Genomic DNA, 121896 nt, shown 5'->3' with positions numbered 1-121896 from the left:
GCCTGACTGGATCCTGGAACCTACATAAGGAAAACTAAATTACAACTGTGGAAACAGATTAAATGCATCCTACACCTTTAGTGATTTTGGTAAATAGAGCCTAGAAACAAGGGAAGATCTTTCTGAAGATCAAGGGATCTTCCAGAAGTGAGACTGGAGATGAACTGATGAAAACAAGGTGACCTATGATAGTGAACAGATGCCGAAAACACTGCTTGCTGCTGCTGCTGCTAAGTCACTTCAGTTGTGTCCGACTCTATGCAACCCCGTAGACGGCAGGCCAGCAGGCTCCCCCATCCCTGGGATACTCCAGGCAAGAACATTGGAGTGGGTTGCCATTTCCTTCTCCAATGTGTGAAAGTGAAAAGTGAAAGTGAAGTTGCTCAGTCGTGTCTGACTCTTCGCGACCCCATGGACTGCAGCCTACCAGGCTCCTCTGTCCATGGGATTTTCCAGGCAAGAGTACTAGAGTCCTTAGCCATGTTCAAATCCAGATAGCAGTGAATTGAAGTGAAGGTTGGAGAGGAAGAAGGGTTCAGAAATGAGCCTAACAAATTAATGCTTAGGCTAGTGTTGCCCAAAGGATTTAAGTTATTTCAAGATATATAGAGGCGTGAAAGCAAGATGTACCAAAAAAATACCAGACATGTTGGTATATAGTAATATGATGGGAACTGTAAGAATATTAAGGGTATTGCAAAGGTTCAGCACGTCCCAGCCTGTATATCATCTTCCAGGAATTTTGATTTTTTCCCCTTATCCCTTATCCATTGCTATGAAACTTCCAATCCCTCACTGCCTCTTCCCACAATCCTCCTGCCATTGTCTTCCATAGCCCTGGCCTCTGCTACTCATGAAGCAAGGACTGCAAGGATACAGCAGGACATGGGTTACTCTCAACACCAAAAGCTATCATGCATCATTCATTCATTTATTTGTTCATCATTCTGACAGATTTGATGATAGTTTTACTATTAAATAGGCCCTATGGCATGAAAGAAATGATATCTAAAATTGAACCATTTAGGAGGGTAGGAAGGAGTGTTCCAGATTGAGGAAACTGCATACAAAGGCCTGCCTATGAGATAAAGCCCACTGTGTTTAGAAAAGTAAGTCATGCTAGTTTGACTGCAGTAAGGAGTTCAAAAGGACAGAACAGAAAGCAGTGGCCAAATGATATTGGGTTTTAGAAATAATTATTAAATGTGGACTTGACCCTAAAAGAATATTTCAAGAGTTTAAATACTAGTTTCCTTCATTATCTATGCCATCTTTTGTACATAGGAAAAAGCATGTGTTTAGTTGTTTTCAAATGTCTGAGATAGGAACTAGAATCCCAGAGGAGTAGAGATTTAATTTGCAAAGATTTTGGAGTGACCAAAATTCTTTCCATTTATTTTGTTATTATAGGTAAAATAAAGATATTTCAAAGAAGATAGAAACAAATGCAGTGCTTGTTTTTTTTAGCATCTCTTTGTATATCTAAAGCAATTTTGTTAATTTAGAAGCATAATAATTGGTTTGTTCATAAAATGTTCATGTTTTCTATATTAAATTTTAAAGTATAGTTTACTCAGACCATTACAAATTTACTAGAAGAATGCCTTAAAACATAGTAAATTAAACCACAAGACGCTAAACTCTAAGAAATATATTCTCAATCCCACAACTTTATAAAAAATAGGCAAAATTTTGAGGATAGAAGAAAACATTGATAATATAGTAAAATGAAATTATTTCATTTTCTTTAATCAGTCTCTTCCAATACAATGTCAAGACCTTACAGAAAGCACTGGTTTTCAGAAGAACTTTAGAATAAAAGAAAAATGTACACTGAATATTTTTTCCAAATGAGAATTTATCTAATTATCACCAGTCTCTGAGGCATCTCTCAGCAGTGTTTGCATCATCTGATGCTTTGATTTGAAAACTGAAGACACTCCCTTTGCAGAAAAACAACTGGTCTTAGGGCCAAGTCTCTGAGTTCCAGAACAGTGTGACCTAGAACAAGTCACTTCATTTCTGTGGGAATAAAACAGCTCTCTCAAGTTCTTTCCAGCATTATGAATAACTGTGGAGTGGAACCATAAAGACGCCTGCCTCAACCAGCCCCATGCACCTCTGTGGGAAAGGTGGGGGTGAGGAGTGGAAGGTGCTGGACCAGGTGGATCAGAAATAGCTTCCGTGAAGCTGGAGTCCACAATGACTCATGAGAAACGAGGTTACAGCCAGAGGAGAGGGAGTAAAAGAAAGATGGTAACCACAGAGCAAAGAACAAAAGTTCTTTTGAGAACGTTGTAGGCTTTCTCTTTGTTATCTGTACACCTCAGAGTTAGAGGGGCTCTGAGTACAATGGAATGTCTCCATGGGATCACAACTGGAGAATTAGAATAGAATGGTATGAGAATGATAAAACCCAAGTCAAAAAAGAAGAAGAAATCAGTGGTATAAAAGTGGGATTTGGTATCTTCCTAAATAAATTTAATATCTTCTAAAATAAATTATTAATTTTTTTAATTTTTTATTTAAATTTATGTATTTTAATTGGAGGCAAATGTGTTAATATTACTCTTCAGAATGTTTTCATGATACATAGTCTAAAACACTAATGCCTGTTTTGCTGCAATGGTAGCTAATTCCAAAAAAGATATAAATCAAGTAAACCTGGACAATCACAGGAGTCTCATTCTGATCCCTCTGTGGTGACTATGAGCAGCACCAGGTTTACAAACCATTACAAGCTCCACTTTATCTTTGTTTAATGAGCACATCTCTACAAAGGGAGTGATTTCATTCACTGAGTGTAGAAAGGAAGGAATCTGAGATAGATGAGACAGGAAAGCAGAGATTCCGAGGGAGTTAATTCTTGTCAATGTGATGCAAAATGGGCCCCTGTATATTAAAGGGGCCCTTTATGTGTCCCATAAAGAACTGACTCATCAGAAAAGACCCTGATGCTGGGGAAGATTAAAGGCGGGAGGAGAAGGGGATGACAGAAAATGAGATGGTTGGATGGCATCACCGACTCATCATAGACATGAATTTCTGCAAGCTCCAGGAATTGGTGATGATCAGGGAAGCCTGGTGTGCTGCAGTCCATGGGGTCACAAAGAGTTGGACACGACTGAGTGACTGAACTGAACTGAACTTATGTGCCCCAAAAGAAATTTGACATTTGTCCTCTTTCTCTGCGAAGTGATCTCTTAAATGTCATCTCTGACAGGAGTCTTCCTAGAGAACCTGGGCCAGTTTAAAGAGAATGAAAATGTGACTTAAGATGGAGTTACACTCAGGACATGGGCAATAAATCAGTCACATTGTAATATGTAAAAGAGCCCCAATAAAACTCTCTACTTCAGACAAACTTCATGGTTGGTGATAGGCCATATTTGTAGACCAACACTGAAATGCTTCTCCCAGACTCCACCCCTGTGCTTCTTCCCTTGACAAATTTTAACCTGTATCCTTTTTCTGTAGTAGACTGTAACCACAAGTATAAAAGCTGTCAGTGAGTTCTGTGTATCCTCCCTGTCTAGCGAATTATTGAACCTGAGGGTGTTTTGGGATCCCCAGAATTTATACTTGGTGTTGGAAGTGAGAGTCGTCTTGTGTGGATTGCGTTCTGCCTAACTTCTCAGTTGGCTAAACACCTCACAACCACCATAGTAAAATCCAGACTTTTTCTTTTTCTTTCTTTCTTTTAGCATCTTTATTCAGAGGCCATAATATTTACCCATTTAAAGTATACAACTCAATGAACATTCAAAGTTGTGCAACCATCACTACAATGTCAACATTTTTATTTTCTTTATCCCTCAAAAAAGAAAAAAAAAATCCATTGATATTAGCTTTCATTCCCCAATCCCCATCTCAGATGCAGGAAACCACTATTTTACTTTCTATGTCTACAGATTTGCTTATTCTTATTATTTCATAAAAATGGAATTATACAATATATCATTTTTCTGGACTGACTTCTTCCACTTGGCATAATGTTTTCATGTTAAGTTGTAACATGTATCAGGACTTCATTGATTTTTATTGCTAAGCAATATTCCATTGTACCACATTCTATCTGTCCATCAGTTGACGTACATTTAGGTTGTTTCCAATTCAGTTATTATAGATAACAATGGAAACAGTGACAGGCTATTTTCTTGGGCTCCAAAATCACTGCAGATGGTGATTGCAGCCATGAAATTAAAAGACACTTGTTCCTTGGAAGAAAAGCTATGACCAACCTAGACAGCATATTAAAAAGCTGAGACATTACTTTGCCAACAAAGGTCCATCTAGTCAAAGCTATATTCTTACCAGTAGTCAAGTATGGATGTGAGAGTTGGACTATAAAGAAAGCTGAGCACTGAAGAACTGATGCTTTTGAACTGTGGTGCTGGAGAAGACTCTTGAGAGTCCCTTGAACTGCAAGGAGATTCAACCAGTTATCCTAAAGGAAATCAATCCTGAATATTCATTGAAAGGACTGATGCTGAAGCTGAAACTCCAATACTTTGGCTACCCAATGTAAAGAACTGATTCATTGGGAAAGACCCTAATGCTGGTCAAGACTGAAGGCAGAAAAAGGGGATGACAGAAGATGAGATGGTTGGATGGCTCAATGGACATGAATTTGAGCAAGCTCCAGGAGTTGGTGATGGAGAGGGAAGGCTGGCGTGCTGCAGTCCATGGGGTCACAAAGAGTTGGACACAGCTGAGTGACTGACTTGAACTGAACTGATAGATAACATTTCTATGAACTTGTATATGTGTTTGTGTGTGAGCATGTTTTTATTCCTAATGGTTACATACTTAGTATAATTGCTAGGACATAAGATAACTCTGGGGAGGGGGTGCTTCACTGGTAGCTCATCTAGTAAAGAATCTACCTTCAATGTAGTAACTCTCGGTTCAATTCCTAAGTCAGGAAGATCCCCTGGAGAATGAATAGGCTACCCACTCCAGTATTCTTGGGCTTCCCTGTTGGCTGGCGTGCTGCAGTCATTGGGTTGCAAAGAATTGGAAAAGGCTAAGTTGACTAAGCACAGCACAGCACATGATGACTCTGGGCTTCCCTGGTGGCTCAGATAGTAAAGAATCTGCCCGCAATGAGACCTGGGTTTGATCCCTGAGTAGGGAAGATCCCCTAGGAAAGGGAATATTGACCCACTCCAGAATTCTTACCTGGAGAATTCCATGAACAGAGAAGCCTAGAGAGTTATAGCCCATGAGGTTGCAAAGAGTTGAACATGACTGAATCACTAACACACACACACACACACAACTCTATGTTCAATATTTTGAGGATTTTCCAAAGTGGCTACATGATTTCACATTTCTACCAGCAATGTATAAACTTCCAATTCCTCTATATTCTCACCAGCAGTTGTTATCATCTTTCTGAGAATAGGCAGCCTAGTGAGTGTGATGTAGTATCTCACTGCAGCTTAGATATGCATTTCCCTAAAGATTAGTGATGTATATCTTTGGTGTGGTTATGAACCAATCGTTTATCTTTTTCAAAGAAGTATCTGTTCAAAATTTCTACTCATTTTTAAATTGAGTCCTTTGTCTTTTTCTTATTCAGTGCTGAGAGTTCTTTTATGTATTATGTTTTTGGGTGCCACTGTAAGTGAAACTGTTTTCTTAATTTCATTTTCAAATTTTTCATTACTAGTTTATCAAAATATAACCAATTTCTATATATTCATACCATGCCCTGAAACCTTACTGAATGTATTTTGTTGTTCTGAAAATGTTAGCATATTTCCTAGGATTTTCTACATGTAAGAGTATATTACTAGCAAGCACAATTTACTTCTTCCTTTCCACTCAAGTCTGTCCCACATTCCATTCTGATTGTTCCTGAATGTTTATAGATTAAAGAATGCTCTCAGAATTCTCAGTGCTCAGGGTTGACTCTAACTCTAGCTGGTTCTTTTTGGTTGTCTTTCTCATTTGTTCTTTCTGTTAAACTTCTAGCTGACTGCTCTGCCATTCTGCTAGTCTCTGCTAGTAACATGGAGCTATGGAGAATCTTCCTGACTAATCTTCACTAAGGCTTCCACTGTTCACAGTAACACAGTCATGGAATTTTTCACGGTCTTATCCAAATAAGTTAGCCTCCTCACATCATCCTATATGCTGCCTCTCTCCCAGGCAGCACTTCTTTGCCACTACACAAGAATTGGGTACAGGAACAGTAGGCAGTTTCCTTATGTCAGAGTGACATCTCTGCTCTACAATGGGCACTGCAGAAGGTGGTAGCCCCCTGTCTTTTCAGATTCCTCCTCCTGGTGTGGAAACTATAAGTAAGTTGGTTCAGGGATGATCAGGTTCCCAGTATTCTCAGCTTGCTCTTCCTGGAGTAATGTTTCCCTTCATACACAAAAGAGCTGAGTTATTTAAGGGACCTCAGTCTTCTAAAAACACTCAGGAAAAACAGAACTTCCGCAACATGGGTTTGGGGAGGATGAGAACCCTGTACATTTGACTGCATCCCCTGAGAGTAGAGCACCCCAAGTAGAGTCCCCATAAAACAGAGCTTGCATAAAGGGTAAGGGAGAAGACCATGGCTCAAATGCCATAGTCTCATTCTTCCTACCCAGGTAGAGCAGATTTCCTTTAGTGAATGTTTCTTCATCTGCTGTATGCCCCTAAGAATAATTTCTGGAAACTTCAAATTTTTTAAAAATGCTTTTTAGTTACATGACTGTTTTTCTGGATAAAGAGATTACTGCACTCCTCATGTCATTATTTTTGAATCCTCAGGAATGATTTCTCCTTGATATTACGTGTCTGGTCCAAACACCCAGTGATGTTCTGAATCTCCAATATTTGAAAACAAGTTTTCAATTTCAAGCCCTTATAGTATTGCCTGTTTTTTTTCTTGTTTTTTAAAATCTAGTCAAATGTAATACAATGATATTGGGATGTATAGGGTAGCACTTAAACCTAAAATTCAAGATATTTTATCAGCATGGGTTAGTTTGGGGCATTTTCTTGCATTATTAATAAATCTTTTTGTGTCCTTGTTAGAAAAGATACACTTTGCTTCTGAAGACAGTTGGTTTGTTTTGTTTTGTTTTTTCAGACCATTTGACAAAAAATGTTTGACAAAAATGTACTGTTGGATGACTCCTGGGAAAACTGACTTTAGAAATTTGAAGTTCTGTGTTTGAATTCAGAAATCATCCTCAACTGAATGGTCTTCACATTCTCAGGTGAAGACCAGTTTATATTATTATATATAACTACTTTTTATTATTCCCACTTTATAATCCTTAACTGCTATTACCATTATTTATTGATGAGATTCTATACAATTTAGTAGTATCATAGATAACACTATGGCTCTTCTTCACTGGTTTTTACTATAGAACTTCAGTGTTTTTATTGCTTGCCTTCCTTTCTTCTTAAAAGACCATGCTTATAAATTGCATTCTGTACACTAGTTTCCTATGCTTTTAGAAATATACTCTAATTTTCTATATTTTTAGAAATATACTGTGATAGTTGCAGTAGAAAAATATTTACTATTGACATCAAAGGTAGATTATGCATCTAAACACATTAGTTTTCTGAGTGCACCGGGAATTTTCTGGGTTGGAAAATGTAGAAACTAGCCTCTGGAGAGAAGAATAATGAAATAATGCAAAGAGAGAATGCTGCCATGTAAGAAACAGAGGAAGGAAATGAGGCCAGAGAAGTAGGACAGAAGCACAACAGTGAAGGGACTTGACTTTACTTTTATATATTCAAATTAACTAATATTTTATTTTATAGCCAATACATGTTTCTTTTTAATTAAATCTTTTCTATTTGTTTTTTAAAGTCATGCTTTATGTTTAAGTCTCTAGTCCAATTGCAGTTGATTTTTTTATTTAAATTTATTTTAATTGGAGGCTAATTACAATATTGTATTTTATTGAAGTCAGTGTACAATTTTCTCTTTTCGTGTATAACCCTTTTCCTACTTCCAATTAAAGACCACTCCCTTTTTCTCACACTTATCTCACCTGCTACCTCAGTCATATGTGAAACTCCATACATCTGTGATTCTGTTTCTTTGTATTATGTTTCATTGGTCAGTTTACATATTCTTCCACTAATACCACACTATGCTAATTACAACAACTTGAGAGTGTTAGATATGACAAGTGTCTCTTGCCCACACATCACAGAAAGTACCAGGTGATTCTTTTCCATAGAACTTTTATGATGATCTTTGAAAGTTGTACAAAAAGTTGAATGAAGTGTTAATTAGAATATTTATTTCAATCATGTTTTTTCATAATTAATGTTTCTACCATTTTGTTTTATTTTTCTTGTCTAGGTGGTTTAAATGTTCCCTTTCTTATTGCTGAACTTTATTAGTGTGATTTTAAATTTTTGGTGCATCTGTTCTAATATTTCCAATTCTGTCAAACTGCATATTCCAATGTGTTGTTTTTTGTTTTCAAAAGTCCTTAAATGTCTTGTTATTTTAGTCCTAAGCTTCCCCTCCTCATAAATCTCAATAATTCTGACAATGCATATTTATTTCCAAAACCCCAGAGGTGGTGGTGTAGAGAATGGTTGAGCCTTCTGGTAGACAATCAAATCACCAGAAAATCACAACTCTCTCACTACAGAACTACAACCTCTCACCACACAACAACTTCTCACATAAAGGCTTCATCTTTTCTCCCTAAACACAAGTAATACCAGGCGAGAGATTTCCTAGATTGTAATTTAATAGGCCTTGGATTTTGGAGCTGGAGGGATGGGAGAGTGGCTGCTCTTAACTACTTTGTCCTCACCAGTTCTTACCAGCACTTCATAAAGTCAGGGCTTCTGTAGCTATTGAATTTACTCGAGAGAACTTGTGTACCAGAGGTCTGGGTCATCACAGGTTGGGGAGATAGGCTTTGTTCATCCTAAGGTACTGGAAGAGAATACATAAAGAACTCTAGCACTGACTGTCTTACTCCATTCTCTCACAGCACCTCTCTATTCCCCAGGACACCTATCCACCCACCACACACACACCAGTTCATATTAACCCCTATCATCCCAGGTCCCTGTTATTTCCATTCCCTAAGGGTCTTACCTTTATCTGTGTATTCATTGCTCAGTTTTTAATAACTATGTGGATATTACCATTCATTTATTACTTCTCTTACCTTTTCACTGCCTGGTGTTCTCATTACAGTCATGGTTCACTAAGTGCCCTCTTGAACCTGCTGCTCTAATTTTGCTTTTGCAGATCTTGCCAGGCTTTCTTCCTTGTCACCTTTTCCATAAGTGGCAAATACATAGCATGGCTTCTCTAGATTTCATATTTCTACAGTTAGATAACCCACATTTCTCTCGCTTTTTGTTCATTAAGAAATTTCTCTCTGCCACAAATTCTACTGAAACACATTTCCTAGATTGAATTCACAGATAAGTCATCTATGAGCTCTATTTAGGCTGAAAACATGTCTGAGTCTTTATTTATATTCAATGCTTATATTTACAAAATAAGAGTTTAGGAAAGTACAATCAAAATTTATGTTTCCCACACTTTCATCCCTGATTCCTTCTTGTACCATTTCTATCAATGATATTTTAACTCTGTTACAACAAAAAAAATTAAATGATGGAAAAAAAGTTTGATAAAATTAGGAATATTAAAATGTTTGACTGCTCCATATCTTCATTTGCTGATAGTTTTGGGGGAAAAAATGGGTCAAGGTGGACAGTGTGGATTAAATCAGCTTCCTTTCTAGCCTTGTTCTAGAATGTCTGAATATACTGCCAAGGGTGGAATGTAAACGTTCCATTTTACAGACACCCTTGCAGTGAAGACTCTGGAGCAAATAAGGCTCCATAAATCAAATGCCATTTCAATATCTGAAAGCAGAAGATGTGCATAGGCAATTGGTTTCCTAGGGCTGCCATCAGATCAGATCAGATCAGATCAGTCGCTCAGTCGTGTCCGACTCTTTGTGACCCCATGAATCACAGGACGCCAGGCCTCCTTGTCCATCACCAACTCCCGGAGTTCACTCAGACTCACGTCCATCGAGTCAGTGATGCCATCCAGCCATCTCATCCTCTGTCGTCCTTTTCTCCTCCTGCCCCCAATCCCTCCCAGCATCAGAGTCTTTTCCAATGAGTCAACTCTTCGCACGAGGTGGCCAAAGTACTGGAGTTTCAGCTTTAGCATCATTCCTTCCAAAGAAATCCCAGGGCTGATCTCCTTCAGAATGGACTGGTTGGATCTCCATGCAGTCCAAGGGACTCTCAACAGTCTTCTCCAACACCACAGTTCAAAAGCATCAATTCTTCAGTGCTCAGCCTTCTTTACAGTCCAACTCTCACATCCATACATGACCACAGGAAAAACCATAGCCTTGACTAGATGAACCTTTGTTGGCAAAGTAATGTCTCTGCTTTTGAATATGCTATCTAGGTTGGTCATAACTTTCCTTCCACGGAGTAAGTGCCTTTTAATTTCATGGCTGCAGTCACCATCTGTAGTGATTTTGGAGACCAGAAAAATAAAGTCTGACACTGTTTCCACTGTTTCCCCATCTATTTCCCATGAAGTGGTGGGACCGGATGCCATGATCTTTGTTTTCTGAATGTTGAGCTTTAAGCCAACTTTTTCACTCTCCACTTTCACTTTCATCAGAGGCTTTTGAGTTCCTCTTCACTTTCTGCCATAAGGGTGGTGTCATCTGCATATCTGAGGTGATTGATATTTCTCCTGGCAATCTTGATTCCAGCTTGTGTTTCTTCCAGTCCAGCGTTTCTCATGATGTACTCTGCATATAAGTTAAATAAACAGAGTGACAATATACAGCCTTGACATACTCCTTTTCCTATTTGGAACCAGTCTGTTGTTCCATGTCCAGTTCTAACTGTTGCTTCCTGACCTGCATACAAATTTCTCAAGAGGCAGATCAGGTGGTCTGGTATTCCCATCTCTTTCAGAATTTTCCACAGTTTATTGTGATCCACATAGCAGTACCAAAAACTGAATGTGTTCAAGTAACAAAAATGTATCGTATCACAGTCCAAAAATCAAGGTGTCAGCAAGACCGGCTCCTTCCAAAATCTATAGGGAAGAATCCTGTCTTGATTCTTGCTAGTATCCAATGGTGCCTGTCATTCTATGTGTCCCTTGGTTGTGGCAGCATTATTCCAATCTCTGTCTCCACATTCACATGGCTTTGTCTCTGTGTTTCTACCACTGTCTTCCTTCTATATATATCTGTGTATGTATGTGTCTAAATATTTTTTTTTTGATAAAGGCAACAGTTTTGTTAGATTAGGGTCCACCCTAATGACCTCATCTTAATTTCACTATATCTGTAAAGACTATTTATAATTAAGCTCACAGTTTTATGTCCTTGGGGTTAGGCCTTCAACTTATTTCATTGTTGGGGGGGCGGGCGGTAGATAAAATTTAACCCATCTTCCTGATGGTTTTGGTATTTGGCTACCAAATAAGGTTCTTCTATCATCTCTCTATACCCAGCCAGTTTGTTAGTGTTGAGAGGAAGTTGCAGCAGTGGCTTCCAAATCCTGGGATCATAACTGTAGGTGAGGGTTTTTAAAATAAAAAAAAAAAAATTCAGTTGCAGTCTCAAAGGGAATCACTCTTACAGCAAGTAGGTTATATAGCATTCTAGTAATCATTTCTGTAGGCACAGTCTAGATCTAGCTCATGTTTACTTAATTTTTATGTATATGTAACTACTTGTATTAAATACATTTATGCTTAAAAAGCTTTATGCTTGGGCTTCCCTGGTGGCTCAGTGGTAAAGTACCCACCTGCCAATGCAGAAGTGGGTTTGATTCCTGGGTCAGGAAGACCCGCTGGAGAAGAAAATGGCAACCCGCTTCAGTATTCTTGCCTGGGAAAACCAATAGACAGAGGAGGCTGATGGGCTACAGTCCATAGGGTCGCAAAGAGTCAGACACAACTGAGCGACTAAACAACAACAAATGCTTAAAATACTTGAACGTTTTCTCTTACTGTGTCAAGTCCTGACTGGTACACATATCCAAATTTTTCATGATCTTAAAACTCATTTTAGACATGCATTATACCACCAAGAGTGCTTTTGTGACTCGTTTAATGCATAATATGATGAGTGGGTAAGCTATAATAGTTGGTGCTTTCTGTACTGAAGCAATATAACAGCAGCTGAAGTTTTGCAAAAGCCAAGTTCAAGAAGAATTACCATTTGACTTGTATCATTAAGATCATGTCCAAGACAATTAACAATTTTAAGTGACTACAAGACACATCTTACACACAAAAATACATTTGGTCATCCTAGCAGCATTTGGAAATGCATATTTCATTTGACAGCATTTGCAAAACCCTTTTATCACTTCAAAATAACTTGTGGCAAGTACAGTCTTCCAAATGTTAAAAGTGAGTCTTACAAAATTTTTGTACGTAAAAGTACAATCTGGTTTATATAGAAAAATAAAGTTGCAGTTTGTATTGATTTAGTTGTTGTATCTTCTCAAGATCAATCATGAAAATTTCTGATTCTACAAGTCTGCACCAAACTTTTGACTTTGTGAAGACAATTTTGCCACAAAATTAGAAATTAACAGGAATTTAGCTATTATAGTACTTTAAAGGATTATTATATTTTAATAGTATTATTATACCAAGAAGTGTTGTGGTATAATTTTTGTGGTCTCATGCTACTTAAAGTCAATATCTTCATTTATATACACAGTAAAAAATGTTACTTGTTTAAATAACCCTGAAGAGTAAAGAAGGTCTTTACTTGACTATTTTGTTCCCACCTGTTTTCTCTGACTGTAAAACTCAACTGACATATTATTACATATGTCAATGTGAAAAAATATGAACATATAATTTAGAAAAATGTAAGGCTATCTTTCAGACCCTCTGTGAATCTCTCAAGTTCACACTCCTAAAATGAATCAAAGTTCTAACTCCCTTCTGATTCCAGACTATTACATTTGCTCTTATTTTTCTTTGTCTTTTGTCATATGAGAAAACAGAAGAATAAACTTGAATTTCACATTTGAAATAAATGATCAGGGTCCAATCATATTCTAAGACCACTGAGACCTTATCTAAAGGTCTAAAGACCTTATCTAAAGACAGGTATCAATCAACCAATCTCCTGATTAGGAAACATTAAATGAGAATACACATGGATAGAATTCTTCTTCCTTTTCCTGTGAAAATGGAATCCTATCCCCTACTGATTCCCATCATATTGCAGAAAGGTCTTTTGCTTTATATATATTCTCAGGTATTATAGGAAGAAAATACATACACTAAAATTTAAAAATTCTTATCATTATGCTGCATTTAACTATATTGCTAGAAATGACTTAACACAAATTTAATTCAGATCAAATAACTTATTTTCTAAAGAAATTAAAATGTATCAATGTATATTACACAAATAAAAGATTAAAGCTAGCCAAATGAAATATATAACATCTGGCATATATAAAAGATAGAATACACATACTTTTGAGGAATTTTGAACAACAAACAACTGAAAATAGCAAGAAAATTAAAAAATATCATTGGTGTTAGAAAACACATAAAAGTTGTTTCAAAGCAAGATGACAAAATATAATCATACTAAATATTATGAAATAGGAATTCCATAGTTCCACAGGAATCACAGAGATTTCTCATTCATACCAGGATCACTCATTCTTTAGTTTCTAGATTTCTTTTGTCTTACTCTGAAAAAAAAAAAAAAAAAGAAGCATGGTCCTAAAGAATGTGTGGGTGGCTCTGTGGTAAAGAACCCATGTACCAGTGCAGGCAGGAGACACACATTTGATCTCTGGATCAGGAAGACTCCTGGAGAAGGAAATGGCAACCCATTCCAGTATTTTGGAACCAGGGAAATTCCATGGACAGAGGATCCTGGTGGGCAACAGTCCATAGGCAACAGTCCACAAAAGAATTGAACATGACTTATCCACTAAACAGTAAAAACGGAGAATATCATACACCAATTCTAAGATATTGACATGTACTCACCCAACAAATTATCTAGAAATATATGTAACATTCAGTTCAGTTCAGTCACACAGTCATGTACAACTCTTTGCAACCCCATGGACTGCAGCACGCCAGGCCTCCCTGTCCATCACCAACTCCTAGAGTTTACTCAAACTCATGTCCATTGAGTCAGTGATGACATACAACTATCTCATCCTTTGTCATCCCCTTCTCCTCCTGCCTTCAATCTTTCCCAGCATCAGGGTCTTTTCAAATGAGTCAGCTCTTCGCATCAGGTGGCAAAAGTATTGGAGTTTCAGCTTCAACATCAGTCTTTCCAATGAATATTCAGGACCGATTTTCTTTAGGAAGGACTGGTTGGATCTCCTTGTAGTCCAAGGGAATCTCAAAGAGTCTTCTCCTACACCACAGTTCAAAAGCATCAATTCTTCAGCACTCAGCTTTCTTCACAGTCCAACTTTCACATCCATATGTGACTACTGGAAAAAACCATAGCCTCGACTACATGGACCTTTGTTGGCAAAGTAACATCTCTGCTTTTTAATATGCTCTCTAGGTTGGTCATAACTTTTCTCCCAAGGAGTAAGTGTCTTTTAATTTCATGGCTGCAGTCACCATCTGTAGTGATTTTGGAGCCCAGAAAAATAAAGTCTGACACTGTTTCCACTGTTTCCCCATCTATTTTCCATGAAGTGATGGGACTGGATGCCATGATCTTTGTTTTCTGAATGTTGAGCTTTAAGCCAACTTTTTCACTCCCCTCTTTTACTTTAATCATGAGCCTCTTTCTTTCTTCTTCACTTTCTGCCATAAGGGTGGTGTCATCTGCATATCTGAGGTTATTGGTATTTCTCCCGGCAATCTTGATTCCAGCTTGTGCTTCATCCAGCACAGCGTTTCTCATGATGTACTCTGCATATAAGTTAAATAAACAGGGTGACAATATACAGCCTTAACATACTCCTTTTCCTATTTGGAACCAGTCTAACTGTTCCATGTCCAGTTCTAACTGTTGCTTCCTGACCTGCATACAGGTTTCTCAAGAGTCAGGTCAGATGGTCTGGTATTCCCATCTCTTTCAGAATTTTCCATAGTTTATTGTGATCCACACAGTCAAAGGCTTTGGAATAGTCAATAAAGCAGAAATAGATATTTTTCCAGAACTCTCTTGCTTTTTCCATGATTCAGCAGATGTTGGCAATTTGATCTCTGGTTCCTCTGCCTTTTCTAAATCCAGCTTGAACATCTGGAAGTTCATGGTTCAAGAACAGTTGAAGCCTGGCTTGGAGAATTCTGAGCATTACTTTACTAGAGTGTGAGATGAGTGCAATTGTGCAGTAGTTTGAGCATTCTTTGGCATTGCCATTCTTAAGGATTGGAATGAAAACTGACCTTTTCCAGTCCTGTGGCCAACTGATGAGTTTTCCAGATTAACTGGCATATTGAGTGCAGCACGTTCACAGCATCATCTTTTAGGATTTGAAATAGCTCAACTGGAACTCCATCACCTCCACTAGCTTTGTTCATAGTGATGTTTTCTAAGGCCCACTTGGCTTCACATTCCAGGATGTCTGGCTCTAGGTCAGTGATCACACCATCATGATTTTCTGAGTCATGAAGATCTTTTCTGTACAGTTCTTCAGTGTATTCTTCCACCTCTTCTTAACATCTTCTGCTTCTGTTAGGTTCATACCATTTCTGTCCTTTATTGAGCCCATCTTTGCATGAAATGTTCCCTTGGTATCTCTAATTTTCTTGAAGATATCTCTAGTCTTTCTCATTCTATTGTTTTCCTCTATTTCTTTGCACTGACCACTGAGGAAGGCTTTCTCATCTCTCCTTGATATTCTTTGGAACTAAGATTTCAAATGGATGTATCTTTCCTTTTCTTTTTGCTTCTCTTCTCTTCAAAGCTATTTTTAAGGCCTCCTCAGAACAACCATTTTGCTTTTTTCATTTCTTTTTCTTGGGGATGGTCTTGCTCCGTATCTCCTTTACAATCTCATGAACCTTGGCCCATAGTTCATCAGGCACTCTATCAGACCTAGTCCCTTAAATCTATTTCTCATTTCTACTGTATAATTTTTAAAGATTTGATTTAGGTCATACTTGAATGGTCTAGTAGTTTTCCCTACTTTCTTCAATTTAAATCTGAATATATATATATATATATATATATATATGCAACATATATTCACAGAAAACATTGAGAACATTCTGGGGAAGTCTCCTTTGTGGTGCAGAACTGGAAAAGGTACTGTAGCCACTGACAGAGGGGTATGAAGGAGCAAAATAGATGAGCTGCAAGAATTGGGAGTATGTCAGTGAAAGGTCATTACAATCCAGGCAAAGCCATACTTGGAATAGTTCAGTTCAGTCACTCAGTCGTGTCCGACTCTTTGCTACCACATGGGCTGCAGCACTCCAGGCTTCCCTGTCCATCACCAATTCCCAGAGCTTGCTCAAACTTGTGTCCATCGAGTCAGTGATGCCATCCAGCCACTTCATCCTCTGTCATCTCCTTCTCCTCCTGCCTTCAATCTTGCCCAGCATCAGGGCCTTTTCCAGTGAGTCAGTTCTTTGCATCAGGTGGCCAAAGTGTTGGAGTTGGAGTTTCAGCTTCAGGATCAGTGTTTCCAATGAATATTCAGGGCTGATTTCCTTCAGGAATAACTGGTTTGATCTCCTTGAAGTCCTAAGGACTCTCAAGCATGTTCTCTAACACCACAGTTCAATATCATTAATTCTTCAGCGCTCATTATTATTTTTCAGCACTTATTATTACTTGGAATAATAAGGAAATATTATAGTGAACCTATGCCAATAAGTTTGACAAAGTAGCTAAAATGGGCCAGCTCATTGCAAGATAAACAAAGTCCATTTAAGAAGAAAAAAATAACTTCAATAGCACTGTATTATTAAAGAAATTTATTTCACAATTTGATAACTAGAAAGTAAACTCAATACCCAGATGGTGTTACTAGCAAATTCCACCAAACATTTAAGAAAGGTAAAATGATCAATTCTCTATACTTAAAGATTTGAAAATCAGTCAAGTCTACTCTATTAACTGACTGAAGCAGAGTAGTCACAAGATCATTGCAATAGAGGGAGAAAAAGAATGTGACAAAATTCAACATTCATTCATGATGAAAGTGCAATAATTGATGAATGATAAAAAGATGTCTACATAAAACCTGTCACTGATATCATATGCAACGGTGAAAGACTTAGGGCTTTTCCCATAAGACTGAGGACAAAGAAAAAAATGTCCCCTCTCAGTACACCTATCCAAAATGTAAATCATAGCCAATATAATATAGTGAGGAAAACAAAAAACATATGGATTGGAAAGGAAAAAAATCAAACTGTACCTATCCACCAATGAAATCCCAGAGAACTTACAAATAAACCCTGAATGAAATTAACCCTACATGAATTTAGCAAGGGCGCAGGATACAAGGTCAATATGCCAAAATCCACTACATTTCTATACACTAGTAATGAATACTTAGAATCTTAAATTTTAAAATGCCACTTAAAATACCACCAAAATTGAAATACTTCCGTTTTATTCTATCAAATATACATAGATGAAAACTTACAAAACACTGAAGGAAAAAAAAAAATCAAAGGAAACTTAACTAAATGAAGAGAAAAATTGTGTTCCTGGGTTGTCAAACTAAATATTGATTAGTTATCAATTCTTTCCAATTTGATAAAATAGGTATCAACTAGCTGATCCTAAAATGCACACAGAAATGCAAAGGAAATAGAATAGTCCAAACATTTTGAACAAAGGACAACAAAGTAGGATGTGTCATACTATTTGATATCAAGACTTGCCATAAAACTACATGTGGAAAATATGGTTTGGAAAAATAATTAGCACAAAGGTCAGTGGAACCAAACAGAGGCCTAAAAATAGATACACGCAGTTAACTGAATTTTGACCAAGGTGCAAAAGCAATTCATTGAATAAAAAATAATCTTCTCAATAAATGGTACTATAAAAATTACATACCCACATGCACAAAAACGCTTTACACAAAATAACTCAAAATAGACCTAAATGAAAAAAAAAAGAAGTACAAAATAAAATTTCTAGAAGCAAAGAGGAAAATATCTTCATGAACTTTAATTTAGTAAAAATGTTTAGATAAGACACCCAAAACAGAGCCCATAAAAGGAAAATTGATAAATTGTACTTCATAGATATTATAATTGTTTTCTCAATGAAATGCACTGTTAAGAGAAAGTAAGGCAAGCTGTAGACTGACAGAAAATATTTGAAAGCTGTATATCTGATAAAAGGTATATTAATAATATAGAAAGAACTCTCAAAACTTAACAGTAAGAAAACCTCTTCATAAGAATAGGCAAAAGTTCTGTTCTATTTAAACATAGAAGATATACAGATGGGAAATAAGCATATAAAAGAGAGGTTCGACATCATTAGCCACTAGGGAAATGCAAATTGAAATCCCAATGAGATATTAACTATACACCTATGACAATGGCCATATTTAAAAACAAAACAAGTGCCAGCCAGCATAGAAAATAAATGGTTCTCTCATTCATTGTTACAGGTCATACAAAATGATACAGCCACTCTAAGAAACAGGTGTTTTTTTCATTTGTTTTAACAAATTGTGCATACATTTGCCCTACTATCCAGCAATCCTACTCCTAGTCATTAAATGAACTTATGTTGCAAAGTTTTGTGAAAATTATGTTTATACAAAAGCCTATACATTAACATTTATAGACAATTCATCTTTAAGCACAAAATCCTGGTAACAAGTGTGATATATTAATACTTCAATGAGTGAATAAGCAAATGATTCCATACAATGGACCACTAAATGGCAAGGAAAAGAACAACTGATTCATAAATATTAAATGAATTTTGCTCATAAAAAAGTGACCAGGCCCTCAAATCTATATGATCCTATTTGTGTAAATTTTAGAAAAGCCCAAACTATTGAGACTCAGATCACTGTTGTTGGGGGTTTTATGGAGAATAAGTTGACTAAAAAGGGGCAGCAAAAGAAAATTTTGGGGTGATGGAATTGTTCTCTTTAGTATTCTCTGCATTTCACAGAAACCACAGAACTGTGTAATACAAAGAGTGAAGTTTGTTGCATTTAAATTTTAAAATATCAACCAGACTGTGAGGAGAACTACAGATGGAATGCAGACTGTGGCAAATGCATTGAACTGTAATTTGAATGAATGACATAACCACATTGAAGTGGTTGGGAGAAATGAGTCAACCTAACTGACTTAGAAAATCATTGTTCTGACTGGATGTTATAATATTAAAGACAAAACAAGGACTGTACACAAACACCGTAGCAATGTTTTTCACAGCTCTATGCATATGAGTAATTTTGAAGCCACTTTCTATGTATACAAGGTTAAACAATAAGCATAGGTAAATATATTATAGATATTTAATAACCAGGTTTATCACTGTTGGAGTAAGAAATTACAGGCAAGCAAGGGCAGATTGCTACAATGGATCCTGAGTTGCTAGACTGGAATTAGAGGTATCAATGTGAACTCATGGAGTCTGGAGGGGTATATTTCACAATATCTATTCAGATATATTGACATATTAATAAATATATATGTGGTACGTGTACACAGTTTGGTAGACAAAAAGATAATTCTTAGCTCTGTTTTCTGAGAGCAATGATACCTCAATAGAAATATGTCCACTTAGCACCTGAATTTTGGTTTATAAATAGCTACCTCCAGTATTAGGAATCAGGCTCTTTAGAGAAGTAGTTAATTCCACACCTGGGGAAAATCCAAAAGAATCCTGCACCATCCAGTGATCTAGAGAATAAGGAAGTACTCAAAAAATGGAGAAGAGTGTGATAATATATGAAAAAGACACACAGTCAACCTGTAAGAGCACTCGAGGACCAAAAACTGGAAAATTTTGAGCAAAAATGTAAATAACAATAGTATTGGATCATAACCAATCAAACAATAAATATCTATGACACCATAATAACAAAAATAAATCATTGATGTGGTAAATTAAGGGTGGGGGAGGAAAAATTCTTACTTACAGTTCAGTTGCTTAGTCATGTCCGATTCTTTGTGACCCCATGAACTGCAGCATGCCAGGCCTCTCTATCCATCGCCAACTCCCAGAGTTTACTCAAACTCATGTCCATTGAGTCAGTTATGCCATGCAACCATCTCATCCTCTGTTGTCCCCTTCTCCTCCCACCTTCAATCTTCCCCAGCATCAGGGTCTTTTCCAATGAGTCAGCTCTTCGCATCAGGTGGCAAAAATACTGGAGTTTCAGCTTTAGCATCAGTTGTTCCAGTGAATATTCATGACTGATTTCCTTTAGGATGAACTGGTTAGATCTCCTTGCAGTCGAAGGGACTCTCGAGAGTCTTCTCCAACACCAAAGCATCAGTTCTTCGGCGCTCAGCTTTCTTTATAGTCCAACTCTCACATCCATATATGACTACTGGAAAAACCATAGCCTTGACTAGACAGACCTTTGTTTGCAAATGCTTCCTTACAGAAGCATTTCAATTACTAAATGTAGATGGAATTAGGGAAATCAAACATTGTTATTAGAACAAGATCTATTGATGAGAATTTAAGAATAAGATGTTCACATAGTCTCAAAGCATTTACTCCACATATTTAAAAATAGTGAAGAAAAATTGGTAATTTTACAATAGAGAAGTCCTGGAAGACACCAACTAAGTGACTATGGTTAACATAACCAGTGATAAGTTCTATTAACCCCTGATATACTACATTAAGAAAGCTTCATCACCTCTGTGGAATGCTTGTGAAATACACATAACCTACATCTAACTATAAAAAAAAAAAATTAGGCAAATCCAAACTGAGAAACATTCTATACCTGATCACTACTCTTCAAAACTTTTAGGTTCATCAAAGTCAAGGAAAGACTGAGGTATTAAGGTATTAAGGAACCAAAGAGATATGACGATTAAGTGCAATCAGTTCAGTTCAGTCAGTTAGTCATGCCTGACTCTTTGCAACCCCATAGACTATCGCACACCAGTCTTCCCTGTTCATCACCAACTCCCAGAGCTTGCTCAAACTCATGTCCATTGAATTGGTGATGCCATCCAATCTTCTCATCCTTTCTTGTCCCCTTCTCCTCCTGCCTTCAATCTTGCCCAGAATCAGAGTCTTTTCAAATGAGTCAGTTCTTTGCATCAGGTGGCCAAAGTATTGGAGCTTCAGCTTTGGCATCAGTGCTTCCAATGAATATTCAGGACTGATTTCCTTTAGGATTGACTGGTTTGATCTCCTTGCAGACCAAGAGACTCTTGGGAGTCTTCTCCAGCACCACAGTTGAAGAGAATCAATTCTGTAGTGCTCAGCTTTCGTTATGGTCCAACTCCACATCCATACATGACTACTGGAAAAACCATAGCTTTGACTAGACAGACCTTTGTCAGAAAAGTAACATCTCTGCTTTTTAATACACTGTCTAGGTTTGTCATGGCTCTTCTTCCAAAGAGCAAGTTTTTTTTTTTTTAATTTCATGGCTGCAGTCACCATCTGCAGTGATTCTGGAGCCCAGGAAAATAAAGTGCAATAAGAGATCCTAGATTGAACCCCAAGACCTGAAAAGGGGTATTCTTTGAAAAACTGGTGAAAATCAAATAAAGGATGTAATTTAGAAAACAGTATTGATAATTGTTCTATGGTTATATAAGATATCAACCTGAGGGAAGGCTAGGTGAAGAATAAATAAAAACTCTCTGTACTGTTTTGTAGTTAATTCATAAGTCTAAGTTATTTCAAAATAAAAGATTTTATCATATGAACTGGAATTTCAGTTACAGTAAGGAAGAAAAATGATTGTAAGCAAAAATCTAAAACCTTCTAGAATAGCTAAGAGTTCTTAAATCCTAAACCTTGAGTTGTAAGAACTGGATTTCATTAATTCTATAACTACTGAATTTTCCATATCTATTCTGGATTTTCCCTGCCCTGACTATGCAATCAAATACCTTTTCAAGGAGCTTAGTTCCTTTTATTGGAGAATGGTATTGATAAACCAAGAACTGGATGCTGGGTATGCTGATTGCTACTGGGGTATTATTGCTCTTGGAAGACAAAACTAGGAAATATGTGTTTTCAATATTAGTGTCATAACAAAAGTAACCATAAGCCTGGAGGATATGCTCCCCAAATCAAGAGTCTGAAGAAATAGTAGGTGTTTTTCTATTTGTGGCCAACCAAGAGCAAGAAAGGACAACATCTACTTGTTTCTTAAAAAAGATTTGGAAAAATATATATATAAGAGAATAACAACAAGATATATAACTTTAAAAAAAGAAGAAAGGTAAACCACTAACTACTGTTACATCCCATAAGAGTAGACATGGGGAGAAATAAGACATATTCTAACAATATATATATATTTAGTATTCACCATCTCCTATCCTAAAACTTCAGTAAACCTATGTTGCATTCCAACTTAAGACCAAGTTCTTCAGGGGTATATTCACAGCATTTCATCATCTGGTCCCAGTGCTTTCACTATAATGACCCAAGGCCTCCTTGTCCATGCCCAGTACCCCAGGCACCCTAGACTAAGCCCTGAATATCTCGCCTTTTTGTCCTTACTTGTATTGTTCCCTCTACACTGAAACTTCTGTGATGATCGAGAAACAACTCGTACTACAAGTCCACACCAGATGCCCTCTCCTCTCTGAAGTCTATACTGTTTTCTCTAAATTAATGCAATCTCTGCCTCCTTTGAACTCTAAGCAGTTTCTTTCCTTTCATGTTCTAACTTGTGTTCTTGTTGCTTCTATCTTGCCAGTACTTACCTAACAATAGATACTTTTCTTTAGAGAGGAAGGGACTCCTATCCACACATCTTGACCTCCCCAGAGGGATCAATGTTATTTCTACCATGTAAGGGTTCCTTCCAAATGTAATTGTGGAATTACTTTATGAAATATCCAAAACTGTACTTAAGCTGGAAAAAAATTACAAAGTAATGAATTTTCTACCACAGATTCCCTCACTCCAAAACAGTCTTAGATTTTCTTGATCATAATTTCTTTTAATTATTTTTTATTGAAGGATAATTGCTTTACAGAATTTTGTTGTTTTCTGTCAAACCTCAACATGAATCAGCCATAGGTATACATATATCCCCTCCCTTTTGAAACTCCCACCCATCTCCCTCCCCATCCCACCCCTCTAGGTTGATACAGAGTCCCTGTTTGAGTTTCCTGAGCCAAACAGCAAATTCCCGTCACAATTTTTGAGCAAGGGAAGTCCACATTATCATTTCAGTCAACTTGGTTCTATACCCAGAGAATTCTAGTGGGAGTCACTAATTCTGTTGCTAGGGGATTTGCCAGACACATTTTAGAACAGAAGGGCCCAGTGTGGGGAGCTTGCTGATGACTTCCAATAGCCACAGCAGGAGTTACTTTCTTTTTCCTCCATCCCTGGGGAGCCGTAATGCAGAGTAGAGAAAAAGAAAAATGGCTCAAGCATGTGATACAAACTGAGAGGATTTGTGCCTACCTCCCACCAGGCCAAGGGAGGTGGGCATAGCTTCTCTGATGCAAAAGGGAAAGCTGGGGCCCATCTGACAGGAGGAAGCTTCAGGGAGAGGTCAAGGTGCTAGCTTAGGGCTTTAAGTGAGTGCCTTTCTGTCTGGGTTTTGTGCCAAGAGAGTTGGTGGGAGGGTGAGAAGACTAAGCAGGACCCTTTTAAAAAGACAAAGTCGCTCATTCAGCATCTGATTCTTTGTGATCCCATGAACTGTAGCCTCCTCTGTCCATGGGATTCTTCAGGCCAGAATACTGGAGTGGGTAGTTGTTCCTTTCTCCAGGGTATCTTCCTAACCCAGGGATTAAACCCAGGTCTCCCTCATTTCAAGTGGATTCTTTACCATCTGAGCCACCAGGGAAGTCCAGGGCCCTTATAAACAGAGTCTATAGTGGGCACACCCTGCTATGGGGTAGTGTTACTAGGCAGACACCCAGTATGCTCACCCTGGAGATTAAAAAGGGTGTCCAGAAAACAGCCCACGGTTCTGTTCCCTTCTCAGCAAGAACCACTCTCTCTTATCTTCCCCTCTGAGATCTCAGTCACTCCAAGGTCACATCACTGGAAAAAAAAATCCAGGGCTCAGTCAGTCCTGTGTGGTGACAAGGAGTAGCAGACTTCTTTTCTTGTCTCTTTCCTTCTTCTGTACCAGGGACTATCTTGCTGTCATTTTGAAAACCTCTTTTATCTGGAATATTACAAATGTACAGAAAAGTACATAAAGCATAAATGTGCAGTTTAATGAACTGTAAATTAGACACCTATTTAACCTCTGTCCAAGGCAAGAAAAAAATAAATAAATATCAACAGGATTCAAGATGCCCTCTGCATGTTCCTTGTCAAACAAAATCCATTCCCTCCTCCCTCAGAGTACCAATACAACTGAACCTCATGGACTTTAATTCCTGCATATGTATCATATAGTTTGCTAACCAAATTGCATACTCCTAAACAATGTAGTTTAATTTTACCTGTTTTTTGAAGTTTATGTAAGGAGAATAATAAAATATTTATTATATGATGTTTGGCTTCTTTAATTCAATATTATGTCTTATGATTCACTCTTGTTATATGCATCTATAATTCATCATGTTCATTGCAGTATGACATTTATTGTATATCTATAATACAGTTAATTCATTCTATTCCTAATGGACATCTGGGCATTCCTTCGGTTTTGTGAACAGGAGTACATAAAGCTACATATTCATCACCAACTGTCCAAGACCACTGTTACAAATTTCTGAATCAAAACCATGAGGGCTTACATGTCAGAGCTCTGTATGAGGAGTGTATGCCTACATGCACTAATTTTACAAGGCTGTGTTGTATATTACATGTGTGAGATAAGACACCATATGTTAGAAAGAGCACATTCTCCAAGGTGTTCTGTCAGAGCTAGGCCCACGGTATTACTCCTAAAACAGGTGTTCCTGGTCTACATATGTAAATAAAGTTTGAAACATAGGTTACATCTATTTTTTACAAGACCTAAACACCAGAGAGGCATGGATATACTTCAGAACCACTGCTAACTTTTAACACATTTTATATTAAACATTGTTATTTTAAGCTTCACTTCTGTTTCCAAAATCTGTTTTAGCAAATTTCTTCTTTCACGAGTTACCATTTAATGAAAGGGTTGATACAGGAGGGTCTAATGGCAAATTAGATGCATACAGACGTTCTGGAACTTTTGATGCAGCCTTTCCTCTAAAGCATTATTAGAAACTCAGCAATCACACAAGTAGTATCTTTTATTAAGGATGTAGGACCAAGCTAAGTAAAGCCAGAGACAGGGAGTTTCACTATGAAAAAGGACTCATACTGTAGGGATTAGGTCATAAGAACTTAATAGAAAGGAATGGCCTGTTTATTACTCCACCTAGACCTAAGTGTTTAAATTGTCAGTGAGCTCTCTAGTTCCAACTGCTTCCCAACAATAACTGATGTTTATACTTTGGACCTTTGCATTAGTCACAGGCCTTTCTGTTACAGGTGAAAAACTCTACTCCAAAATATTGGAGGTAAAGAAGGAGATTTAACTGTATATATGCCCTGTAATGGGCTTCTCAGATGGTGCTAGCAGTAAAGAACCTACCTGCCAAAGCAGGAGATCTAGAAGACGCTGGAGATGCAGCATGCACACTTGATATATACTATACACAACCAACCAAGATGTAGGCTCACACTGACACAAAACCTCAAGGCGGGGGGCAGGGGGGTGTCTGAGTTCACTCCTATTTTCATCTCCATGTCTGTATCCCTCTTTTGTTTTCTGTCTCTCTACTTCTCTCCAGTTTTCTCTGATTTCTTCTGTTGCACTAAGACTTAATTCACATAAAAAAGTGTGAAGTCGCTCAGTCATGTCCAACTCTGTGACACCATGGACTGTACTGGAGTGGGTAACCGTTTCCTTCTCCAGGGGGATCTTCCCGACCCAGGGATCAAATCTGGGTCTCTTGCATTACAGGCGGATTCTTTATTGTCTGAGCCACCAAGAAAGCCAATCACGTAACAGAGTGGTAATTGAAACACACTGTAGATTACATCCCTATGTCTAAAACAAAATTCTCGTGGAAAATGCTGACTGGTCAAGCTGGGTGACATTTCCCACCCCAGCAGACAAAGTATAAGACACATAAATACTAGCTCCTTCACAAAGGGAAGGGGAGGAGCCACCAGAGAAAACAGGAGAACTGTGTGCAGTGAAGAATTTAACCTTGACTAAAGAGAGGTCTGTCTTTTGCCTTCAGCATTTGGGAGATAATCTCTAAATCCTTAAAATGTCATGCCTGACAAGAATATCTATGTTTGGCTATGGTCCCTGGGCCAATAAGATAGGAACAATAATGATGCAGGGTAGGGCATGGAAGCCACACCAACAGCGTGACTTGGGGTGGGTACTTTGGGTCACACAACTTGACCCACTGAGGATCTGGAAACAGATCAGCCATGTGGATGGCCAACCACCCCCACAAGACAGAGCTCTAATAACGTCACTAGACACCAAGACTCAGGTGAGCTTCTCTGGCTGGTGATGCTTCATAATGCCAGAAAACAACTCTGTCCTGACTGCACAGGGAGAGGGGGCCCGGAAGCTCTGTGTTTGGTCTCTAACTTATCCATCTCTTCCATCAGCTGATTTTGATCTATATGCTTTCCCTGTAATTAACTATCAATGTCAGTTTAACAGCTTTTGGACTGTTTCATGAGTCTAATGAATTACTTAGAGTGTGGTTTGTGGAACACCCCAGAATCTTACAATTAGTGACAGAAGTAAAGGTGGTCTTGTGAACTCTGTTCCTGCTTACTTCACACCTGGAAAAACTTCCCTCAGTAAGAGATACAGTGAAAATATTCTGGGTAGTCACATACTATAATTGACATACACCAACAGTCCACAAATGAAGTTTTATAGACTTTCTTCTAAGGGAAATGAATAATCATAGTTTAGAACACTGGAAGAAGAAGAAAAAAAAAGTCTACAGAATCAAGGACTGTTCTCTTAAATTTTCCTGTAGAGGTTTATTATTTTAGTTAAGAAACACTAAAATTTGATAATGAATTTTTGCCATAAAGTATTCACATTTGCTTAAATTATCTGTGTAGTGAAATATACATAGTTCTCATTTCATGAAGGTGTCCTTTATAAAGTTACAAGTTAAATTTCCTGGCACTGTTATACAAGTACATTGTACTTATTCAACGCCAAAGTGCATATATTTTCCACATTTCAATGTTATAATTGTAATCTGCTTCCTGATTTTAAAAACATTTTTTTCTGCAAAGCTGTTAAAATACTGGAGTGGGTTCACATTTCCTTCTCCAGTTATCAATGTAATGGTTTCTATTTTGGTCAATGGCAAAGAAATATTTATAGTGAATTAGCAAATCCCAGTAAATTGTTAAAAGTCAGGTATCCAGTAATATTGTGCAAGTGCTGCACCTAATGCGATACCATTTTACATATGTTAGTATCTGGGGACACTCCACGCATATCACAGAAAAACAAACTGAATGAGCAATGTGATTTTTTAAAGTCCTGGGTACTGGGACTTGAAACATGAAACTGAAACTTCTTGAGTTAAACAATTAGAACCTTGCTTGTCTCATTCCATGTGGTCCCCTTAGTGGCCTCACAAATCCCGGTAGCTTCACCTCCCACTAGGTAGTAATGACAAATCATGATTCTCCAGCCCAGAAACCTCTCCTGAGATTCAGAGTTATATATCCAATTCTTAGATGCTTCATGAATCCACTATGTCCTACAGACAAATCAAACTTAACACATTAAAACCAGCTATATATATTTATATATGAATGAAAGTGAAAGTCGCTCAGTCATGTCCGACTCTTTGTGACCCCATGGCCTGTGTCCTGCCAGGCTCCTCTGTCCATGGGTTTCTCCAGGCAAGAATACTGGAATGGCTTACCATTCCATCCTCCAGGGGATCTTCCCAACCTAGGAACTGAACCCAGGTCTCCCGCATTGCAGGGAGATTCTTTGCCTTCTGAAACACCATATTATGGTGTATATATATATATATGTATATATATATATAAGCTCAGTCTGTAAAGAAACTATCGTCCGAATGGTTGTATACCCCCAAAAATCATATGTTGAATCCTGATCCCCAATATGACAGTATTTAGAAGTGAGGGCTCTGGGAGTGACTAGGTGTGCTCACTAGGGTGATGGAGTACTCATGAATGGGATTTGTGCCCTTATAAAAGAAATCCCAGAAAGATCCCTCTTCCCTTCCACCAGTTGAGCACACAGAGAAAAGACACAGTCTATAAACCAAGAAGTGGGCCTCAGCCAGACACAGAATATGTGGGCACCTTGATCTTAGAATTCCTAGCCTCCAAAACTGTGAGAAATACCGTCTGTCACTTATAAGCCACCCAAATTATGGTGTTCCGTAACAGCCCCAGCAAAACTAAGATAGGTCCTCATTTTCTCTCTTATGAACAGAAGTCACATCCTGACTTGTGTCTGTGATCCTTTCCTTTATACTAAATTTACTTTAAAAATCCATGAATTTCCTTGCCTCAATAATTGCTACTACTATATCGTACACCAGTCAGACTCATCTGTATTAATGCATAAAGCTGTCCAAATGAACTCATGATTTAGACATTATTATTTCCAATTTCCAGGTGGGAAAAACAAAGGTTATGGGGCTTAAAGTACTAAAAAGTGGAAAATTCAGAATCAGAGATCAAGTCTTTTTCATCCCAAACCAGGGTTTATTTTGCTATGCTACACAGCCTTCTGGCTATGTCACTGTCAAACAAACAGACAAAAAAGAAGAAGATGGGGAGGATGGAGCAGATGTTTCCTGTGAAAGCAGGACACGGATTTTCAAAAGAGCAACTTGAGAAGTGGTACAAGTACACTTAAGAACATTATTACTTGGGCATATAATTTAGTGAGGTCCATGGAATAAGGTGGCAGGGAAGATACGTTGGCAGCACATTCCACTGCACAAGTCATATGATACGAAACTGACCACTGTTGAGACTGATGAGAGAAGGGAGTGACAGTGGGCATGCCCAACTATCGTATCAAAGGAATGCTTTCTAATCAATGGGCATGACTGTAATACATAAAGAAGAAGAAAAGTATGCTCATGGATCACTTAAATGTTAAACAGGATAGAATCTTCCCCAATTTTGAGAGAGCCAGCAGGTAGCCTGTCAGTACATCATGAGTGTGACAGGAGTGAGTCAGACAAGGAACTGGCAGGGTAGGTGTAGGCTGAGAGAATACAGTTCTTAGACAAAGAACAGCCTTTTTGGAGATGAAGAAAAAAAGTATAGCCCTGAGGACAAGTGAAACCATCTAAATAGGGTCTCACGGCCATGCAAGAGTTGACATATTTCTAACAGACATTATCTCAGAGAATTCTCTGACATACACATAGCAAATAAGAATAAGTAAATAAAAATGTGATTTAATTGTTTGAAGTCTGTGATTTTTTTTTCATCTTTGACTCAGAGTATATTACTAAATTATTTACTAGTGTTGCTTATCCATTATCTAAACATTTAAAATACAACTATTTAAAGATAAACTAGTTAGAATCCTAATGGGGCTGTAAAACACTGACTCCAGCTAATTAATTTAAAGACACTGATTTGAGTGATAATACAGCCACTCACCTGAGAGTAGGGTCACGCACTGAGGAACAACTCTTAGGAAGGAAATTAAAAAGATCACCAGGTGTTGCTTCCAACACCCTTGAATTCTTGCCACTCTTACAGGAACCATTTCTTTAAAACCCATTATTCTCTGTAATAAAAAATATTTAGCCCATATAATTCAGTTTATTTTTAATATTTGGTCTAGAAATATATTACATGGTTTTCATCACAATAAGTTTACTCTTCTAATTAATTTTTAGTCCCATATTACTTGGTTTTAAATAAATGAGATAAAGATAATGCACAAAATGTTATCTGTTTTCTGTTTCCCTAACTTAGAAGAGTTCAGCTGAATATACTCTGTCTAAAAATGTAGTCATTTTCAGCTTTTAATATCCTCTGGGTCCCATCACCAGAACTGGAGAACTGGTAATTTCCTCATTACATGGCTTTGTTCATCCTCCAGCCAAAGGGCCCTCCTCCTTCTCTTCCCCTCCAGAAAGTAGGGGTCTGCTTTCATCCCAGGCTGGTCTGGTTCAGCAGCTTGTCCTTGCTCCTAAACACTTCTTCATTTGCTGTGCCCTCCATGATTGCATCCTCTGAGGCTCTCTGCAGAAATCATACAGATCAGGCTCTTCCACAGACAGGCACTTCTAGAGAAAGCAGCTTCCTTATTCTTGCCTAGAGAATCCTGTGGATGGAGGAGCCTGGTGGGCTGCTGTCCATAGGGTCGCGCAGAGTCAGACATGCCTGAAGCGACTTAGCATGCATTCATGCATTGGAGAAGGAAATGGCAACCCACTCCAGTATTCATGCCTGGAGAATCCCAGGGACAGGAGACTGGTGGGCTGCCATCCTGGGGGTCGCACAGAGTCAGACACGAGTGAAGCGACTTAGCAGCAGCAGCAGCAGCAGAGATGCCTAACTTCTGAACCATGTGGTTTGGGCATGCTCACCCTAGTACCATGTAAGTGAATTCTGAGATTTAAGTGAACACAAATTATGTAACTGGCCCTGGGGAAGGCAGAAAAACCAGCCTTTAGCAGAATGGGAGGAAGTTTTGCCATCTTTGACATACTGCGGATAAGAAAAGACTTAAGTTGTTGGGGCTTGAACTGTGTCAAAAGATAGGTAGTGACAGTGTTGCTGGATATGAATGACCATGCTCTAAAGGAATTATTTTCTGGAGTATAAATGGGAGAATTAAATAATGTCTTACCTTTATTAAGTATTAAAAGTTCTCTGTAGTGTGTGCTCCTTCTCAGTCTCTAACAACACATTTTATGCGAATTTGCTCTGAGGCAAGGCAGGAATATCCAGCTGTGAAATATCAGTGAGAAGTTGGACTGCAGTCAGACTGATGACCACTGGGAGACAAAGTAGCCTGGGAACTGGCTGCTGCCCTAGTGAAAAGGCAGAAGAGTGTGGCCAGAAGGCCCCAGTGTGTCAGGAAGGGTGACTCAAGTGAGTGGAGGAGTGCAGACACAGGGCTCTGGAACCCAGAACAGTAGAGAAGAGCTTCGGAGCTGATCCTACCCACACAAAGCCCATCATAGGAGATGGCAATGAGCTAACTAGGCTACAACGGCTGTACCCTGTGTTTTGTGGACTATTCCAAAATATACGTGGATAATGTAGGAGAGAGGTAAATAAATACATGAAGAGAAAGGGACAAAAGAAGGAAGGACGGGAGGAAAGAAGGAATATAGGAAACAATACATAGGTAAAAGAAACAAAGAAAAGAAGTAAAGAGTGCAAGGAAGCAAACATATTGATAGTTTATTATCATACTTATTATATTTTATATAAATCTACATTTTACACACATTTACTCTAGAGGCAAGGTCTACTATTTTCACCATTTTATACATGAAGCAACTGAGGCTTAAGGCGGTTGAGAAAACTCTGAAAGTTCATGTACCTAGTAACTGGCAGAGCAGAGTTTCAATCCACAAAAATTAATTCCAGTAAAAACAAACTATAACATAATAAAATAAAAAGAAAAGTATGTTCTCTAACAGATGTTTTGAAAGCACAAAGGAGGAAACAAGGTTAATAGCATAATCTCAATCTTCTCCCTGGGACTCTTGCCATTTGTATGGTTTTGGGCACATTTGGTTGTTTTTGTTTAAATTTATTTCAAATCAATATTGTTACTTTACTCTTTTTTATTTAGAAAGAGCTATTACTACATGCTATCATTAGAAAAGACCCTGATGCTGGGAAAGATTGAAGGCAGGAGGAGAAGGAGACGACAGAGGAAGCGATGGTTGAGTGGCATCACAGACTCAATGGATAAGAGTTTGAGCAAGCTCCAAGAGATGGTGAAGGACAGGGAAGCCTGGTGTGCTGCAGTCCATGGGGTCACAAAGAGTCAGACATGACTGAGCAACTGAATGACAACAATCACTACATACTAATTTCTATTAGGGGCTGAAAATATTTAAGATGACATCCTCTATTGTGTATAAGGTGTTACTTTGGGGTTCAGATAGATTTTCTGTAATACTTTGTTGCATTTATTTGATAATTCTTGATAAACACACCTACTGAATGTTTTACCTCTGTCACTCAGAAGCTTCTCATTCTGCATCTTTACATATAAAGTATGCAATTGATATAAATGACATCATAAGCAAGAATTTGTTTTTATTTTTATTTAACTAGTTTAAATACATATCATACACACATGTGTAAAAAAGAAAATGGAACAAAAAGATACATCATGAAATAGATATATATGTCTCAGCCAGTTAGTCATCTTTCCTGGAGGCAATTGATGCTTCCAGTGTTTAGTATAGCCTGCTGAAGATACTCACTGCATAGATACAAAAAGAGAAACACACACATATGAATGATGACTTTCCTATTCTAAATCTTTTATCATTTACATATACATAGAAAATAGAAAAATAGGAATAGATAATAGGCAAGAGATTGATTATAGGTAGGTAGACAGATTGATAGACACAAAGACAAATACATGCATGAAGAGATAACTAAAAAATTATTTCATATTATTAAAATTATTAAATATTATTAAATTATTAAAAATTATTTCATACCCTCAGGGATAATTCACTCTTTTGCGCAATATAATATTCCATTTAATAGTCATAGTATTCTCATTAATTTCTCTATCAATCCTTGTTGAAAAGTGTTTAAGTTGTTCTCATTCTGTGCTATTACAGACCATAATGTAATGCATCTTTGAATGGATGTCATTTGGGACATATATAAATGTACTCATAGGATAAATTCTGAAAAACAGGATTGCTCAATCAAAAGATATTTACACAAATTGTTGCTATGAGCACCGGGATGCATGTATATGTTCAAATTAGTGTTTTTATTTCCTTTGAATGAATACCTAGGAATGGAATTATTTTTAATAACCAAGATATGGAGGCAAGCTAAATGGCCATCAACACATGAAGAAGATGTGGCATATACATATATATAATAGAATATTACTCAGACATAAAAAAGAATGAAACCTTACCATGTGCAACAACATGGATGAACCTGGAGGGTATTATACTTTGTAAATTAGAGAAAGACAAATATTTTCACTTATATGTAGAACCTAAAGAAAACAAATGAACAGTGAACAAAACAAAACCAGATTTATAAAAACAGAAAACAAACTAGTGACTACCACAGGGGAGAGAGATGGGAGCAGAGGAGAAACAGGTGAAGGGACTTAGAGGTAAAAATGCACAGTTATAAAATATGTAAGTCACAGGGATGTAACGTGCACACAGGGAAAATAGTCAATGTTTTATAATAGCTTTGTTAGATGTGTAATCTATAAAGATATCAAATCACTATGGCATACACTTGAAATTAATATAGGTCAACTATCAGTTCAGTTCAGTTGCTCAGTCCTGTTCTACTCTTTGCAGCCTCATGGACTGCAGCAGGCCAGGCCTCCATGTACATCACCACTCCCAGAGTTTACTTAAACTTATGTTCACTGAGCAGGCGATGCCACCCAACCATCTTATTCTCTGTTGTCCCCTTCTCCTTCCACCTTCAATCTTTCCCAGAATCAGGGTCTTTTCAAATGAGTCAGCTCTTTGCATCAGGTGGCCAAAGTATGGGAGTTTCAGCTTAAGCATCAGTTCTTCCAATGAATATTCAAGACTGATTTCTTTTAGGATGGACTGGTTAACCTCCTTGCAGTCCAAAGGACTCTCAAGAGTCTTCTCCAACACCACAGTTCAAAAGCATCAGTTCTTCAGCGCTCAGCTTTCTTCACAGTCCAACTCTCACATCCATACATGACTACAGGAAAAACCATATCTGTGAATAGACAGATCTTTGTTGACAAAGTAATGTCTCTGCTTTTTAATATGTTGTCTAGGTTGGTCATAACTTTTCTTCAAGGAGAAAGCGTCTTTTAATTTCATGACTGCAATCACCATCTGCAGTGCTTTTGGAGCCCCAAAAAATAAAGTCTGTCATTGTTTCCATTGTTTCCCCATCTATTTGCCATGAAGTGATAGGACCAGATGCCGTGATCTTCATTTTTTGAAGTTGAGTTTTAAGCCAATTTTTTGACTCTCCTCTTTCACTTTCATCAAGAGGCTCTTTAATTCTTCACTTTCTGCCATAAGGGTGGTGTCATCTACATATTTGCAGTTATTGCTATTTCTCCCAGCAATCATGATTTCAGCTGTTGCTTCATATAGTCCAGCATTTCTCATGATGTACTCTGCATATAAGTTGAATAGCCAGGTTAACAATATACAGCCTTGATGTACGCCTTTCCTAATTTGGAACCAGTCTGTTGTTCCATGTCCAGTTCAAACTGTTTCTTCCTTACTTGCTTACAGATTTCTCAGGAGGCAGGTGAGGTGGTCTGGTATTCTTACTGTTGAAGAATTGTCCACAGTTTGTTGTTATCCACACAGTCAATGGCTTTGGTATAGTCAATAAAGCAGAAGTAGATGGTTTTCTGGAACTCTTTGCTTTTTTGATGATCCAACGGATGTTGGCAATATAATCTCTGGTTCATCTGCCTTTTCTAAAACCAGCTTGAACATCTGGAATTTCATGGTTCACATACTGTTGAAGACTGCTGGATAATTTTGAGCATGACTTTGCTAGTGTGTGAGATGAGTCCAATTGTGCAGTAGTTTGAGCATTCTTTGGCATTGCCTTTCTTTGGTATTGGAATCAAAACTGATCATTTCCAGTCCTGTGGCCACTGCTGAGTTTTCCAAATTAACTGGCATATTGAGTGCAACACTTTAATAGCATCATCTTTTAGGATTTGAAATAGCTCAACTGGAATTACATCACCTCCACTGCTTTCTTTGTAGTAATGCTTCCTAAGGCCCTAATGCTTGAATTCCTAAGGAATTCAAGACTTGACTTGAATTCCAGGATGTCTGGTTTTAGGTAAGTGATCTTACCATTGTGGTTATCTGGGTCATGAAGATCTTTTCTTGTATAGTTCTTCTGTGTATTCTTGCCACCTCTTCTTAATATCTTCTGCTTCTGTTAGGTCCATACCATTTCTGTCCTTTATCGAGCCCATCTTTGCATGAGATGTTCCCTTGGTATCTCTAATTTTATTGAAGAGATCTCTAGTCTTTCCCATTCTTTGTTTTCGTCTATTTCTTTGCATTGATCACTGAGGAAGGCTTTCTTATCTCTCCTTGCTATTCTTTGGAACTCTACATTCAAACGGTATGTCTTTCCTTTTCTCCTTTGCCTTTCACTTCTTTTCACAGCTATTTGAAAGGCCTCCTCAGACAACAATTTTGCCTTTTTATATTTATTTTTCTTGGGATTGTTCTTGATAACTGCCTCCTGTACAATGTCAGGAATGCCCATCTATAGTTCTTTAGGCATTCTGTCTGTCAAATCTAATCCCTTGAATCTATTTGTCATTTTCACTGTATAATCATAAGGGATTTGACTTAGGTCTTACCTGAATCGTCTAGTGTTTTTCCCTACTTTCTTCAATTTAAGTCTGAATTTGACAATAAGGAGTTCATAATTTGAGCCACAGTTTGCTCCCAGTCATGTTTTTGCTGACTGCATAGAGTTTCTCCATCTTTGGCTGCAAAGAATATAATCAATCTGACTTCAGTGTTGACCATCTGGTGATGTCCATGTGTAGAGTCTTCTTTTGTGTTGTTGGAAGAGAGTGTTTCCCGTGACCAGGGCATTCTCTTGGAAAACTCTATTGGCCTTTGCCCTGTTTCATTCTGTACTCCAAGGTCAAATTTGCCTGTTATTCCAGGTTATTTATTGACTTTCTACTTTTGCATTCCAATCCCCTATAAAGAATAAGACATCTTTTGTGGGTGTTAGTTCTAGAAGGTCTTGTAGGTCTTCATAGAACTGTTCAACTTCAGCTTCTTCAGCTTTACTGATCAGGGCATAGACTTGGATTACTGTGATATTGAATGGTTTGCCTTGGAAATGAATAGAGATCATTCTGTTGTTTTTGAGACTGTATCCAAGTACTGCATTTCAGACTCTTTTGTTGACTATGATGGCTACTCCATTTGTTCTAAGGGATTCTTGCCCACAGTAGCAGATATAATGATCATCTGAGTTAAATTCACCCATTCTAGTCCATTTTATTTCTTTGATTCCTAAAATGTCAATATCCACTCTTGGCATCTCCTGTTTGACTACTTTCAATTGACTATGCCAAAGCCTGTGACTGTGTGGATCACAATAAACTGTGGAAAATTCTGAAAGAGATGGCAATACCAGACCACCTGATCTGCCTCTTGAGAAACCTGTATGCAAGTCAGGAAGCAACAGTTAGAACTGGACATGGAACAGCAGACTGGTTCCAAAAAGGAAAAGGAGTATGTCAAGGCTGTATATTGTCACCCTGCTTCTTTAACTTATATGCAAAGTACACCATGAGAAATGCTGGGCTGGAGGAAGCACAAGCTGGAATCAAGATTGGCAGAAGAAATATCAATTACCTCAGATATGTAGATGACACCACCCTTATGCCAGAAAGTGAAGAGGAACTAAAGAGCCTCTTGATGAAAGTGAAAGAGGAGAGTGAAAAAGTTGGCTTAAAACTCAACATTCAGAAAACTAAGATTATGGCATCTGGTCCCATCATTTCATGGCAAATAGATGGGGAAACAGTGGGTGGCTTTATTTTTTGGAGCTCCAAAATCACTGCAGATGGTGATTTTAATTTCATGGCTGAAATTAAAAGACGGTTACTCCTTGGAAGGAAAGTTATGGCCAAACTAGACAGCATATTAAAAAGCAGAGACATTAGTTTGCCAACAAAGGTCCATCTAGTCAAGGCTATGATTTTTCCAGTAGTCATGTATGGATGTGAGAGTTGGACTATAAAGAAAGCTGAGTGCCGAAGAATTGATGCTTTTGAACTGTGGTGTTGGAGAAGACTCTTGAGAGTCCCTTGGACTGCAAGGAGATCCAACCAGTCCATCTTAAAGGAGATCAGTCCTGGGTGTTAATTGGAAGGACTAATGTTGAAGCTGAAACTTCAATACTTTGGCCACCTCACGCAAAGAGTTGACTCATTTGAAAAGACACTGATGCTGGGAAAGACTGAAGGCAGGAGGAGAAGGGCATGGCAGAGGATGAGATAGTTGGATGGCATCACCGATTCAATGGACATGAGTTTGCATAAACTCCAGGAGTTGGTGATGGACAGGGAGGCCTGGTCTGCTGTGGTTCATGGGGTTGCAAAGAGTTGGACGTGACTGAGCCACCTAACTGAACTGAAGTGAATTTGCCTTGATTCATGGACCTAACATTCCAGGTTCCTATGCAGTATTGCTCTTTACAGTATCAGACTTTACTTCCATCACCAGTCATATACACAACTGGGTATTTTTTCTTTGGCTCCATCTTTTCATTCTTTTTGGAGTTATTTCTCCACTCTACTCCAGTAGCATATTGGGCACCTACCAACCTGGGGAGTTCATTTTTCAGTGTCCTATCTTTTTACCTTTTCATATTCTACTATACTTCAATAAATAAAATTAATTTAAATGGGAAAATTTCAATATTCTCATATTATTTTTAATAAATATTTGTCAAACTGACTCATAGAACTTGAGCCAATTTGCATTCCTCAAATAATACATGAAAGTAACCATTTCTCTCTCTTTTTTTTTTCAAAGTGAACCATTTTTAAAATGTTTATTGAATTTACAATATACTTTCCATTTTACCTTTTGGTTGTCTGGCCAAAAGGCATGTGAGATCCAATCTCCCTGGTTAGGATGGAATCCACACTCCTTGCCTTGGAAGGTGGTGTTACACACTGGACAGCCATAGACGTCCCAACTATGTCTGTTAGTCAACTGTTTTCTGTACAATTTTGCTGAGAAAATAAAATTTAAATAACAGTAACTCATTTTAAAATCAATTTTCAGTTTTTAAATGAACAACCTAAAATTTTTTCAAGACAGTTATCTCTGGTGTATCTTTTCATTGCTTTTGTTTAACCCTACTTCCACTGTGCAGCTAAGGCTGCCTTAAGTAGGCAGTCTTACTGTGTGGAAGATTCACTTCTATATGAATGACCTCCCTGGACTCATGCAGTACATAATCTTTGCAGCCTCTATGGCGCCTCATTGTCAGTCATTCTCTATTCATTTCTAGGTATAATTGAAGCATTATGAAAATTCACATTCTGCACCTGATATGTATAGGACATATCTCAGGTGATCAGTTGTAGTTTGACTTACACTTTTGTTGTTGTTGAGTTTGCTTCTTAAATTTTTATGAAATCTAGTTTATCTCTCTGATGTGAATGTCTCTAGGACTTTGTGTAGCATTTAAGAAAGTCTTCTACTCTAATAAATATAACTCTTATATTATATTGTCTTCTATAACTTTCATATTTCTTTTTTTTTTTATTTTAGTGTTTGATCTAAGAGAACTTTGTTAAGAGTAAGAAGAAAATAATGTTTTTCTGCAAATTTATTCAGTTGTCCTAAAACCATTTACAAAATAACTTGTTTTCTCCACTGTTGAATGCAATTCATCTCTAACATATACTAAAATTCCAGAATATATGAATCTATTTCTGGACTCATTTTTCTATTTCATTAATCAATCTATTCATATATTAGTAATTCATACCAAAATTTTCCCCTGTGACATCTCTTTTTCAAGTTTTTCCTGGATATATCTTTTGCTTAATTTTTCCATGAGTTTCAGAATCACATTGGTTAGGTCTTAAAATAAGACCTGCTGATGTTTGGGGGGGGGGGCTAATATTTTATTTATATTAATTTGAGAGGAAAAAAAACCTTTGTGAGAGAGTAGCCCTATGCAAGCAGAAAGTAAAAAAGCTTTCTCATTTGTTTGAAATACCTTTCACAACTGTCAATAAGTTTATAAATTTTCTTCTTGAACATTCCTTGTTAAATTTATTACTGTAATTGTACTGTTTTTGTTGTTGCTATTATAAATAGGATCTTTTTAACCATCATTATTTTTCTTACTGACTTTGTTTATCTATAGAATGGCAACAGATTTTGGTATATTAATTTTATATTATGACACTTTATTGAATTACTCTTATTTATAGTCTTTTTGGTTAATTATGTTAGATTTTCAAGGAGACAATGATAACATCTGCAGATAATTATATTCTTATGCTTTTTATTTGTACATATTCTGCGTCTTTTTACTGTCTATTGTATTCGTATTTCCTGAGAAAAAGGTTTAATAATCCGGGAATTAGTGGGCATCATTCTTTATCCCTGATGTTAGTAGAAATTTTTATAGTATTTCACCAATAATCATGATGCTGGTATTTGGTATGAGATAAATATATTTCTATTTTTAAAATTGGGTTTTTTTGGTCAAGAACAGATTTTATCCAATGTCTTTTCATTATCTAAGACGACATGAGATTTCTCTTAAAATCTATTAATGAGGTGATTAGTTAATAGACTGCCTATCATTGACCATCCTAATATATCTTAAATAATATTCCATTTGATCAAGGAGTATTATTTTTTGCTGTGCAGTTTGGCCATCTCCCTAGTTAATATTTTCCTAGTAGAATGCCACTTGGTTTTTCATACCCAAACTTTATGAAACATACATAACTTTCTGTATAATGTTTTTCAGCTGATGTTTCTATAGGTAACTATATTTACAGCTCAAAAATTCAATGTATCATATCTAACAAAATAAAGCGCAGAAAACCCTCAAGTTACATTCCACATAAAATTGGCAAATGTTGAATGTCAACACGGAGGATCTGCATGACAGCACTACAAGAAACATTTCTTTTAAAAATAGCCTAATGTCAGTTCTCCACTATCCCCTCCTCTTCTTTCCCGTTTTATTTCTTCACTTCTCTTCCCTACACGAACAACTTGCTCCAAAAGGCATTAGATGGAACCAAGCAATGTAGGCATCCGCACAGTGGCAAGAAAGGGGAAAATCGGCGACCGGACACAAGCGTCAGCCTGAGAATAGTGACGATGACACCCACAGGCGAGAGGAGAGGAGCGACCAGCATGGAGTTTCAGAACCCGAGTGTGCTGAGTAGCATATACAGGAAGGTTTTGGCAAATGGCTCAGCATGGGGAATCCCAACACAGGCAGAATAAGAATAGCTTCCTCACAACAAGACGGCCCCACGTAGAGACAGGAGGGATAAAGAAGACAGTCACATAGGTAGCAGAGGCAACAGCAGTACCATGGTGTTGGTTACAGACAAACAAAAAACAGAGTAAACCTATTCACAATAAGGAAAGGCTGGCTTCTTACTGGCAGAGAAAATAATTGCAAACATTCAAAGGGAGAAAACTAAAGTGAATCCTGTGGTATTTGGATTGAAGTGGGAAGTATCATTGAACATCTATGGAACTCAATATAGATGGATAACTATAGAAATAAATACAGATATAAATACATATATATGTATACCCCAGCTCTGTTCACCAAGACAGCCTAGAGACAGGGACACCTCAAAAACGAATGAGTCAGCATACCTAGCCCTCATATCTTGATTTATAAATTCCATTCTCCACCCCAAGAAACCAAGGATATTTGGAGAAATGACTGATTTCAAGATTAGAGTAGGGACAGTACAAAACAAGCCAGGGATATCTTGTTGTGAGAGGAACTAAGAAAGTGTTTAAATTATGGCAAAAACATGTTAAAACCAGCTTAAAGGTTTTATATATTCAAGAAATATCTTAAAAACAAATAATGGAATAGATCATAAATTTTTCAGTAAGCATATAGGAGAAGAGACAAAATAGAGTGAACAGGGAAAGAAGCTTTAATTCCTTGAACATATCTTTAAAATATTTGAGTTAGAAACTGTAGCAATATGCTCCTAATTTTAAATATATTAAAATTAATCAATATCAACTAAAAATAAAAGTGAAAGTGAAAGTCACTCAGTTCTGTCCATCTCTTTGCGACCCTATGGACAATACTGTTCATGGAATTCTCCAGGCCAGAATACTGGAATGAGTAGCCTTTCCCTTCTCCAGGGGATCTTCCCAACCCAGGGATTGAACCCAGGTCTCCCACAATGCAGGTGGATTCTTTACCAGCTGAGCCACAAGAAAGCCAAAAATAAAGCTAAATATGTATTCAGTTAAATGACCCATTCCAAGAGGTTTTAAAACACAATAATTCAGTGTTACATGACTAGTAGAATATATTATAGAGAAAAAAGTGCAAACAGGGTTTTCAAATGTTTTTTACTAATCAAAATTGTTTCTAGTAGTGCAGTAGTAGATTTTTACATCTGTGTGTTAGATGATAAAGCAAATAAGAAATTATGGGACATTTTACCATTTCCAGCACCACCACTGAGAACGGCATTTCTTTCCATGTAACAAAAGTAATATAATTAAAAGAAGAAGCCAAGTTAGCAATAACCTGTTATTCTTGTGGGTGGTATTAGGGAGTGCCCTAATTTCATTCTTTTACATGTAGCTGTCTAGTTTTCCCAGCTGTCAGTTTCCCAGCTATCTAGTTTTCTCAGTTGTCTAATTTTCCCAGACTTCTAAAATTCTGAATCACTATTGTCCACCTGTAATATTGTACTTCAACCATACTCCAATAATTTTTTTTAAAACCCTTACTATTCTTATTTTCAAACTCATAGAAATATCAAAATAAACTCATGATATATTTTATCTTTAAAAAGCAATCCTATCTTTGTTCACTGAAAAGACTTAGAAACAATGTCTAAACCAGTAGCAGTACACACTCCTGTTGTAAACACTGTAGTCTCTATATACCATTTTGCACTTAAAGGAAACAGGACTTAGAGAAGTGGCTGATTCATTTCTGTATGAGTCCAGAATATTTTGACATACTAGAGAAATTATCAAAGACTATTAAGTTTGGGGTCAGAATAACTCAGGAACCAATTTCAAAAGGCTCCCACTATCAAACATGGGAAAATTTGTGCAAGAATTAGAACTAAAACTGTAATGAATTAAACATACTAAATATATTTCACGGAGAAGGCAATGGCACCCCACTCCAGTACTCTTGTCTGGAAAAATCTCATGGATGGAGGAACCTGGTAGGCCGCAGTCCATGGGGTCGCTAAGGGTCGGACATGACTGAGCGACTTCATTTTCACTTTTCACTTTCCTGCATTGGAGAAGGAAATGGCAACCCACTCCAGTGTTCTTGCCTGGAGAATCCCAGGGACGGGGGAGCCTGGTGGGCTACTGTCTATGGGGTCGCACAGAGTTGGACACGACTGAAGCAACTTAGCAGCAGCAGCAAACGTATTTCAAACTATTAATTCAAATAATAGTAAAAAAATAAAACTTTACCTTAATTGGTCATTATTTAATGGTTCAATGTATTCTTTGAAATCTTTTATTTGAAGAATAAAAGGAAATAATCAGATATTCATGCTAACTTTCCCATATGAAGACAGGGTAACTAAATCAAGATAAAGGGAAGTGTCTTTTTATAGAAATACTCTGGGTAATAAATAAAGAAGAAATGAGTGAAGTAAAATATCACTATAAATAAGTGGATCAATAATTGATCTAGACAGCGAATATCAGGGACTGCTAATAACCAGGCACTATGTGACGTCAGTAGTAAAACAGTCCTGCTGACAACCCTTGACACTCAATCTGACCAAGCCCTAGGTCAGACTACCAATTTATAGAAAATAAGTAGTGTTAAATTCCACCAAGGACATGCTATCTGCAAAATTTAGAGTGCAGCTAATTCTCTAGAATAAATGAGCCAAGTTCTTCAACTCAGAAATTACAAAATTAAACAAATAATAAATAAACACTATACATAAGAATAAAATAGTAAGAGTGGAAGAGAAAGGAAGCCAGAAGATTAAAAGATTTAAAAGATATCATCTAGTCATAGCATTGTAATTTTAACTGGATTCTGAAATGTTATATATATATAATACATATAAATAAAAATTCTAACAAAATTTGAAAACTGATGGCAATTTAATGATACTAAGAAATTACTGAGAATTTTTTACTTAAGATAATTTTATGGTTATTTTTAAAAGGAGTCCTTTGGTTTTAGAGATATACAATAATATATGTATAAATTAAGGAATAGGATGTCTGAGGGCAGCTTCGAATGGAACTAGGTTGGGGTTATAACTGATCACTGTTAAATATGGGTGATAATAGATAGGGGTTCATTACACTATTCCACCTACTTTGGTATATGTTTCAAATTTTCCATGAGAAAATTTTTTTGAAAATTGAGAAAAGGAAGGGGACAAGTGATGACAAAAAGAATCATGATTTATGAGAACTGCTAGAAAAGAAACTTGTAATAATTGGCTATAATAAGGAAGTAAAAATATATTTAGTTTCATATACAATTAGCAAATAATCTTCTGACCTTCACTATGGAGAATGTATTTTTTTATAGGCTTTATCACATTGGAGAATATCTTATCTTTCAGGCACAAAGACTGGTTCAAAAATGAACAGAGATCAAACAGAGAGAAACAAAATGAGAATTTTGGCAACTGAGAGAGTGCCCCCTTTATCTGCCATATGTGAAGTATACATGGAGATTTGTGTATATAATCCTAGATCCCCAAGACTCCCACATAGAGACAAGTTGCATCAGAATTAGTGCATCCCAGAAGCAGATCCACAACAGAGAGAAAGAATGCTGCTGCTGCTGCTAAGTCGCTTCAGTCGTGTCCGACTCTGTGCAACCCCATAGACGACAGCCCACCAGGCTCCCCCGTCTCTGGGATTCTCCAGGCAAGAACACTGGAATGGGTTGCCATTTCCTTCTCCAATGCATGAAAGTGAAAAGTGAAAGTGAAGTCGCTCAGTCGTGTCCGACTCTTAACGACCCCATGGACTGCAGCCTACGAGGCTCCTCCATCCATGGGATTTTCCAGGCAAGAGTACTGGAGTGGGGTGCCATTGCCTTCTCTGAGAGAAAGACTAGGTCATTATAATGTCATAACCTTCTTCTGAGACCATCAAGTAATAATTAGACAAGGTTCTCTGTACTCAAAATAATTTTTAAAAGAATATTTATTATTAAATGTCAATAGATTTTGGTAAACTCTCTCTTAACATTGTTGGAGGAATCCTGGAGAAATAAGAACTGGAAGATGGTACAGTTGCATAAATTCCCAACAACTTGAACAGTTACACGTAGAATGTGGATAAATGATAGCACAGACCTGAGGCGAGTATACTCAATACTCTTAGTCTGTACTAATCAGCATTTTATCATAATTTTGGATTAAGATACAGAAGGCATACGTATCAATTTTTACATGCATGAATCTAGGAGTCATCAATAAATCACATAAAGTTAAATGAAGATTTAGGGATGAGTTGCAATTGATGAGATTCTGTTTTATATGGACAAATGAACAGTTTTACATGAAACTTTAAAAGTTAATTTAAAAATCACAGAGAAAGAAGAAATAGTCTAACAGGAAGTCATGGGTAAAAGCCTGGGGTTTCAATTGGATGCAAGCTCAACTGTTTATAATTGTGCCAAAACAAAAACATATGTAGATAACATAAATTTTAATGGGAGTAATATCTCTAAATCCACTGAAGTAATAGTCCCAACTGCATTTTGTGTTTTGCTCTTGCCAGAGTATTCAGTTCTTAGTAACATATTTAAGGAAACAGTTTTTAAAAGTGAAAGATTATTTAGAAGGAGAAAGGATGCTTATCAAGAAAGCTTATAATGGTTAATGATCTAAAACTGTTTAGCCTAAGGAAAATCAGACTGCAAGGCAACTTTCTCATTTAATGAAAGAGGTGAAGATATGCGGGAAAGGTATTTGATTTCTTCTATGTAGATCTAAAACTGGGACACAAGGATGAAATTACCAAGGTGTAGGTTTAAGTTAAAAACAGAAAAGATTTTCTACAAATCAGAGCTGTCTGAAATTAGAAGTTTCCTTATGGAAGAAATAAACTCACTGATCATCTGGAAATAAACCCAACCATCACCCCCTCCCTGGTAGCTCAGTCAGTAAAGAATCTGCCTGCAATGCAGGAGACTGCCTGCAATCCAGGAGACCCTCAATCCCTGGGTCAAGAAGATCCCATAGAGAAGGAAATGGCAACTCACTCCAGTATTGTTGCCTGGGAAATCCCACGGACAAAGAAGCCAAGTAGGCTGCAGTCCATGGGGTCGCAAAGAGTCAGACATAACTTACCAATTAAACCACCACCACCATCATCCGTTTGGTTGAGTAGGTACCTCCCCATTAAAGGGAGTTGGGGATTTGAGCTAAATGAACTTTATAAGCATTTTATAACTTCATACCACATTGTTAAATTAGTTATACTGATAAATAAACCAGACTTATTATCAGGCATTCCATATACCTTATCTATAATAACAGGATGCTATTATTTTATAATTGCTATTAACCATTTCTTAAAAATATTGAGCTTTAAGAACCAAAAGAAAAACTCTCAGCTTCTTGCATGTATTTGCTTCTGCTTTTCTCCGAGTGTTCCCCACCATATCTTTCAATCTAACCAACTCAGCTAATCCACCAAGCATGCCACTCCATGCACTTAATAACATCTAATGTACTGGCCAAAGTTTCCATTAAACTCTTACATTTTGTGAATCAGCAACTCTCTAATTGATTTACATTGCTTCTTCCTTTCTCTACTGATTGCCAGGCAAAAGTTTATAACAGCTATATGAATATATTCTGCTGAGCATAATCTAAAACCACATGACATTTCACAGCAAAAACCAAGTGAAAACTTACTGAGATTCATGGCATCTTATATGCATGAAACTTACATTTGTGATTTATTGCATAAAATTGAAAAAAAAATTATTTCTCCTTGTTTCTTTTAATTTAAATATTAACTTATAAATTACATCAGAGTATCACTTCATGGGAAATAGGTGGGGAAACAGTGGAAACAGTGTCAGACTTTATTTTGGGGGGCTCCAGAATCACTGCAGATGGTGACTGCAGTCATGAAATTAAAAGACGCTTACTCCTTGGAAGGAAAGTTATGACCAACCTAGATAGCATATTCAAAAGCAGAGACATTACTTTGCCAACACAGGTCCGTCTAGTCAAGGCTATGGTTTTTCCTGTGGTCATGTATGGATGTGAGAGTTGGACTGTGAAGAAAGCTGAGCACTGAAGAATTGATGCTTTTGAACTGTGGTGTTGGAGAAGACTCTTGAGAGTCCCTTGGACTGCAAGGAGATCCAACCAGTCCATTCTGAAGGAGATCAGCCCTAGGATTTCTTTGGAAGGAATGATGCTAAAGCTGAAACTCCAGTACTTTGGCCACCTCATGCGAACAGTTGACTCATTGGAAAATACCCTGATGCTGGAAGGGATTGGGGGCAAGAGGGAAAGGGGACGACAGAGGATGAGATGGCTGGATGGCATCACTGACTCAATGGACGTGAGTTTGAGTGAACTCTGGGAGTTGGTGATGGACAGGGAGGCCTGGCATGCTGCAATTCATGGGGTCGCAAAGAGTCGGACATGACTGAGTGACTGAACTGAACTGAACTGATATTTTGCCAGACTCAGGTGTTTAGGATGTAACCCCAATATCTCTAGTGTGTATCATTGTAAATGGATGACATGTGAATCCATAAATCAAATTATTCATGAAATATTTATTGAGTGGCTATTTGTTTCACCTTCTCCTATTTCCTGAGAATACAAGGTAAACAAAACAGTCATGATCCCTGTCTTCATGAAGCTTAAAATCTAGTAGAATAGACACTAATCATATTACCACATTGATGTCAAACATAAAACCTGAGTTGTGATAACTGCTACAAAGGAGAGCTACAAGATGCTGTGAAAGCATATGAATAATGGTATTAGGTCTGGTCAAGGTTAGGAATATCTCCCCTAAACTAGTGCCAGGAGAGCTTCTCTGAAGAACGATGCAAAGTTCTCCCAGACGTGGAGAGCCACTTTATGCTTGAAAAAGTAAAAGTGAAAGTGTTCATCGTTCAGTCGTATCCAACTCTTTGCAACCCCATGGACTGTAGCCCACCACCCTCCTCTGTCCATGAGATTTCCTAGGCAAGAATACAGGAGTGGGTTGCCATTCCCTTCTCCAGGGCATCTTTCCAACCCAGGGATCGAACCTGGGTTTCCTGCATTGCAGGCAGATTCTTTACCATCTGAGCCACCAGGGAACAACACTAAACATTTTCCAGAGGAATGAAATATTTCAAGTAGAAAAGACTTGAAGAGGTCTGTGTGGTCAGAACAAGAGGGGCACCAACAAAATAAAAAGAGCCCAGAGCAAGACAAACCAGACCACACATATCCTTCAAAGGGGTGGGTGGTAAATATGATTGGGATTGGATATCATTTCACATTGTCCTTGATCATGTGGTAAGAGGGGAGAGATATGACGATGCTGACTGGAAGCCAGTAAACTACTTATGAGGCTATTTTACTTGTCCATTTGAGAGAAGGGTTGCTTGGACTGGATTAACTATGCAAGGAATGAAACTGATTACATTCAAGGTTTCCCTGGTGGCTCAGTCAGTAAAGAATTCATTTGCAATGTAGGAGACCACCTGCAATCCAGGACACCCAGGTTTGATCCCTGGGTTGGGAAGATCCCCTGGAGAAGGAAATGGTAACCGACTCCAGTAGTCTTGTCTGGGAATTCCCACGGACAGAGGAGCCTGGCAGGCTACAATCCATGGGGTCGCAAGACTCGGACACAACTTAGTGACTAATCCACCACCAGTAGGAGATATCTAGAAGTTAAATGTGATATCATTTGAATAAAGCCTCTTGATGAAAGTGAAAGAGGAGAGTGAAAAAGTTGGCTTAAAGCTCAACATTCAGAAAACTAAGATCATGGCATCTGGTCCCATCACTTCATGGGAAATAAATGGGGAAACAGTGGAAACAGTGTCAGACTTTATATTTTTGAGCTCCAGAATCACTGCAGATGGTGACTGCAGCCATGAAATTAAAAGACGTTTACTCCTTGGAAAGAAAGTTATGACCAACCTAGATAGCATATTGAAAAGCAAAGACATTACTTTGCCAACAAAGGTCCATCTAGTCAAGGCTATGGTTTTTCCTGTGGTCATGTATGGACGTGAGAATTGGACTGTGAAGAAAGCTGAGCACTGAAGAATTGATGCTTTTGAACTGTGGTGTTGGAGAAGACTGTTGAGAGTCCCTTGGACTGCAGGGAGATCCAACCAGACCATTCTAAAGGAGATCAGTCCTGGGTGTTCTTTGGAAGGAATGATGCTAAAGCTGAAACTCCAGTACTTTGGCCACCTCATGCAAAGAGTTGACTCATTGGAAAAGACTCTGATGCTGGGAGGGATTGGGGGTAGGAGAAGGGGACGACAGAGGATGAGATGGCTGGACGGCATCACCAACTCGATGGACATGAGTCTGAGTGAACTCCGGGAGTTGGCGATGGACAGGGAGGCCTGGCGTGCTGCAATTCATGGGGTTGCAAAGAGTCGGGCACGACTGAGTGACTGAACTGAACTGAAACCTAAGTCTATTTTGCCTATTACTTACATTTAAATAAACTGAGTTGTCTAGTGCCTCTTAATCCAGAGTGTTCCCTGAATTTGTGAGCTATTATACATTAGTCAGTGTTCTCCAAAGAAATGGAACCAATTGGATATACAAAGAAAGATTTAAGGAACTGGCTCACACAACTGTAGAAGCTAACAAGTCTGAAAAGTGTAGGACAGGCCACAAGGCTGAAAATTCAGGCAGAGTCCTATGTGAGTCTCCGGGCAGAATTTCTTCTTCTCAGGAAAACCTCTGATTTTGCTCTTAAGACCTTCAAGGGATTATAAGGGGCAGACACATGAGTGTGGGTGCTTTGATTAAAAATTATACTTTGTTTTGAACTTTCCTCATGCCTGGCCCTCTGTAATACTTATCCCCTTCCTCAAACAAGCTATTAGGGCTTCCCTGATACCTCAGCTGGTAAAGAATCCACCTGCAATGAGGAAGACCTGGGTTCGAATCCTGGATTGGGAGGATCCCCTGGAGAAGGGAAAGGCTACCCACCCCAGTATTCTGGCCTAAAGAATTCCATGGACTGTATAGTCCATGGAGTCGCAAGGAGTCGGACACGATTGAATGACTTTTACTTTCACTTTCTTTCCTCAAACAACCATAAGCACCTGGATTAAAAATAAAGAAAAATGTATTGGATGCATTAACTTGGATGTGTGTCCTGGTCAAGATGAGTCTAACATGACAAAGAAACCAAGCTACATGACACTACCGATCTGCTCAACTTAGCACATCTGTTAGGAATCTGAGTATTGCAAAGTCCTCAGTGTATCAGAAAACTGGAGGATTTATTGAAAACTCCCAAGAAATGTATTAAAAGTTTTCATGATGTCCAATCATTCCAAATACCTACAAGAACTCTAACAACTCTGGAGCCAAAGAAATGACCAGATTTTGGTTCTATTTTGGTGATTCGACGTCCTCATTTCTTCTCCTATATGAATCTCCCAAGCATGAGCGACACAACCACCACCAGAATGGTAACTTCTGGGTATGTGTACATGTGGGTGTGTGCACACGTGTACATTCATTTCAAATAAATTTTTAGCAAAAATTTTAAGTCAAAATACAGCATATTTTCTGATTTCTCCTTGTTAAAGAGTTTATTTACACATCATGGCCCCTAGCACATCACTTCCTCTCCCCCTCCAAGGCATACACAGACCCACATACTGTGGAATTACTATATCTTTCCCCTGATATTTCTGTAGTAAAGGCAGTGTATGAACCTGTGGATCAATGCAGTGCACCTGCCTGAGAGTAAAGAATAAAGAGAATTTTCCTTCTTTACTAGGAAATTTGGAGGAAAAAATTTTTCAGATAAGTAGTTGGAATTTTTAAACATTTCTCTTATCTCTTCCTGGGACTTATCCTTTTCTACTACTTCCACTCTCTCTCTAACTTTTCTATTAATTTTTCTATGTCTTTACTCATGCCTGTCACCCACAAAGAGATTTCTTCAATATGAAGAGATTTCTCACTCACTGATTGATTTTCAGGTGTACCCATCTTATTGTTCATCTCAGCTTTTGTATTCTTAATTTTTGTAACTGGTTTTTTCAAACCTAATATTTCTACTTGGTTCTTAGTATGAATTTTTCTGCTCCATAGCCTCTTATAGCTCACTGAGCATGTTTTGCTTATTTTTTAATTCATCAATTCCAGTAATTCCCATATTGTGTGGTCTATTGTCTCTCTTTGGGTTCAACTTCTCAACTGCCTGGTTATTTTGGTCAGTGGACTCATGCTCCCCTGAGTATATCAGCTACCGTATCAGGTAATGTGTACAGAAGGGCCAATCCCCAGTCCCTAGGAGTTTGTGTCCTCCTTGGTGAGTTGCAGAAAAAGTGAAGGGATGAACCCTGGGGAACATTCCATTGCAGGCAGCATTTCCTACTTCCATTTGTTGTTACATTGTACCAACTAGGGATCCATTTTTTAACCACTAGAATAAAGCAACATTGGGAAGGGCTAGCCTCTTTAGTCGGAGAAGGCAATGGCACCCCACTCCAGTACTCTTGCCTGGAAAATCCCATGGACGGAGGAGCCTGGTGGGCTACAGTCCATGGGGTCGCTGAGAGTCAGACACGACTGAACGACTTCACTTTCACGCATTGGAGAAGGAAATGGCAACCCACTCCAGTGTTCTTGCCTTGAGAATCCCAGGGACAGGGGAGCCTAGTGGGCTGTCGTCTATGGGTTCGCACAGAGTCGGACACGACTGAAGTGACTTAGCAGCAGCAGCAGCCTCTTTAGTAATTATCCATTTGCCCTGGGAGTTTGGAAGAGAATGGGATGGAGGAATAAATGCCTCACAGCCGCCAGTCACTGGGCATCAGCTACTTACATCAGCAGTCCTTTCTATGGCTAGATAGATACTGCCTTCCAACACCAGGTGGTCTGAGCTGTTGCTGAGATGATGAAATCAGCAGTGATTGCCTAACCCACTGCAGAGGAACAAACAAGAGCAGAATTTTAAAACCACTCTTAGTGACCTTCCACTGCTGTGTCTGGCTGACCTCTACTCTCAGCTATTGAGACACCCAATTTCAAGGTTTCTTATTTTTGTGTGTGTTCATTTCTCAGATGAGCTGCCCTCTAACCTCTTTACAGTTGATTTTAGAGAAGTATCTTATGGCTCAGGCTCCATCATTTTTTTTTTCTTTTCAGGAACCAGAATCTAAAACATGGTTTATCTCCAAACAGAAAGTTATTGTGGGATAGAATTCAAGGTCTATGTATGTGAGTGTATAAAAAAAAAAGAAAAAAACACAAAAATTAAAGTGCATTTTGGGGAGTTTCCTGGCTGTCCAGTGGCTAGGACTCTGCCCTTCCACTGCAGAGGGCACTGGTTCAATCCCTGATCAGGACACTAAGATCCCATAAGCAGCATGGCATGGCCAAAAAAGTAATAATAATAAGATAAAATAAGTTTTGTTCTTGCAGAAGGTTTATTTCAAATTATGACCAACGTGTACATTCTTGGATTCCCAGGGTGCACCTGTTCAATCTGCTATGCCATTTTAAGTCATCTTTGATAAAGTCTCAGAAATGCAGGTTGCAGCATCAGTGGAAGAATACTTTGTTACAAATCCCATCCATGTGCCCAACAGAGAATGGGATTCATTGGTCTGCAACTCTCTGGTCTCCAGGGAACTCTTTTCACTCATGGTTGGGAATTTTCTTGGCAATAAAACAGCAGAGTGGCCCATGTATGGCATCTTGCATATTTATGCCAATGACTCCATACTTTCACCCTGAGTTCCTTTATTTTTTTAATATAAATTTATTTTAATTGGAGGTTAATTATTTACAATATTGTATTGGTTTTGCCATACATTAACATGAATCCACCACAGGTATACACGTGTTCCCCATCCTGAACCCCTCTCCCTCCACCCTCCCTGAACCATCCCTCTGGGTCGTCCCAGTGCACCAGCCCCAAGCATCCAGTATCATGCATCAAACCCGGACTAGCGATTCGTTTCATATATGATATTATACATGTTTCAATGCCATTCTCCGAAATCATCCCACCCTCTCCCTCTCCCACAAAGTCCAAAAGACTGTTCTATACATCTGTGTCTTTTTTGATGTCTCACTTACAGGGCTATCATTAAAACTCTCTTGACAGGTCATTAGCAACAAAGGGTCCAGGGTATGTGAGAGATGCTGTGACCACAGCACAGGGAAAGAGAAACATAACCCTTGCCAAGTGCCAGGACCTGGGCAAACGAAGTCAGGAGCCAGATATTCAGTAGGTCTCGAGTATTATTGGGTTTCCCTGGTGGCTCAGAGGTTAAAGCATCTGCCTCCAATGCAGGAGACCCGGGTTCAGTCCCTGGGTTGGGAAGATCCCCTGGAGAAGGAAATGACAACCCACTCCAGTACTCTTGCCTGGAGAATCCCATGGACGGAGGAACCTGGTAGGCTGCAGTCTATGGGGTCGCAAAGAGTCAGACACGACTGAGCAAATTCACTTTCTTTCTTTCACTTTCTTACACACATTTATATAGAGCAGAGTGAGAGAGGATTCTAAGGTCTGAAGGGTCAGGGACTGTGCGCATGGGAAGAGAGCACGCACCTTGCAGCATGGATGCCATGGAGGAGATAGAACAGAACACACAACAGAGTCTCTCCTGGGATGCAAGCAGGGTCTCACTGGGGTGGCTCAGCAGATGACCAGCTGCCATCATGTTCTTCTCACCTGGGTGGAACCAGGTCCAGGGCAGACACTTGTAAATAGCTGCCATGTTAGACAATGGATCTAAGAGTAGGTGGAGCAAACGCATTTTTACTGAGGAAAAAACCTAAGATGGATGATCTTAGTCCAGTTTATTTGTCTTCATCTAGTTTTTCAATTATGTACAGAATATACCTAGCATTTCTTGACGTTTGATCTAGTATATTTGGTCTGTCTTTGTTAAGAGAAAATTTGGGATCAGAGATTCCTTTAATGTCTCCTCAGAAAACCCCCAAGCAAAGAATTCATTTCTACTTCTTGGTCTCTCTCTCTTTCATTCCCAAGTGTAGCCTTACACAACCATTGCCAAATTTTTTCTCTCTGGCTTTCTGCCTTTGGTGTGCCTACAGAAATTATTACTGACATTAGAGAATCTTGCAGGTTTTCCTTAATTATTTTTCTGGATTGCATAATGTTTGACCTGCCACAATAGTGAGCTACCCTGGTCTCATGCTCATCTCTTATTTTCCCCTTCCTGAAAAGATAATTTTCCTCATTTCAGGGCTCTTTTGTGAAAACCTGACTCTCCTGCTTACTGTGATTTATGTGTTATCAATTTGTTTCTCTTTCGTGGTATACTTAGCAACTTATTTTGTCAATTTTTCAATATCTAAATTCCAACTCATGATGAATGGCTTTTTTCTTGCTCACTTTCCTTTCCCCCTAAGATCACTGTATCTAAATTTGGGGGCTGCTTCTTATTTTCCTTACAGATAAATAAGGCACAATTTTTTGTTCCCTACAAAGAACAAGCTAATATAGAGATTTTCTTTGTGAATTTTAAGATAGCCTATTTTAGGAAGTAGAATTCATTCACATAAGTTTGTTTCTAATTAAGATCTCATCCTGATTTGGCATCTATTGGGTGGACATTTGAAATCATTCTATCTAATTTGATTGTCCAATTTCAGTTTCTCTGTCATTGGAGGTGCATGGTGTGTTTCTTTTACATTTTTGTTACTCTGCTGCGGGAAGTTTGCTGGTCAAGCTTTACAGAAACGTTGTCTCCTTCTCTGATCCTTTTGATCATATTACTGTTGCCATATTTTTATCCCAGAAGCCACATGTTCATCCAAGAGCAACTAACTGAGTAGTTAACTATGTATCAGCACTCTGCCAGGCACAGGGAGAGCTGGTGACCTGGCAGTCACCAAGAAAGAGGGAATTCCAGTTCTTATAAAGCTGAGAAGTCTCCAAGGCTTTCCACTACTGCCAAGCAAACATTTATAATTTTCACAGATGCATTTTGAGATGATAGAGTAGCCTTATTATTTTAAAATTATCTTTGTCATTTGATGTCATCAGTAAAAGTCATCTTTCCTTTCTTTGAATATGACATTATCTAATGAGTTTGAGCAGATGGGGTGGGAGGTGAAGAGGCTTGGTCAACTCTTATGAAATCCTTTGTGCTATCCTACAGTTTTCAACGAGGTTTGAGTTAAAACACAAAACCAAAAACCACCAACAACCATTTTGTGACTTCTGGTTTAAAATCTTGATAACAGTCCCTGAGGTGGCTTCTCTCCCTAAAAACTCCTATGAAAACCATAAAAGGTGAAAACCATGAAAACATTGAACAGAATGACAGTTCAAAAGATATCTGGATCTAAGAGAAAACTTTGCTAACTATCCAGACTTTATCTCTTTCAACAGAGCTGCCACATCCACTGAAAAAAAGCAGAGGGCACTTCCTGCTTCCCTCCCTCTCATACCTCTGACCCACAACACCACTTCCTCTATGTCAGCCATGCCTTTTCATTGAATATAATTCTCTTTATCCCGCCATATAATGTGAATTTCCTATTTTTACTTTATGACACTCTGAGAAGATAAATATATCAAAGCCTTAATAATCTTAGTAAAAGCTAACATTTATAGGAAGTTATTCTGTGCAAGACATAGTTCTGAACACTTCACATATACTGATGTCATGGAAAAACCCAAATGAACTTTTTGGCAACATAATATCATTTCATTGAATCCTCAAAACTCAATCCTATGGGGTATTATTCCTATTTTATAGATGAAAAAAAATGAGGAAGAGTGGCTCTCTAACTGTCACAAGATTATTTACAAGGGTAGAGGCAGAACCAGGATATAAGCACTCTAGCTCTAAGTACCTTGGTGTAAACTAAGATGATCTAGAAATCATGTGTCTGAAGGCTCCGAGCCTAAGAAGCTAATTGACCCTGCTATTAATCATAATCCCAGCCCACATTGTTCATGAAAGACAGTGTATTAATGCTACTGTGCGTGATGATGCGTCAGAATTAAACTTTCAAGAAAAAAAGAGTGAGTGCCTATGAAAAGTGATTAGAAGGTGGAAAGAACAGACTTGAGCTTTAAGTTCCAAGTTATGTAAATATGCCTCTTCTTTCTTCTATTTTCTAAATCAATTTGATAACACCTTCTGGGACTCTTCTTCATATAAAAATCGTGTTTATTTCTAGTGCTATTTTAACTTTTATTCAAAGCTGGGAAAGTTTATTTACCTTCTTGAAACCTCAGGTTTCCATTCATGTCTCTTCTCAAGTGCTCAAATACTGAATCTGAGCCCACAGCATTGGAAGCTCGAAGTCTTAAACACTGTACTGCAAAGAAAGTCCTAAACATTTTATTCCTATTCACTTATTTGGCTGCATTAGGTCTAAGTTGTGACATGCGGGATTTTTAGCTGAGGAATGTGGGATACAGTTCCCTGGCCAGGGATCAAACCTACCCCCCCTGCATTGTGAGCACAAAGTCTTAGCCACTAGAGTACCAGGACAGTCCCCAATAATCAAAGCTGAGTTATAATTTTTATTAGTATCATAGTCATTCTTGAGAGAAATCAACCCTCAATACTCTCTGAAGTGAAGTGGAATACTTCACTGATGCTGAAGCTGAAGCTCCTGGGTTCATCTGATGCGAACAGTCAACCCATTGGAAAAGTCCTTGATACTGGGAAAGATTGAGGGCAGGAAAAGAGGTCATCAGAGGATGAAATGGCTGGATGGCATCACCAATGCAATGGACATAAACTTGGGAAAATTCTAGGAGATTGTGAGTGACATGGAGACATGGCAAGCTGCAGTCCATGTAGTCACAAAGAGTCGGACACGGCTGTGTGACCAAACAACAATCATTAGTTTTTTACATCTTTGGTCAAAAACTCCTTGAGAACATCAGCAATGACTTCTTCTTCATGTCCTCACTGACTAACATTTTAATTGTTACATTGCAGGTGCCCAATACATGTTAAAGGAACATTAAACTTAATGAACAAAATATAAATTTGCTAAAAACTAACTCAAACACATAAGAGTTAGCACCAGGGTTGATTGCTTAAAAATGACACATCTGATGACACAAGCCTTATTTCCCTTTCTCAAAGTCTGTGCCCAAGGGGCCACTACATGGTACCACCATGCCCTTGAAAAGAGACAGGGAAGAAAAATTTGCCCAAAGTTGGCCTGAAAAAGTCATCACATATATTAAGCCTATAGAAATTTAAATTGTTTAACATTCAATATGGAAAAGAATACTTAAGTTTCCATGTGCCATATTGAAAATTCTAGACTAGTTTCTTAGCACTTCTGGAGATATAGACCATATCAAGAAAAACACAAATATAGATGCCCCTGAGAAACAAAAATCTGTAGTACGTGGTATCTGAAAGGAAAACTAGACAACAAATTCATATTTTCTCTCTCAAACAGAAGCAATAGCACAACCCACAAACTTTCACAGCATGTACATGTAGCTGTTTTTCATTTTAAAGCCAAAAGAAATAGAAGTGTTTTCCCAGAGACTGGACACTGTTAGTTACAAGAACAGATGTTCTGTGAATAGACTGTATTGTGGAAGAGCTGTGAGTCTGCCAAAGTGATTGTTTTAAATAAATGTGTGTGTTATGTGTTTGCAATATGTGGAAACAAAAAATGCAAAGCCCCAAACAAGATATTATTTGCTTTAGTCTATGGATAATATTAGGTATCCGTCCCATCATAGTCCAAGTGTCTTGCCACATGAATACTGTAGCAGTTTTAGGGACTAAAATATCAGTCTCCTAAAACAAAGTTCATCAAAAATTATCCAATGTATGAATCAATGCTTGCCTAGAGAAGAGCTGAAGTCAGGATTAGAATGAAAAGAAAATGAGAGGAGGGGAGGAGAAAAAAGCATAAAAATATGGCATATAAAATTTTATGGGATGCTGCAAAAGTTGTTCTTTAAAGGAAAATGATGGCTACAAATATCTCTAAAAAAGAAAAAAATATCAAATCAATAACCTCATCTCACATCATAAGAAACCAGGGGAAAAGGTGCAAACCAAACCTAAAGGAAATGAAGGAATGAAATAGTTATGATTAAAGTGAAACAGTGAAATCAGTGAAACAGAAAAATCAATAAAAATAGAGGTTGATTCTTGAAAAGATCAACAAAAGTGATATGCCTATCTAGAATCCAAGAAAAAAGAGAAGATTTGAATTACTAAAATTAGGAATGAAAAAATACATAGCTACTGACATTATAGAAATAAAAAGAATAAGGGCATAAACAACTATGCAACAATAAATTAAATGAAATTAAAATTCTTCTAAAAAGATAAAACCTACTAAAACTGACTTAAGAGGAAATAGAAAATCTGATTAGATCTATAATAAGTAAAGAGATACATTTAGCGAGATGCATTTAGTAACTTTAAAAATCCCACCAAGGAAAGCCCACTTTAGATGGCTTTAAGGTGAAAACTACCAAACATATTTTTAGTTAATATCAATTTTTCACAAATTCTTCCAAAAAAACAGAAGAGAAAGGGACACTTCTCACTTATTTTAGGAAATGAGCATTAAATTTATATCAAAACCAGACAAAGAAATAACAAGAAAAGAACTGATAGAACAGTATCATTATTAATAAAGATGCAAGTTTCTCAACAAAATACTAGCAAACAGAATCTAATATTTAAACAGAAATATACAAACTAATCACAACTGACTGCTGTGAAAAATTACATGCTAACAAGCTCAATAATGTAATAGAGAAACATACAATCTACCAAAACTGAATCATAAACAAATTAAAAAATCTGAACAGACATAACTAGTAATGAGATTAAATCAGTGATCTTAAAAAAAAAAAAAAAAAAACTCTTAACAAAAGAAAGTCCCTGTATCAGATGACTTCACTGGAATATATACTAAATATTTAAAGAAGAGTTAACATCAATTCTTCTCAAATTTTTCCAAAAAAAAAAAAAAAAAAATGAAGAGGAGGGAGTACTTCCAAGTTCATTCTATAAAGCCAGCCTTACCCTGATATGAAAATTAGAAAAAAATATCTGGTTTGCCAAAAAGTTTGGTCAGGCTTTTCTATAACATTTTACAGAAAAGCCAGAACAAATTTTTGGCCAACCTAATACAATGCTGCTAAGTCACTTCAGTCGTGTCCAACTCTGTGCAACCCCATAGATGGCAGCCCATCAGGCTCCCCCATCCCTGGGATTCTCCAAGCAAGAACACTGGAGTGGGTTGCCATTTCCTTCTCCAGTGCATGAAAGTGAAAAGCAAAAGTGAAGTTGTTCATTCGTGTCTGACTGCTAGCGACCCCATGGACTGCAACCTACCAGGCTCCTCCGTCCATGGGATTTTCCAGGCAAGAGTACTGGAGTGGGGTGCCATTGCCTTCTCCCAACCTAATACAATGGGAGAACTATAAATCAATATCCTTGATGAATATTGATACAAAATCCATCAAGAAAATACTATCAAGCCAATTCAACAACACAGTAAAGTGATTAGACATCATGACAAAGTAGGATTTATTTCTGGAATATAAGGATGGTTCCATATAAAATCAGTCAATGCAATATACCACTTTAAGAGAATAAAGGACAAAAACTCCATGATCATCTAAATTGATGCAGAGAAAGCATTTCACAAAATCCAATAGTGCTTTTGTGATTGAAAATATTCAATAAACTAGGAAGAGAAGCAAATTATACCTCAAGATAATAAAGGCAATGTATGAAGAGATCACAGCTAATGTCATACTCAGTTGTGAAAAACTGAAACTTTCCCTCTACTATTAAGTACAAGGCAAAGATAGATACTCTTGCCATTTCTATTCAACACAATACTAAAAGTCCTAGCCAGAGTACTCAAGTAAGAAAAAGAAATAAAAGGTTTCCAAATAGGAAAGGAATAGGTAAAATCACTTGCAGATGACATGATCTTACATATAGAAAACCAAGAAGATTCCACAAAAATACTGCTAGAACTAATGAACAAATTCACTAAAGTTGCAGGATACAAAGTGAACACCTCAAAATCAGTTTTGTTTCTATAAATTAACAATTAATAATCCAAAAAAGAAATTTATAATAATATCAAATAGAATAAAATATTTAGGAACAAACTTAACAAAGAAAGCAAGAGATATATACACTGAAAACCAGAAAACACTAGTGAAAGAAATTAAAGATGATACAAATAGAAAGATATGTAGTATTCATGGATCAGAAGACTTAACACTGTCAAAATGTCCATACTACTCAAAGTAATCCAAAGATCCAGTGTAATCATTACCAAAACCCCAACATTTTTTGCAGATATAGAAAAACTCATCCTAAAATTCATATGGACATAAAATACTCAAGATTTTCTTGAAAAAGGAAAACAAAGTTGACAGTCTCATACTTTCTAATTCAAAACATAGCTTCAGTAATCAAAATGGTGTATATTCATATAAAGACAGATATATAGACATCAATGGAATATACAGAAAGCTCAGAAATAAACTCCCATGTATATGATCACATGATCTTTGAAAAGAGTGCCAAGGCTACAATGGGAAAAAAATCTCAACAAACAATGCTGAGAAAACAGAATGTCCACATGCAAAAAAGAAGTTGGAGTTTTCCCTTATACCAAATACAAAAGTTAAGTCAAAATAAATAAGGACCTAACATAGAATGTGAAATTATACAACTTCTACAATAAAAAAACAGGGGAAAATCTTTGTAGCACTGGATTTGGCAATGTTTTGTTGAATATGATACTGAAAGCACATGCACAAAAAGCAGTAATAGCCAAGTGGAACTATATCAAACTTAAAAACATCTGCACAGTAATCAGAGTGAAAAGGTAACATATAGGATGGAAGAAAATATTAGCAAACCATATCTCTGATAAGAGGTTAACATCCAGAGTACATAAATAATGCCACTCAACAACAACAGCAAAAAACAATTTAAAAATGGGTAAAGGACTTGAATAGATAACTCTCCAAAGGAGATACACAAATAGCCAACAAACATATGAAAAGATGTACATCATCATCATCAATCATCAAGGAAACACAAATCAAAACCACAGTGAAATATCACTTTACAGTTGTTAGCACAGGTACTATCCACCCCCCACCAAAAAAAAATGTAAGCCTTGACAAGGATGTGGGGAAACGGGAACAATTGGAATGCTTGCATGCTATTTGTGGGATTGTAAATGGTGAAGATAACAGGGAAAACTTTATAGAAGTTGCTCATAAAGTTAGAATTACCCTATGATTCCACTTTTGGGTATATATACAAAAGAACTGAAAACTGGATCTTAAAGAGAAGTTTAGTCACCCATGCCCACAGCAACATTATTTGCAAAAGCCAAGAGGTGAAACCAACACAAATGTCCCTCAACAAATAAATGGATTAAAGAAAATTGTAGCATGTACATACAACAGAATAGTACTCAGCCTTAAATTAGAAGTAAATCCTGCGCTGTTACGTGCTGCAACATGGATGAATAGGGAGAACACCAGTGAAATACCAGTCACCAAAAGATACTATATGAATACTATACAAATACTATATGATACAAAATACTATACGAATCTACTCATATGAGGTATCCAAGTTAGACTCTTAGAAACAGGAAGTAGAATGTGATTGTGAGGGTCTGGGAAGAGGAAGAAAAGGAGAATTATTGTTCATGGATATAGATATTCAGTTTTGCAAGATGAAAAAGCTCCAGAAATCTGTTTCACAACAAAATGCGTATAGTTAACATTACTGTATTTTTATGCTTAAAAATAGTTAAGATTTCTTTTAAGTACCAGGAACAAATTTACAGGCTAGGTATCTGAAGAAAATTTTGTACAGCATAGTGGAGCACAAGTTTTACCCTCAGAAATCATGGTTGTAAGGATAAGTCGGAGGAGATTTATCACTAGAAATGTTTAACAGTGTTCCAATAGCAGGAGTCAAAAGTAGATTAGCTATGCTGCTAAGTCACTTCAGTCGTTTCCGACTCTGTGTGACCCCACAGATGGCAGCCCACCAGGCTCCCCCATCCCGGGGATTCTCCAGGCAAGAACACTGGAGTGGGTTGCCATTTCCTTCTCCAATGCATGAAAGTGAAAAGTGAAAGTGAAGTCGCTCAGTCGTGTCCGACTCTTATTGACCCCATGGACTGCAGCCTACCAGGTTCCTCCATCCATGGGATCTTCCAGGTAAGAGTACTGGGGTGGGGTGCCATTGCCTTCTCCTAGATTAGCTATACCTAGCTACAAAAATAGCTAAAGAGCCCAATGCCAATGACTTCTATTATAAGTTCATTTTGGAAATTTTGCATCATTAATACTTTAGCTGGATACAGGATTTAATGAATGGGAAAAAACAAACATTAGTTATTCTGAGTGAAAGATATATAGAGGAAGAGTTTAAATGTGAAAAGGGTTGGAGAATACTTTACCTGATTTATTTCCCTTATTTTTTTCTTTTTTATGCATACCCAAGGGTAATGAAAAGTGAAACAAGCAAAAAATTCATCAGACTTCAAGTGTCAAATTAAATTATAAATGATAAGAAAAATTAAAGAATTAAACACTATGACAAAGTGTTATTTATTCTAAAAATGGACAGTTGGTTTAATATCCTGAAATCAGTGAATTTAATACATCAAATGAATAAAGAACAAACACATGATCATATCAATGCATTCAGAAAAAAGCATTTGACAAAACCCAATATCCTTTCATGATTAAAAACACTGAAAAAAATAAGAGTATATGGAAACTTATTTAATGTGATAAGAGTGTCTATGAAAAACCCACTGCTGACAACCATACTATGGTGAAAAAAAATGAAAACTTCGCCCAATGACCAAGAACAAAACGAAGATATCCATTTTCATCACTTCTATTTGAGATTATACTCTCTAGTACAATCTCAAATAGAAGGCAATTAGTCAAGAAGAAGAAATAAACTATATCCAGATTAAAACAAAAGAATCAAAATCCTCTCTTTAAAAATGGTATGATCTTGTATACAAAAAAAGATCTAAGGAACCCCCCCAACCACACACACACAATTCATTACAATGAATAAATATATTCAATATGGTTGAGAATTTAAGATGAATATATAAAAATCAGTTCTATTTTCATACACTAGTCCTGTGCTTAAAAGAATATGTCTGGCTTTATCCCCAGTTTCTAAGAGGTAAACTCGAATTCCTTTCCCCGAGTGATAGAAGACTATCCTGCTCCCTGATAGTTAATGCTCATGAAGTGACTCACAGTGGGCTCCTAAATAGTTTAGCCAACAACATGACTCAAGACGAGGACTGGCTGTGACATAAAGACTAACCACACAATTAGAGGGCTGAGGCTTGAGTCATGTGATATCAACCCACCCTCAGGAAACAAGAGATTAGTCATTTACTTCAACCACAATAAATGATTCAATGATATCCATGTAATGAACCCAGCCCCTCACCACACACACACACACACAAACTCTAGACACCAATCTTAGGTGAGCTCCCTGGCTGCAATACTCTGCATTATTGTCACACATTGACGTGCTGGAAAGTGATATGTCTTGACTACATGTTGAGAGCACAATGAAGTTTTGCATGTGGGACTCTCCTGAACCTTGCTCTATGCATCCCTTCTTTTGCTGGGTTCTGATTTTCATCCTTTGACTATAAGAGTTATCATAAGAAGAACAGCTCTTCTCTGAATTCTGAGTCATTCTAGCAAATTAGCAAACCTGAGGCAAAAGTAGAAATCCTGCAGTTTTTAGCTAGCTGCTCAAAAGTGAGGGTAGCCTGTGGACCACCAAACTGTGGCCCACGTCTTGAGAGAATTCTCACAGAACTGTGCCTTAACCTGCAAAATCTGGCCCAACTCTGAGTAGCTGGTATCAGAAATCACTGGAATTAGCACTGAACAATACAAAAATGAAACTAAAAACAACTCCATTTACAAGAACGAACATAATGAAATACTTAAGGACTTCTCTTGTGGCCCAGTGGATGAGAATCTGCCTGCCAATGCAGGGGACACAGGTTTGATCCCTGGTCCAGGAAGATCCCACATGCCTCAGAGCAACTAAGTTTATGCACCGCAACAACTGAGCCCATGCACCACAGTTACTGAAGCCCATACACCTAGAGCCTGTGCTCTGCAACAAGAGAAGTCACCACAATGAAACACCCATGCACTGCAGCGAAGAGTAGTTCCTGCTCATGGCAACTAGAGAAAGTCCGCATGCAGCAATGAAGACCCAGCACAACCAAAAAATAAATTTTAAAAGAAAATTTTAAAGAATACTTAGGAATAAATCTCTTGAAAGAAATTAGAGATCTAAATAAATGAAACAATAGCCTACATTCATGAATGAGAAATTTTTAAATATGAGGATGAAAATGTGTACCTCAAATTGATCTACAAATTCCACGTAGGCTCTGTCAACAATCTAAGCTGCTTTTTTTGTGTGGAAATTAATACACTTATCCTAAAATTCATATGAAAATGCAAGTGATCTAGAATATGCAAAAACAATTTTGAAAAGAACAAAGTTAAAGGATTCAAAGTTCTCATTTCAACTCTTAGGTCAAAGCTAAAATAATTAAGACTAAGTGAAACCGATATAAACCCAGATATGCAGATGAATGGGAAAAAATTGGAGTTCAGGAATAAACTCTTACATTTACAGTCGACTGATCTTTAACACTGGTACAAAGACAATAACATAGCAACCAATACAATTCTCAACAAATGGTGATGAGACATCTTGATGTACACATGCAAAAGAATAATGCTGGACCCCTATCACACAAGATGTACAAAAATTAACTTAAAATAGATAATAGACACAAATGTAAAGAACTAAAACTAAAAATCTTAGGGGAAAAAGTTAAAAAAAAACAACTTTGTGACCATGGGTTGGACAATAGTTTCTTAAAGTATCAAAAGCACAAACAACAAAAGGAAAAAGTAAAGAAAGAACTGGATATCTTCATAATCTAAAAAGTTTTTTTCTCAAAGAAGACCATAAAGAAAGAAAAAATAGCACAGAGAATGGGAGAAATATTTGTAAACCATGTATCTGTTAAGTGATTGGTATTTAAAAAATGTAATAAGAAGTCTTACAACTCAATGATAAGGAGACAGTAGAGCTGACAGACAGGGTCAAGTACTGAATAAACATTTCCTCCAAATAAGATACATAAACAGCCAATTAGTACACGAGAAGATGTCCAACATTAGTGTTTACGGAAATGCAAATAAAAAGCAAAGATCCCACATACACTAAGGCAGCTAAAATAAAAAATATGGACAATAACAACCATTGATGAGAATGTGAAGAAATTAAACACTTTATGATGCTAGTAGGAATGTAAAATGGTGCAACTGATTTGGAAAACAGTTCCACCAAAAGTTAAACATAGAGTTACCATGTGACTCAGCAATTATATTCCTAGGTTCATACCGAGGAGAAATAAAAATACACATCTACAGAAACAATATGCACTGATCTTCATAAAATCATGATTTATAATAATAAAAAAGTATGCTGCTGCTAAGTCGCTTCAGTCGTGTCCGACTCTGTGCGACCCCATAGACGGCAGCCCACCAGGCTCCCCCGTCCCCGGGATTCTCCAGGCAAGAACACTGAAGTGGGTTGCCATTTTTTCAGCCCAAATGTCCATTAACTGAATATTGAATGAACAAAATGTGATTTACCTATACAATGGAATGTGATTTGGCAATAAAGAGGAATGAAGTACTGACTCCTGCTACAGCACAGACAAACTCTGAAAACATCATATGAAATCAGAGAAGTCAATCACGAAGACCGTGTGCTGTAAAATCACATTTATATGAAGAGTACAGAGCAGGCAAATTTATAGTGACAGAGAGCAAATTAGTGGTTTCCACAGAAGAGAGGGAAGGAGAATTAGGGAGTGACTGCTAATGGATGCAGGGTTTCTTTCTGGAGTGATGAAGAATATTTAGTTAGGGGTAATGATTCTAAAGAGGAGAGTGAAAAAGTTGGATTAAAGCTCAACATTCAGAAAACTAAGATCATGGCATCTGGTCCCATCACTTCATGGGAAATAGATGGGGAAACAGTGGAAACAGTGTCAACCTTTATTTGGGGGGGCTCCAAAATCACTACAGATGGTGACTGCAGCCATGAAATTAAAAGACGCTTACTCCTTGGAAGGAAAGTTATGACCAACCTAGACAGCATATTCAAAAGTAGAGACATTACTTTGCCAACAAAGCTCCACCTAGTCAAGGCTATGGTTTTTCCTGTGGTCATGTATGGATGTGAGAGTTGGACTGTGAAGAAAGCTGAGTGCGTAAGAACTGATGCTTTTGAACTGTGGTGTTGGACAACACTCTTGAGAGTCCCTTGGACGGCAAGGAGATCCAACCAGTCTATCCTAGAGGAAATCAGTCCTGGGTGTTCTTTGGAAGGACTCATGCTAAAGCTGAAACTCCAGTACTTTGGCCACCTCATGCGAAGAGTTGACTCATTGGAAAAGACTCTGATGCTGGGAGGGATTGGGGGCAGGAGGAAGAGGGGACGACAGAGGATGAGATGGCTGGATGGCATCACCGACTCGATGGACGTGAGTTTGAGTGAACTCTGGGAGTTGGTGATGGACAGGGAGGCCTGGCATGCTGCAATTCATGGGGTCACAAAGAGTCAGACATGACTGAGCAACTGAACTAAACTGAACTGAATGATTCTAGAACTCTGTGAATATACTTAAACCATCAAACAGTACATTTTAAAATGGTAAATATCATAGCTTGTAAAGAATATTTTAATAAAACTATTATATAAAAACCACATTGTTTATTAAAAGAGTAAATAGAAGAGGACCAAATAAGGAGGAAAAAAGAATATTTTTTAAAGGTAAAAAAAAATTAAGCTGAATTTGCAATTCAATGCCACTGGTTCTCACTGGTTCTTACTTTTCATTCATAATTTAAGATAGAAAGAAAAAAATCTGGTGTGAATATTTAATAAATAAATTGTCAGAAAAGTGAAAGGGAACTGTAGAATTTTGGAGGGTTATTTCAGGTTTTCCATTTGTTTCAAGTTCATAGCCTTTGCCTCTTTAATTTTTCATGGAAGTTTATTATTAATAGCCTATTCTTTCTGAAATTAAAATCACACTGAAAATACAGAATTAGGTTCTGACATTGATAACAATGGATTGGCCTGTCATCAATATGTATTAATACTTGGAGCTGGAACTTAGTAAAAATATCTCCATTTCCTTTCACATAACCTAACAAATAAATGCTGTGGTGTTTTTTGATTTGAAAAAGAAAAGAGCAATGTCTCTTAGGTTAGTTTCAAAGAGCTCTCTCTTTTCCTACCCAATCTTATCAGCACTGCCCATATATTTGAAACATTTAAAGATGTAAAAAAGAAGAATGAAAGTGGAGGAAAATAATAATTTTTAATTTTTTTTTCAGATCATTTTCTTCATAATTGTCAACTTGACTTTCCTTAGAATTCCCAGCTTGGAGTTTGTACAACCCAGAAGAAAGCTACAACAATGTTAGATTATTTTACACATATAAAATGAGAAATAATAAACTAAATACTTTTCCTTAAAGTGGAATGCATTCCATATAAATTTCAATCTGAATAAGCAGGAAATGTGAGGCCATAATATCCCCCAATTACTGGTTTATATGTTTTCCAAACCCTGGCAGGTAAGGAGTGAAAGTGAAGTGAAGTCACTCAGCCCTGTCCGACTCTTCGCTACCCACTGGACTGCAGCCTATCAGGGATGGGATTTTGTCCATGGGATTTTGAAGGCAAGAGTACTGGACTGGGTTGCATTTGCCTTCTCCATCATTACTCCCAGACATAACCAATTAGATCATATCTTCTTATTTTCAATAAGCAGGTAAGGAACTAGGAGGCAAATAGTGATCATTACAACTGAGTGTTTGACTTTGAGCTCAGTTACTTCTGAGTTCAGAAGTAAATTAAAGTCATAGTGACTTTAAGTTTAGTCACTATCTTTCCCACAGAAGTAAGTTTTTACTGGAACATCAACAGAGAGAGGAAAATGATGATGATGAAATAAATAACTGGCAGGTAATAGCAATCAAATCAGCTGGAAGTTTGCTCCATCCTCTGATGCAAAAATGTTTTTATTGTCTTTTTTTCTTTGTAGATTTCATGATTTTTGTCTTAACAGTAACATACTATTAATTTTTCTATTAAAAAAAAACAGACTCTTAAACAGTAGGGAAAAGGTGTAACTTGGTAGGCAAAGTAGAAACTAGGAGAACATACTGGGCCATTCCCTAGTTTTTCACATGCCTAAAATTAATTAGTTCCTATTTACTTGCCTTTGGGATTCTATGTCTCTTTCTCCATAGGGAAGATAAAACTAACGTATTATATATCAGTGGACATTCTTTATATTTATATTGTTTATATTCGCTGCACTAATCAAGTTATGTCAAATCTATATTGGTGATAAAGTTCACAAGGTACAATAAACAGGCAAGAATAGAAAAAAATAAAAAAGAAAGCTACAAGAGCTGACCTACCCTATCAGATATTAAAAGAAAGAGTATAAAATCTGTACAGTCAAAACAATGTATTTCTGATGCATGAATAAATACACATGGGACAGTATAGAAAGTTCAGAAATAACTCAAGCACATATAAAAACTTAGGATATCATAAAGATAGCATCTAAAACCATTGGAACAAAAGTAGATTACTTAATAAATTGCTCTGGAACAAATGGCAAACTGTTTGAAAGAAGACAAAATGATACCTATACTTCATACCATGCATTAGAATAAACTCCAACTGGATAGGACCTACATGAGATAAATTAAACTATGCTCATACTAAAAGCGGAGAAGCAAATGGCAAGCCACTCCAGTACTCTTGCCTGGAAAATCCCATGGACAGAGGAGCCTGGTAGGCTACAGTCCCTGGGGTCGCTAAGAGTTGGACACAACTGAGCGACTTCCCTTTCACTTTTCACTTTCATGCATCGGAGAAGGAAATGGCAACCCACTCCAGTATTCTTGCCTGGATAATCCCAGGGACAGAGCAGCCTGGTAGGCTGCCGTCTATGGGGTCGCACAGAGTCGGACACGACTGAAGTGACTTAGCAGCAGCATACTAAAAGACATCACAGCTGAATTCTACTTAACATCTGTGTAGGCAAGGACTTCATAATTAGGATTCAAAATCTTGGGTTCCAAAATCACTGCTGACGGAGACTGCAACAATGAAATTAAACGATACCATTTTTTAGTATCTTTACAAGTAAAGCTATTACAAAACTAGATAGCATGTTAAAAAGCAGAGGCATCACTTTACCAAAAAAGACCCATATAATCAAAGCTATGGTTTTTCCAGTAATCATGTGTGGATGTGAGAGTCGGACCATAAATAAAGAAGGTTCAGTGCCAAAGAACTGATGCTTTCAAATTGTGGTGCTGGAGAAGACTCTTGAGAGTTCCTTGGACAGCAAGGAGATCCAACCAGTCAATCCTAAAAGGAATCGACCCTAAATATTCATTGGAAGGATAATGAAGTTGAAGCTCCAATATTTTGGTGACCTGATGTGAAGACCCAACTCATTGGTAAATACCTTGATGCTGGGAAAGACTGAAGGTAAAACGAGAAGAGTACAGCAGAGGATGAGATGGTTAGCATCACCAACTCAATGGACATGAATTTGAGCAAACTTCAGAAGATAGGGAAGGACAGGGAAGCCTGATGTGCTATAATCCACGGGGTTGCAAACAGTCAGACACAACTTAGCCACTGAACAACAATAACAAGGTAAAGACTTCATAATTTAGGATTCAAAATCCAGAGGCAATTTTTAAAAGATAAACAACATTAAATATTTTTTAATGTATTTGAATGACAAAAGACCATAAACAAAATTAAAGACAAGTGACAATGTCAGAAAGAAAAGCTTTGCAATATCTATCATAAATGGATATTAGAACTCTATAAGGAATATATAAGGAACTCTACAAAACTGGGGGCCAAAAAAACAAATCTGATGGAAAATGGGGAAAAGACAAGAAAACAATTCACAAATAAAGGATACAAAGTGTCACTTAAACATGTGAAAAAATATGTAACTCATATGGAATGAGGTAGTAATGATGCCTCTAAGATGAATTTTGCATTTTATCCTTTTGTGTGTGTGTGTGAAAGTCACTCAGTTGTGTCTGACTCTTTGCAACCCCATGAAATATATAATCCATGGAATTCTCCCAGCAAGAATTCTGGAGTGGGTAGCCTTTCCCTTCTCCAGGGGATCTTCCCAACCCAGGTCTCCTGCATTGCAGGCAGATTCTTTACCAGCTGAGCCACCAGAGAAGCCCAAGAATGCTGGAGTGGATAGCCTATTCCTTCTCCAGAGTATCTTCCCAACCCAGGAATCGAAACGGGGTCTCCTGCATTGCAGGTGGATTCTTTACCAACAGAGGTATTTACCTCATTGGAAGAGCTGATCTTCATTACTTATCATTGTCAAGTACCATATAGGGCAAAGGATCTGTTCAGCTGATTCTTATGTCAATTTCTATGTGCTTCTCCTGTTTTCATCACACCTGCTCTCTCATTTTCAAATGTATTTGGTGCCCTTATTCCAAAATTTGTCTGGGAGTCTAGAATAGCACTTATATTGTTTGTGTGCTTTTGTTTTCCATGCCCATCTACTTCCTAGCATCTGAAATATATCTCTATGTTTTCTTCTATACTTATGGTTTATGTTTCCACTTTTCTTATTCCTAAACCATGACTTTATTGGAGCTTTGGTTGGAGTGGAGATAAACCTGAATTTCTTACTTATTTTTCCCCAAATTTATACAGGAATAATTGACAAATATAATTGCATATAAGTATACAGTATGAGGATTTGAAATAAATTATGGAGTGATTACTAAGCTATGATTATATTTGGGGGCCTCTGAGGCAGTGAGAATACTTCAACCAGGTGGCCAACAGAAGAGATTCTAAGGCAAGGGAATTCTATTGGTTTCTTGATTTTCACATGAAATGTTCTGGTTGTGAAACAACAGAGTTAAGTGTTTCAGAGCAGCGACTCTCCAACTTACTATGTAACCTCAGAGCCTAAGTTGCCTTGGAATAAAAATGGATATAATAATAGTATCTACCTGACAAGGTTCTTTTGATGGCTAAATGACTTAATGCCTATAAAAGCCCTGAGGGCAGTGTCAGCCACAAAATAATCATTCAGTACGTATTAGTTTTTACTACAGTTCCCACAAAGTCCAAAAACCAGCAGTTATGTCTATTTTCAACCAATCCTATGGTAGAAACTCTAAGCAGTGTCATGAGATTAACTGTCATTTGTACTGTGAAATTTTAAATACTCAGACCATCTCACCTGGTTCTATCTGGTGCTTAATTTTCTCATATCCACAGTTACACATGTAAGTAACAGCAATGGGGGAAAGGCATATAGTCAACTTTCTGTCCATTCAATTTGTTTCTAAGCAGTTCACTATGTATCTATTGACTATACAGAATGCTAGGTTTGGTATATTAGAGGATAGAAAGATTTATAATAGGGACTGTCTTCTAGGAGCATATGTGGAATAATAACATAATATGGTTAAAACTATGTATCATAAAAGATTTAAGTAATATTTCATAGGGAAAACAGAAAAGACAGTTAAAGGTAATATTGGATTGCGGAAATATAATTGAAAAACTGAGTCACAAGATTTCTATTGAAACCATTCCTGAATTATTTAAATAAATCTTTTAATATCAGGGATGGATTTGCCATGAAATTAATGCAACTTTAGAATTCAGGGACTTTTATTTACATGGGGCTCCTACCAAGCCCTATGAGAGGTTCTACAGATACGTTCACGTGGTTACGTTTATATAAAATTTGGAAAAGTAAGGTGTTTTAAAAACTATTTAAAGTCTGACTTTTGTGGCAGATAGCGCTGGTGTGACTATGAGCATTTGGGGACCTCTACAAAAGAGAATTTCAATGGAGAATCTACTTCATTTGGGTTTGGTGGGATAAAAACTATGTGGCTCACAATAAGTTCTGGTACAGGAAAAGATCCCAAAATACTTGTACCTCTCGATGCATGAACCCACTCAGTGTGGTGGTGCAAGCAGTGAGTATCAGAGGGCCTGTTTATGGTATGAACATGCCCTACAGGTTTCAATACACAAAGTATCAGGATAACGGGAAAAAAGGTTTGAAATGTGTGCAGCCAGGAGGCAGCCTGTGGATATTTCTTCCAGTCACCAGTGGTATACAATTAAAATCTGTGCATTCAGTTTTCATGGAGTCTAGTCAAAACAATGCCACCTGTCAGGCATGTACTCAGTAAGACAGCAAACACCGTTACCAACATATCACATTTTTTTAAAAGAAAATTGTGCCTAAAATTGAATTACCGGAATTATTTTGCTTATAGGGAACACACCTGTTCTTCCAGAAGCCAGGACACCAGAATGGGAAGCTACGTGTTGATGCATCTCAAGGTATTGGGCCGTATCTTAGCACATCCGATGCATCTGCCCTGATGTAGTCTGGCATGTCCAGACAAATCAGTGAGCAAAGACTGCCAGTAAGGCCACAAAATAGCCTGAAGAAACAAGTGTTCCAGTGACCAAAACCCTCATACCTGTTAATCAGTAAGTCAATGAATACAGTTTAAGAGTAACTTGATTACACAATTATGTAGTTCAGTACATAATGGAGGCACAAGTTTTAAGTGCCTTTGATTTATATTTGTGTATTCCTTGATTTCAGATTAATTTTACATTTTTATACTTATTGATTGTACCAAACGACCAGTGCACTAAGCGCAGCCCTGAGGAGCCACCCTACGTCCAAGGTCAGGGGCAGAAGCCGGGAGGACCCCATGCCCAAAGGGCGGCAGCCAGGAGGACTTACCCCACGTCCGAGGTCAGGTGCAGTGGCCGAGAGTGCCAGGCTGCGACGGCACAGGAACGGCCGAGAGGAGCTACCCTGCGTCCGAGGTCAGGGCGGGCGGCCGAGAGGAGCTACCCCACGCCCCCATGCCCAAGGCCAGGGGCAGCGGCCAGGAGGACCAACCCCACATTCAAGGAGCTGTGGCTGCGTGGGCGCAGGAGGGCCTAGAGGAGCTATCCCACGTTGAAGGTCAGGAAGGGCAGCAGTGAGGAGATACCCCACATCCAAGGTAAGGAGCAGCATCTGCGCTTTGCTGGAGCAGCCATGAAGAGATACCCCACGCCCAAGGTAAAAGAAACCCAAGTAAGACGGTAGGTGTTGCAAGAAGGCATCAGAGGGCAGACACACTGAAACCATACCCACAGAAAACTAGTCAATGTAATCACACTAGGACCACAGCCTTGTCTAACTCAATGAAACTAAGCCATGCCCGTGGGGCAACCCAAGATGGGCGGGTCATGGTGGAGAGATCTGACAGAATATGGTCCACTGGAGAAGGGAATGGCAAACCACTTCAGTATTCTTGCCTTGAGAACCCCATGAACAGTATGAAAAGGCAAAATGATAGAATACTGAAAAAGGAACTCCCCAGGTCAGTAGGTGCCCAATATGCTACTAGAGATCAGTGGAGAAATAACTCTAGAAAGAATGAAGGGATGGGGAACACATGTATACCTGTGGCAGGTTCATTTTGATAATTGGCAAAACTAATACAATTATGTAAAGTTTAAAAATAAAATAAAATTTAAAAAATTAATAAAAAATAAAAAAAAGAATGAAGGGATGGAGCCAAAGCAAAAACAATACCCAGCTGTGGATGTGACTGGTGATAGAAGCAAGGTCTGATGCTGTAAAGAGCAATATTGCATAGGAACCTGGAATGTCAGGTCCATGAATCAAGGCAAATTGGAAGTGGACAAACAAGAGATGGCAAGACTGAATGTCAACATTCTAGGAATCAGCAAACTGAAATGGACTGGAATGGGTGAATTTAACTCAGGTGACCATTATATCTACTACTGCAGGGAGGAATCCCTCAGACGAAATGGAGTAGCCATCATGGTCAACAAAAAAGTCTGAAATGCAGTACTTGGATGCAATCTCAAAAACGACAGAATGATCTCTGTTCGTTTACAAGGCAAATCTTTCAATATTACAGTAATTCAAGTCTATGCCCCAACCAGTAACGCTGAAGAAGCTGAAGTTGAATGGTTCTATGAAGACCTACAAGACCTTTTAGAACTAACAAAGATGTCCTTTTCATTATAGGGGACTGGAATGCAAAAGTAGGAAGTCAAGAAACACCTGGTGTAACAGGCAAATTTGGCCTTGGAATACGGAATGAAGCAAGGCAAAGACTAATAGAGTATTGCCAAGAAAATGCACTGGTCATAACAAACACCCTCTTCCAACAACACAAGAGAAGACTCTATACATGGACATCACCAGATGGCCAACACTGAAATCAGATTGATTATATTCTTCACAGCCAAAGATGGAAAAGCTCTATACAGTCAGCTAAAACAAGACCGGGAGCTGACTGTGGCTCAGATCATGAATTCCTTATTGCCAAATTCAGACTTAAATTGAAGAAAGTAGGGAACACCACTAGACCATTCAGGTATGACCTAAATCAAATCCCTTACGATTATACAGTGAAAGTGAGAAATAGATTTAAGGGCCTAGATCTGATAGATAGAGTGCCTGATGAACTATGGACTGAGGTTCGTGACATTGTACAGGAGACAGGGATCAAGACCATCCCCATGGAAAAGAAATGCAAAAAAGCAAAATGGCTGTCTGGGGAGGCCTTACAAATAGCTGTGAAAAGAAGAGAAGCAGAAAGCAAAGGAGAAAAGGAAAGATATGAGCATCTGAATGCAGAGCTCCAAAGAATAGCAAGGAGAGATAAGAAAGCCTTCCTCAGTGATCAGTGCAAAGAAATAGAGGAAAACAACAGAATGGGAAAGACTAGAGATCTCTTCAAGAAAATTAGAGATACCAAGGGAACATTTCATGCAAAGATGGGCTTCATAAAGGACAGAAATGGTATGGACCTAACAGAAGCAGAAGCTATTAAGAAGAGATGGCAAGAATAAACGGAAGAACTGTGCAAAAAAGATCTTCATGACCCAGATAATCACGATGGTGATCACTGCCCTAGAGCCAGACATCCTGGAATGTGAAGTCAAGTGGGCCTTAGAAAGCATCACTACAAACAAAGCTAGTGGAGGTGATGGAATTCCAGTTGAGCTATTTCAAATCCTGAAAGATGATGCTGTGAAAGTGCTGCACTCAATATGCCAGCAAATTTGGAAAACTCAGCAGTGGCCACAGGACTGGAAAAGGGCAGTTTTCATTCCAATCCCATAGAAAGGCAATGCCAAAAATGCTCAAACTACCGCACAATTGCACTCATCTCACACGCTAGTAAAGTAATGCTCAAAATTCTCCAAGCCAGGCTTCAGCAATATGTGAACCGTGAACTTCCTGATGTTGAAGCTGGTTTTAGAAAAGGCAGAGGAACCAGAGATCAAATTGCCAACATCCGCTGGATCATGGAAAAAGCAAGAGAGTTCCAGAAAAGCATTTATTTCTGCTTTATTTACTATGCCAAAGCCTTTGACTGTGTGGATCACAATAAACTGTGGAAAATTCTGAAAGAGATGGGAATACCAGACCACCTGATCTGCCTCTTGAGAAATTTGTATGCAGGTCAGGAAGCAACAGTTAGAACTGGACATGGAACAACAGACTGGTTCCAAATAGGAAAAGGAGTACGTCAAGGCTGTATATTGTCACCCTGCTTATTTAACTTATGTGCAGAGTACATCATGAGAAACGCTGGACTGGAAGAAGGACAAGCTGGAATCAAGACTGCTGGGAGAAATATCAGTAACCTCAGATATGCAGATAACACCACCCTTATGGCAGAAAGTGAAGAGGAACTCAAAGGCCTCTTGATGAAAGTGAAAGTGGAGAGTGAAAAAGTTGGCTTAAAGCTCAACATTCAGAAAATGAAGATCATGGCATCCGGTCCCATCACTTTATGGGAAATGGATGGGGAAACAGTGGAAACAGTGTCAACCTTTATTTTTTGGGCTCCAAAATCACTGCAGATGGTGACTGCAGCCATGAAATTAAAAGACCCTTACTCCTTGGAAGGAAAATTATGATCAACCTAGATAGCATATTCAAAAGCAGAGACATTACTTTGCCAACAAAGGTTCGTCTAGTCAAGGCTATGGTTTTTCCTGTTGTCGTGTATGGATGTCAGAGTTGGACTGTGAAGAAGGCTGAGGGCTGAAGAATTGATTCTTTTGAACTGTGGTGTTGGAGAAGACTCTTGAGAGTCCCTTGGACTGCAAGGAGATCCAACCAGTCCATTCTGAAGGAGATCAGCCCTGGGATTTCTTTGGAAGGAATGATGCTAAAGCTGAAACTCCAGTACTTTGGCCATCTCATGCGAAGAATTGACTCATTGGAAAAGACTCTGATGCTGGGAGGAATTGGGGGCAGGAGGAGAAGGGGATGACAGAGGATGAGATGGCTGGATCGCATCACTGACTCGATGGTCGTGAGTCTGGGTGAACTCCAGGAGTTGGTGATGGACAGGGAGGCCTGGCATGCTGAGATTCATGGGGTCGCAAAGAGTCGGACAAGACTGAGCGACTGAACTGAACTGTACCAAACTAAAACTACTTCAGAAGTGTGGGAGGCAGTTAATTAATTAAGATTGTGTGTATTTTGTGTATGTGAGATACTTGTGATATTTGTCAGCTTTTTAAAATCTGCAGGGTTTGTGTTTTTTTCATTTTCTAAACACATATTCATTTTCACACATATTGGTCTAGTCATATTTTTTTAAGAGGGACATAAATTGTACATACTGGGACCCACTGCATGGGGTCATGGCAAGGTTGTCAAGATTTTATCTAGGCACAGCCATTAGTGTGATGCCTATCACATAAGGGATTCTCAACAAGTCTTGGCACTAAGTGTTATTTAAAAGAAACCAGCAGGGTGCTTGACATAGAACAGGGTCTAAGACTTATTACCTTCTTCCTTTCTTCACCACTTTTAAAAACTGACTTATCTGCTGTAGAACCCAGTAGCTTCACTGAATTACAATAACAACCAATAAACAATAAGGACTATGTGGCTTTTTGTATTTTTCACCTCTAAGGTACCCAATAATGTGCATATGGTCCACAGCTTATAGGCTAGAAAAGGCAAATATCAGAATCTAGAATAAGAAGTACAACCTCAAAGCTTTCCAGGAAGGTAAGAAGGAACACACACATAACAGCCATACACACTTGAATAGAGTGATCAAAATAAATAAAGATGCAATCAGTGTCCTATTAATTATTCACCATCTTGCTTTTTTTCATTTTTTAAGTTTTCCCCTTTCTCTCTCCATAGTTTTAATATTCCCTTTATTATTCTTTTAAAACACTTGTACCATTTTTACCTGTTATTTTCTTCTACACTGTTACCATTTTAATTTCCCCTATATACACTTTTAGCTCTTCTCCATATTGAGATATCTTATACAGTCTTTATCTTTCACTCCAACTACTTCATATCTGCTTTCCCACCCTTCCCCCCGCCCCGGGCCATGTAATGCCCTCAGTCTCCCACGCCATTCCAACTCCACTTTTTAACATTTTCCTCCGCACTGTTTCATAGCATCACCCTGTAGGAAAAGCTAATTGCTTTGGGAATTGCTAATCCCTAAAGCCAATGGGAAACTTTGGAATCTCCTATTAGTCTCAAGACTGAAATCCTGCCTCAATCAGAGATAATTATTATACTAAGCAAGAGAATTTCAATAGTCTTCTCAAAATGATCCCAAAGATGCCACCTGCAAAGCTGCTGCCTCATTCAGCTTTAGCCACTTTCAATTAACTGAACAGCATAGAGCACTCCCGAGGGATCAGGAGCAAACAAAATCCAAATTACAAACAAGCAGAGATAGCTGAAGCAATTAAGCCCTTGGTAGCTTAACTCCAGGGTGCCCAGAAGTCTTGTTCAGGCCAAGGACCCAATTGGAGTAGGTACTATATTAAATCAGCCCAATCCCAGGAAGCAGCTAATAACTGATAAATTTGGGCTGTGTAGACAGTATATAATTAATAAGAGAAAGAAAGGGTGTGAGGACTTGTATAATCTGGTTTTTACAATAATCTGAATAATCTGGTTTTGTACTCTGTACAGCCCAGTTTCACAAGGTAATGTCCAAATCTGTACAAACTTGACCTCTCTTAGTACAACACAATACTCTACTGTAAAATTGCATTATATAATTCCTTAAGACCTCATCAGATAAACTAAGCCAAGTTGCTTTTCAAATAAATTACACCACCAGCAGAACTAAGTGGATCTCATTTGTGGAATTCAGCAAAAGAACTGGGGCGGGGTGGAGTGGCACACAAGTTGGAAAGTCTAAACAGAAAAGGGAACAAGAAAGTGTGTGTGTGAGTGGTTCCAGTAATGGAGAGACTATGAAAACAATAGTCCCCAGAGTGAACCACCATAGTGATGCATATCTGATGATGGGGTCAGGGAAACATTCAGAGGGGCTCGCATTTTAACTCAGTGCTGGATTACAGGAGTCTCTGCCAAGCTTCTTCTGGGAGGAGGCAGATGCTAAGTCCCAGCTCCCCTTTCGCTGTTTCCCCTCACTTTTCCCCCTCCCCTCCCAGTGTTATCATCAGTGGAGCAGCACAGAAGGAGAGTTCTGGGACTGAAGAGGCTTATCTGTAATAGCAGCTTATCTATAGCTAGCAGTAAACCTTGAAGTTAAAACTAAAGAATTCTAGCCCTCCTGCCATTTCCCTTTTTTTCCAAAGCTATTCCAATTCCTTAGGAGTTTCTTTTACCAGTTTATGCACTCTGATCAATCAAAGGGGGCAATAAATGCAAATTCAGACCCTACTGTGCTCCAGAAACCATGAGAGGCTAGGAACACAAAGACAGACAAGATACTCTCCCTGATACCAAGGAACTTACATCACTGTTGAGGATATAGCACATAAACATTAAAGGAACAAAAAGTGTTAGACACCAACTAGGATATGTTGAATTACAGTACAGATGAGTAGGCTCTGAGTTCAAAGGGCAAAGAACTGAGGGCCTGGTAGTTAGGCTCTTGCTGCTGCTGCTGCTGCTGCTGCTAAGTCACTTCAGTCGTGTCCAACTCTGTGCAACCCCATAGACGGCAGCCCACCAGGCTCCCCTCTCCCTGGGATTCTCCAGGCAAGAACACTGGAGTGCATTGCCATTTCCTTCTTCAATGCATGAAAGTGAAAAGTGAAAGTGAAGTCGCTCAGTAGTGTCCAACTCTTAGCTACCCCATGGACTGCAGCCTACCAGGCTCCTCTGTCCATGGGAGATTCCAGTCAAGAGTACTGGAGTAGATTGCCATTGCCTTCTCTGAGTTAGGCTCTTGAGGTGGACAAAGAAAGTGAATATGGTTTAATGATGGAGTGGAGGAGCCTAAGCAGCCAGAAAAGGGCTGGTGGCATGAACAAAACTACTTGAAAAATTCGGTTGACCTTTGGAGGGAGTAAGCCAGCCTGGTGTGAGCAAATTCCTAAGGAACTGAAGGAAAACTCAACTCAGCTTCTAGACGTCAATCTAAAGTATTGGGACCTTATTCTACTAAATGTGGGGAAACAACCATGTGTTTAAGGAAGGACAAGCTTGCTCAGTTGTTTGTTTATGAAGGTACTGTGGACAAAATAATGGCACTTGCCATTTCAGTAAGCAACAAATGTTGCCCATCAAACCATCCGTTGCTGCAGCTGCCCCTCATTGGGGCACCCCAGGGGAATTCAGGATGGCCAAAAAGAGAATACTGCCCTGCCATGAATAGCTAAGATGCATATCAAGGTAATACTTTCAATGAACCCAGACTCTTGCATCTTCCTATACATGGAAAAGCATGAAAATCATTAACTTAAGATGTCTGTTTTTTTGTAATTTGATGTTTGATTACTTTTATTTCCCCCCTTAGGAAAAACTCCTGTACATCCTGGCTCCTCCTTTATTTCTTTGGAATAGTTCCTCAGAGCTATCTGAGAGGCTATTTTCTGGACTATAGTCCTTCCTCAGTTGGCTCTCAAATAAAACCTAACTCTCAACTTTTAGGTTGTGCATTTTTTTTTTTTAATCAACAATGTTCATATGAAGGTATTTGTTAATGATCCATTTATTCCCTACCTTACTACTAAAAAGATTTGAGCCTTATAAGTACAGAAATCTATAACATCTAAAAAAACAAATAGGTAAAAAATATTGTATAATACCTATATTTATCAAACTATTCCAAAAAATTGAGGAGAATGAAACACCCCCAAAAATCATCCTGTAAGCCCACCAATATCCTGATACCAAATTAGACAAACACACACACACACAAAAATTGCAAATCAATCCCTGATGAATATACAGGCCAAAATTCTCAACAAAAATTAGCCAATCAAATTAAAAAATGTATAAGGGACCATACATACACCATGATCAAGTGTGATTTATTCTAGGGATATAGCTATGGTTCAATATTTGTAAATCAGTGAGTGTGATACACCACATTAGGAAAAGTATAAAAATGATTTTACACATGATTATCTCAATAGAAAGATAAAAGCATTTGACAAAATTCAACACGCACTCATGATAAAAACTCTCAAAGTGAGTACAGAGGGAATGTATCTCAACATAACAAAAGCCTTTTATGACAAACCTACAAGTAACATCATACTCAACAGGGGAAAGCTGGAAGTTTTTCTCCTGCAATCAGATACAAGTCAATGATGTCCCTCTCACCATTTCTATTTAACATAGTATCAGATGTCCTAGCCATAGCAACAGACAAGAAAAAGAAATAAAAGGTACAAACTGAATGGGAAGAAGTAAAACTGTCACTATTTGCTGATACATGACACTCTATATAGGATACCCTAATGGCTAGAGCCAGACATCCTGGCGGAAAAGGCAATGGCACCCCACTCCAGTACTCTTGCCTGGAAAATCCCGTGGATGGAAGAGCCTGGAAGGCTGCAGTCCATGGAGTTGCTGAGGGTCGGACATGACTGAGCGACTTCACTTTCACTTTTCACTTTCCTGCACTGGAGAAGGAAATGGCAACCTGCTCCAGTGTTCTTGCTTGGAGAATCCCAGGGACAGGGCATCCTGGTGGGCTGCCATCTATGGGGTCTCGTAGAGTCGGACACGATTGAAGTGACTCAGCAGCAGCAGCAGACATCCTGGAATGTGAAATCAAGTGGGCCTTAGAAAGCATCACTACAAACAAAGCTAGTGGAGGTGATGGAATTCCAGTTGAGCTATTTCAAATCCTGAAAGATGATGCTGTGAAAGTACTGCACTCAATATGCCAGCAAATTTGGAAAACTCAGCAGTGGCCACAGGACTGGAAAAGGGCAGTTTTTATTCCAATCCCAAAGAAAGGCAATGCCAAAGAATGCTCAAACTACCGCACAATTGCACTCATCTCACACGCTAGTAAAGTAATGCTCAAAATTCTCCAAGCCAGGCTTCATTCACGTGAACCGTGAACTTCCAGATGTTCAAGCTGGTTTTAGAAAAGGCAGAGGAACCAGAGATCAAATTGCCAACATCCACTGGATCATCAGAAAAGCAAGAGAGTTCCAGAAAAACATCTATTTCTGCATTATGACTACGCCAAAGCCTTTGACTATAGTCCTTTGACTGTGTGGATCACAATAAACTGAAAAATTCTGAAGGAGATGGGAATACCAGACCACCTGACCTGCCTCTTGAGAAACCTGTATGCAGGTCAGGAAGCAATAGTTAGAACTGGATATGGAACAACAGACTGGTTCCAAAAAGGAAAAGGAGTACATCAAGGCTGTATATTGTCACCCTGTTTATTTAACTTATATGCAGAGTACTTCATGAGAAACGCTGGACTGGAAGAAGGACAAGCTGGAATCAAGACTGCTGGGAGAAATATCAATAACCTCAGATATGCAGATGACACCACCCTTATGGCAGAAAGTGAAGAGGAACTCAAAAGCCTCTTGATGAAAGTGAAAGAGGAGAGTGAAAAATTTGGCTTAAAGCTCAACATTCAGAAAATGAAGATCATGGCATCTGGTCCCATCACTTCATGGGAAATAGATGGGGAAATGGTGGAAATAGTGTCAGACTTTATTTTTGGAGGCTCCAAAATCACTGCAGATGGGGATTGCAGCCATGAAATTAAAAGACGCTTACTCCTTGGAAGGAAAGTTATGACCAACCTAGATAACATATTAAAAAGCAGAGACATTACTTTGCCAACAAAGGTCCATCTAGTCAAGGCTATGGTTTTTCCAGTGGTCATGTATGGATGTGAGAGTTGGACAGTGAAGAAAGCTGAGCGCCGAAGAATTGATGCTTTTGAACTGTGGTGTTGGAGAAGACTCTTGAGAGTCCTTTGGACTGCAAAGAGATCCAACTAGTCCATCCTGAAGGAGATCAGTCCTGGATGTTCTTTGGAAGGAATGATGCTAAAGCTGAAACTCCAGTACTTTGGCCACCTGATGTGAAGAGCTGACTCATTGAAAAAGACTCTGATGCTGGGAGGGATTGAGGGCAGGAAGAGAAGGGGACGACAGAGGATGAGATGTTTGGATGGCATCACCGACTCGATGGATGTAAGTTTGAGTGAACTCCGGGAGTTGGTGAAGGACAGGGAGGCCTGGCGCACTGCAATTCATGGGGTCAAAAAGAGTCAGACACGACTGAGGGACTGAACTGAACTGAACTGAATGTCTCTACAGAAAAGGTACTAGAACTTAAAAATGAATTCAGTAAAGTTGCAGAGTACAAGATTAACATACAGATATCTGTTGCTTTTCTGTACATGAATAATGTACTTTCAGAAAGAGAAATTAAGGAAATAATCCTGGTTACAGTTATATCAAAAAGAATAAAATACCTGAGAATAAATTTAACTAAGGATATAGAAGACCTATACTCTGAAAACTCTAAAACACTGATGAAAAATTTGAAAACGATATAAAGAAATTGAAAGATATCCCGTGTTCTTGTATTAGAAGAATTAAAGACTTAATCATGTTAAAATGGCCATACTACTCAAAGCAATCTACAGATTTAATGCAATCCCTATCAAAATACTCATGACATTTTTCCACAGAATTATAATAAATAATCCTAAAATTCACACAAACCGCAAAAGATCCCAAATTGCCAAAGCAAACCTCAGATAAAAGAACAAAGCTAGAGATCTCACCCTCCGTGACTTCAGATTAAGTGAAAAGCTACAGTAATCAAAACCATACAACACAAAAATACACATACATATAAATGGAACAGAATAGAGGACCCAGAAATAAAACCACATACTTTTGGTCAGTTTATCTATAACAAAGGAGACAAGAATATACAATGCAGAAAAGACAGACTTTTTAATAAGTGGTGCACAGAAAACTGGACAGTGACCTGTAAAACAATGAAATTAGAACATTTCATTACACCACATACAAAGTAAACACAACATGGATTAAAGAACTAAATTTAAGACTAGAAACAATAAGAAACATAGAAGAGAACACTGGCAGAAATTGTAGCAATATTTTTTTTATCTATCTCATTAAGGCAAAAAAAAGAAAGAAAGAAAGCAAAAATAAATAAAGAGGACACAATTAAAACTTAAAAGCAGTTTCACAGCAAAAGAATCTATTAACCAAACAAAAGGACAATCTACAAATGGGAGGAAATATTTGCAAGACCCTGATGCTGGGAGAGATTGAGGGTAAGAGGAGAAAGGAGCTGCAGTGGCATCAGTGACTCAATGGACATGAGTTTGAGTAAACTCCAGGAGTTGGTTTTGGACAGGGAGGCTTGGCGTACTGCAGTCCATGGGGTCGCAAAGAGTCAGAGACGAGTGAGCAACTGAACTGAACTGAACGACAATATGATCAATAAGAGGTAAATATCCAAACTTTATAAAAAGCTCATATAACTCCATATCAAAAAAATAACTCAATTAAAAGATGGGAAGAAAACCTGAAAAGAAATTTTTTTTCAAATAAGATATACAAATGCCCAGCAGGCACATGAAAAAATGTTCAACATCACTGATTATCAGAAAGACAAATCAAAATCATAATGAGATATCACCTGATACCTTTCAAAATGGCCATCATTCAGTTCAGTTCAGTTCAGTTCAGTCACTCAGTCATGTCTGACTCTTTGCGACCCCATGAATTGCAGCACGCCAGGCCTCCCTGTCCATCACCAACTTCCGAAGTTCACTCAGACTCAAGTCCATCGAGTCAGTGATGCCATCCAGCCATCTCATCCTCTGTCGTCCCCTTTTCCTCCTGCCCCCAATCCCTCCCAACATCAGAGTCTTTTCCAATGAGTCAACCCTTCACATGAGCTGCCCAAAGTACTGGAGTTCCAGCTTTAGTATCATTCCTTCCAAAGAAATCCCAGGGCTGATCTCCTTCAGAATGGACTGGTTGGATCTCCTTGAAGTCCAAGATCTATAAATAGCAAATGTTGGCAAAGATGTAGAGAAAAAGTAATCCTATTACACCAGTAGGACTGTAAATTGGTGCAGCCACTATGGATATCAGTATGGAGTTATTACCTCAAAAAAATTAAAAATAGAATTACCATATGATCAGGCAATTACACTCCTGGATATACATCCAGAAAAAAAAAAAAACTATCAAAATGATACATGCTCCCCAATGTTCAAAGTTGCACTATTTAAAATAGCCAAGATATGGAAGCAGTCCAAGAGTCCATCGACAGATGAATGTTAAAAAGAAGTGGTACACACATATACAATGGAATATCACTCAGCTGTAAAAAAAAAAAAAAAAAAAGAATGAAACTCTGCCATTTGCAACAATGCGGATGGACCTAGCAAGTATTATGCTTAGTGAAAAATGTCATACAGAGAAACACAATTCAAAGTTATCATTTATATGTGGAATGCATAAAATAAAACAAGCAAATATACATAACAGAAGAGAAACAAACTCACAGATATAAAGAACAGATCGTGATCACAATGGGGAAAGGGGGAGGAGGGAGATAGGGATATGAGATTAAGAGACTCAAATGACTATATATAAATTAAATACAGAACAAGGATGCATTGTACAGTACAAAGAAATGCACAATTATTTCATAGTAACTTTAAGTGGAGTATAATCTATAACTCATCAAATCATTATATTGTACACCTGAATCTAATACACTTTAATCAACTATATGTCTATTAAAATATTAAAAATTGAATACCTAAAGAAAAAAAGAGTATGAGTCTCTCATCATGACCTGTAAATATCACAAACAGATTCAGTAAAATACGTCATGACCTGTGAATACTGCTCAGAGATTTAGCAAAACTCTGTGAGAGGTCCAAAGTAGTAGCTAGAAGTAGCATTTGTGAGAGTAGGTCACATCTCTCTGTTAGAGTCTGAGTAAGAGTTGGGGGGTTGCTGTGACGTCATCGACTCAATGGACATGAATTTGAGCCAAGTCTGAGAGATAGTGGAGGACAGAGGAGCCTGGCATGCTACAGTTCATGGGGTCTCAAAAAGTTGGACATGACTTAGTGACTGAACAAGAACAATGAAAAGCAGGGGGGCGGGGGGAATTGTTAAAAATAAAATAATAGACTCAAAATTGAGTTGCTGATACTAAGCCACATGTCACCAAATCAAAACTTAACTCACTTACAGCTTCAACTCTCCAGAAATACAGTCTTGAACCAGTCAAATAGGAATCACCTGATCAGCCCTAGTTAGGTCATCTTCACGACAGGCTCAGAGAAGGCAATGGCAACCCATTCCAGTACTTTTGCCTGGAACATCCCATGGACAGAGGAGCCTGGTAGGCTGCAGTCCATGGGGTCGCTAAGAGTCAGACGCGACTGAGCGACTCACTTTCACTTTTCATTTTCATGCATTGGAGAAGGAAATGGCAACCCACTCCAGTGTTCTTGCCTGGAGAATCCCAGGGACGGGGGGAGCCTGGTGAGCTGCCATCTATGGGGTCACACAGAGACAGACACGACTGAAGTGACTTAGCAGCAGCAGCATGACAGACTCCTTCCATCTTCTAAAGAAAAGTAACTGTCCAATAACCAATCTGCTTTTTGCCTAGTACAACTTCCTTGTTCCTGCTACTTTATGCCTATAAAAGTTATTCCTTTTGTACAGGTCCTCAGAGCTCCTTTCTATCTGCTAGACTGGATGCTGCTGGATTGACATCAATTTTTGATTAAATAAACTCATAAATGTTTTAATATGCCTCAGCTTATCTTTTTGCACTAATGACAATTAAAAAAGAACAATCCTGCTGAATTTAGAGTCCCTAGTGATGTTGGGTTACTCCAGGTCAGTGTGGATAGTGACACTGGTTTAGCAAACCTAACGTTAACTAAAAAGTACACTAAGACTTCTGGTTTCTGGTTTCACATACAAGAAGCTTAGGAGATGTCATTCTGTGCTGACAACAGATAAAAACTGAATGAAAAATTAACAAGTATTCTTGGATCCTTAAGGAAGAGAAGGACCCAGGGCAAACTGCTATCCCCCGAATTAGAGAGACAGACAGGTGAATACAGGGAGGCACAGCTTACCAGAGCAGAGACTCAGTAGCTGAATCCACCACAGGAACCAGTGCCAGGAAGGAGAGTCTTGACTGTAATGGACAAACTGCTGCAGGCTCAGTGCTGACAACTTTGAGAGTTAAAAACTCCAAGGGACCCAGTCATGGAGCGCGGGAAGGACACAGTACTGTGAAGTTTACCCGCAGGAGCACTACCAGCTTCCCTCAGTAAATGTCAGAGAAAAATCCCATCCTGCTTTGCAGGGAAAGGGAAAAAGGAATCATCTGTTCTTAACAAAGCTGCCTTCAGGATAAACTAGTTAACAGTGCCTCACCTGCTGGGGAAGGGAAATATCCAACTCCTGTCCCACCTACTGCGGAAGAAAAAAAATTGACAAAGACCTGTGAAGTTCTCTGGCCAGAAGAACATGCCTGTTAAATGACCGAGACCTTATTACAGGACTGTAGGATACATCCCCTCCCCCACACCTCACAACCACATTATTACAGAACTGTCTACAGCAGTTCCTTTTATTCAGTACATATGTATGACTATCAAGAAAAAATTATATACAGAATTTGAAGGGGAAAAGATCTGAATATACAAAGAACTTCCAAACGGTAAGAAAACAAACAATCCGATTAAAACATGAGCCAAAGACCTTCAGACACCTGACCAGGAAAATATTCACATGAAAAATAAGCATATGAAAAGATGATCCACCTCCTATACCATCAGAGAAATGCAAATGAAAACAATGATGAAATATAACTATACGCTTACTAGCATGACCAGAATCTGGAACACTGACAACACTAAATGTTGGCAAGGATGTGGAGCAATAGGAACTCCATAAATTGCTCGTAGGAATGCAAAATGGTACAACCACCTTGGAGGACACATGTAGATTTCTTGAAAAACTGAACATATTTTTACCATATGATCCTGCCATCACACTTTGGTATTTACCCAAGGGAGTTAAATCCTTATGGACATACAAAAACCAGCATACATATGTTTATAGCAGCTTTTATGATAATTGCCAAAACTTGGAATCAGTTGATATGTCCCTTAGTAAGTAAAATGGATAAACGGATAAACTTGGTACACCTAGACATTGGAATATTAAAAGAAATGAGCTCATATAAATAAATGGAGACTTAAATGCATGTTACGAACTGAACTAAGTCAGTCTAGAAAGGCTACATATTTATGTTTTCAACTGTTTGAGATCCTGGAAAAGGCAAAACTGGAGAAAGTGAAAAGATCAGTGATTGTCAGGGTGAGGAGTAGAGAAATGAACAGGCAGAGTACAGAGGACTTTAAGGGGAGTGAAAATACTCTGTATAATATAGTGAAGGATATACGTCATCATGAGGCTTCCCTCATAAATCAGAAAGTAAAGAATCCACCGGCAATGCAGGAGACCTGAGTTCAATCCCTGGGTCAGGAAGATCCCCTAGAGAAGGGAATAACAACACACTCCAGTATTCTTGTCTGGAGAATCTCATGGACAGAGGAGCCTGGCGGGCAACAGTCCACAGGATCACAATAGAACACAACTGAGCAACTGAGCATATGTCATATACATTTGCCCAAACCCATGGGACATACAACAACAAAAGTAAAACCTAAGGTGAAACAATAGACAATAGGTGATTTTGGTGTATAAATGTAGGTTCATCCTTGACAAAATATGCCCACTCTGGAAAGTGATGGTATTAATAGGGCATTTTGTGCATCTGTGGAGACAGGGACTTATGAAAAATCTCTTTCAATTTTGTTACAAACCTAAAGCTTCTTTTAAAAATAAAGCCTTTGAAAAATAACTATACTAAGAAAATGTTCTCAGTAATTAGAATCTTCCATAACTTAGAGGAGTGAAAGAAGTCCACAAAATCCTAGTAAAAGTCCACATTTATATCTTACTTTCTCTAGAATTGTAAGGATAAAAAGTGTTTTTGTCTGAGCTCAATTCCAGGTAAAATATTTTACCATAATATCTTCTACTTAAAATCAATGACATTTGTAGATTCCACCCTAATAGTAATGATCCAATCAATTAGCCTTTCTTTTTTTCCCTACATACAACTCTCAAGGTGGCACCTGTGACATTCTCCTTTAATCAGTCTGTCATGGTTGTGTCCCTCTGATCAATAAATGAATATTCTGCCTGGTGGTCCAAAGCAGACCTCTATGTCAGTCATCCTGTTTCTTCTCTCATTGCTTCATATATTTCTCTGCCTACTTTCTCTAAAGCAGATTCCTCTTTGTTTTTGTATTTGTCTACAGTTTCTTTCCAATAGTCCTTGAATATTTCTGAAGTGTCCTTCTCCATGGTTCTCAAGTATGGCTATATGGATACCATATCATACTCAGGACATCACTTTCAAAGAAAAGACAAATATTTCCTGAATTTCCAGTTTTTCAGGGTCCAAAATAGATTTTTCAAAATTACCTTTTTGTTTGTTTCACTTTGTTTAATCATGTATCATACTAACCAGGGAGGAGTCCATTTTGAAAAGCAAGCTTATTTTTAGCTTAACTTTTCTTCCCTCAAAAGTTTAAATCTTCCTTCTCCCTGTTAAAATAGAGATAGAACAAACAGGCAGTGAGCACCACACAGAGCCAGAAGGCAAAAGTATGCAGAGAGAGGTGGCCTGAGAGACCAGCAAACAGGGACAAAAATTACTGCTGGAAATGAATGAACGTGTGGCAGTTATTTTGCAGACCATATTAACAGAAAGCAAAAGTTCATTAGAAATCATTAGCAAGAACACTGCTATTTCATATGCAAACTCAGGCCATAATAGACATTCTGATAGTTTATAGGAAAGTGCTTGATACAAAGAAGTAGTCATTTCCATACAGAATATTAATGGAGCAGAAGAGGCTTAGCCAAGCTTGAGGGCAAGAGAAGAAATTCAAAATATCCCAAATAGGATGGATTCCCTTGGCAACACAACAGCTAGCTGATTGTATCAAGCCCTAACAAGAAGAAATTGGGAATTAATGCCAGAATTTTTCTTTATGTTTTTTTGTGATTGGAGCCATTACTGGTCAGATATTTGAAAAAAAAAAATTATTTAAAGCAAGCATTAAACTAATGATGCATATGTATTTTATACACGTTTTTTCATTTAAAACATATAAAGTCACATATAAGTGTAATATTTTTACATTGGACCGGAACTGATGACATTATGGGTCACAATTCTTTCATTAACCACAGCCATAGGCATTGTCTATTTTTTCCCATTTCAGTGCTTTAAAGTGAAACAAGAACTTAATTAAGTTTACTACTTGTAAAGCAACCTGAATGCAAAATCCTCCCAGAGTTTACACCTCTTTTCTATCTTTTTCTCTCATCTCCTTTATCAAGTCTTAGCTAAGCATTTAACTTAGCTTTTATAGAATGAACAACAGTCTCTTTCTTTTCACACTTATACTTCATCTGTTTAAGTGTTATTTAATTTAATTACTTCAGGTTAATGAAAGCAAAACAACTAACAAGTTTAGGAATAAACACAATTGATTCTGACTGGAACGCAAACTGATGGGTGGAAAAAGTGTGCTTAAGACTCTGCACATACCAGGCAGGACGCACCAGCTGTCAGTATCAAGCTTGCCACAGGCACTATTCAGTGTGTTTTACAGAAAGAATAGAGAATTTCAGTTAATTTGGAGCTGATTGAGTACAGGTTGTTATCTATTATGTTTGGCATAAAATTTTCTTCATCTAAATTTATAGTGAAGAGTTTAAATCTTTCTGTGTATATTGATGATGTTTCAGCCCTATTCATATAACCCATGTTCTCCTGGGCCACACTACCTCCAAACGGAACACAATACAAGTAACAGAATGGAGTTACTCTGGATCAGCCTTATCAACTGAAGTTTTGGATGATAAAGCCCCATTTTATTCCTATTGACTCTGGAAATCCCAGAAGGTTACTAGAGTATCTCACCCATAATTGCAGTCTTCCTGGATCCCACATGTGATCCTTCTCTTCTATTGCTGCCAGTGACAGGTGGGAGGGACAAGGACCACTGGAGGAGGTAGTGTAGAACCCTGGCCACTCTACTCTTCTATTCTACTCAGGATGAGCCATCTCCTGTTCCTGGCACTGATCACCATGCTAGTGAGACTCTCCACTCTGCATTATACCTGATTTCAGATCCTTCAACAGTCAACTTGAGGAAGGAGGAAAAAGCCAGTACCCTTCAGATAAACACAATGGTGTGATCACTCAGCTAGAGCCAGACATCCTGGACTGAGAAGTCAAGTGGGCCTTAGGAAGCATCACTATGAATAAAGCTAGTGGAGGTAATGAAATTCCAGCTGAAAGTGAAAGTCGCTCAGTCATGTCCAACTCTTTGTGACTCTATGGACAATACTGTCCACGGAATTCTCCAGGCCAGAATTCTAGAGTGAGTAGCTTTTCCCTTCTCCAGGGGGTCTTCCCAGCCCAGGGATCAAACCCAGGTCTCCCATATCGCAGGTGGATTCTTTACCAGCTGAGCCACAAGGGAAGCCCAAGAATACTGGAGCGGGTAGCCTATCCCTTCTCCAGCAGATCTTCCTGAACCAAGAATTGAACTGGGGTCTCCTGCATTGCAGGTGGATTCTTTACCAAGTAAGCTACCCAGTCTTCCCAGACATCCTGAAGTCGGAAGTCAAGTGGGCCTTAGGAAGCATCACTATGAATAAACCTAGTGGAGGTGAGCTATTCCAGCTGAGCTATTTCAAATCCTAAAAGATGATTCTGTGAAAATACTGCCCTCAATATGCCAGCAAATTTGGAAAACTCAGCAGTGGCCACAGGACTGGAAAAAGTCACTTTTCATTCCAGTCCCAAAGAAAACCAATGCCAAAGAATGTTTACACAACTGCACAATTGCACTCATCTCACACACTAGCAAAGTAATGCTCAAAAGCAAGCCTTCACAGTACATGAACCAAGAACTTCCAGATGTTCAAGCTGGACTTAGAAAAGGCAGAGGAACCAGAGATCAAATTGCAAACATCCGCTGGATCATAGAAAAAGCAAGAAAATTCCAGATAAACATCTACTTCTGCTTCATTGACTACATTATAGCCTTTGTGTAGATCACAACAAACTGTGGAAAATCTCAAACAGATGGAAATAATAGACCACCTTACCTGCCTCCTGAGAAACCTGTATGCAGGTCAAGAAGCAACAATTAGAAATGACATGAAAAACAGACTGGTTCAAAATTACGTCAAGGCTGTATAATGTCACCTGGCTTATTTAACTTCTATGCAGAGTACATCATGTGAACTGCCAGGCTGGATGAAGCACAAACGGGAATCAAGATTGCAGGGAGAAATATAAAAAACCTCAGTTATGCATATGACACCACCCTTATGGCAGAAAGTGGGAGGAACCAAATAGCCTCTTGATGAAGGTGAAAGAGAAGAGTGAAAAAGCAGGCTTAAAATTCAACATTCAAAAAATGAAGATCATGGCATCCGGTCCTATCACTTCATGGCAAACAGATGGGGAAACAGTGACAGACTTTCCTTTCTTGGGCTCCAAAATCACTGCAGATAGTGACTCAAGCCATGAAAATAAAAGACGCTTGCTTCTTGGAAAAAAAACTATGACAAACCCAGACAGTGTATTAAAAAGCAGAGACATTACTTTGCCAACAAAGAGCTGTATAGTCAAACTTCAAAGCTGTGGTTTTTCCAGTTATCATGTATGGATGTGAGAATTGGACCATCAAGAATGCTGAGCACCGAAGAATCAATGCCTTTGAATTGTGGTGTTGAAGAAGACTCTTGAGAGTCACTTGCAAGGATATCAAACTAGTCCGTCCTAAAGGAAATCAATCCTGAATCACTGGAAGGACTGATGCTGAAGTTGAAGCTCCAATACTTTGGCCACCTGATGCAGACAGCCGACTCATTAGAAAAGGTCCTGATGCTGGTAAAGATTGAAGGCAGGAGAAGGGGACAACAAAGGATGAAATGGGTGGACTCGATGGACATGAATTTGAGCAAGCTCCAGGAGATGGTGAAGGACAGGGAAGCCTGGTATACTACAGTCCATGGGGTCCAAGAGTCCAACACAACTGAGCAACTGAAAAACAACAACAATGTACCATGAATCTGATGATGCTTGAGTTGTAGCTCCCCTCATTTACACCATCTCTTTCAAGGCCATGGACCTATTTGGGTTGCTTCTCTTCAATAACTCCCCTCCATAAGATGTGTCACACCCAGCTTCAACCAATTCCTTTCGTTCCAACATATTTATTAGGCATGAAGCAGTTCTACCTTGATATCTTAGCATCTCACAGAGATCAGAGTAATATGTTTTTTATATCAGTTGATACAGTTCTCAAGGGAGACTGGTGGGACTGAAAACAATCTCCTCCAACTTCCCTTTCTCACCCATCTGTGAGGGCTCATTAGCTTCACACAGGGTTGGCCAGCCTCAACTTTCTTGGCTCACTCCAGAGTAAATTTCTCCCCTTGAAGCTACCTGGTCTCTAAATCATACAGAATCTTTTGGTGGACTTTCCTTCCCTCTTTCATCCATGAACATCAGTAAGCATGACATATTTTCCCACATTTAGCTCAGACTAAGGAAACTCACTCTTCTCCATCAACATTTTTGTACTCTTTATAAAGGCTTGAGTGAAAGAACTCCTCAAGGCATTGTTAGACACAAATATAGAACTCTAACTGGCAACTGTAGCATGTTTTGGGGACTTGAACAGATATTAGAGAAAACCAGAGTGGGATAGTACTTAAAGCAGTAAAAAGAGATGTTTTTTTCCTCAGAAATTATTGCAAAAGGAGGAAAGAGACCTCTGTGTAGAACTGGGCTCAATTCCAAGTACAACAAGAACAAGTGGGGATTTATAGCCAAGAAGAAGTTGGGGGAAGGCAAGAAAGATCAGAGGATGGAAAATTACTAAGAGGAAACATAGATAATCTAAAAGGATTCTTGTTGAAGGTAGGCCAGAGTGATCAGATATTACCTGGGGGGTGAGCGAAATGAGGAAATTTACTCAGATATTGAAGGTGAGGGATTCTCTTTAAGTTACTCAGCAGGACTCTTATAACTAAGCTCCAAAGGACAAGGCCTAAGGATGTAGCCTAGCTGAAAAAGGACTCAAAGGGTCCTTTTTAAAATTTGATCATGGAGAGAATCTTTGTCATAGTTAATCCTCATGAGTGGGCTTCCCCAGTAGCTCAGTGGTAAAGAATCTATCTGCAATGCAGGTGATGGAGGAGACATAAGTCTGATACCTGGGTCTATCCCCTGGAGTAGAAAATGGCAAACCACTCCTGTATTCTTGCCTGGAAAATTCCATGAACAGAGGAGCCTGGAGGCTACAGTCCAAGGGACTGCAAGAAATCAGACACAACTGAGTGCACTACATGAACACATACACACACACACCTCATGAATAATTAATCTCCTCCTAAGCACAGCCTTAGCCACGTATATTTCCTTTGAGGCAAGCTACAGATTACATTTAAAAAAAAAAAAAACTTTTGCTAGAACCCACACATAAGTCAATTATTGTTTCATTCTGAAGCTTCACTAACTTAGCAGAAATCAAATCAAGAAAGTCTAGTAACACCTATAATCAATCACAAAAGTTCTTCAGTTAATACAAAGAAGAAAAAGAAAGAAAAAGTTAGTTACTCAGTTGGGTCCCACTCTTTGTGATTGCATGGACTGTAGCCCACCAGACTCTTCTGTCCATGGAATTCTCTAGGCAAGAATACTGGAGTGGGTACCCATTCCCTTCTCCAGGGGATATTCCCAACCCAGAGAACAAACCGGGTCTCCTGCATTTCAGGCAGACTCTTAATCATCTGAGACACCAGGGAAGCAGGCAATTACAATCTGTTAATGCAAACTATTACAATCTGTAAGAGGAAGAAGGAACTCATGTATCTGATTCAGATTTAGCAACATTAAGACTTCTGAAAAGCAGAGGGCCAGTCAGAACAAAGGGACACTTCAGGAAAAATGAGGGGGCCTTGACCTGGAGAATAGCAACACTGGTTGCTGGTGAGAAGCAGCTTCTTCATCTGTTTGATTTTAGACTTCATGATTTCAGGGACCATCAAGCTGCTCCCAAACCAGGTAAGTGCATAAGTAAGAAATGAGAAACTATCAGGAAAACTCTGGTCTTGGTAGGACAGTCAATGACTCACAGATCTGGAGGCAATGTTTGCAGTCACACTGAAACAGTTACTTTTGAATTGCTTAGGAACTTTGCCAGTCACCAAAGATAAACTAATAATGCCAAATAGCATAGCACTGAGAGCCCTAAACCTCAGCTGTGAGGCATCATGGAAATATTTGCAAGGGAGCAGGCTTCTCCAGAGAAGGTGATGGCACCCCACTCCAGTACTCTTGCCTGGAAAAAATCCCATGGATGGAGGAGCCTGGTAGGCTGCAGTCCATGGGGTTGCGAAGAGTCGGACACGACTGAGTGCCTTCGCTTTCACTTTTCACTTTCATGCATTGGAGAAGGAAATGGCAACCCACTCCAGTGTTCTTGCCTAGAGAATCCCAGGCATGGGGGAGCCTGGTGGGCTGCCGTCTATGGGGTCGCACAGAGTCAGACATGACTGAAGTGACTTAGCAGCAGCAGCAGCAGGCTTCTCAGTGGTGATAGGCATGGCACAGTGGGAAGGTGGGGAGGACAGCTGGATCACAAATGACCCCGTAACACAGCGGTTCTTCACTGGGGACAATTCTGCCCCCAGAGGACCCTTTGACAATGTCTGGAGACATTTTTCGTGGCCATAATTGGGGGAAAGTTGCTAATTACAGGTAATGAGTAGTGGCCAGGAACACTGCTAAACATCCTATAAAGCAGTCCCCGTAATAAAGCAGTATTTGACCCAAAATCTCAACAGTGCTGAATTTAAGATATCCTGTTATAATGCTACACAGGTGTGAAAAGCAACACAGTATACTATTGGCCTATCTCAGGTCATGTCAGCAAACAATGATCTACTCTAATCAAAGGCGTCATTAGATAAAAGATGGATGCTTTCAAGTATATTATGGTTACAAAGGATGGAAGCCAGTGGATGATAAACTTTACATTTTTAGATTTCCATTGACTGGTGTGATTTTTTGTTCTGAAGTGCTCACCCTTCATGTTTTCTGATGTTTTCCCCATTTCCTGCCTTCACTTCCCTCCCCCAACTAACCTATAAGACCACAGACAACCTACCTGAGATATTATTCAGAATGCTTTGCAGTGTGGATATCTGAGGATATTCTGAGGTAACTGTGACCATTCAAAGTACAGGGAAGAAGATAGCCTGTTTGATATGAGCATTACTGACCAAGTTTTATGAAGTTAAAATCACCTTGAATGCAGTGTGAGATACTTAAGTGGAGAACCTAAAATGATGACAGCATTATATAAGATTTGCCCTTACATACACATTTTCTTCTTTCACCTGTTTTTAAGTTTTTTTTTAAATTTTTTCTCCTGTAATAATAAATATATCTTGCCTACAAATTATATTATATGACTGCTATCCAACCATCTCATTCTCTCTGTCATCCCCTTCTCCTCCTGCCCTCAGTCTTTCCCAGCATCAGGGTTTTTTCCAATGAGTCAGCTCTTCACAACAGGGGGCCAAGGTATTGGAGCTTCAGCTTCAGCATCAGTCCTTCCAATGAGTATTCAAGGTTGATTTCCTTTAGGATTGACTGGTTTCATCTTCTTGCAGTCAAAGGGCCTCTCAGGAGTCTTCTCTAGCACCACAATTTGAAAACATCAGTTCTTTGGCACTCAGCCTTCTTTATGGTCCAGCTCTCACATCTGTACATTACTACTGGAAAAAAACTTATTTTCCGTTATACTATGCTAGTTTTTTTTTCTCAAATGGACTATACTTCTGCCTCATGCTACACCAACTGACTCCGAAGTCTATGAGAACACTATCAATGACTTGGCATTTCCTTGTGCTTCCCAGATGATCCTTGTGCATGCTAAAGTTTGAGAACACATGCTCCCAACACCTCACAGGATTTTTAATAAAGTCATTTCACCATCTTTATTTAGGACTGAAAGAAATTTATTAGGTCCTTTATTTAGGACTGAAAGCTGTATGAAAGAGAGCTTTCAGACAGAGATCTAACGATGATGCTGATGACAACAATGACAGAATACAATACTAAGGCACAGAGACCAGGTACATTGCATGAAGTTACGTAGTTAGTATTGGCAATGCAGTGATTAGAACCACTTTTAGGTCAAAGTGCAGGGCAGGAGAGTCAACCTGCATCAAAAGATACCAAGCTCCACCCACAACTACTCTCCAGTGAAGTTGTATTATAACTGGACCAGACTCTTTGGTCTCTATTAATTCATCTCTGTATGTGAGTCTTTACTCCTGAATCCAAGAGCTCCCCATAAGTTCTGTTCATACTCTCTTTTCTTTGAATCCCATAGGTGCCATGGCTTAGCTTCAAGCAGGGATACTCCTACCTTGCTCTACTCTCATTCAGCACACCAGTCCATATCCATCCTCATCACCCAACATCCCCAGCCTACGCATACAGGAATCCAGAATAGCTCAGATCGTCTCATCGTCCACTCCACCTGCAATGCAAAAAATACTTCTTTTAAGATAGACTTTGCTTCTTAACACTGCATCCACATATTTCATATCATAAGCATGTGGATGCAATGAAGTAATTAAAATTCTGACTCTCAAGTCAGATTGCCTGAACTGAGATCCCATTTCTCCCACTACTGAGCTATGGGACCTTGGGACTTAAACTTCTCTTGTAAGTTTCCTCAACTTTACATTTGGAATAATCAAAGTACCTACCTCACAGAATTGTCGTGAGAATTACACTTTTTTCCCCCATAGAACTGACATAGAAGTGTTTTTATTTCATTGAAAGTGCAACATAAGTGCCAGATAATTAATTAACATTTTAAGCTGTCAATTTCACCTGGAAAAGAATGACTTTTGTAGGTTTTCATGCAACTCACAGAAAGAAACACAAATACATACATATACTCATAAAACTGAAAGAGATTTGCAAGGCAATAGTTACCATTTTATTTCTATTGATCTCTAATACTGCTCATCCAGTCTATTTCATTTTTTTCTAAAAAAGGTTAAAATTCATCTAATGAATTTTGCATCCACTATGAGGCCCCAACACACAGATTTAACAATACTACATAGACTGGAAAACTCCATTGTATCCACACTTGTTTAACATTGTATCCCTGACTTGGAGTAAAACATGGCCCATAATAGGTGCTCACTTATACTTGGATAATGGATAAACGGATAACTGAGTTCTCATTTTACTAGCATTTAACAAAGTAAAGAGAGTCTATTGTCCTTCTCTGGTGTTGATGTGTGAAGCTGTGAAAGAATCTGTCCTACTCACTGTTAGATGAGATTCTTAGGGAAAATGCCAAAAATCATTAAAACATAAAGATTTTCTAGAGGCTTATCCCAAAAGAATTGAGTCTCAGTGATATTACTGCATCTAAAAAATCTTACCTAGATCATGATTTTCTTAGAAGAGTGGGAAATTCTTGTCATAAATCTTGTTGTTATCCTTAATTGGACTTTTTATTTCTATAGACTTCATCACATTTGGCATTGTAGACATTCCCTGTTATCTATAATTGCACACTTCCCTTAAGATGACTAGAATGATTAGAATTCCTATTCACATAGATTTTTTTTTTTTTTACATATTTTAAAATTTACCAGTCAATGTAGCTAGGTTCAATCTTTTAGTTTCACTGGGAGCTGTATCTAGCAAGCAAACTTAGAGAAATACTGCTAATGAAAGCAATGCAAGTTTTTACTTTGTCACTATTTGATGAGTTTCCAGTCCCTCCCCTCCTGTCCCATCCTCCCCCAGGCAAAGACACACTGTACAGAAAACTGGTGGAAATTCAGCACCAGGAGAAATGTAAGATACCAGAGGAAAGCTTCATATCAATAGTTCATAAATACTGTGATGCCAGATTACCTGAACTAGCTACAGTACATACTCTGTAGTAATATCTATGTTTAAAAGTAAGGATACAAGAGAGATGATGTTGTACAGTAGAGAGGGAAACAAAAGTAAGTATATAAGCTAAAATTAAAACATGAGTATTGGAATCAGGCAAATTAAGATACAAATCCTGCCCACTACCTTCTAGTTACTTTTTCCCCCCTTTCTTTCTAGCTACTTTTCTTATCTAGTGTTATCTGCAAGATGGGATGGATAGTCTCTATAATGCTGCTGCTAAGTCACTTCAGTCGTGTCCGACTCTGTGTGACCCCACCAGGCTCCCCCGTCCCTGGGATTCTCCAGGCAAGAACAGTGGAGTGGGTTGCCATTTCCTTCTCCAATGCGTAAGTGAAGTCGCTCAGTCGTGTCTGACTCTTAGCGACCCCATGGACTTCAGCCTACCAGGCTCCTCCATCCATGGGGTTTTCCAGGCAAGAATACTGGAGTGGGGTGCCATTGCCTTCTCCAATGCATGAAAGTGAAAAGTGAAAGTGAAGTCGCTCAGTTGTGTCCGACTCTTAGCAACCTCGTGGACTGCAGCCTACCAGGCTCCTCTGTCCATGGGATTTTCCAGGCAAGAGTACTGGAGTGGGGTGCCATTGCCTTCTAGGTAGCAATGACGATACAGTGGGTTATTACATATAAAAGAACTACTTTAGGGTCTTAGAAAATAGCAATCACTCACCATAAAAATTAGTTTCTTCTCCCCTGTCCCAGGTGGGAGTCCCTAGCCTCTTGGTTTGCCCTAAAGACCAGCTCATTCTCGTCACTTGTTAGTGAAGCTGAATCTCATTTCTAGAAATAATGATGTAGCTTTTGACATTCCACTCAATTCAGTGAACATTAAGCTCCTTCTGTATACAAATTTCTATGTCTAGTAGTTATAGAAAACAGAGGAAAGAAATAAAATGAACAGAAATTGCTTCCTATTCTGAAGAAGCTTCAAATTTATTCAAGAAATAGGGATGTGATTAATTAACTGACATAATAAATACAAGCAGTAAAGCTACAAATGAAAAGCAATTAAATCTAATTTTGTTGGGGGCAGGATGAGCAATCCAAAAAGACTAGCCAGGAGAGGGCATCTGAACTAAGGTTGAAGAATGAGCAAGGTTTTTAAGGAGGAGATGATAACAAGATATTTCTAATCTAAAGCAATAACATGATCAAAGGCTGGTAAAGCAACTAAGTGGTGATAATCCAGGCAAGAAAGCAGGAGAGCCAAGATAAGGACAATGACAACCAGCAATGAGAATGGGAAAGGAGGAGAGAGGCACAGCTTCAGGGTTCAAACAAACAACAGCAAAATAGGGTGTGGTGCAGAGAACAGCTTCCTTGGCAATGATGTCTGTGGAGTACTTCAGGTCATTACCTAAACCTACTTGATTATTAAAGCCTTTCTTCCCAAATAAACTTCCCCATTATCTAACTAGTTGGCTTGATTGTTTATGTTCATAGACTAAAGCTACCCCCTAAAATTTAATAGAGTTGATTACTGTTTCCCATTTCATTTTCTCTTTGCTTCTTCAAACAAAATTTTTAGGCAGTTCAAATCACATTGACCTTTTTTAAATCCCAAGATTTTATTATAACTTTATTTTTATTTAGTTATCCACTTGCTCTGTACCTTCTAACATTACCTACCACTCACCAGATCTCTTAGGACTGTGAATCTGACTCAATTTCTTCCCAGATGTACTAGTTTACATTTTCCCAGTTTAATCTCATTTTGATTTGAGTCCATATTTGTAACCTTTTCAAGTTCCAGATAAGTAGTTTGTAAGTCATTATCCGTGTTTACAACACTGCCTAATATAGCACCATTTCAAGATATATTAATATGCTACTTACTCTTGCAGATATTAATTGAAGAGTTGAAAAAAGAAAAGTCGAAGCAGTATCTTGTCCCATTGCATCTATGATGCCCTCTGTCCTCTTTATAATTTGTCAAATGCTAAAACTACCTGAATGTCCAACAATGAGGTGATGATTATTTAAATTATAAAACAGCCACTGAAGAAACAATATAAAAGTTATCAAAATTCTTGTCAATGAAGACTATAAACATGGAAAAATGTCAACTTAAAACATTATTTAAGGACACGGAATGGCAGGTTTAGTGCTACCACAAAATTGTAAAAAGAAAAAAATCTGCTAATATTTTGAAGCACATAATAAAACATATTAATTTTGCAGGTTTAAAGATGGGTATTTTGTGGGTGTTTTTTGTTTGTTTTTTGTTGTTGTTGAATTTTCCCCTTTATTTTCTAGTTTTCCTCAATCATGATTATTTTCTAAAATATGAAACTTTAAAGATAGTGAATATCCATCGAGCCTTCACTATGTGCGAGTTAAACCTTGGAAACAAAAAGGTAAAGAAGACATATGTGGTACAGGAGCATCAAGCTTTAGATACCTGGAGTCATTCTGGACTCATCTCTGTCTCTTTCCTCACACTCCAAAGCTAATCCATTAGGAAATACCATTTGACTTTAGTTTTAAAATGACATCCAAAAGGCAGTCATTCCCCACTATCCTCACTGTAACGTCCTCATCCAAGCCACAACTGTCTTCTGCCTGGGGGACTGCAACAGCCTTGTGATGGAGAAAATAATGCCGCCCTCCCCCATCCCCAAAAAGACGTCACATCCTGATTCCCAGAAACCGACAACTTACCATCTATGGCTAAAGGGCCTTTGCAGAGATGATATGGACCTCGAGAGGGAGAGATTATCCTGTCCTGTCTGGGGCCTGATGTGAGAACACAGGTACTTAACAAGTCATAGCACCAGTGTCACAGGACATACAACCAAGAAAGCAGAGGTCAGAATGACATAATTTCTGGAAGGAGGCCACAAGTCAAAATGTGCAGGCAGCTCCTAGAAGCTGTAAAATGTAAGGGAACAAATTCTCCCCTGCAGCCTCCAGATACTCGGTACTACTGACTCCTTAACCCCAGTCCAGTGAGACCCATTTCAGATTTCCGACCTCTTGGACTGTAAGATCATGTATTTATGTGTTTTAAGTCACCATGTTTGTGGTAACTTGTTACGGCAGAAACAGAAAACTAATATCAGCATCCTAATAGATTTCCTTGTTTTCATCCATGTTTCTCTGCAGTCTGTTCTCAATATAACAGCCAGAGTGACCTTGCTAAAACCTAAGTCATGTTACTCCACTGCCTTTCCATTTCACTCAGAAGAAAAACCAAAGTCCTAGCAATTATCTACAAAGGAAATGATCTACTTTCTCTTCTATCTCATCTCTTAAAAATTCTTCCCTGATTCTGTTCCAGTTGTACTGACCTCCTTGGTATTCCTCAAGGTCACAAGGGATATGCCTGCCATAGGTTTCCTACACAGGTAGCTTTCTCTACCTAGACTATCTTGTTTCCAAACCCTCACTTGACTATCTCTCCTATTTTCTTCAGGCCTTTGTTCAAATGTCATCCATAAATAAAAGCTACCCCAGCCACTCTATTTAATGATGCCATCTGAACCTATAACCTGGAACTCCACTCTGTTTTTCCTTTTCATTACAGCACACACATCATATACGTGTTATTTTGTTTGTTATTTGATACACACACACACACACACACACACACACATTCATGCCAATACACATACAAACACAATACTCGAATATAAATTTTACAAGGAAAGGGATTTGGTCTGTTTCATTTTCTTTTCTTTTTTTCCCCCTTTTTTTTTTTTTTCATTTTCTAATACATTCCCAACTGGCCTAGAATAGTGCCCAGCACATGATTGGTGCTCAATTAATGATTCTTAGATAAATAAATTATTTTTAAAATTAGTTCTTTGGATACATATTTAATTTTCTCAAATGGAAAATTTTAAGCAATGATGTAATTAGTCTAAAGAATTTATTCAAATCACTGAGAAAAACATTAAACATAGGAAAATGCCAAATATACAAAGCAAGATACACAGCTAATTAACAAACACCTGGGTAATAATTCAAATGCTGAAGTTTGTTAGTAGGGCACATTTTTGCTTATTAGCGTCCATGTACAATAAAGTTATTAAGGACTTTTCAAATCCTATGATGATTTTGAGTTTATGACAAATGATTCAGGTTTTACATGGGAAGACTGAGCCTTGCTCCTTCTCTATGGAGCACTATTGTGTAAGCTTCTGGTTGGACAGTTATGGTATTGTACTTTCCTCCTTTTCTGGTTTTATTGCTTTGGGTAAGGGTTCCAGATCCTGCTTCGATGGATTCGGATGGGCTTTGCCCCCAGATTTTTGCTGCCCACCTTTAGATGTGACTTGTGGCCCCAGTCAAGCAAACATGTATCTGCTGCTTCTGAATAAGTAAGTGCACTTCCGCTCTTCTCTCAGCTTTATTTTTTGTTTTACCTTGTTCATTTTCAGCTCTGAAGGGTCACCAATACCACTGGAAGAATAATGAATACCATATAACAATGTTATCAAAAGCTGCCTGAATCTCATGCACTGCAGTGAGCTCTCCAATGTTTATAACAGGTCCCTGTTATAACACCTGGGCAGATGCCACATTATAGAGGCATATATACCATACTAAACACATATATTTTTATCCAGAAAGTACTAGCTTTTTTATTTCATTTTTCTATGTCTCAAAGTTTTCTTCTTGTTTATGCTGTATAAGACACATGGAGGTTGGTACATAATATTTAATTCGGAGCTTTTATGTCCAAGCAGAATTCAATGTTGTCCTTTTCAACCTTGAAGTATTTACTCAATGTATTCGATTGTTTTTTAAAAATAGCTGCTTTGCTAATACATATTTGCTAATTACAATAGTTGCAGATAAATAATGCCTTGACTTGGTGATGTGCAAATGTTCACATTTTTTCCACTCTCATTTGCATTCTTTAGGTCAATAGTTGCTTTATTACTTCTTACAGTTTAGACTTATAGGCTTTAGTTTTCCTCTCAAGATTAAAGATTTAAATATGAGTTCACCCTAACAAAGTATTTTAATTGACACTAAATTGTATTTCCTACTTCATTTATAAGCAGATATCTTTTAATGTGGATTTATTTTCCTCTAGCTAAACCGTACTTCTATGAGAAATGCGAGCAGTTTCCTATTAGTTAACCTTTTATTATTGCTCTATTTTTTTGTCTTGCACTCAGTCATCCAAATTCTTTACTGTCTACTGGATCTGCTATAACAATGTACAGACCTACGTTTAGCCCCTTTTCACTCTAATCTGCAGGTAACTGGCTATTTGATCCTTAGAAATTCACCTTTCTCCTCATCAGTAAAATGAGAGAGTTTGACTAGATCATGCTAAAATGCCCTTCTTGCTGAGAGATTTTATTCTGTGGCTGAGCATTAATATATATGATAGACCCCATTCCTCTGCTTATCTCATCTCTACATTTCTTCACTCAGAAGTCTGTCTACTTTGCTTGTTTGGGCTTCCCAGATGACTTAGTGGTAAAGAATCCGTCCACCCATACAAGAGACTCAGGAGACACTGGTTTGATTTCTGGGTCAGGAAGATCTCCTGGAGAAGGAAATGGCAACCCACTCCAGTATTCTTGCCTGGAAAATCCCATGGACAGAGGAACCTGGCAGGCTACGGTCTATAGGATTGCCAGGAGCTGGACGCAACTGAGTACACACACACTTTGCTTGTTGAATGTTCTCTCTATAGACTGGAGCAGTTCAGGAGCCAAGACTGAGTAATCTGTTTTCTCAGATTATCATGAGAGACACTGTTGAAGGTTCTCAGCTTGAAGGAGTTATTCAGTGACTCTGTGTCAGGACAGCAGTATAGTATTAGTAATTATTTATGCTTCTCTGTCCCTTGTTGTGTGCTTCAAATGTTGCACTTTTAATTTTTATTCCAAACTAAACAGCATGGTGTCTGTGATATTATAAAACCCATGAGAGAATGATCTGTTTCCAAGTCATCCAATCCTGTTGCTTTTGTCTCATCAGCTCTCAAATACCCAGGAAAGAGTGGCCTACCTTGACCCCAGGGTTAAACTAGCTTTTCCTACTTCTGTGACACAGATGGTTTGGCTTTAGACAATGTAGCCTGTCGTGCCATTGAGCTAAGTCTTGCACCGGAGGGAAAGCAAAACATACTGTGCATTCCAAATATCTACACTGTAGAGTTTAGATGACACCCTCATTAGATGGTCTTCATCTTTGCTTCCTTCAATCTGCTTCTCTCTCCCCGTTGTCTGCTAAATTTGATCTATCTATTTCAGGAACTACTGAGGCAGCAGCTTCTCCTTGCTATTGCCTGGGATAGTTTCACACGATGTAATCAAAGTTTATTGTCTTTGTACCAAAGCACGTTCTCTGCTTTCTCATTATCAAGCCCCTCATCCCCTTACTATCTCTCTGATTCATTGCTCAGCAATCTGGCCTCCTTTGGTGGGACCTAGATATATTTCTGGGAGTTGATCTGCCTTAAAGCCAGTTCTTTGCAGAGGACCTAATGGACTGGGGTATAAGCAATGTGGAGGAGAGCGTGGTGGGGACAGGCAGCCTCAGAAGACTCATGGGAGAAAAGCAGGGCATTTCTACTACAAAAAAAAAAAACAAAAAAACAGAATTGTCCCCAAATTGTAAAGTGAGTAAATTTGGGTTTTGAGACAATTTTCTCTGCATCTGGACCTAGAGATCTCTCTTTGTGGCCCCGCTCAAGTAAGACCAGTCAAATATCTTAATCAATTTAAAAAAAATGAATAATCCCATGAATCTTGGATGGGCCATCCAGCAATGTTCCTTATTGTAGAGATTAGATCTTCTGGACTCAAATTAGGAAAACTTGGCTTGACAATGTAAATATCCTCCTGCATTCAATCAGAACACCAGGAAGGCAAGAAGTGAGCTAGTTCACAAACACCCTTCTGGTTGAAAGCTGGAATTAGACATTCATTTATTTAAGGTCTTTATTTACAAGCCTGGAAGGCAAATGCCAGATTGTGGCTAAGGCAGACTGCTGAGGTTAAATAAGCAAGAGAAGCGTGTCCAGAATGAGTCATTAAAACTAAGCTACCCCAAAAGATGGCTTCCCAAGTTAAGAGAGAGGCTGTATATCAGGATGGCAAGTTTGTCTGGATAAAATAGAGAAACAGGGTAGACACCTGAGGTTGATTTTAATATGCTTATTTCACATATCAACCTGGATGAACAGAGTCCATCTACAGCCTCTGCTTTAGGCTGGAAAAGGACGAGTCAGAAATTATGGAATAAATAAGCATCAATTCAGTCGTGGGCTTTGGAAGTATTTTGATTATTATAGCCAAGACCCTGAAATGATCTAATTCTATTCTGCTGATCAGCATACTCACACTATCACCATCATAAATTTAATAAGGGAGCAGCCAAGAGGAAATCATAGTGTTGCTCTCTTACCAGCTGCATAAGGAGAATAAGGCCTCAATGTCTAACATCATTCTCAATATTAATCTAGATTTTTTTTTTTTTTACCAAAGCAGCCTTTGATTTATTGCCTGAAGAAAAACAGAAAAATAGAGGGGATAGACTCTACAGTATTAATCAACAGAATATACTCCAGTTCTCTATACCTATGTAGTCAGTGTGTGTAGATGACACATGCTGTGCTGCCCAGAACCCCTTTAGAGACTGAATGACCTATTCTTCCCACTACCAGAGGGTGCTACCAATGGGCATCCCTTAGTGCCCAGCCCTCTGCAGATGAGGAGTGCTGTTTGTTAACGATCATACAGGTGAAGCCTGCCACAAATGCCAGGTACTTAGGAGAATACCAATAATTTGGCACAACTGAGCGACTGAACTGAACTGAACTGAATAATTTGGCCACAAACTTCAGTTCAGTTTCTCAGTCATGTCCGACTCTTTGTGACCCATGAACTGCAGCACACCAGGCCTCCCTGTCCATCACCAACTCCCAGAGTTCACCCAAACCCATGTCCATCAAGTCAGTGATGCCATCTAACCATCTCATCCTCTCTCATTCACTTCCCCTTCTGCCCTCAATCTTTCCCAGCATTAGGGTCTTTTCCAATGAGTCAGTTCTTCACATCAGGTGGCCAAAGTATTGGAGTTTCAGCTTCAACATCATTCCCTCCAATGAACACCCAGGTTGATATCCTTTAGGATGGATTGGTTGGAACTCCTTGCAGTCCAAGGGACTCTCAAGAGTCTTCTCCAACACCACAGTTCAAAAGCATCAATTCTTCAGCACTCAGCTTTCTTTATAGTCCAACTCTCACATCCTTACATGACCACTGGAAAAACCATAGCCTTGACTAGACAGACCTTTGTTGGCAAAGTAATGTCTCTGCATTTTAACATGCTATCTAGGTTGGTCATAACTTTCCTTCCAAGGAGTAAGTGTCTTTTAATTTCATGGCTGCAATCTCCATCTGCAGTGATTTTGGAGCCCAGAAAAATAAAGTCAGCCACCATTTCAAATGTTTCCCCATCTATCTGCATGAAGTGATGGGACTGGATGCCATGATCTTAGTTTTCTGAATGTTGAGCTTTAAGCCAACTTTTTCACTCTCCTCTTTCACTTTCATCAAGAGGCTCTTTAGTTCTTCTTCACTTTCTGCCATAAGGGTGGGGTTATCTGCATATCTGAGGTTATTGACATTTCTCCCAGCAGTCTTAATTCCAGCTTTGTGCTTCTTCCAGCCCAGCGTTTCTCATGATGTACTCTGCGTATAAGTTAAATAAGCAGGGTGACAATATACAGCCTTGCCATATTCCTTTTCCTTTATGGAACCAGTCTGTTGTTCCATGGCCAGTTCTAACTGTTGTTTCTTGACCTGCATACAGGTTTCTCAAGAGGCAGGTCAGGTGGTCTGGTATGCCCAGCTCTTTCAGAATTTTCCACAGTTTATTGTGATCCACACAGTCAAAGGCTTTGGCATAGTCAATAAAGCAGAAATAGATGTTTTTCTGGAACTCTCTTGCTTTTTTGATGATCCAGCGGATGTTGGCAATTTGATCTCTGGTTCCTCTGCTTTTTCTAAAACCAGCTTGAACATCTGGTAGTTCACGGTTCACGTGTTGCTGAAGCCTGGCTTGGAGAATTTCAAGCATTACTTTACTAGCGTGTGAGATGAGTGCAATTGTGCGGTAGTTTGAGCATTCTTTGGCATTGCCTTTCTTTGGGATTGGAATGAAAACTGACCTTTTCCAGTCCTGTGGCCACTGCTGAGTTTTCCATATTTGCTGGCATATTGAGTGCAGCACTTTCACAGCATCATCTTTCAGGATTTGAAATAGCTCAACTGGAATTCCATCACCTCCACTAGCTTTGTTAGTAGTGATGCTTCCTAAGGCCCACTTGACTTCACATTCCAGGATGTCTGGCTCTAGGTGAGTGATCACACCATCGTGATTATCTGGGTCATGACATTTTTTGTACAGTTCTTCTGTGTATTCTTGCCACCTCTTCTTAATATCTTCTGCTTCTGTTAGGTCCCTACCATTTCTGTCGTTTATTGAGCCCATCTTTGCATGAAGTATTGGGCAAAAAGTGAACTCATTGGGGAAAACCCTGATGCTGGGAAAGATTGAGGGCAGGATAACTGGGCAACAGAAGATGAGATGGTTGGATGGCACAATGACCATCATGACCTAATGGACACGAGTTTGAGCAAAGGAGATGATGAAGGATAGGGAAGCCTGGCATGCTGAAGTCCATGGGATCACAAAGAGTCAGACATGACTTAGTGACTAAACAACAACATGAGAATACAAAGTTCTACCCTCTCATCTCAACTCAAGACAACTCTGACTGCCTCTCAGCCTCAGAGTTTCTTATGAAATTGACAAGGGCTTTTGTTGGAACAGATTACAACTCAATGTTTCCTCTGCTCAGGAGATGTTCCTTTCTTTTCCTGTAAGTGTTAATCTCAAGAGCACTTTTTAAATAAAATTCTGGCATTCTAAATGACATTCTGGTGTCTACTCTCCAGATAACCCACCCACCCTGCAGTAAGGAAAACAGGAATGCAAATGACAAAAATAAATGGGAGGAAAAAGGTAAGCTGCCCAGGCTTCTCTGAGAGGCCAAGTTTGCACACAGTAGCTTAGCTCTCCACGTTAACTAATGGGCTGCACCGCCACACAGAAGTGCTACGAGTGGTCCAGACACTCAGGACACACCATACCTCCTGAGCCCTCCTGATATCAGGCCAGCCCTGGTGAGTCCCAGGTACAGAGCCAGTGACTCATATCAGGTACAAATCATCAGCCACAAGCAGTTGCCACTCAGAAGCACCGGCGAGCTTAATGTTACCAGTAGCAACCCGCCTGGGTCAAGGAGGAGAGTTGGCGGGTAGATGGTCTAGCCCTTCCAACCTTTGGTTGGACAATTCCGAGGCAAGTTCTACACTCTCCCAGTAATAGATCAGGACTGAGCTGTTGTCCCCACATATTTAGAGTGCCAGGACTGCCACGACAGAGTACCAAAGCCTGGGAGGCTTAAACAACAGAAATTTTCTTGCTCGCCATTCTAGAGGCTGAGAAGTCCAAGATCAAGGTGTCTGCAGGCTTGGTTTCCTCTGAGGCCTCTCTCCTTGGCTTGGAGATGATCACCTTCTCACTGTGTCCTCTTGGGTCTTTCCTCTGTGGATCACACGTGCACAACAGGTGTACACATCAGCCTCCCAGTATCCTCCGCTTATTAGGACAGTAGACATCAGATTAGAGTCCACGCATAGGATCTCATTTTATCTTAATTACCTTTTCAAACGTGCTGTCTTCAATTACAGTATCATTCCTGGGGTACTGAAAGTTAGGACTTCAACATAGCAATTTAAGGGTGGGGGGCACAATGCAGCCCATAACACCCCAGTAACTAAGTATATGCTTTCTCAGCATTTCCCTTTTCCCTGTCTCTCTTTTCCCCTCCCATATTTCTTCCATGGATCACCTCCCAAATAAACTAAGTAAGCTCATCTTTGTCTCAAGATCAGAGGGACCCAATCAACTGCCTAAAACTCTCACCAGCCAAAATTAGCAGTTACTGGGGGAGGCTTGGGAAAGGTTGGACATAGACAGCTCTTGTTTGGAAAATACATAGACCTCCTCTACACACAGTATATCATCAGTGGAGTGTATTCTTTCAAATCAAATTTGACCCAAAGATGAGAAATACGGACAACTAGATAAGGCAAAAGTACACACACAAATCCACTGTTCTGCCTCAACCCTGTGAGCAAAATTAAGTTTGACACAGAATGTGGAGACATGTAAATGCCTTAGCAAGAGAAGAGTGTGTGTGTATCTCACAGCACAAGGCTGTGATGCTCCTCTGGAGGCAGAGTAAAGTGCCTACAATTACTGAGCACAGATCCAATATGGGCAATTTATGTGAAGTCTCCCAATAGAAAATAAGTAGGACTTATAATCTGTTGGATCCAGAATATATTCCTCTTTACCTTGAGTTCTTCTTATTTGAATTTTAAAATGATAGATATGTTTTCAGGCAAAATGCTATGGATTTTTTTCATCACCCTTTGTGTTGTCATAAATTTCTATTTTCTTGATTTGAATTCTACAAACTAATAGCCACCTTACTTCTGGAAACCTTACCTAAATCTTACTATGAATGACCTGTGGGTGCATATTGGTTAATGGAGACAAAACAAACAAACCAAAATCTAAATAACTGAAATAGTTGCATTTCATGGCAAATGAAACTAACATGTTCCATGCTTGCAAAGGATTTAAATAAAAACAGTAATAATTTGATGAGCTTTTCCTCCATATCACTCTCTAAATAATTATCACATTTAATATCTCTAAAAACCCTGAAACATGGATATTTCTGTTCATGTTTTTAATATGAGAAAAGGGATTCAGAAAATATTTCTGAAATATAAGTGATACAAATGGGATCTAAACCCAAACCTAATTCTAAATCATTTTACTTCCAGTGATTCTCAATCAGTACTGGTCATGAAAATGAAATAGAAAACTTTTAACAGTTACAGGTGCTATCATAACACACAAAAATATTTTGAGATGGATCACGAAAGTTAAAAATAATTGAGTTTCTAAAAGAAAATACAGAAGAAATAATCATGACCATTGTATAGACAGATTTCATAAATAAAATTCAAAATTTACTGACCAAGAGGAAAAGATTAACAAGTTAAACTTCATTAAAATTAAGATCTTCTGCTCATCAAAGGCACTATGAAGAGAGTGAAAAGGTAAGCTGCAAACTGGAAAAAGATATCCCTAATACATATACCCAGAAAAAAAAAGCTAGATACAGACAATAAGCATTTGAAAGGTGCTCATCTTTAATCATCACAGAAAAGAAAAATAAAGTCACCACACACCTATCTGAATATCTAAAATGAAAAATCTAACAAGTACCAAGGGGGTTGGTGATACTATAAAAAGCAAGGACTCTTTTACATTGCTTGTGGGAGTATTAAGTGCTGGAATAACTTTGAAAGACTCTTTTTCATCATTTTTTAAAGTTAAACATGATGTAGCACTTACAATGACACTTTTGGAGATATAGCCATCAGATGTAAGTTTTGTTCACCAAAAACACATACAAGAATGCTCACAGAACCTTTACTCATAATAACTAAAAACCATAAATAACCCATTGCCATTTCCTTCTCCAGGGGATCTTCTCGACCCAGGAATCAAACCCGGGTCTCCCGCATTGCAGGCAGACACTTTACCGTCTGAGCCACCAGGGAAGCCATAAATAACCCAAGTGTACATAATAGTAGAGTGGATATGATATATTCATTTAATGGAATACTACACAGAAATGTAAAAGAACAGACTATTGATATATTATATGTGAATGAATCTCACATATATGTTGTTGAGTAAAGGAATCCAGACACAAAAGAGTACTCATTATGAGTACATTTATATGAAGTTCGAACACATGTAAAATAAACTATGATGAAAAAGGTGCATTCCTTGAAGGTGGGTGGTTTACTGACTGAGAAGAATCAAAAATGAGTTCTCAGGGATCTGGAAATCTAGATTTTATCTTAATTTTAGTAGTGGTTACATAGGGGTGTGTATGTGTATACTTATATATACTTACATATGTATATGCGGCTTCCCAAGTGGTGTAGCGGTAAAGAATCCACCTGCCATGTAGGAGACATGGACTTGATACTTAGTTCAGGAGGATCCCCTGAAGTAGAAAATGGCAACCCACTCCAATATTCTTGCCTAGAAAGTTCCACGGACAGAGATGCCTGATAGGCTATAGTTCATGGGGTCACAAAGAGTGGGACTCAACTGAACACACACAAACACATGTGTATATAAAGAATTACTGCTTTAATACAAGACTTAGACACTTAACCATTTGTAAACTGTATCGCCATCTTTAAAAAATAATTCTATTTACTGGATCTTCCTCTAAGGCCTATAGTATCAGAAGTAGGACTGAGGGAGAGAAAGTATGTAAGTATATATACTTTTGAAAAGTTTCCCAAGTTATCCAGGTGATTTTGATACATGTTCTTGTTTACAAATCACTTTATCCCTAGACTCAGATAACTCAAGCATTGTGTGAAGAGTCAGCCCTCATGGGTACAAGTTCTGGCACTGCAAATAATGAGCTAAGTATCCTTGGATAATGCAACCATGAAAAAAAAAAAGGTTCTGGACTAGATGAGCCCTCAGGTCCCTTCCCACAAAAGTTCTGTAAATCCTATGACAGATGCATACCTATTGGCCAATGTACACAAATAAAACCAGTACTGAAACCTAAAGGGAAGTAGGGGATTGAATAACATGATATAATTTCAATTATGGCTGTCCCGAAGTTCTTTCACTTTAAGTATATGTTACGTACAATCTTAGGAAATTCAATCTTCTATATTATGTTTAGGTGCTGGTAGAGTGGTAAACTCTTAAAATATGACAGCCAATTAAGTTATTATCAGTCATTAGCATTTCACTATGGATGTGACAATAGACCATTTTCAATTTGATAGTTAACTAAAAAATTGACCTTGTAAGAACAGGGTGTAGAATTAAAGGCATTTTGCTATATCATGGAAAGGACACAGAACTGAGAAACAGGAATCTGCTTTCTACTCACATCTATAACATTAATTAACTGTATCTTCAAATAGGTTCTTTAGATCACAGACTGTCCATCAGTAAAATGTGAGGAATGCAATAGACAGTCCCTAACTGAACTGAACTGAATTGTCATGAGGATTCTATGACTCTTCTTAGTTCCTAAAGTTGGGAGGCTGAAAGGGAATCCTGAGTTCTGAATGAAGGCTGTAGTTTCCTGCCACTTTGAGCAAGAGAGAGACACAAAAACTAAGGATGGTAACAGGAGGCCAATAAAAACACTGAGACCAGGTTTTTTAAAGGCCAGTTTGAGTCCTTAACCCTGGAAGACAGTTTGAGCTGTCTTCCCGGATAGCTCAAAAGGTAAGGAAACTGCCTACAGTTCAGGAGACCTGGGTTCCATCCCTGGGTTGGGAAGATCTCCTGGAACAGGGCATGGCAACCTACCCCAGTATTCTTGCCTGGAGAATTCCATGGACAGAGGAGCCTGACAGGCAGTCCATGGGGTCACAAAGAGTGGGACACAACTGAGTGACTAACACTTTCACTTTCACTTTGAGCCCTTAGGTGCGAGCAGGGGTTATTACATTATTTCTATGTCTGCTCCACTATGGTTTTTCCAGTAATCATGTACGATGTGAGAGTTGGACCATAAAGAAGACTGAGTGCCCAAGAACTGATGCTTTTGAACTGTGGTGCTAGAGAAGACCCTTGAGAGTCCCTTGGACTGCAATATCAAACCAGTTAATCCTAAAGGAAATCAACCCTTAATATTCATTGGAAGGACTGATGCTGAAGCTGAAGCTCCAACACTTTGGCCACCTATGTGAAGAGTCAACTCAATGGAAAAGACTCTGATGTTGGGAAAGATTGAGGGCAGGAGAAGAAAGGGGAGACAGAGGATGAGATGGTTGGATGGCATCACTGACTCAATGGACATGAGTTTGAGCAAACTCCGGGAGATGGTAAAAGACAGGAAATCCAGGTGTGCTGCAGGTCCATGGGGTCTCAAAGAGTCAGACACAACTTTCAGCTGCTCTGCCTGCAGTGTTTGGTGTCTGGATAGTAGTGGGAGGAGGGAAGAGGAATACCCTGGCTTTGTTACTTAAGAAAATCCACCCAGGATGTGTTTATAAACCAGTATGAAAATGCAGAAAGTAGAATCTGTTAACAAATCTCCAGAAGCACAGATCTTGATGGGCAGCTCTCCCTGTTCTCTGCTCCTCACCTGTCTGCTTTGCTCATTCCTTCAAGGTGGTGCCCTGGGGCTAGGACCCACAGGGAGAAGCCATTTCCCAGGGGTTGGAAAAGAGTGTGGTACTCCATGTGAGCGTTTAAGCCTTCATTGGTAGGACAACAACTCAAATGAGTGGAATCAAATAGCCTCCTAAAAGTAGCGATGGAGAGGCAAATTCAAGGAGAACAGAGGAGAAGGTATGATTTACAGAGGCTGACCCAAATGAGAAAGGGAAAATGAACTCAAGTCATATGACAGCCATCCAACCATAAAGCCATGAATTTTGCATTTAACACAATTATTCCTGGTTTTCTAATGCTATTAGGGAGGTCTGCACTTATAATAAGGTGGCCCACTCAAGTGAGGAGTGTTTCAACTTTGACTTCCTCACTCCAGACAATCTCAGGACAATGGCTGGGAGGTCAGGCTTTGATAACTAAAGAGTTACAGAGAATACACTGTCTTTCACAAGGGGCCTTTCAGTCTTCAGAAGTCAGCCATTACACCATTTTTCATGGCCTCTTCCAAGAGTAAATACTGCTAGCCCAGGAGTCTCTGGGCCAGGAAATACAATTAGGTGGACTTGTGTCTCCTAGGAAATGAATGGAAACCTATAATTTCAAGTAGTCCAGGAAATAGCCGTTCAGCTAATAATGATGACAGGTTGCTACTGATCCTGCCAAACAGGGGGCTCACCTAAAACTGTTGGGGGTAAATCTCCCTTTTTAGCAACCTGCCTCAGCCTCATTTGCTTTTAGGAGGCTCCTGCATTCCCCCCACCCCAACCCCCACAACACCCTTCCCTCCTTTCTGGGTCCCCCACAGCCCCCTTTAAGGAAATATTTAGCTTATACTTATAATGAGCCTTGGGAAGCTCAGTGGGGCCCTGCGTGCACAGAGACTGTAATTTAGGGTGAGTTATGTTTCAATTACCACTGTTTTATAGCATGCTGGTGAGGGCAAGCATTATGTCATGTCAGAGATACAGGCGAGAGAAAATACGGATACCCCCATTATAGGCGGTGATGGAGCAGTTTTAATAATACTGGGGGAAAATGGAACATAAATGCATTTCCAGCTGCACCATTACTACCCATCAGCAACACCACGTGGCCAGAGTGAGGAGGAGGCCGGAGGGAGGAAGGGGTTACAGGTATGATGGTGACTGGAGCCTGTTCTCTGCATTTAAGAAGAGGCAATAAGTCCTATTAAAACCTTAGAAATGAGTGGGCTTTTTTTTTTTTTTTTTCTGTGAATAATGGTCACACCAGAGATATAAAACACTAACTTTTCAATAATAAAAAAGAATCTAATTTCTAGTGAGTTTCCCCATTTCATGTGAGAAGGATAACTCTTCTCTGTATTCTCTCTCCCTCCCAGTCTTTCTCGCTCATTTTCTCCGGCTCTTTATTTTCTTGACACAAATAGCAGTCACTGCTCACAGAATGTGCAGGATTAGGCTGCTTTGTAATTCAAACCTTTTATTCAGGTTACCCTTATGTACTAAAGAGGAAAATATGTATTGACTAAATGGCCTTGTTATGGATGTTTCCAATTGTGAGTGGAAAAGTGGCTCCCCTCTGCAACACAAACAGACCCTTCCAAACTAGGACTCTGTTCATCACTAACAATGGAATATAGCTAATGCTAATTTCCCCCTTTTTCTTTTCTCAAATAGTGGGAAAAGCATCCATAGATATTTTTTCTTGTTCTGATTAGTTCCTTTAAAAAGAGGAAGTGGCAAAACGCTGCTGATGACCTATGCTTTTGCCGATTGGTAGTTTGCAGGTGTGGAGAACAATCAAACAGAAAGATGAGGATGTAGATGGCATTGGTGGGCTGGTGCTTCCAACAGCTGTTTAACTTTGTTCAGTTAAACCAAATGTAGTCAGTCAGAAGTGCCCCTTATTTAACCAAAGAAGGAAGGTTCAGTAACTAAAATAAATAGTATATATGGTTGGTCTAACTTTTCTCCAGTGTAGTCTAAAATAGAAAGAGCAATGCGAAAGACAGCAACATGCACAGAAAATACAGAGAATTTTAAACCACCTGGGGCTGGGGAAGAGACGTGTTAAAGAGAGATAATTATGTATGTGTGTTTAATGATCTTTTTCTCCTTGTATTAACAGATGTAATTCGAACTTGCTAGAGAAAATTGTACAATTTCATATAAATGTAAGAAAGCACTTTAGTCATTATTTCAATTATTTCAACCTTTTTTATGATTATGTTTTGACAAAATCATTCATTGATTAATTCACTAGATAATTATTATAAGCATCTTTTATGCAATGAGGACCGGTTTGCTCAATATGAAGACATATAGCGAACAAAATATATCTGGTGAATACCCTCCTGGAATTTACATCCTATTGGCAACAGGCCCAAAATGGAGTCACTAAGCCCCATGTCACTCAACTGAGACCTAATTACAGTTTCAGCTCTCCCAGAAACAGAAACTTAAAACCAATCAGTCAGGAATCACCTGATCAGTACTAGTTAAGCTTTCTATCAGAAAGATCCTTGCCTTCTCCTAAAGAAAACTCTCTTTGCAATCAGCAACTCACTTTTTTGCCTGTTCTCCCTCCCTGTGCCTTAAGAGCCCCTTTCTATCTACCAGATTGGATGCTCCTCAATTCAAATTGATTTTTGCTCAAATAAACCCTTCACATTTTTTATATGCCTCAGTTTATCTTTACTGGCGGAAACAGACAATAAACAAATCAATTGCCTTCAGTTTGTGGTGTCTTGGAGGAAGCAACAGGTGTCAGAGCACAATAGAGAAATAACTTGAGAAAGTCTGAGAATTCAGGATGATATTATACTTGTGATTTTGCATTCAGCCTCATTCACTTAACTATCAGAGTTCTGGGAATGCTCTTCTGTCACCAAATATTCTTTGAAAACCTTTTGAATGACTGGATAGTCTATCTTTTAAACAAACCTTAATTTATCTACTGATCTTCTTGTTTTTCTTCCATGGCTTTATGTTGAGAAAAAGGTTTTTGCCTGAATATTTGTTAAACAGTCACCTATGTTTTCTTATGTTTTTATAGTTATTAGATGTGTTAAATTTAATGTTTTAAACTCTTCTGAAATGTATTTGATGTAAATGAGAGAATAAAAATTATATTTGTTTTCCACATAAATATAAATTAAAGTTAAATAATTCCTGAATCATACCTAGCTTCTTCCTTATTTTATGATATACTGTCACATATCAAGTATTTAAATATATTAGAGTTTATTCCATGATTACAAATTCTTGATCAGTCTGTAGATATTTACATCAAATAATTTAAAATTCCTTTAGCCGTATAATCAATTTTAAGGTCCGGTAAGACAAATCCCCTTTTCACTTTTCAATTTTTCTCAGCTGTATTCCTATCAGTTGGTGTTCCAGATGAATTTTAAAATTATTTTTAAAGACTAGCTATGAAAAAGAAACATTAATTTGTAGAGTTAATCCTCATTACCCACAGATTCCATATTTGCAAATTCAACTACTCACTAAAACTTATTTGTAATCCCAAATCAATTTTCAGGAAAATTTATGATTATTTGCAGACAAAAGGGGAGCAGCAAATTCAGAATTCTCTAATTCAGTGTTCAGAGAAACTCTGGAGTACCTAACTACCATGAATAATGGCTATCAACTATATCTTTACAGCTTGCTCTAAATCAATATATTGAGAAGGATTCACTTCTTTAAAAAGTGATATACCTCATAATTTCTTTCTTAAGCCCCTAATCATTTTATTATGCTCATCCCCAGGCATTGTATTTCTCTTAATTGATATAGTAAACAGAATTATTTTTCTCTAATACTTTCTAATGAATTATTCCTGGTTTACAGAGGAGCTACTGGATTTCATAAAGTTATCTTGTGTCTGGTCACTTTATAAAACTCTTTTTAACCATCATAATTTAAAGTTGACATTTTTCCTCAAAGTAAAATAAAATACTATGAAAAAATACTAATTATCATTCCTGTTTCAATAGTTTGGCCTCTTGTTCCTGGTTTTCCATCTTGTTTTACTGGAAAGAACTTTTAGAGCACGTAACTTTATCTTGTCCTTGATTAAAATGGGACTATTTCTACTGTTTTGCATTCAAGTATAAAGTTGGATCTTGTTTAAATGTTGAGCTGTGATGGAATGGATGTTGAAGCCTTCTCAATAGCTCCTGAGACAATCATTTTTCCTCTTTTTTCAGATCTTGATCTAATTAACTGATCTCTTCCTATTAAGCTACCACTACATTCTAAATACAAATCTTATATTGTATTTATGGGTTGTATTTAAGATATAGTTAAATTTAATATATTTAAGATATAGAGACAATCATTTTTCCTCTTTGTTCAGATCTTTATCTAATTAACTGATCTCTTCCTATTAAGTTACCACTACATTCTAAATACAAATCTTATATTGTATTTATGGATTGTATTTAAGATATAGTTAGATTCAATTTATTCATAGGTTATTTCCATAGACAGGGAATCTGATTGACTACGGGCCATTGGGTCAAAAACAGTCAGACACGACTGAGTGACTAACACTTTCTTTCTCTATATAAATGAGATTTTATTTTACAGTAAAAATACAGGTAACTATGTGGCTTAGGTGGTTTTTGTTTTTCTTTGTTTTCTGCTATTACTGCCAGGGTTTGCTCTTCAAATCTGATTGTTTTATTACATGAAATGAGTAATTTTATATCTTTTTTGAAAATTCTATTATCTAAGTCTTTAAAAAAAGCTATGCATATAAACATTGAAAGCTATAATTTTAAAAATGCATTTTCATGAAAATTTCTCAAATTTCCTAAATTTTAATGTGTCCAGGCTTTCTCCTAGGCAATTGTGGTAATATTTGGGGGGGAAACTTTTTATTTCATTTATATTTTTGTGTTTATTAGCATTTTGCTATGGGCTGAATATGAACCTCCCAAATTCACATGTTGAAAATGTAATGCCCAAGGTGATAATGTTAGGAGATGGGGCCTTTGGGATGTTGATTAGGTCATGAGAGTAAGGCACTCATGCATTGAATTAATATCTTTATAAAATTGACTCCAGAGGAATCCCTCACCCTTCCACCATGTGAGGCCACAATGAGAAGCTGGCAGTCTGCAAGCCAGAAAGTAGTTTTCAGCAGAACCCACCCATGTTGGCACTCTGATCTTGGACTTCCAGCCTCCAGAACTGTAAGAAATAAATTTCTGTTTTTTATAAGCCACCCAGTCTATGACATTCTGTCACCATAGCCTGAGTAAACCAAAACACACTGTATTACCTACAGTAATATTTGCTAAAGTTAATATTTTTTGGTCTTTCTTAAATGTCCTTTTTTATGTATAGTTTATGTTTTATTTTTGTTATCATTATTAATTAGGCTTGCCATAGCATGTCTATTTTGTATTTGCTTGTTTTTAAAATGGCCACATTTATTTAGGGAGAAGTGCCTTGATAATTTTTTCGAGGATGGTTTGAGGACATTCTTTAATAAAGGAGCAGGCATGAGTGGGAAGATAAAAGTCCATGATTTGACGTGGCTGAGTTAAGAGGATGGGGATGGCACTCTGAGTCGAGAACCTGGCACACCCGCTTCCCTAGATGCACAGAGATGAAGCATTGCATGCATGGTTATGAATGTGGCCAGGAGTGGCATCTATGAATGGTGATAAATGGTGTGCCACTTTAAAATTTTGAGCAAGATGTGTAAGGACTAACATTGTGCAGTTTTAAATTACTCTGGGAGGAATTCACAAAAAGGCTTCGAGATCCAGGCAGGAGGACTTTCCAGGAGTCTAGTCAAGTCCTGGCCAAAGAAATAAGTAAAAAGAAACAGGTCAAAGATTCCTGCTTTTTTGAAATGCTTCCATTTAGACATGGTTCTATGACCCAGAGGGATGGTATGGGGAGGGAGGAGGGTGGAGGGTTCAGGATGCGGAACACGTGTATACCTGTGGCAGATTCATGTTGATATATGGCAAAACCAATACAATATTGTAAAGTTAAAAAATAAAATAAAATAATAAAAAAGAAAAATACACTGCTTATCCATACATGAGATATTCATCTGACCATTATGAAAGTATTTATGAAGATATATGGACAGAATATTATGTCCCCCTAACCCTTAAACACAGGACATTCTTCTTTGGGTTTCTGGAGTATGAAATGTCAGTGCAAAACAACTTCTCAAACACAAATTCAAGAAATTCTGTCCAATACAACCAGTTTCCTAAACACATGGAACATGGAAGATATAAAATTTAAAATTTGCTCCCAAGTTTTAAATAACAATGAAGAAGAAAACTGGGAAAAGGTGAAAGCTTAATGGGGACAAAATGAAGAATTTTTTTTTTTCCTTTTTTTACCATACAACGTGGCATGCAGGATCTCAGTTCCCTGTCCAGAGATCAAACCAATGTCCCCTGCAATTACAGTGTAGAGTCTTAAGGACTGGACCATCATGGAAGGCTCCATGAAGAACTTTTCTGATTTATTAGGCTTTGAGAATTTGCATGTAATTCCACACTGAACTGCCCGAAGAAGGTTAGCAAGCACTGGTAGGAGTGGACAGAGGCATGAAATTAAGAATAAGAAAATAAACTAATAAGAGTTATAGTAATAAAAATATCCCCTAGTATTATCCTATGGCTATCATTTTGAGTGATATTATTATGTTACAGATTAAGTGTTATTTTATATGTTGTAACTAGTGACATCTTCCCAATGATACTAGAAGGTAGCTTTTACTACCTACACTTTAGAAAAGGACACTGAGGTTTGATGAGTTAAAATAATTTGTAATAGTCTATACAGATAATGACTGAAAAAAGCAGTATCCAAACCCAAGATTCTTAGTTCCACACCCTGAGTTTTTAATCACCATGGTATATAATGTCATTCATATCATGCAATCATTTAGACCAGAAGAGAGGAAACAAAGTCTCTTAGGAAGATAAAAGAGTAGCACTGAGATCTCAAGCAGCATTTATGAGCAGAAGAGAAAGAAGAGCTGCCAAATAATCCCTAAACAGCTACAAATAAATGAAACACAGAGGAGGTTTAAAAATAAAGTCTTTTCAATTGCACTGATACTAACAATGACACTAGGTATTAACTCTATCATAGAAAAATAAAAATAAATATGATTATGTTTATATACATTTATATGATTACATATGACATACAAAAATAAAAACAGAATAGACTCTGAAGCTACCAGCTCATTCATACATTCTTTTATTGAGCAACTATTATTAAGCATTTATCATTGACCAGACCCACTTCAAAGAGTTGAGAGTGTTCTTGCCTGGAGAATCCCAGGGACGGGGGAGACTGGTGGGCTGCCGTCTATGGGGTCACACACAGTCGGACACGACTGAAGTGACTTAGCATAGCAGAGCATAAGGAGATATATGACCAGTGCCAAGAGAACACACTGGTCATAGCAAACACCCTCTTCCAACAACACAAGCGAAGACTCTACACATGGACATCACCAGATGTTCAACACCAAACTCAGACTGATTATATTCTTTGCAGCCAAAGATGCAGAAGCTCTATACAGTCAGCAAAAACAAGACTGGGAGCTGACTGTGGCTCAGATCATGAACTCCTTATTGCCAAATTCAGACTTAACTTGAAGAAAGTTGGGAAAACCACTAGACCATTCAGGTATGACCTAAATCAAATCCCTTATGGCTATACAGTGGAAGTGAGAAATAGATTTAAGGGACTAGATCTGATAGACAGAGTACCTGATGAACTATAGATGGAGGTTCATGACATTGTACAGGAGATAGGAATCAAGACAATCCCCAAGAAAAAGAAATGCAAAAAAGCAAAATGGCTGTCTGAGGAGGCCTCACAAATTGCTGTGAAAAGAAGAAAAGCAAAAAGCAAAGGGGAAAAGGAAAGATACGAGCATTTGAATGCAGAGTTCCAAAGAATAGCAAGGAGAGATAAGAAAGCCTTCCTCAGTGATCAATGCAAAGAAATAGAGGAAAACAACAGAATGGGAAAGACTAGAGATCTCTTCAAGAAAATTAGAGATACCAAGGAAACATTTCATGCAAAGATGGGCTCAAAAAAGGACAGAAATGGTATGGACCTAACAGAAGCAGAAGATAATTAAGAAGAGGTGCCAAGAACACACAGAAGAACTGTACAAAAAAGATCTTCACAACCAAGATAATCATGACAGTGTGATCACTCACACTCACCTAGAGCCAGACATCCTAGAATGTGAAGTCAAGCGGGCCTTAGGAAGCATCACTATCAACAAAGCTAGTGGAGGTGATGGAATTCCAGTTGAGCTATTCCAAATCCTGAAAGATGATGCTGTGAAAGTGCTGCACTCAATATGCCAGCAAATTTGGAAAACTCAACAGTGACCACAGGACTGGAAAAGGTCAGTTTTCATTCCAATCTCAAAGAAAGGCAATCCCAAAGAATGCTCAAACTACCACACAATTGCACTCATCTCACACACTAGTAAAGTAATGCTCAAAATTCTCCAAGCCAGGCTTCATTAATACGTGAACCATGAACTTCCAGATGTTCAAGCTGGTTTTAGGAAAGGCGGAGGAACCAGAGATCAAAT

General features: G+C 38.4%; 2 long non-coding RNA genes across 2 annotated transcripts; both read right to left on the bottom strand.

Moving 5' to 3' along the window:
* Positions 1 to 23216: 23216 nt before the first annotated feature.
* On the bottom strand, positions 23217 to 51236 carry LOC147379950 (uncharacterized). The gene is made up of 5 exons (XR_015165200.1): positions 51134 to 51236; positions 37952 to 38103; positions 30976 to 31076; positions 29775 to 29904; positions 23217 to 24294 (listed from the first exon to the last, which is right to left on the bottom strand). It is a non-coding gene; the product is annotated as an uncharacterized LOC147379950 (long non-coding RNA).
* Positions 51237 to 79826: 28590 nt separating this feature from the next.
* LOC147379949 (uncharacterized) lies at positions 79827 to 86365 on the bottom strand. Its single transcript, XR_015165196.1, has 2 exons — positions 85967 to 86365; positions 79827 to 80582 (listed from the first exon to the last, which is right to left on the bottom strand). It is a non-coding gene; the product is annotated as an uncharacterized LOC147379949 (long non-coding RNA).
* Between the last annotated feature and the right edge of the window lie 35531 nt (positions 86366 to 121896).

The sequence above is a fragment of the Bos grunniens genome, chromosome 1 (assembly GCF_055505025.1).
Source record: "Bos grunniens cultivar Pamir isolate PY7600 chromosome 1, Bosgru_T2T1.0, whole genome shotgun sequence".
Taxonomy (NCBI): Eukaryota; Metazoa; Chordata; class Mammalia; order Artiodactyla; family Bovidae; genus Bos; species Bos grunniens.
This window is presented reverse-complemented; position numbering and strand designations above follow the sequence as displayed.